The 144179-nt window shown below is 33.9% G+C and overlaps 9 protein-coding genes and 1 pseudogene across 11 annotated transcripts; 4 read left to right on the top strand and 6 right to left on the bottom strand.

The window, feature by feature from the left end:
• Positions 1–42759: 42759 nt before the first annotated feature.
• On the top strand, positions 42760–47729 carry LOC132266849 (cysteine-rich receptor-like protein kinase 10). Its single transcript, XM_059767852.1, has 7 exons — positions 42760–43757; positions 44834–44968; positions 45080–45201; positions 45318–45528; positions 45857–46094; positions 46312–46462; positions 46597–47729. Exons 1-7 carry the CDS (start codon positions 42845–42847, stop codon positions 46906–46908), a joined length of 2082 nt encoding a protein of 693 aa, XP_059623835.1. The 5' UTR covers positions 42760–42844; the 3' UTR covers positions 46909–47729.
• Positions 47730–52639: 4910 nt separating this feature from the next.
• On the top strand, positions 52640–55923 carry LOC132266871 (cysteine-rich receptor-like protein kinase 44; annotated as a pseudogene).
• Positions 55924–61384: 5461 nt separating this feature from the next.
• LOC132266859 (cysteine-rich receptor-like protein kinase 10) lies at positions 61385–68088 on the top strand. 2 transcript variants are annotated; one of them, XM_059767863.1, is made up of 8 exons: positions 61385–61690; positions 63379–64209; positions 64619–64750; positions 66004–66125; positions 66228–66438; positions 66689–66926; positions 67214–67364; positions 67468–68088. In XM_059767863.1, exons 2-8 carry the CDS (start codon positions 63414–63416, stop codon positions 67786–67788), a joined length of 1971 nt encoding a protein of 656 aa, XP_059623846.1. In that variant the 5' UTR covers positions 61385–61690; positions 63379–63413; the 3' UTR covers positions 67789–68088. The 2 variants fall into 2 exon arrangements, with proteins under 2 accessions (XP_059623846.1, XP_059623855.1); XM_059767872.1 differs by lacking the exon at positions 63379–64209 and having other exon boundaries at positions 67468–68085.
• A 555-nt stretch (positions 68089–68643) lies between these two features.
• LOC132281886 (uncharacterized) lies at positions 68644–69538 on the bottom strand. Its single transcript, XM_059783548.1, has 2 exons — positions 69310–69538; positions 68644–68759 (listed from the first exon to the last, which is right to left on the bottom strand). Exons 1-2 carry the CDS (start codon positions 69536–69538, stop codon positions 68644–68646), a joined length of 345 nt encoding a protein of 114 aa, XP_059639531.1.
• Positions 69538–70029, bottom strand: LOC132281877 (cysteine-rich repeat secretory protein 38-like). Its single transcript, XM_059783541.1, has one exon. It carries the CDS (start codon positions 70027–70029, stop codon positions 69538–69540), a length of 492 nt encoding a protein of 163 aa, XP_059639524.1.
• An 892-nt stretch (positions 70030–70921) lies between these two features.
• On the bottom strand, positions 70922–72806 carry LOC132281869 (cysteine-rich repeat secretory protein 38-like). The gene is made up of 2 exons (XM_059783533.1): positions 72062–72806; positions 70922–71269 (listed from the first exon to the last, which is right to left on the bottom strand). Exons 1-2 carry the CDS (start codon positions 72804–72806, stop codon positions 71193–71195), a joined length of 822 nt encoding a protein of 273 aa, XP_059639516.1. The 3' UTR covers positions 70922–71192.
• A 1939-nt stretch (positions 72807–74745) lies between these two features.
• Positions 74746–75582, top strand: LOC132266840 (clathrin interactor EPSIN 1-like). The gene is made up of 2 exons (XM_059767840.1): positions 74746–74973; positions 75085–75582. Exons 1-2 carry the CDS (start codon positions 74942–74944, stop codon positions 75509–75511), a joined length of 459 nt encoding a protein of 152 aa, XP_059623823.1. The 5' UTR covers positions 74746–74941; the 3' UTR covers positions 75512–75582.
• A 2806-nt stretch (positions 75583–78388) lies between these two features.
• On the bottom strand, positions 78389–85781 carry LOC132266833 (kinesin-like protein KIN-14C). Its single transcript, XM_059767827.1, has 17 exons — positions 85491–85781; positions 85088–85330; positions 84596–84740; positions 84409–84518; positions 84190–84309; positions 83883–84086; positions 82983–83192; positions 82818–82892; positions 82558–82704; positions 82346–82484; positions 81976–82085; positions 81062–81223; positions 80727–80944; positions 80150–80231; positions 79889–79993; positions 79672–79776; positions 78389–78804 (listed from the first exon to the last, which is right to left on the bottom strand). The coding sequence occupies exons 1-17, from the start codon at positions 85536–85538 to the stop codon at positions 78625–78627; spliced, it is 2403 nt and encodes an 800-aa protein (XP_059623810.1). The 5' UTR covers positions 85539–85781; the 3' UTR covers positions 78389–78624.
• A 27192-nt stretch (positions 85782–112973) lies between these two features.
• LOC132266821 (uncharacterized) lies at positions 112974–124989 on the bottom strand. Of its 2 annotated transcripts, none has more exons than XM_059767814.1 (2): positions 123234–124989; positions 112974–114331 (listed from the first exon to the last, which is right to left on the bottom strand). In XM_059767814.1, exon 2 carries the CDS (start codon positions 113843–113845, stop codon positions 113225–113227), a length of 621 nt encoding a protein of 206 aa, XP_059623797.1. In that variant the 5' UTR covers positions 113846–114331; positions 123234–124989; the 3' UTR covers positions 112974–113224. The 2 variants fall into 2 exon arrangements, with proteins under 2 accessions (XP_059623797.1, XP_059623790.1); XM_059767807.1 differs by lacking the exon at positions 123234–124989 and adding an exon at positions 115532–115771.
• Positions 124990–128478: 3489 nt separating this feature from the next.
• LOC132270290 (F-box protein At2g40925-like) lies at positions 128479–132651 on the bottom strand. Its single transcript, XM_059771497.1, has 2 exons — positions 132441–132651; positions 128479–129915 (listed from the first exon to the last, which is right to left on the bottom strand). The coding sequence occupies exons 1-2, from the start codon at positions 132549–132551 to the stop codon at positions 128722–128724; spliced, it is 1305 nt and encodes a 434-aa protein (XP_059627480.1). The 5' UTR covers positions 132552–132651; the 3' UTR covers positions 128479–128721.
• Positions 132652–144179: the final 11528 nt, after the last annotated feature.

The raw sequence follows: 144179 nt of genomic DNA, 5'->3' as shown, positions 1-144179 counted from the left end.
GGATTTTTTAAGAAGACGACGTTGAAACTTTGAACAAAAGTTTCTGAGGCAAGATTCTATCCTTACTCTTTCCCTTAGGCTTCATACTCTTTGCACTCTTAAATGATTCCAGGATTAATGAAGATTAAACCAAACTAAAATGATATCTGTTTTGCTATGAAACTGGTAGTTACAGTAGTGTTGTATGCTTGTTCAACCTAGACTAAGCATGTTTGTGGATGCATTGTGGTTTTGTGGTTCACGTTTTTCCTTACCACTGCTAGTATAAATTATTGGAAGGATGGGTCTAGATGATAGTTATCTTAACTTCTATAATAGCAACTGTTGGAACTTAAATACTAGGAAGATTTGAGTTTAACACTAGATCGGTTTTGTGGAACACTATAATTTGAGCATGTCTACATACATACTGTGAATATTGTTTTGATGCTTACATTATCACAGTTAGTATCAACTGTGGAGGTTAGGATTTTGTGATACATACCCTACATATCTGTATGTCATTTGTAAGGTGTTAAATGGAAGTTTTAATTAATTCTGTCTTTATATCAGACTAAAGGGAATAACTTAAATTGGCATGTATATGTTGTTGTTGTGACCCTGTTTATCAATACTTATTTTATCACTGCTAACATTGAATGTTGGATGTTGGAATTTAGTTGATATGTACTTGATTTATTGGTATTATTGACTACTGGAGGATTAGAAAGTAGGCACCGGTATGGGACGGTGGCATACTAAGGATGGGTTTGGTTTTTAAAACAATACCATTACCTACCTACTTGGAATAAGGATGGGATTAACTAAAAGTTAAGTCCCGTGAATTTGTATTGTCATGGCAACTACTTGTTGAGCGGCAATACCAGGGATTTTGGATGGAATTTATATATGTACTGTTATGGTGCCTCGGTATGAGCTTGAGCCTCAGGACCGATGGCTAGGGAGCGTATATGCATCGGGATGTGTAGCTGGCTACGATGGTTGGAGGTGTACCCTATTTAGGTATAGGTACATATACCCACTTCGTGTGCGTTTTAGCATGTTACCTCTATTCAGGTTGAGACCGGCCTGTAGTCCAGTGAGAGTCCTTTAGTGTGACTATATATATATATATTTACGGACTATTAGCTATTGTTGAATTGTTTAGGATGTACATGCGTATCGGGCCTCTGTTTGGATTGTAGTAGTATAGAACTTGCGCGTGGGCCTGACCCACTTCTATTTTTCAGGTACACGACAGTTCCAGGCTTAGACGTGTTCGTGCTGAGTAGAGGTCTCTATTCACTCTTCCGACGATGTAGGGCTCTCTCTATAGTTTTATTTCTGGACGTTTATTACATTTGTTCTATCTTCCGTTTGGATGTTTAATAGGGGTCCACTAGAGATGGATTCCCAAGTTGTAAACTGATGGAGTTTTGGAGGTTGGGTTTGATGGATTTTAATAATTATAATATTTTGCGGATTCTATTTTTAGTTCCTTCCAGCTTTAATTTCATTTCTTAATTTATTTTGTATTCCGTGTTCATTATAAAATATTAATTGTTTGATATTCCCTCGGGTTTGGGCATAGGCCTGATCAACCCGTGTCTCGGATCCGAGGGGTATCGCAGCATTCCATTGTCTATTATATCGGATAGGGATTCAAGCTTTGTGTCAGGATTTTGGAAGAGTTTCCAGCAGGCTTTGGGTATAGAGTTGCATCTTAACACTACTTATCATCTTCAGGCTGATGGACAGACTGAGAGTTAATCAGATCATAGAGGATATGCTTCAGTCGTGTGTTCTTGATTTCAAGGGCCACTGGGAGGATTATTTGCCACTGGTGGAGTTTGTATATAATAATAGTTTCCAGAAGACTATTAGTATGGCACCATTTGAGGCTTTATATGGTCGACCATGTCGATCACCTGTTTGTTGAATGGAGGTGGGCGAGAGCAGATTCTTGGGTCCTAAGTTTATTAAGGATACTTTTGAGAAAATCGCTCTTATTAGGGATCGTATGCGTACTGCTTAGAGTAGGCAGAAGAGTTATGCCGATCATCGCACTCGTGCTTTGGAGTTTCAGGTTGGGGATCAGGTTCTACTCAAAGTATCTCCTATAAAAGGAGTAATGCGCTTTGGAAAGAAAGGGAAGTTGTCTCCGCTATTTGTCGGTTCATTCATGATTACGGATTGAGTTAGAGCTGTAGCTTATCGTTTAGCACTTCCAGATCATTTAGATCGTGTGCACAATGTGTTTCATATTTACATGTTGGGAAAATTTCTACAAAATGAGGATTGGTATCAGCATATCGATGTTGGGGAGATTAAGTTGCAACCGAATGCAACTTATTTGGAGCCACCGTGTCGTATTGTCGATCATTGGGATCAAATCCTTCTTAATAAGGTTATTCCTTTGGTGCGTGTTTAGTGGAGTCATCACAAATGAGGCTGAGTCTACTTAAGAATGAGAGGATGTCATTCGCTCACAGTTTCCTGGAATATTGGAAGAAGGTAAGAGCAAATTCCGAGGACAGAATTCCTTTTGTTAGGGGGGGAAGAATGTAATACCCCTAATTTCAAAAGGATAGTCCTGGTATTTAATTTATTGTTTAAATTGCATTTTAAATTGTTTAATTGTTTATTGGCGTGTTTATTTGCATTAATTGACAACTTGTTTTATTTAAGTGAATTGTTTTATTTAAGGGTGTTTATGTGAATTAATTAATTGTTAAATTGTATTTTATTTTTCTGCAATTACGTTAATTGGATTATTGGTATTTTCTTTCATTGGCGTAATTGTGTGAGTAAGTTAAATGCATTAATTGAAATTTAAGGTTTTGTTTTTTTTTTCTTCATGTTGTAGCCAACTTAGTTCTCCGTCTCATATTAAACTTAGGCTTAGGTTTAAGGGGTGGCCTATAAATATATGAATTAAGTTCTGCCTAGGGTTTTAGAACCCTATTCACGACAGTGGAGGCAGAGAGAGAACAGATGAAGGTCTACAATAGTCGGAGTTCGCTAGAGAATTTAGGAAGACGACGGTGCAAGGTTTCAGATTGAGACCTAAAGGCAAGTTCTAATCCTAACTCTCTCCCTTTGGCTCGTGTTCTTTACACGACTAATATAACTCTAGGAATAAATAAAGATTAAAATTAAACTGGATTGCATGTCTGAGATGCTTAAAACTGGACCTTTTTACAAGTTGTTCATTGTTTGTTTTAAGTTCTTTCTTGCGTAACTTCTGTTTTAATTCATGTAAATTGATGTATAAAGAGTTTAATTAGTCTGTAAACATTGGGGAAAACTAAAATTAATCTATTTGCATGGTTGAGTTGCTTTAAACAGTAGGTGATCATGAATGGTAAACTGCTCGGTTTAAATTCTTTGTGCACAATGTATGTTTAAAGTTGATGTCGATAATTGTATAAAGAATTTAATTGCCTCTTGAACATATTGGAACCTAGTTCAGACACCTAGGAACCCTAGGAATGGAGGACAGACGTCTGGGAAGTCGCCGGACTTAAAGACGAAGAGGGAACAGGAGGAGAGCCGGCTTCCATTGGAAGGGAGCAGGCTCCCCTAAACAAAGAGCAGGCTCCCTCAAGGAGGGAGCCGGCTCTAGGGACTTTGGAGAAAGCTCGCCGGCTCCATACACTAGGGAGGTGGCTCCCTCTTTGAGGAAGCAGGCTCCCTCGAATTCTTTTTATTTTTCAATTTTTCGGCGACTATTTTGGTTACGGTGCTTGGATTTTGGGGTTTTCAGATTCTGGTAGAAGCTATATTGGAGTGTTTAGAGATGTTCTAAGGCTTATTAAAACTTCAGAGAGCAGGCTAATGCAAAATAAACCAACTGAGTTTTATACTTGAATAGTAAGTAATCTTTAAATAAATTACTTTACGGTTTTCAGATGTAAAGGGTTTTAAATTGCTAAATCTTGGGATAACAATTCTCAATGATGTGAATATAGTTATCATGTTTTAGTAATCTCATATAAGCCTGCGAATTTACAGATCTCTAGTTTGCTGGTTGTGGATAAGTTGATAGTTACATATACTAGATGTACTGTCAATTGTTGGAGTCTGGTGGAGTAGGTTTAAATCTGCATGTTAATATATATATAAATATCTATTCTCTATCATGCCTAGTATGGATTAAATGATGTTTACATGTATGATATGAATCATTAATTATTGGACCTGGGGAAGTAGTATCAATAAGCCTGTTAGTTTATAAAACTTTATCATGCTTAGTATGGAACAATTGATGTCTATATTTAATATTTCTATTATCAATTGTGGGATTTATGGATTAGTTGATATTTACACTTATTATCTGTATTATCAACCGCTAGATGTTTGGATTGTATGCACCGGTATGGGACGGTAGCATACTAGGGATGGATTAGCTCAAATTGCTAAGTCCTACCTAGTTTGAAATAAGGGTACGGATTATAAAAATAGAATCCTCCTTATATGCTAGTCTGTGCGGCTGAATAAGCTGAATGACTAACCGGATTTCTTATGGATGGATAGGATAGGATTTTAAATATATTTTTATGGTACTGCAATATGAGCTTGAGCCTTAGAGTTGACGATTAGGGAGCGTATATGCAGTAGGATGCGTAGCTGGCTATGTTGGTTGAGGTATACCCTGTTAGGCTTAGGTAGTTATGCCCACTCAGGTGTGTTTTGCATGTTACCTTCTACTCAGATTGAGACCCTCATCATAGTCTAGTGAGAGTCCCATGGTGTGGATATATATATATGTACGGACTACATAGCTATTGTTGAGTTGGTTAGGATGTACATGCGTATCAAGTCTCTGTTGGATTGTAGTAGGATGGAACTTATTCGTGGGCCTGACCCACTTCTATTTTTCAAGTATTCGCCAGTTCCTGACTTAGACCTGATCGTGCTAAGCAGAGACTACCACTCACTCTTCCGACAACGTATGACTTCTCTCCGTGGTTTAATTTTAGATGTTCTTTTAGTTATTTACATTTCGGTTTGAATTTTCATATTAGGGGTCCAATGAATGGATTCCCGAGTTGTTATTATAATAGAGGTTTTGGATTATTGGATTTTAAGTATTTAATTTTTGAGTATTATAATTTCCGAGGGGTATCACAAAATTGATGAGGATGTTTCCTACGAGGAGGGACCGGTTCAGATCCTTTTCACACAGCAGAAGGTGTTGAGAAAAAAGACGATACCGTTGGTAAAGGTTCTTTGGAGGCATCACGGAGTTGAGGAGGCTACTTGGGAGCTCGAACTGGAGGTTCGCTCCAAGTATCTAGAGTTATTTTCTCCCTCAGGTATGGCTTGATTTCTTGGACGAAATCTTTTAAAGTTGGGAAAAATGTAATGTTATGCTTTATACATACATACATATATATATATATATATATATATATATATATATATATATATATTTATGTTATTAAAAATAATTATAAAAGAAAAAGAAACAAAGTGGTGGGACCTACATGTATTTTAACATAGGTAATGGCTAAAGCCATTACCATTCGGCAGAAGGCAGACCAAACTCTCTCTCGTTGGAACAAAAGAATTTTGTTTTCTTTTTCATCTTCTATCTTTTATTACTTCCTCATTTCTTGGAGTTTTTGGGAGCCGTTTGTGGCAAAACGGAGAGCACGGCGAGATCTTCAAGTGAGTGTAAACAATTTCAGTTTTGGTGCACTCTAGGGAGTTCAAAATTCTAGGGTTGGGCTCAAATTGGGGGTTTTCATCAAATTTGAGGTAGGGGTGCTCTAATCCACTATTTCTTAGATTTCTTGTGAATTTTCACCTTTAATTTGACTTGAAGCATGCTTAATTTTAATTTTTGTGATTATGTTTGTTAGGGTTATTTATATTTATGGTGATAAATGTGTATTATGTGTTAATTGGGCTTATTAGTATGATGATTTTCAATTTATAAAGAAACATGCTTAGTGTTGGTTTATTTCATGATATCAATTGCTATGAAAATTTATGTTATAATTAGGGAAATAAATTTGTGAATTGCATATTTAAATTGCTAGCAAAAATGTGGAATAAGAATATGAGTTGTGTATTTTTGGTAATTTATTAATTTACTTGAAAAAGTATATTGGAACTTTATGGTTGAATTGATGAAATGAAGCATGAAGTATTCATGCATCCATTGGGAAAGAAAAATGGGGAAAAATGTTTTAAAATAAATGAATTTGTTCTTAGGAAAAATAAAAATAAAAAATTTCAAAAGAATGTGCGAAAACCGGACGCCTAGGAGGTGCCTAGCGGTCCGTGTTGTTAGTGTAGTCTAGAAGAGAGTATGGTTGAGCTAACTAGGCTGGATGCGACGCCTTGGAAGTGCCTTGTAGTCATTGATAGTTAGTCAACCCTCCATTCGTGACGCCTTGGAGGTGCCTTGAGTCGAATTACACTAACGGTTTAGAAGTTGAAACGGAAATGTTTCAAAAAATGGGGAGTGACATTTGCATAACATTGCACTTCATGACATTGTGGTAAACTTATGATTAGTTGATATTTGTTACACACTTGTTATTGTGTTGAGAATGTGCGTTTCCCTATGGCACGATCCCGTTCACTTTTATCTATTCATTGTATGGATTCACGGGGATATAAGAAGAGTGTCTTAGATACTTCCTACTGAGCTTATGCTCACCTCATTATTTATAACATTTTTCAGGACACAAAAAAGGTGGCGAACAACGATCCACCATAATTTTAGAACAACATAAAGACCTATTTTATTTGTTATCTTTTATATTAGAACTCTAATATTTTGTAAATGTAATCTTAACTATTTTGAGAAACTTTAGTTTAATTGGTACAATTTTGTAAACGATGGAATTTTAAATTCTAGCTACGTTTTACGGACATTTTACGGACTGTAACTTGATGTAACTTAAGTGTGTTCCTTGTTTGGATGAGATGGAAGAATGGGAATTTTTTGTATGTATGTAGTCATTTTAGAAATGTGATATAATATATGTATTGTGTGTTGGGACAAGATATGTTATTTTTAAGACCCAGTGAGGCCATTGCATTTTTTTTTTCGTATTCCAACAGGTTGTAGAAGGACTTTTCCTGCGGAGGTCATGCCGAAATTTTATATTTTTATTATTATTATTTTAGTATCTTTTGGGTCGTTACATGGCTGGTAACATTTCCTTTTTATGGGTAAGATATATATAATCCTATCTCAAAGCTGGAAGAGTCATTACTATAGCATATTAACATGAGTAATGGTTTTCTATATATCTTCCTCTTAGGTCCATCAATCTCACCACTAATTTCGACCTATCATAGTGTTTTAATGTTCTTTATATTTCTAATAAAGTTGATCAATTCTGAATATCTCAGTTTGATCCATTGGTTTATTACACTTGCCGAAAATTGACTTACTCCATTGACTTAATTACAACATTTTGTTTAATGATATTATAAGATAATTTATTAATTGTGTGGCCCACATGATTTGGACATGTGATATATTTCATTAATTAGTGGTTAAATAAATAGATATCGGATTAAAATTATATTATTTGGTCAACTTATAAATTACTTTTATGATAATTAATTATTGGATAAGTGTTTTCCTATTTATTCCTTACTTTCATGGAAAGTGGAATTAAGGTTACTAAAAAGAAAGCTGGTCATCTATCTACCTTTATAAAAGTGCATATATCTCATCAATTATATACGCTAATAAAATAACACCTATAACGTTTATGCGTGCAAAAAGGTCAAGAGAGAAAAATCAATTTCCACGCTTTGTCTATTGTGCAGGGTTGCATCTTAATTCGTTGGTAAAGGATTTCAACATTGGGTTTGATCTCAACAAAGTTTGCTATCATGGATCGAGGTATTTATATCTAACAATATTTATTTATGCATTATAGATATGTGAAAACAATGAAGTTCTAAAATCTTATGATTCATGTTTATTTGTGATTATTGCTTGACACGAATTATTAGAATTTAAATGTGGTATCAGAGCTTATGGTTTAGGAACTCATTGTTTTCCTTTAATGTTGCATAATTAATACGTGTAAATAAAATTAAATAATTGTATGCTTTAATTTTATAGAATCGGTGCACGTATATATATATATCTCTCTGTTTATATATTATATGAAAAATTTTAGTACTCCTAATATTTTGGATCAGTGTGTTATTTGGGTTTGGAAACCTTGATTTTCGAACATAATTGAATTGCTTAAAAGTTAATTAATGACACATGTATGCATATGTATAATGAGACAAATATATCATATTTATGTTTGCCTTTTGATTCTGTGCATGACTAGATAAATTGAAAAAATTAGTTCTGCTTTTGCGCAAATCGAGGATATCAATTTCAATACTAAATGTTAATTTTTGTATGACTTATATATAAAATTATATCATACATATATATAGTTAATTACATATATGATAAATTAATGGAGAATGATTATATAAATTAAGTTTGTAATTTGCATGATTAAATAGTTTTATAGATTGATTTCTTTAATTAGGAATCTGAATTTCTAGAATAATTTATGCGTTTATATTTGATTTTATTAGACACATAAAGAAATTTTTATTTTGTATCCATATATACATACATATTGGAGAATCAATTTTAGATTGATTCAATTATGATCTTTAAATTTAGAAATAAAAAATAATAATGTTTTATTATGTATATAAAATAAAATGATATTTTTATTGAATTTTCAGACTATTAAGTTTCTGGGATCGAACTTACCTAAACTTGGATAGACCAATATGAGTAGGGGTAGGCAAAAAATTCGCGAATCCGTGGATCCGATCCGATTGATAGAGCCACGGATCGGTGGCGGATTCAAAAAAATTGAATCCATAGTTCACGGATCGGATCACGGATTAGACAGTTAAAAATCCGATTCGATCCGTGAATCCGATCCGTGGCCAATCCGTTGCATATAATATATATATATATATATATTATATAATACAATTATACCATATTCAATTATACAATCCTATATATATAATATTACTATATTAGTGTTGGGACCACCTCACCTTGAAATTTACGTGACTTTGAAAAGGCAGTGGACTTTTTGCATCCCCAACAAAATGGAATCTTTTGGCTTCCTAACCAGGTTTGGCCAGATCTTATGTCAAAACAGCTTCCTCCTTCGAGTAACTTTACTCTTTCTTCCATTTTCATTGAATCAATCCTTCTGATCTACTCTACCTGAGAACTCAAGGAAGACCAAAGAGAAAAGCGGCCCTCACCAAATCGAAATCTAGCCATCAATCGATGAAAAAAACCCGTCTCACCTCTCTTCTTCTAATCTTCTCTCCCATCTCCTTCTTCTTCTGTCGAGCTTTTCTTCATTTGTGTCTCAATAGGCACATCACAAATCTCGCCAATCCCTAGTATCTTTCTTCAATGGCTCAACCTCTTTTGAAAAAGGACGACGATCTCGATGACGAAGGTATGTGATAATTCGATGTTTTTTTACTGATAATAGTTTCCTTTGAATATTTTAATTCTGTTGTTGTAACGATTTATTTGATTTATGCATTCGGTTCAATTTAGCTTTTAATTTTTGATTATTCATATCAAAGATTCAGATTTTCTTTACCGTTTGCCTCACTGTGTTATGGTTTTCTGATTTAAAGTTCATTGTTAATTTAATCAAATTTTTATACTCTTCTTGCAGATGTTGAGGGGATTCATAGAGATTGTTATGGCATATTCAGTCCACGGATTGGATCCGATCCAATCCGCCTTTTCACGGATCGAATCCGATCCGATCCGTTGACTAACGGATTGGTGGCGGATTTAGAATCTCCCAATCCGTTGTGAGCGGATTGGATTAGAATTGATGCCTAATCCGATCCGATCAGATTCGTGGTCACCCCTAAATATAAGTATATGCGTATAATATTAAATGAGTAAATTAATGATTAATTAGTTACTAGCTAATTTAATATTCATATTATGTAAGGATTAGTAGCTACCAAAGTAGTCTAACCATAATGATTGATGAATATTAATTTTAATAGTAAATATAATTAATGATGAATTAGTCACTATCTAATTTAATATTCATATTTTGTAAAGGTTGGTAGCTACCAAAGTGGCTAACCATAAAAATTGATGAATATTAATTTTAGTAGTACAAATAATTGCAATATTTCATGAACTACGATGCTTATAATTTTTGTGATATTCATGAATATCGAGTTTATTTAATTATTAGAAATAATTTCCCAAAAATAATTGATTTTCAAGTGATTAAATAAAAATTAAGAGGTTGTATGTATTTTTAATTAGGTAGATATATGATATCCAAAGCTAACTTATCTATTTAATTAAATAATATATCACCAATAAACGTTTACATATAAATACATGTAAGCATTATTATTAGTATTTTATAGTTGCCACCCAAAGGAGTATTATAGTTATACATTGTATTTATATTTTAAGTTATATATACGTGTTGTTAACTCAAAGCGTTATTGTTGTAAGCATTTTATCTTATTATGTTTGTTTTTTTATATCCCTTAATTCGCATGTTATATCTGTTCTGATTCTCAATAGGACTAACTTTTTAAAATGGATTGAGTAAGTTAAGTTCAAAATTTAGATGTGTTAAATCTTAATTTAACATTTTAAATTGAGAAACCTACTGTTATTACTGATAAAGATAGTGAAAAAGAAAAGATTCTCTATAAAGTTTAGGAGAGATCGAACAGATTAAGTATTATGATTATGCGAATAATTGTTTCCCATAGTGATAGTGCTAAGTAATATTTAACTAGAAAAATGTTTTCATATTATACATAAATATCTAAAACGAAAATTATTGATTGATATCACTACTATGCAATTTTTTTGTTAGTACTCGTACCATATATGAACATATTTTTTAGATGACTAATTTTGTTGCAAAATTGAGAACCTTATGGATGATTGTGGATGGAAATTTTCTTATTCAATTTATTCTCAATTTCTTGTATACTCAGTATGTGTCATTTCAAATTAACACTATTAAAACAAGTGTAAAGTGAATTAATTGATCATTATGTTAATTTAGTAAGAGACAAGGCTTAAGTAGTAAGGAAATCATTATGTTTATCTGATGACTCAAGAAGCTAGAAAGAAATTTGGGAATAAGCCTGAAAAGGCATTAAGTAAGCAACACCCAAAATTAAAAGATTTAGGTCAATCTACTAAAAGAAATGAATATAATAATGCAAAAAGTGTCACTTATGTATTAAACAATTTTAGAAAAATTACATGAAACATAAAAAATGATTCGAAAAAGAACGGCAAGTCTTTTGACTTTTGTATATTCCGAATTACTTATTGATATTCCTTCTAATATATGATAAGTTGACTTAAGTACTAATGTTTATATTTCTAATATGTAAGGATTTTTTATGACATAAACTACAAATTCAAATGAGAATTTCTTATTTATGAGAATTGGGAAAAAGTTTTGTTGAAACTATTGAGACATTTTGTTTAGTATTAGACAATAGATTTTATTTAAATTGTTTTATATTCTTTATATTTCTTTAATTTCCCATAATTTGATTTTATTTCAAAAACTTTATGTTAATGGTTTTTCTTTTAAATTTGATAATGATATTTATTCAATAAATTCTAATTTTTGAGTTATGGTATTCTTTTAATAATTTTTTAAAATTCAAACTTGATAGTTTATTTATTAAAACCCTTTTGACCTTGCATCATAATGTTAGAATTAAGCGTAACCCAATTAATGAAAATTCATTTATCTTGTGGCATAAAAGACTGAACAATTTTCAGTAAAGAGTAGAAAAATTAGTAAATGATGTGATTCTTCTGAATCTAGACTACTGATTTTATTGTGTGTGTATTGTATTAAGGATAAACAAACCAAACACATAAAGAAATACGCCACAAGAAGTACAGAGCTTCTTGAAATTATTTACACAGATATTTATGAATCTTCTGATGTTCTATCTTTTGGTGAAGAAATGTATTTTATCGCCTTTATAGTTAATTTTTCACGTCATGGATATATCTATTTGTTACATGAAAAATCTCAAGCAGTGGGTACTCTTGAAGTATACATAAATGAGGTTGAAAAAAAACTAGATAAAAAAGTAAAAATCATAAGGTCATATAGAGGTGATGAATATTATGGAAAGTATGATGAAACTGGTTAAAACTCTAACCATTTGCTAAACTCATTATGTATGGCATTTGTGCTCAATACATTTTGCTATACATGCCACAACAGAAGCGTGTAGCTGAAAGGCGTAATCGTACTCTTATATATAGATATGGTTATGAGTATGTTAAGTAATTTCTTTTTACCTATAATCTAAATGGTACAAGTTTTACTATCCTAAATATAGTACGAGAATTGTTGAAATCGAAAATATTAGATTCATTAAGAATGGTGAAGTCAGCGGGAGTGATAAAAATAAGAATATGATCAATCAAGATGTTAGAGTATAAATTTCTTTACCAATAACTTCTAAGGAAATAATTGTTCATTTAGTTGTTGAACCATATAACAACAAAGAACAATTAGATTATTAACAACTCTATAATGAGATTGCCACCAATGAATAGATTGTAGAAGAATTATAAGGAATAACATTAAGACGATCTCAAAGAGAAAGGAGATCTAATAATTCCGAATGACTATGTGATATATCTGAAAGAATGTGATTTTGATATATAATAAGATATATACGGATCCGATTACATATTCACAAGCTATTAATAGTAATGATTTTACTAAATGGATCAATGCCATAAAATGAAGAGATTATAAAGAAACATTCTCTCCAATATCTAAGAAAGAATCTTTTAAAATATCATGGCATTAATAACTTATTAAGATTTAGAGTGACATTAAATGGATGTGAATACAACTTTTATGAATGGAAATTTATAAAAGGAAGTCTACATGGAACAACCTGAAGGCTTCACATTAGAGGGCAAAGAATTCATGATCTGTAAACTTAAGATGTTAATATATGAATTTAAACAAACTTCCTAACAATGGTATATTAAATTTAATGATGCCATTATTTCTTTTTATTTTGAGGAAAACACTGTTGATCAGTGTATATACTAGAAAGTTAGTGGGAGTAAGTTTATATTTCTAATTCTATATATTGATGATATTTTATTTGTTAGTAGTGATCTTAGTTTATTATATGAAACTAAAAGTTATCTATAAAAACTTTGAAATGAAATATATGGATGAGTTATCCTACGTGATAGTAATATAAATATTTCATGATAGATCACGTGGATTTTTAGGATTGTCTCAGAAAACATATATTAAAAGAGTTCTAGAAAGATTTGGTATAGAATATTGTTCAACCAGTATTGCTCCATACATAAAAAGTGATAAATTTAGTCTAATGCAATACCAAATAATGAGTTAGTTATAAGGTAAAGAAACGAAAAATATTCCTTATACATATATTGTGGAGTTTGATGTGTATACAAGTTGGTAAGGGTTAAAAAATTATATGTTCATACTTAGAAAGATATTTTTTTATGAATATGTGAATAATAATTAATTTATAATTAATTATTTGTTCATTTTGACTGGAGAAACAATATTACGAAAAAATATAAAATAATTTATTATTACTTTGTCTATTATGAATTTTTAAGTTGTAGCATACTTTGAGGCTACAATTTATAGTTGCAGAATTTATTTCAGGATATGAAGTCACGGGTACCATTTTCAGATTGCAGAAAATTTATGCTGCAATTGTTAATCTTCTTGTATGAAAAATGATAGGTATTCTAAAGTTGAAATACTTTATCATTAAAGAAGATGTTTATAAATAATGAATGTCTATTGAAAATATAAGCACACAACTTATGATTGCAGTCCATTAACGAATGGATTACCACCCAAGACATTTATAGAACATGTTGAAAAAATTGGTCTTGAATGTAGTCAATGATTATTATTTTTTAATTGTGAATTGTTTAACAGTGCTTATATATATTGGACATTTTACGTTTATTAAATGTGTTTCTCATATTTCCTATTAATTAATGTACATGTATGTATTGTTTTAATAAATGGTAATAGGAATAGTCTTGGAAAAGATATTATTGTTAGATCATTATTGATACTTCTCATGTATAGACTATGTTGAATAGGCTACTAGTGTTGTAGTACATGGAAGGGACTGTGTCATTTAGTGGTATACAACCGCCATGACTCGCATTGGTAATTTATTTACCATAGTATTTATAATGACCAACTTAAGGACTCAATCTAATTTATGGTGCACATTAATGGCAATTTTACTAAACAACTATGGAAGTTATCATATGAGCCAAGTTGGAGAATGTAATATTATTTATTAATTGTGTGACCAACGTGATTTGGACATGTGATATATTTCATTAATTAGTGGTTAAATAAATAGATATCGGATTAAAATTATATTATTTGGTCAACTTATAAATTACATTTATGGTAATTAATTATTGGAGAAGTATTTTCCTATTCATTCCTTACTTTGATGGAAAGTGAAATTAAGGTTACTAAAAGGAAAACTGGTCCTCTCTCTACCTTTATAAAAGTGCATATATCCCATCAATTATGTACGCTAACAAAATAACACGTATAATGTTTATGTGTACAAAAAGGCTAAGAGAGATAGATCAGTTTCCACACTTTGTCTATTGTGCAGAGTTGCGTCTTAATTCGTTGATAAATGATGTCGATATTGGACTTGATCTCAACAAGGTTTACTATCATGAATCGAGATATTTATAGCTAACTATATTTATTTATGCATTATAAATATATATGTGAAAACAATGAAGTTCTAAGGTCTTATAATTCATGTTTATTTGTGATTATTGCTTGACACGAATTACTAAAGTTTACAAATACAGGTTGATTTATGAAAGTACACTTTTCAACATCACCATTTCATGTAATTTGATCATGAATCAACCACAAATTTCTATTCATAACTCATTAATCCTTCACTTTTCAGCAGACCATTTTTGTTATTTAATACCTGTATCACATTCACATGTACCTTACAAATTAGACAGAATGAGACACAATGTTAATACCTTCTTGGCAGCATTTTTTGCTCATCCTATAAAAAAAGAGCTGACATGGCAATTGAGGATTGGTGGTCCCACAAATGATGTGGTGTTCCCGATCTACTTAATAATTTCCTCCTTAACACCTTAAGATAAAATTAATATTTTCTTATTTATTTTATATTTTATACTATTTTTTATCTCCATTTTCAGCACAAATATAAGATATTAAAGGACTTAAAGCCTAATTCTGTCTCAGGTGAGTCCAAAATTAGTAAAGTAAGTGAGGAGAATTGGATCTTTCAACATAATAGTAAAAGGGCAGTCTTGGTATTTCAAGAATTCACGTATTGAAACCCATATGAGATACAGAAGAACTGAAATTTGATAAATTTAACTTCAGTTGACTGTAAATTATGCGCACTAAATTTATATATCTATAATTTACCCTTATAGAGGTGGTCCCAACTCGCTATCATGTTTTTTTTTTTTTTTTTGACTATCCCAAAATATTTATCTATTTTTTTTTAAAGCAATATATTTTACATATTTCTATATATATTTTGGAGTTTAAAATTTAAATTTTGAATATTTAAAATTTTAAAAAGATAAGTTAGTAAATTTTTAAAGAGACAATGCATGTTCTATATATCACTTTAAAATTTTTTACTCTGCAAAAGTGATACTCTTTTAAAAATAGAGATAATACTCAATAGTATTGTAAATTCTCTAACTAGCAGGCGAGACTAAGCCAACTCTTCATTCCAATCTCTGTTAGGTAATCAATGTCATGTCATCAGTGGTAAGGGCCTTGGTCCACTTGCAATGTGCTAGTTTTTGATTCCCCTCTAAGTTAAACATTTTTTCGGAAAGTCTCTGAGTTAAACTTGCTAACCCTCAAATCATTGCCAGGACAATAATAAAAAAAAAAAAAAAAAAAAAAAAAAAAAAAAAAAGAAGAAGAAAACCCCAAGTCATCACAATTAGATACCACCTACCTATGAGGATTAAGTTGGCACTCATGGAAGACGTTGCTAGTCAAAAACTTAGACACTTGTTCATAAGTTAAATATAAAAGTCAAAGATGAATTATACTCATTTTCTTATAGGGTTACCCTGTAACCCATCTGACAAATCATCTCTCTCTCTCTCTCTCCTCTTGCCACCCCTCCCCATTTTTTTTTTAAGTAAGATAAATTTGATTAAGTAATGACTGCTTACAAGTGTCAAGTGTGCAAAGGCCGACTTAGAAAAGAAGCAAGTCCACGAAACATGGACAGACCCAATCACAAAACAACAAAAAGAACAACAGGGCAAAACCCAACAACTTAAACAAAGACAATACGACTAGAAAACCTTAGACTAGAGCCGTTTGGTATAGATAGGAGGAAAAAAAAAAATATTTAATGTATTAGATAGTTGAAAAAAAAAAAAAAAAAAAAAGAAAAAAAAAAAAAAAGAAAAGGAAGATAATTTTTTTGCACTTAACTCTATAAAATATTAAAAAATTATGAGTAAAATTGTCTTTTCATATGTTTTTAATGGTATTAATAACGAAAAAGTAAATTAAACTTAAATAATAATAATTTTAAAAATGTGTTTTAATGTAATATTTGATCAAGGACTTAAAAAAGGACAAAACAATAGGTCCAAGTTTTGGTTTGCATTATAAAGGCCAACGATCTCACATTCTTGTCATTTTTCAAACACGGTCTCTTCATCTCGTTAGCATTCACTCACCAAGTCACACACATAGACCAGGGTTTTTCGATCAAACAAGAAGGTCTCTCCTGTCATTCTCACTCACCATAGTGAGTGCTTAAGGTATCTCGAAGAAGATGTATGGTAATTTGGTTGGGAGAGTGAAGTTATTGGGCCCTAAGTTTGAGGAATTGAAGAAGGACGGCTACGATGAGGTTCGAGGACTAGAGTCATTGAGGGTTGCTTTGAATTCGGCTAAAGAGCTTCTCCGGTCGTTTATTAATGAAGGCAGTAAGCTGTATCAGGTATATACAGGGGCGGAGCTAAGAATTTATTTCAGGGGGGGCGCCCTTATTAAAGATGATAAATTATATTTTTTTTCAAGCAAATAGTGATGTAAGACAATAAGTCAAAAAATAGAACTATAATAATGGTGGAATAATAACATTTAATAATTTGAAAAATAATTATTAAAAAAAATAAAAACATAAAATACACCTTAAGAGTCCAGTTAGCAACAAATTTAATTACTAAACTTTGAAGAGAAAAAAAAATAGTTTGAATAAAGGAATGCAACTTTTTTTTTTTTTTTTAGAGAAGAAGAAGAAGAAGAGGAGGAGGAGTAAGAATGAAAAGAAAGGAAAAATTAAAGATATTTTAAAAAAAATAATTATTTTAGTGTGCATTTTTGAAAAATTATATAACTTATAGGCCTATTTGCAATAAAAATTAATTGGCCTAAGGGTAAATAATTATTTCAGTAGGGCATTTTTCACTTTTTTATAAAATATTAGCCTATGTGTAATACAAATTAATGGCCATTTTTTAGAAAAAAAATTATTTCAGGGGGGGCATTTTGAAAACTTTTATAAATTATAGACTATTTTGTAATTAAAACTAATGGGCCAGCATGGGCCCCCAGGCCTATGCTGGCTCCGCCCTTATTTATATATATATATATATATATATATATGTTGGTTAGATTGCGTTTTCTTTTTTTCTTTTTTTAATTTTTTATTTTGTATATGGGGTTTTATGGGCTGGGTCTGATTGTGATTTGTGTTGGAAAACAAACTGTTCGGTTTCTGAGAAGTGGAGGAGAAAGAGAAGAAAGAAAATTGAATAACGATGCATTATGTTATTTTGGCTCATGAAAAAGTAAAATTTATAGTATAACCTTGATTAATGGTATGGATTAAGCAAGATGAGTCTTTTTCTTTGCCAACAGAAAGTGGGTGAGTTCTAATTTGAAATCATTTCTTTTCCACTTATTTCTAGTTACCAAATAGAGCCCATTAGCTTTTTGTTTCTAATTCAAATTCCAAACTTTATCAAAACTCACGAAAAGATTAGCTTGAGGAATTGGATTTTTTTGTTTTTTATTTTTTGCTTGAATTTTTAAAAACTTTCATTTTCTAATTTATGCATTAGAGGCATGGATCTCTTATTTTAAGCAAGTGTTCTTTGCAATTTAATGTAGATTGCAGAGAGAGAAAGAGAGATACTTATTATGGTTGAGAGGGAGGGAGGGAGGGAGAGAGAGAGAGAGAGAGAGAGAGCATGTAGGAGGTAATATATGTTTCCTGTGCCAAAATAAGTGTGCTTTTTTTAAAATCCAATTTTTTAAGTGAAGTTTTTATTATTTTTTATTGTATTAGTAACGAATAAATCATCAAATTTATTCCAAATGGGTACACAATGACGTGGAATACAATAATAAATTGATAACTTTTGAAATGTAAATTTTTTCTGGGAAGGATAAAAAATGACGGAGTTAGTATTTTTTTTCGGAACACGAGAAGGGTGTTTTGACACTGATGATGGAATCTATGTCACGTGACTGGCACATGTGCCTTTTAATGGCTATTTTGTTACAACTTACAAAAGGTACGGAAAGGGTGCAATGTAAACATCTTTTGCAAGTTAAAGTTTATATCGACAAAAAAACCGACATTCACGTGGCACTAATCTATTAGTTTTCTTTAATCTTAATTTTTCTGGCAACGTGCCAATAGCTCTATCTGTGACTCCTCTCTTCCTACATCCTCAAATTTTTAATTTTTTCAAACTTTCTAATATGTGCTTGTTCACTCTCTCACATTCTTGTGAATCATAGACGAAGTGTCCCAGGTCGCGTGCCAATTTGGCCGAAAAACCTGCTGGCAGACCTGTTGACTTCAACTTTTTTTTTTTTTTTTTTTTTTTTTTTTCTCTTAACTTCACCATATGCCTCGCATCTCTCCATCCCCAATTCCTCTTCTTTCCCTCAACCCAACCTTCCATCTACAAAGCCTCTTCCAGTTGTTGCTGGGAATGAAATAAAAGAAAGAGAAGAAAATCTCAGTTTTGTTCGACACATTCATGGTGGGTTAAAAAAATTCTTCCACTTCCAACTTTGCCAATTGGGTGATCTGTATACTACCATTTTCCTTCACAAACACCACCACACTTGTGGCTCTCTCTCTTTCTCTATATAACACACACACACATTGTGAGAAAGATGAGAGAAAAAAATTAACAGAAATCCCACAAACCCAGATCTTTAAAGTTTCAATTTCATCGTTATTTGAACAAATTCTGCAAATTGGGCCATCAAATTGGTGCTTGATCATCTGATACCCCTCGATTCTAAAGTCACGGGTGATCAAGTCCGAGCACATAACCGAAGGATATCAAAAATAATTTGGTAATTTAACAAGCATAGAATACAAAGTGGATTAAGAATAAATAAATAAACTAAACGAAACTAAATAATAAAATCCTCCATTAATAAATCCAATAAAATAATTCTCCAAACATATCAAAATCCTCTGATACTAATAACCTTATAGATTACAACTCGAGAATCCATCATGTGGATCCCTTATCTAAACCCAACTGAAACCGAAATAAAACAGAATCCAAATACTAAAACATAAAGAAGAAATCCTACATAGAGTAGGAAGAGTGAATAGACTGTCTCTACTCAGCACAAACAATGTCTAAGTCTGGAACTGACGAACACCTATAAAATAATGGTGGGTCAGTCCCACAAATAAATTCTAATCTACTACATCCCAAATAGAGACCCAATACATGTGTACATCCTCGTTAACTCAATAATAACTAATATAGTCCATATATATATACACACACACTAAGGAACCTCACTAGACTATAGGGTTGCCTCAACCTGAATAATAGGTGATGAGCGCTGAAAAGTGCACATTTAAACCCGTTAAGCTTAGGTATTCTAGGACATTTATCTATCTTATTTTTTCGCTTTAGATTGATTTCATGTTATTTCCGTTTTCAGACACTTATCTTTAAAATAAGCTAATTCAGCCAAATAAGAGCATAATTGAAGCAATCTTGAGATAAATGAAAGAAATGAGCAAAGTATAAGCAAAATGAAGCAAGTGGTGGAAGTTTAGCAAAGTTCGATCGATCACAGAATTTCTTCGATTGATCTGACATAGATCGATCTTTGCACTCCAAGATGGATTTAAGCTCTTTTGTCCTTATCCAAAAATCCCAGAATGTTCGATCGATCTAACATTTATCAGATCGATCGAAAGATTCCATCTTATCCTATTGTATCACCCTACCTACCACTTTTGTCTCTTTCCCAAAATATCTCAAAAATATCTCAGATTTGTCTTTATCCAAATAGGCGCCGCCATGGGAGGATCGATTCAGCCAAAGTTTGATAGATTGCGGCCAAGTTCGATCTATCTCAGCATAGGTTCGATCGATCGAACCCTCTCAAGTGCGAATTAAATCAATTTCCAGCTCATTAAAAGTTGTCTCATGGTGCAATCATTGGAGGAACCCTTGTGTACGAGCCTAGACCATTGGGTGTGACATTTGAGCTACCTATATAAGGATTATGAGCCACTTTTACATATATGTTTTTATGTTTTTAGATACAACATTTGATATAATTCTTAGAGAAGAAGAAAAGAAAAGAGGAGGCTAGAGACACATTTTTAGAAAGTCTTCCATCTATCTCAAGAAGAAGAGCATTTCTACCTTGGAGATAGCCCTTGAGGGTTGGAGGACATCATCCATGGGTGGCTAGACATCCTCTTGGGTTAGAGTTAGCCCTAAGCATGCCTTCTTTACCTTGATTTATGTATTTTTGAGGGAATTTGTGTTGTAATACATGCTTTAACATTTTTATATACATAGATCTTATTTATTCAATGATTTATGTAGTTTAATTCTTCCAATTGATCATTTCATTCTATCCATATGTCTATGTATGCTAGAATAGATGTTCATATGTTTATCTCTAACTCTTGTGTTGTTGATACATGTCTATGTGTGTTGATGCTATAGATTTAGAGGTTGTCAAGACATAGTGTTTAATAGAATGCTCTTGTGGTTTATTTGATGATTCATACTCATTTCTTGATGGATTGTGCCTCTCCCTTAGTTTAATTAGTTTAATTTTCATGTCATTAGCTTAGATGTAGTGTAGTTACCTTAGTTGTTAAATGGGAGGACAATCCATGCTTGTTATTTGATGTTCCATACTTATGAATGCAAGTGGTATATTTCTCTAATCATGTGATGTGTTTAGATTGTGAGCTTAAATGAAGGATTAATAGCTTAGTTTGATATATTGTGCTATTCATTGTGTTGTTTAGACAATATATACTTAATTGGTCATCCATACTTGTTGAAACAACCACACACACTCACTATTATTGCAACATATGTTTCCCCCCTCATTAATTATGAATTGAGTGTATAGAAAGGTGATGCTTAGTGGTAACCTCTAAGTCCCAAGACATCTCTCTCTTGTTTTCTCTATCCTCTAATTACTTGTTTTGTATTGAGTTTATTTAGTCTTAATTGTAGTTTAATCAATCAAACCAACCACATTTTGATCACTCGACTTACTAACCTTAATCTTGTTTCCATAGTAGCACGACCCACCAATCCCTTGGGACAATCCCTACTCACCCTAACTATATTTTTAGTTAGAGCTAGTAGTGCCTTTTATAAATTTAAAACTTGGCCACATTGCACACTCACACTCTTAGTTCATCTCTTTACAAACTTTTTCCAACTCACCAGTAGGCAACATGCAAAATGCACATATAGTGAACATGAGTACCTAGACCTACCAGGGCACACAATTATCCACTATATCTAGTTACACATTCCTGGCAATATATGCATCATAACCACTGATCCTAAAGCTCAAGCTATATCATGGCTTATAATTATATATATATATATATATATATATATATATATATAATCCGTTCTATCTAACCATAAAAGTAAACTATTCGTCCATATATTTCAATGGTGTGTCAATTAACTGTTCCATTGACCTGACACGAATAAGTAGGACTTAACCCTAGGGTTAATCCGTTCCCTTACAAGTATAAATAGGTAGGACTTAATTATTCCATTAATCCATCCCTTTTATGCCCTCATCCCTTAAGATGATGCATTAATCCATAAAATAACCAAATAAAGGTTTCCAATCCAATAATGATGCAAATAATAGTTACATCTAATAATCCAAAATAAATATGATATAAATCATATATACATCATTTGCATTTAATTGAACAAAAATAACAATTCTAAGTAGCATGCATTTAATTTATATCATAAGAAATTAACATGCATCTCAATTAAATTGTACACATTAATCCTTTATTTTTCAGTAGACCATTTTTGTTATTTAATGACTGTATCACATTCATATATATAATAACTCTTTCCAAGATCTTATAAATTAGACAGAAAGAGACACAATGTTAATACCTTCTTGGCAGCATTTTTTTACTCATTCAATAAAAAGAATAGTGGCCTTAAGGCCACTTTGGGCTGATTTTCATTTCTCTCTTCACTCTCTCACGTTAAGCTCTCTCTCTCTCACTGGTTCTCTTTTTTTCTTTTTCTTTTCCACATCGAATTAAGCTTGATCTCTCTTCCACTTTGGGAATTTGATTTGCCACTTGAGGCAAATTTGATAAGCTAGTTGAGGCCTTCATTTAGATTGGAGCTGATTTCAATTTGGAGTATCCTTGGATTTCGAAATTTATGACACAAAATTGGGTAGTTTTGCATCTAAGTGAGGTAGGGGTTTCTAATTTACATTTTCTTCACCTTTTGTGAACTATTCTTCTTAAGTAGTGAATTAACATGCTTGATTTGTAGAAATTTCATACTTTATTATATATATATATATATATATATATATATATATATATATATATTGTGTCAACGTTGTGACTATGTGTTGCTTGATATATATGAGATGAAGCATGTAAATTGTTGATTAATTCAAGCTCTTTGTGCCTTTAGTGCTAGTTTGGTGATTAGAAAGCATGAAATATAATTTTAGAAAATTTTATGTTGTAAAGCATGTCTAAGTATTAAATTTCTATGCCTATTATGATTAATTTGCTAGAATTTGCAATATGGAAGTGTGTTGATTTGTGAAAAATGAAAATCTTATGTTGATTTGTGAATTGTTAAAAAAAAAAATAAAAAATCATTTATTTGACATGGCATTGGAAAGTATGAGACATATATTCATGCATATCATTGGGCATGGAATGGGAAAAAATCATTTATTTGACATGGCATTGGAAATTAGTAAATGATGTGATTCTTCTGAATCTAGACTACTGATTTTATTGTGTGTGTATTGTATTAAGGGTAAACAAACCAAACACATAAAGAAATACGCCACAAGAAGTACAGAGCTTCTTGAAATTATTTACACAGACATTTATGAATCTTCTGATGTTCTATCTTTTGGTGAAGAAATGTATTTTATCGCCTTTATAGTTAATTTTTCACGTCATGGATATATCTATTTGTTACATGAAAAATCTCAAGCAGTGGGTACTCTTGAAGTATACATAAATGAGGTTGAAAAAAAACTAGATAAAAAAGTAAAAATCATAAGGTCATATAGAGGTGATGAATATTATGGAAAGTATGATGAAACTGGTTAAAACTCTAACCATTTGCTAAACTCATTATGTATGGCATTTGTGCTCAATACATTTTGCTATACATGCCACAACAGAAGCGTGTAGCTGAAAGGCGTAATCGTACTCTTATATATAGATATGGTTATGAGTATGTTAAGTAATTTCTTTTTACCTATAATCTAAATGGTACAAGTTTTACTATCCTAAATATAGTACGAGAATTGTTGAAATCGAAAATATTAGATTCATTAAGAATGGTGAAGTCAGCGGGAGTGATAAAAATAAGAATATGATCAATCAAGATGTTAGAGTATAAATTTCTTTACCAATAACTTCTAAGGAAATAATTGTTCATTTAGTTGTTGAACCATATAACAACAAAGAACAATTAGATTATTAACAACTCTATAATGAGATTGCCACCAATGAATAGATTGTAGAAGAATTATAAGGAATAACATTAAGACGATCTCAAAGAGAAAGGAGATCTAATAATTCCGAATGACTATGTGATATATCTGAAAGAATGTGATTTTGATATATAATAAGATATATACGGATCCGATTACATATTCACAAGCTATTAATAGTAATGATTTTACTAAATGGATCAATGCCATAAAATGAAGAGATTATAAAGAAACATTCTCTCCAATATCTAAGAAAGAATCTTTTAAAATATCATGGCATTAATAACTTATTAAGATTTAGAGTGACATTAAATGGATGTGAATACAACTTTTATGAATGGAAATTTATAAAAGGAAGTCTACATGGAACAACCTGAAGGCTTCACATTAGAGGGCAAAGAATTCATGATCTGTAAACTTAAGATGTTAATATATGAATTTAAACAAACTTCCTAACAATGGTATATTAAATTTAATGATGCCATTATTTCTTTTTATTTTGAGGAAAACACTGTTGATCAGTGTATATACTAGAAAGTTAGTGGGAGTAAGTTTATATTTCTAATTCTATATATTGATGATATTTTATTTGTTAGTAGTGATCTTAGTTTATTATATGAAACTAAAAGTTATCTATAAAAACTTTGAAATGAAATATATGGATGAGTTATCCTACGTGATAGTAATATAAATATTTCATGATAGATCACGTGGATTTTTAGGATTGTCTCAGAAAACATATATTAAAAGAGTTCTAGAAAGATTTGGTATAGAATATTGTTCAACCAGTATTGCTCCATACATAAAAAGTGATAAATTTAGTCTAATGCAATACCAAATAATGAGTTAGTTATAAGGTAAAGAAACGAAAAATATTCCTTATACATATATTGTGGAGTTTGATGTGTATACAAGTTGGTAAGGGTTAAAAAATTATATGTTCATACTTAGAAAGATATTTTTTTATGAATATGTGAATAATAATTAATTTATAATTAATTATTTGTTCATTTTGACTGGAGAAACAATATTACGAAAAAATATAAAATAATTTATTATTACTTTGTCTATTATGAATTTTTAAGTTGTAGCATACTTTGAGGCTACAATTTATAGTTGCAGAATTTATTTCAGGATATGAAGTCACGGGTACCATTTTCAGATTGCAGAAAATTTATGCTGCAATTGTTAATCTTCTTGTATGAAAAATGATAGGTATTCTAAAGTTGAAATACTTTATCATTAAAGAAGATGTTTATAAATAATGAATGTCTATTGAAAATATAAGCACACAACTTATGATTGCAGTCCATTAACGAATGGATTACCACCCAAGACATTTATAGAACATGTTGAAAAAATTGGTCTTGAATGTAGTCAATGATTATTATTTTTTAATTGTGAATTGTTTAACAGTGCTTATATATATTGGACATTTTACGTTTATTAAATGTGTTTCTCATATTTCCTATTAATTAATGTACATGTATGTATTGTTTTAATAAATGGTAATAGGAATAGTCTTGGAAAAGATATTATTGTTAGATCATTATTGATACTTCTCATGTATAGACTATGTTGAATAGGCTACTAGTGTTGTAGTACATGGAAGGGACTGTGTCATTTAGTGGTATACAACCGCCATGACTCGCATTGGTAATTTATTTACCATAGTATTTATAATGACCAACTTAAGGACTCAATCTAATTTATGGTGCACATTAATGGCAATTTTACTAAACAACTATGGAAGTTATCATATGAGCCAAGTTGGAGAATGTAATATTATTTATTAATTGTGTGACCAACGTGATTTGGACATGTGATATATTTCATTAATTAGTGGTTAAATAAATAGATATCGGATTAAAATTATATTATTTGGTCAACTTATAAATTACATTTATGGTAATTAATTATTGGAGAAGTATTTTCCTATTCATTCCTTACTTTGATGGAAAGTGAAATTAAGGTTACTAAAAGGAAAACTGGTCCTCTCTCTACCTTTATAAAAGTGCATATATCCCATCAATTATGTACGCTAACAAAATAACACGTATAATGTTTATGTGTACAAAAAGGCTAAGAGAGATAGATCAGTTTCCACACTTTGTCTATTGTGCAGAGTTGCGTCTTAATTCGTTGATAAATGATGTCGATATTGGACTTGATCTCAACAAGGTTTACTATCATGAATCGAGATATTTATATCTAACTATATTTATTTATGCATTATAAATATATATGTGATAACAATGAAGTTCTAAGGTCTTATAATTCATGTTTATTTGTGATTATTGCTTGACACGAATTACTAAAGTTTACAAATACAGGTTGATTTGTGAAAGTACACTTTTCAACATCACCACTTCATGTAATTCGATCATGAATCAACCACAAATTTCTATTCATAACTCATTAATCCTTCACTTTTCAGCAGACCATTTTTGTTATTTAATACCTGTATCACATTCACATGTACCTTACAAATTAGACAGAATGAGACACAATGTTAATACCTTCTTGGCAGCATTTTTTGCTCATCCTATAAAAAAAGAGCTGACATGGCAATTGAGGATTGGTGGTCCCACAAATGATGTGGTGTTCCCGATCTACTTAATAATTTCCTCCTTAACACCTTAAGATAAAATTAATATTTTCTTATTTATTTTATATTTTATACTATTTTTTATCTCCATTTTCAGCACAAATATAAGATATTAAAGGACTTAAAGCCTAATTCTGTCTCAGGTGAGTCCAAAATTAGTAAAGTAAGTGAGGAGAATTGGATCTTTCAACATAATAGTAAAAGGGCAGTCTTGGTATTTCAAGAATTCACGTATTGAAACCCATATGAGATACAGAAGAACTGAAGTTTGATAAATTTAACTTCAGTTGACTGTAAATTATGCGCACTAAATTTATATATCTATAATTTACCCTTATAGAGGTGGTCCCAACTCGCTATCATGTTTTTTTTTTTTTTTTTGACTATCCCAAAATATTTATCTATTTTTTTTTAAAGCAATATATTTTACATATTTCTATATATATTTTGGAGTTTAAAATTTAAATTTTGAATATTTAAAATTTTAAAAAGATAAGTTAGTAAATTTTTAAAGAGACAATGCATGTTCTATATATCACTTTAAAATTTTTTACTCTGCAAAAGTGATACTCTTTTTAAAAATAGAGATAATACTCAATAGTATTGTAAATTCTCTAACTAGCAGGCGAGACTAAGCCAACTCTTCATTCCAATCTCTGTTAGGTAATCAATGTCATGTCATCAGTGGTAAGGGCCTTGGTCCACTTGCAATGTGCTAGTTTTTGATTCCCCTCTAAGTTAAACATTTTTTCGGAAAGTCTCTGAGTTAAACTTGCTAACCCTCAAATCATTGCCAGGACAATAATAATAATAATAATAATTAAAAACAAAAAAAAAAAAAAAAAAAAAAAAACCCCAAGTCATCACAATTAGATACCACCTACCTATGAGGATTAAGTTGGTGCTCATGGAAGACGTTGCTAGTCAAAAACTTAGACACTTGTTCATAAGTTAAATATAAAAGTCAAAGATGAATTATACTCATTTTCTTATAGGGTTACCCTGTAACCCATCTGACAAATCATCTCTCTCTCTCTCCTCTTGCCACCCCTCCCCATTTTTTTTTTAAGTAAGATAAATTTGATTAAGTAATGACTACTTACAAGTGTCAAGTGTGCAAAGGCCGACTTAAAAAAGAAGCAAGTCCACGAAACATGGACAGACCCAATCACAAAACAACAAAAAGAACAACAGGGCAAAACCCAACAACTTAAACAAAGACAATACGTCTAGAAAACCTTAGACTAGAGCCGTTTGGTATAGATAGGAGGAAAAAAAAAAATAATTAATGTATTAGATAGTTGAAAAAAAAAAAAAAAAAAAAAAGAAAAGGAAGATAATTTTTTTGCACTTAACTCTATAAAATATTAAAAAATTATGAGTAAAATTGTCTTTTCATATGTTTTTAATGGTATTAATAACGAAAAAGTAAATTAAACTTAAATAATAATAATTTTAAAAATGTGTTTTAATGTAATATTTGATCAAGGACTTAAAAAAGGACAAAACAATACGTCCAAGTTTTGGTTTGCATTATAAAGGCCAACGATCTCACATTCTTGTCATTTTTCAAACACGGTCTCTTCATCTCGTTAGCATTCACTCACCAAGTCACACACATAGACCAGGGTTTTTCGATCAAACAAGAAGGTCTCTCCTGTCATTCTCACTCACCATAGTGAGTGCTTAAGGTATCTCAAAGAAGATGTATGGTAATTTGGTTGGGAGAGTGAAGTTATTGGGCCCTAAGTTTGAGGAATTGAAGAAGGACGGCTACGATGAGGTTCGAGGACTAGAGTCATTGAGGGTTGCTTTGAATTCGGCTAAAGAGCTTCTCCGGTCGTTTATTAATGAAGGCAGTAAGCTGTATCAGGTATATACAGGGGCGGAGCTAAGAATTTGTTTCAGGGGGGGCGCCCTTATTAAAGATGATAAATTATATTTTTTTTCAAGCAAATAGTGATGTAAGACAATAAGTCAAAAAATAGAACTATAATAATGGTGGAATAATAACATTTAATAATCTGAAAAATAATTATTAAAAAAAATAAAAACATAAAATACACCTTAAGAGTCCAGTTAGCAACAAATTTAATTACTAAACTTTGAAGAGAAAAAAAAAAAATAGTTTGAATAAAGGAATGCAACTTTTTTTTTTTTTTTAGAGAAGAAGAAGAAGAAGAAGAGGAGGAGGAGTAAGAATGAAAAGAAAGGAAAAATTAAAGATATTTTAAAAAAAATAATTATTTTAGTGGGCATTTTTGAAAAATTATATAACTTATAGGCCTATTTGCAATAAAAATTAATTGGCCCAAGGGTAAATAATTATTTCAGTAGGGCATTTTTCACTTTTTTATAAATTATTAGCCTATGTGTAATAAAAATTAATGGCCATTTTTTAGAAAAAAAATTATTTCAGGGGGGCATTTTGAAAACTTTTATAAATTATAGACTATTTTGTAATTAAAACTAATGGGCCAGCATGGGCCCCCAGGCCTATGCTGGCTCCGCCCTTATTTATATATATATATATATATATATATGTTGGTTAGATTGCGTTTTCTTTTTTTCTTTTTTTAATTTTTTATTTTGTATATGGGGTTTTATGGGCTGGGTCTGATTGTGATTTGTGTTGGAAAACAAACTGTTCGGTTTCTGAGAAGTGGAGGAGAAAGAGAAGAAAGAAAATTGAATAACGATGCATTATGTTATTTTGGCTCATGAAAAAGTAAAATTTATAGTATAACCTTGATTAATGGCATGGATTAAGCAAGATGAGTCTTTTTCTTTGCCAACAGAAAGTGGGTGAGTTCTAATTTGAAATCATTTCTTTTCCACTTATTTCTAGTTACCAAATAGAGCCCATTAGCTTTTTGTTTCTAATTCAAATTCCAAACTTTATCAAAACTCATGAAAAGATTAGCTTGAGGAATTGGATTTTTTTGTTTTTTATTTTTTGCTTGAATTTTTAAAAACTTTCATTTTCTAATTTATGCATTAGAGGCATGGATCTCTTATTTTAAGCAAGTGTTCTTTGCAATTTAATGTAGATTGCAGAGAGAGAAAGAGAGATACTTATTATGGTTGAGAGGGAGGGAGGGAGAGAGAGAGAGAGAGAGAGAGAGAGAGAGCATGTAGGAGGTAATATATGTTTCCTGTGCCAAAATAAGTGTGCTTTTTTTAAAATCCAATTTTTTAAGTGAAGTTTTTATTATTTTTTATTGTATTAGTAACGAATAAATCATCAAATTTATTCCAAATGGATACACAATGACGTGGAATACAATAATAAATTGATAACTTTTGAAATGTAAATTTTTTCTGGGAAGGATAAAAAATGACGGAGTTAGTATTTTTTTTGGGAACACGAGAAGGGTGTTTTGACACTGATGATGGAATCTATGTCACGTGACTGGCACATGTGCCTTTTAATGGCTATTTTGTTACAACTTACCAAAGGTACGGAAAGGGTGCAATGTAAACATCTTTTGCAAGTTAAAGTTTATATCGACAAAAAAACCGACATCCACGCGGCACTAATCTATTAGTTTTTTTTAATCTTAATTTTTCTGGCAACGTGCCAATAGCTCTATCTGTGACTCCTCTCTTCCTACATCCTCAAATTTTTAATTTTTTCAAACTTTCTAATATGTGCTTGTTTACTCTCTCACATTCTTGTGAATCATAGACGAAGTGTCCCAGGTCGCGTGCCAATTTGGCCGAAAAACCTGCTGGCAGACCTGTTGACTTCAACTCTTTTTTTTTTTTTTTTTTCTCTTAACTTCACCGTATGCCTCGCATCTCTCCATCCCCAATTCCTCTTCTTTCCCTCAACCCAACCTTCCATCTACAAAGCCTCTTCCAGTTGTTGCTGGGAATGAAATAAAAGAAAGAGAAGAAAATCTCAGTTTTGTTCGACACATTCATGGTGGGTTAAAAAAATTCTTCCACTTCCAACTTTGCCAATTGGGTGATCTGTATACTACCATTTTCCTTCACAAACACCACCACACTTGTGGCTCTCTCTCTTTCTCTATATAACACACACACACATTGTGAGAAAGATGAGAGAAAAAAATTAACAGAAATCCCACAAACCCAGATCTTTAAAGTTTCAATTTCATCGTTATTTGAACAAATTCTGCAAATTGGGCCATCAAATTGGTGCTTGATCATCTGATACCCCTCGATTCTAAAGCCACGGGTGATCAAGTCCGAGCACATAACCGAAGGATATCAAAAATAATTTGGTAATTTAACAAGCATAGAATACAAAGTGGATTAAGAATAAATAAATAAACTAAACGAAACTAAATAATAAAATCCTCCATTAATAAATCCAATAAAATAATTCTCCAAACATATCAAAATCCTCTGATACTAATAACCTTATAGATTACAACTCGAGAATCCATCATGTGGATCCCTTATCTAAACCCAACTGAAACCGAAATAAAACAGAATCCAAATACTAAAACATAAAGAAGAAATCCTACGTAGAGTAGGAAGAGTAAATAGACTGTCTCTACTCAGCACAAACAATGTCTAAGTCTGGAACTGACGAACACCTATAAAATAATGGTGGGTCAGTCCCACAAATAAATTCTAATCTACTACATCCCAAATAGAGACCCAATACATGTGTACATCCTCGTTAACTCAATAATAACTAATATAGTCCATATATATATACACACACACTAAGGAACCTCACTAGACTATAGGGTTGCCTCAACCTGAATAATAGGTGATGAGCGCTGAAAAGTGCACATTTAAACCCGTTAAGCTTAGGTATTCTAGGACATTTATCTATCTTATTTTTTCGCTTTAGATTGATTTCATGTTATTTTCGTTTTCAGACACTTATCTTTAAAATAAGCTAATTCAGCCAAATAAGAGCATAATTGAAGCAATCTTGAGATAAATGAAAGAAATGAGCAAAGTAGAAGCAAAATGAAGCAAGTGGTGGAAGTTTAGCAAAGTTCGATCGATCACAGAATTTCTTCGATTGATCTGACATAGATCGATCTTTGCACTCCAAGATGGATTCAAGCTCTTTTATCCTTATCCAAAAATCCTAGAATGTTCGATCGATCTAACATTTATCAGATCGATCGAAAGATTCCATCTTATCCTATTGTATCACCCTACCTACCACTTTTGTCTCTTTCCCAAAATATCTCAAAAATATCTCAGATTTGTCTTTATCCAAATAGGCGCCGCCATGGGAGGATCGATTCAGCCAAAGTTTGATAGATTGCGGCCAAGTTCGATCTATCTCAGCATAGGTTCGATCGATCGAACCCTCTCAAGTGCGAATTAAATCAATTTCCAGCTCATTAAAAGTTGTCTCATGGTGCAATCATTGGAGGAACCCTTGTGTACGAGCCTAGACCATTGGGTGTGACATTTGAGCTACCTATATAAGGATTATGAGCCACTTTTACATATATGTTTTTATGTTTTTAGATACAACATTTGATATAATTCTTAGAGAGGAAGAAAAGAAAAGAGGAGGCTAGAGACACATTTTTGGAAAGTCTTCCATCTATCTCAAGAAGAAGAGCATTTCTACCTTGGAGATAGCCCTTGAGGGTTGGAGGACATCATCCATGGGTGGCTAGACATCCTCTTGGGTTAGAGTTAGCCCTAAGCATGCCTTCTTTACCTTGATTTATGTTTTTTTGAGGGAATTTGTGTTGTAATACATGCTTTAACATTTTTATATACATAGATCTTATTTATTCAATGATTTATGTAGTTTAATTCTTCCAATTGATCATTTCATTCTATCCATATGTCTATGTATGCTAGAATAGATGTTCATATGCTTATCTCTAACTCTTGTGTTGTTGATACATGTCTATGTGTGTTGATGCTATAGATTTAGAGGTTGTCAAGACATAGTGTTTAATAGAATGCTCTTGTGGTTTATTTGATGATTCATACTCATTTCTTGATGGATTGTGCCTCTCCCTTAGTTTAATTAGTTTAATTTTCATGTCATTAGCTTAGATGTAGTGTAGTTACCTTAGTTGTTAAATGGGAGGACAATCCATGCTTGTTATTTGATGTTCCATACTTATGAATGCAAGTGGTATATTTCTCTAATCATGTGATGTGTTTGGATTGTGAGCTTAAATGAAGGATTAATAGCTTAGTTTGATATATTGTGCTATTCATTGTGTTGTTTAGACAATATATACTTAATTGGTCATCCATACTTGTTGAAACAACCACACACACTCACTATTATTGCAACATATGTTTCCCCCCTCATTAATTATGAATTGAGTGTATAGAAAGGTGATGCTTAGTGGTAACCTCTAAGTCCCAAGACATCTCTCTCTTGTTTTCTCTAACCTCTAATTACTTGTTTTGTATTGAGCTTGTTTAGTCTTAATTGTAGTTTAATCAATCAAACCAACCACATTTTGATCACTCGACTTACTAACCTTAATCTTGTTTCCATAGTAGCACGACCCACCAATCCCTTGGGACAATCCCTACTCACCCTAACTATATTTTTAGTTAGAGCTAGTAGTGCCTTTTATAAATTTAAAACTTGGCCACATTGCACACTCACACTCTTAGTTCATCTCTTTACAAACTTTTTCCAACTCACCAGTAGGCAATATGCAAAACGCACATATAGTGAACATGAGTACCTAGACCTACCAGGGCACACAATTATCCACTATATCTAGTTACACATTTCTGGCAATATATGCATCATAACCACTGATCCTAAGGCTCAAGCTATATCATGGCTTATAATTATATATATATATATATATATATATATATATATATATATATATAATCCATTCTATCTAACCATAAAAGTAAACTATTCGTCCATATATTTCAATGGTGTGTCAATTAACTGTTCCATTGACCTGACACGAATAAGTAGGACTTAACCCTAGGGTTAATCCGTTCCCTTACAAGTATAAATAGGTAGGACTTAATTATTCCATTAATCCATCCCTTTTATGCCCTCATCCCTTAAGATGATGCATTAATCCATAAAATAACCAAATAAAGGTTTCCAATCCAATAATGATGCAAATAATAGTTACATCTAATAATCCAAAATAAATATGATATAAATCATATATACATCATTTGCATTTAATTGAACAAAAATAACAATTCTAAGTAGCATGCATTTAATTTATATCATAAGAAATTAACATGCATCTCAATTAAATTGTACACATCCATACTCTGATGAAATTCATTTAAATCTAAACAAAATAATTTAATCAAACCATATTCAACCATTAATTTAATCTTTTAAATTAATTAAACTCCATACCTAGCATATAAAATTTAAATCATGCATTTAAATCCTCCATGAATCTAATTAAACAATTTAAAACATGTAATAACAGATCAAAGCTTCAATTTAACATCCCAGAATGTCCAACGACATTACAGTATATATATAGATGATAATGGGTCTTCCTCCAATCAAGCAAAAATCATTCCAGCACATTCCTTATTTCCTCCATGATCTTAGGGTCACGTGAAACATTTGTATAGAATTGATTAAGCCTTTTATCACTCCTATAATTTAGCATATTTTTCAAATTCAAATTTATTGTTAACTTTCTATAGATAGTCTCATTGTAACTCTGTATATATTCACAAAGCAGTGATAATACAAGCGTACTTTTTACCCTCTCAATACAGCTTTATTCTCTTTATGGTATCATAGCAAAAAAAAAAAAAATGCTCAAACGAGCAAGAAACCGAAGTCTGTTCCATGACTGAAGAAGCTTCTTAAAATACCCCTACCCCTCTTGTTATTTCTTCCTCTAATCCATTTGGTATAAACAGCACCCTAGTCTCAATCAATGCCGCTGCCCAACTCCCTCTCAAACTTACACCTTCGAACTATACCTCATGGCATGCCCAATTTCACTCCTTACTTCTTAGGTATGGTTTGATGAGCTATATTGATGGCACACAATCATGTCCACCAAAAACCCTTGTGAAGGATGGAAAATCCTCACAAAACCCAGATTATATCCATTAGAATCGATAAGATAAGCTGTTGTTACATGCTATCATCGCCTTAATGTCCGAAACTGTCATGTCATTTATTGCATCCTCAAAGACCTCTCATGAAGCTTGGGAAAAACTTACCAAGCTCTATGCCAACAGGTCACGATCAAGGGTGATGCACCTTAAGAAATGACTCACCCTTACTCTTCGAGGCTCTAGGCTAGTGGCTGAGTATCTACAGATCATCAGAGGGATATCTGATGAGCTAGCTCTCATTGATGCTCCCTTAGCTGAATATGATATCATTATTCATTTTCTCAATGGCCTTGGACTTGAGTTCAAGGAAATTGCAGCAGCTGTACGAGCACGTGAAAATCCTATCACGTTTGAGGAGCTCCATGATAAACTGGTGGAATATGAGGATTTTCTCAAAAGAAAAGAAACTCATAGAGATCCGTCTCCCATAACGGCGAATTACACTCACCATTCTAGTAGCAATAACTCTCATTCAAAGAATGGAAACACCTACAACAGAAATGGCAAAAATTCTGGCCACCAATTTTGAGGTCACTTTAATTAAGGGCCTAACTTCAATCAACGACCAAACTCCAACCCACATCGTCGGCAAAATGGAAAGCAAAACCAAGGCAGCCAAGGTTCTAAAGTTGTTTGTTAATTGTGTGACCAACATGGTCATGTAGCCAAACAGTGTCGTCGTGCACAATCCACTCATTTTCAAGAACCCATTGCGAATTGCGTCTCAGCCTCACAACCAATCAATCAAAATTGGCTTCTTAACTTTGGTGCCTCACACCATGTGACCACTGATTTACGTAACCTCTCCCTCCACTCTGAGTATGAACATAACTCATGCCGGTTCAACTTAACTTTCTTCTCCACCTATGCCCTTCTATTTATCTAATGTTCTTTGTGTTCCTTCTATGAAAAAAAAAAAATTAATTTCAGTCTCCAAATTTTGTAAAACTAACCAAACTTCCATTGAATTTTTTCCATCTAATTTTCTTGTGAAGGATCTGCGCACTAGGGCGACACTCATTCGAGGCGTGAATAAGGATGATGTGCATGAGTGGTTGGAGTCTATGCAAGCTTCTACAACAAAACCGATAGCCATGGTTGGTGTAAAGGCTCCTATGTTTTACTGGCACAAACGTCTTGGTTACCCCTCCTCTCGAATTCTTCAACATATTGTCAAGTCTCATTCATTACCACTGTTTTTTTCATTTCATGCTTCCTCAGTTTGTAATTCTTGTCAATGTAATAAGAGCCATAAGCTCCCATTTGGTATGGCCTCCCTCCATAGTCGCGGTCCTCTTGATCTAATTTACACTGATGTTTGGGACCTTACTCCAGTAACTTCAATGGAAGGATTAAGATTTTATATCATTTTTGTGGATCATTTTACAAAGTATGTATGGTTTTATCCTCTTCATCACAAGTTTGATGTTTTCAATGTATTTTCCAAGTTCAAAGCGGTTGTTGAAATTTTTTTTCACACTTCCATTGTCTCTATCTATTCTGATGACGGGGGTGAGTACCAAAAATTAAAACCATTTTTTGCCTCACATGACATTACTCATTTAACCACACTACCCCATACACCTCAACATAATGGTTCGGTTGAACGTCGACACAAATATATTGTTGAACTGGCTTAACTCTACTACACCAAGCTTCCTTACCCCTCTCTTTTTGGTCCCATGCTTTCCAAGCCGCCACTTACCTCATCAATCGTCTTCCCATTCCACTTCTTCACCTCAAATTACCATTTGAAGCATTATTTGGTGACTCACCTAATTATCACAAATTACGCATTTTTGGGTGTCTATGTTATCCTTGGTTGGGACCGTACACTAAACACAAACTTGAACCACGCTCTCGACCTTGCATCTTCCTAGGTTACTTACTGTCTCAAAGTGCTTATAAATGTTATGATATTTTTACTCATCGTGTTTTTATTTCACGTCATGTTTCATTTGATGAAACAACCTTTCCTTTTGCCTCCCGTGACCACTCCCTTCCCCGTATCACTTCTTCCACTATCTCTATGTGGTCTCCTAGTTCTATTTCTCTTGCACCCAACAGTCCCACACTTTTTCCAGTGCCAGTCTCTCATAGCTCCTCACACAATGATTCACCTGGGTTGTCTTCTCCCAGGAATCCTACTATGGAACTTGCATCTCCGCCACCCATACCTTATAATGATGTACCTTACGCTTCTTCCCCAAGCTCATATCCCTCCTCATCATCCTCCCCCTTGTCTAGTTCACCTCCCACATATCAAGAAACATCCCTTCATCCTTCTTCCCCTAAACCACAACTGACCCGTACTCACCAAATGGTCACCCGTTCCCAAAGTCAGATTTTTAAACTGAAGCAAATTCATGCCACTTCCAAACACCATCTTCCGGAACCACTTGAACCCACTTATGTCTCTCAAGCATTACTTGATCCAAAATGGCATTTTGCCATGTCTGATGAGTTTAATGCATTGGTTCAAAATGGAACCTGGAACCTTGTTCCTCCTCACCCAAATCAGAATGTTGTTAGGTGCAAATGGGTCTTTCATATTAAGAGACATTCCGATGGTAGCATTGATTGCTACAAAGTCCGTCTAGTTGCCAAAGGTTTTCATCAACGCCCTGATATTGATTATAAGGAGACGTTTAGTCCAGTTGTTAAACCTACTACTATCAGAATTGTTCTTCGCCTTGCTCTTGCTCGTGGTTGGCCTATTTAACAACTTGATGTCAATAATGTCAATAATGCCTTCCTCCATGGTACTTTTTCTGAAGAGGTATACATGTTGCAACCCCCAAGTTTCCGTGATCCTACTTTCCCGTCTCATATGTGTCGACTTCGCAAGGCTCTTTATGGCCTCAAGCAAGCGCCTCGTGCATGGTACAATGAATTGAGCTCCTTTCTTCTCTCCTATGGTTTCTCTAACTCTAAATCAGGCACATCTCTTTTTGTGTATTCACACAATCATATTCTTGTTTATTTTCTAGTTATTGTAGATGATCTCATTATGACGAGCAATAATGTCTCATTTATTACTCAATTTATTCATGCTCTTTCTACCCGATTTTCTGTCAAAGATTTGGGGGCTTTACACTACTTTCTTGGGGTTGAGGTCATTCCTATTTCCACTGGTTTATTTCTCACCCAACATAAATACATTCGAGACCTCTTGGACCGCAATCACATGTTTGGTGTAAAAGAGGTCAGCACACCTTTATCTACTACGGGCTCTCTTGTACTTTAGGATGGATCTTCACCTGCTAATCTAACTGAATTTCGTAGTGTCATTGGTGCTCTATAGAATCTATCCATTACAAAACCAGACATCGCCTATGCTGTCAACAAACTTTTATAATTCATACATAAGCCCTCTCAGATACATTGCACTGCTGCTAAAAGGCTTCTTCGTTACCTCAAAGGAACTATTCATCATGGTCTTTTTCTCAAACGTCATGTTACTCCTTTTTTGCATGCTTATTCTGATGCTGACTGGGCTGGAAATCGTGATGACCGTACCTCCACAACTGCCTACATTGTTTACCTTGGTGGTAATCTAATTTCATGGAGTTCAAGGAAGCAAAGATCAGTTGCTTGATCTTCTACTGAAGCTGAATATTGGGTTGTTGCTACCACTACAGCAGAATTATATTGGGTTCAGTCTCTTCTTAGTGAGCTTGGAATCTCACTCACAAAACCTCCTGTTATCTTCTGTGATAATGTTAGTGCAACATATATTTGTGCTAATCTAGTTTTTCACTCACGCATGAAACATATTGTTGACTATCATTTTGTACGTGACAAAGTCTCAAAAGGATTGCTTTAAGTTTCTCATTTTTCCACAACTGAACAACTTGTTGATGCTCTTACAAAGCCTCTTTCAAGGCAACGATTTTCACTCTTACTATCCAAGATTGGTATTTCTAATGGAAGCACCATCTTGCGGGAGCGTATAGATGATAATGGGTCTTCCTTCAATCAAGCAAAAATCATTCCAACACATTCCTTATTTCCTCCATGATCTTAGGGTCACGTGAAACATTTGTGTAGAATTGATTAAGCCTTTTATCACTCCTATAATTTAGTATATTTTTCAAATTCAAATTTATTGTAAACTTTCTATAGATAGTCTCATTGTAACTCTGTATATATTCACAAAGCAGTGATAATACAAGCGTGTTTTTTACCCTTTCAATACAACTTTATTCTCTTTAATATAAACATGATCTCAACATTGTAGAACACAATTCATGCATCAATTCATTAAATCATGCAAAAATTACACAAACCCATTAACATATAATCATACTTTATAAATCTGATTTGTACATGTAATTATGTTTATTAATTAAATTTTAAAAACCTGGAATTAATCTAGACATGTATAGACATGAATCAAAGGAGAAGAGTTAGAAAACAACTTGCTTTAAAACCTAAGCATCATTCTTCCTTGTTTTAGTTATCTTCTTTGCCAAAACCTTCTTCCTTCTCACTCTAAAACTCAATATGTTGTACGTGAATAAAGTTTTGTATCCTTTTTACATGCTCCTAATACTTATATATATATATATATATATATATATATATATATATATATATATAGATAACTATAAAATCATATTACCATTCCAACTTATAAAATATAAAATCATATTTCCAATCCAACTTTCCTTAATTAAAATAAAGGAAAAGGAAAATAGAAAAATATAAAATCTTATTCCCAATCCAACTTTCCTTAATTAAAATAAAGGAAAAGAAAAATAGAAAATATAAATATAAATATAGCAAATCTGTTACACATATGTATATAATACATTTAATTATAATACATATAATTCTAACTTTCCACAAAAATAATAATAATAATACATATAATTCTAACTTTACATAAAAATAATAATAACAATAGTAATTATTAAAACTATCCATATATATATATATATATATATATATAAGTATATAAATACAACTATATATGGGTAAATATCCATACCCATTAAACCTCCTATTTAAGTAGTTCATGGGATCCAAATGGTTGCTCCATTACTATTATTCATATCTAACTCCTTTTAAAATAAAATACAAATAAAACAAACAATTTAAATACAAATAAACACATAGTATGTAAACAAATAAATACACATCATCACTTAACATTTAAACAAATCAATTTATACCATTAATTAATTAAAATAACATTTAAGCACATAAATTAATTTAAACAAATATTTTCATTAAAACACATAAACAAACAGCCACGTAATCAAATAAATCTTTTAATCAATTAAAAATGTAATAAAATAATAAATTAAATTCCGAGATTATCCTTTTAAAATTAGGGGTATTACAGATCACGCCGACGATAAATATTCATGATTTCTACCACGTCTCCGATGATGATTGCAGTTTCACGGCATACACAAAAGGATGGGCATTATTGCTTTATTTGGGTATAAAGAAAAAAAGAATATTTCAACTTTTGTAAACAGCTGTATTGATATATTTAGATTTTAAAATAGTCCATATAAAATAACATACACATCAAAATCATTTTTTTTTAAGTAGGGAGAACTAGCATTACTCTATTAATTATATACACATTTTGTTGTTACAGGGATTTATATGGTACATGGCTGTTTCTTTTTGGACTCTAACCTCTTTCCTCTTTCCTCTTTCCTATTGTTACAGGGATGTGTACGCACTATATAATACATGTGTGTTTTTTTAAAACTTAAACCACTTTCCTCTTTCACTAACCTTAAAAAAAAAAAAAAAAAAAAAAAAAAAAAAAAAAAAAAATCCTTATTCTGCGCTTTCAAAACTTTTTTTTTTTTAGAAATATAATATATAATGTATTAAATAGCCAACTAATACTCTAATTTTTGTAATTTTCGTTTTAGTTCAAAATTTTTGGTTATGTTATTGTTATTGTTAGTTTGCCCCCATTTTGACTCAATCAAATATCCAGAAATATATATATATAGAAGAAAGATTTGACTGGATCATAAGACGGCCAAAAAAGAGAGAATATTTTGGGATAATTTTCCACCTTTGACCTATCAACTCGCTTGATTGCCAGACCTGCAAGAAAATTCTTCAGAAATAAGACCTATTAACTTGCTTGATTGCCAGACCTGCAAGAAAATTCTTCGGAAATAAGACCTATTAACTTGCTTGATTGCCAGACCTGCAAGAAAATTCTCCAGAAATAAGACCTATTAACTTGCTTGATTGCCAGACCTGCAAGAAAATTCTCATATTCTCTCTTTTTTTTTTTTTGGCCGTCTTATGATCCAGTCAAATCTTCCTTCTCATATTAGTGATTTATAGGAAAGTCCTCTTTTGTTTCCTAGTCGGGCCATTTTGACTAGTTAATTACTTGATCCAAATGCAGTGTGAAACTCTGAATTACCGGAAAGGTAGATTCAGATGTCGAAACCGAAAGGCCAAATGATTGCTTTATGATCAACTTCTACCACTTTTAAAAGCATTGTTGTAAGGCAAACTTTTTCCACAAGTATGGCCGTATGGGTTCCGATATTTTATGATTATGAGAATATAAAATGGGAGACTATATATTCGCACTCACTATAATTTTATAACAATTTTAATTTTATCTTTACAAGTAAATAATTATTACTTTTTAAATGACACAAATGTCCTTTCATATTTTCTCTCCTTATTTCTAATCTTTAATATTTTAAGTATATTTTGACAATACAAATAAAATAAAATAAAAGTTGAATAATTATTTTTTAAGGGACTAAAAAAAAAAAATTTGTTATGTTGAATAAATTGTGACTTTTGGCAGGATAAAAAATAAAAAGTAACCATTTAAAAAATTATTCCTTTTGACATGATGAAAAAAAAACTTCAAAAAAATATATTTTATTAAATAAATTATCCCTGTTGTCAATATCCCAACAAAATAATAATAATAATAAGTATAAAAGAAAGATGATATATATATATATATGTGTGTGTGTGTGTGTGTCTCTGTTGAATAAATTATGTCTTTTGATAAGACCAAAAATAAAAATAAAAAATAAAGGTTATTTTTATAGAATAAATTTTTTCTTTTGACAGGACCCATAAAAAATTATCAAAAATTAAAATTACCAAAAAATATCTTTACTTTTTAAAGTTATTGGACAACTGTGGTTAGCCACCCTCGTATTCATAACATGCACTTACATGTGCATAACACATATTACTCAAATGAGCTGGATGCATGGTGCGTCCAAGGTACCCAATACCTATTTGATAAGTGATAGATATCCTTTACGAACGGGTCATTTTGTTACAAAGGTGTTAACCAGATGGGGAGGCGAGTGAAATTTTTCAAAATTTAAGAGAGGCTTTTGTAATTTGGCATATCTATTGGGGAGGTCAGTGTAATTATCCCTCCATTCATGTCTAATAAGGTAAAATACAGTTGATTCCCTGAAGTTTGACATTTTTGTGTGTTTTTTGTTCTACCAAGAATCACACATAAGCACCCACTTGCACATGATAACTTGAACAATGACCTTTTATTTTGGAAGGCCAGAAAATACAAATAGACTAGGCGCCATGTATGCGTGTTTTGGGGCTTCGTTTTGAATACCTAATTGGTCAAGCAAGTAAGACTTTTTCTCTATGAAAGGAACTTTCGAAGTTATCAACACCTTTTCAGTCCTGTTCCCATTAATGTTATTAGTCTTCCTTATAAAATGACTACCATGGAAATTGAGTTTTTTCGTATTGTTGCTCAAATACAGCTACTTACATTCACACAGTCGAAGACCAAGAAACTAATCAGAAAAGTATATCCTCAGCCTATATGTGGATGTCATATAAACCCCTGCATCAGTCTGGAAAAACTTTTCCGTTCAAAGAGAACAACGTAAAGAGACCGTAATATGCTTTTTTTCTCCATCTTCGACTTTTAGATTTCAACAATTACCTAATCACAGAATCCGTGGTTCTCATTCACTCATGTCCCTATCAATCTCTCTGCTTTCTCACCTGCATCTAATTTTAATAGGGCCTGTAGCTATAAAAGCACGGCAATATGGTTTCCTCTTTAATTACAACTTCATATTTCTTTTTGTCATTGTGCTTAATTATGATGTTTTCTTACACATACAGTTTCTCTCACTCCTTTGTGATTGTTTCCATTCTTTGGTTGTTTATTCCCAATAGTATTACTGAAGCTGTCCCATACTACAACGCCCATAGATGTATTAATGAAACTACATACACTCCTAATAGCACTTTTCAATCTAATCTCATTCTCCTACTCTCTTCTCTTTCTTCCAATGCTAACAGCATAACCGGATTTTATAACACAACAGCTGGTCTTGATGCCCCCGATGTGGCTTATGGCGTCTTTCTCTGTCGTGGCGATATCGCCGGTGCTAAGGGCTGTCAAGATTGTGTGGCTCATGCAGTGAAAGAAATCCAGCAATATTGCCCCAACCAGAAAAAGGCAATTATTTGGTACCATGAGTGCATGTTACGTTATGCCAACAAGTCTTTTTTCTCCACCATGGAGCAAGCGCCCGATGCGTACTTTTATACGGACTTGTGGGGGACTGTAAATAATATCACAGAACAAGATCGCTTTGATCAATTGGTGGGAGAAACTGTGGATGATTTGGCGACTCGTGCTTCAAATGACGAGTCTGGAATTGTTACGAGGTTTGCAACTCAAAAAGTTGACTTCTCAGCTTATTGGAAGATATATAGCCTAGCGCAGTGCACACCAGATATATCCGGAAGTGATTGTAATGGATGCCTTCGACATGCTATAACTTATTTTCAAAGATGTTGTGTTGGAAAGCAAGGGGGGAGGGTTTTTCTTCCCAGTTGTAATATAAGGTTCGAGGTGAAACCGTTTTACAACAGTTCCATAGCCCCCGCTCCACTGCCTACACCAATTTCTCCTCCTCCACCTGCTCCAACTCCTTTAACAAGTCCTAAAGGTAACATTTAAAATTGAACAATCTCCAATTAATTAGTGTTTGTTTGTAGACCATCTAATCGCGAGTTCATTTTGTATATTAATGTATATACAAACTAAGCTGATTTTGATAGTTTAAGCCAGTTAATTAGGATCAATTTTTTTGGACTGTAATTAACTTCTAAGGATGTAAATAAAGATGAGATTCGAACTGGTTGTTCAATCCAATTAAAACAACTGGATTTTTTTATTTTATTTTTTTAGACATGTCCAAAATCTTTTAATTCTGCGACTGTACGATTTCAGTAGAATTCAACAAACTATGCGGGAACTGGGGCGCAAATCCTCTACAGTGCACTTCCCATGCAGTTTCCTACATTGAGCAATAAGTGGCCTTGGTTTGGCCACGTTTTACTCCACTTAATGGACACTAACACTGTGTTTAGCAATTGCACCACTAATATTTCACCACCATTTATAAGTAACATCACAGAAGTCTAAAAGTAATATCACATAGTCTAAAAAAGTAACATCACCACCATTTCCTAAGTAATGTCACATACAAGCGTAACTGAATTCACCACCATTTATAAGTAACATTTCACCACCATTTATAAGTATCTTTACCATTAAATTAAGGTATGCACATAAATGGTGATGTTACTTTTAGACTCATGTGATGTTACATTTTAGATCATGTGATGTTACTTATAAATGGTGGTGAAATGTTTCACCATCATTTATAAGTATCTTCATTCTTAAATTAAGGTATGCACATAAATGATAATGTTACTTTTAAACTCATGTGATGTTACTTTTTAGATCATGTGATGTTACTTATACATGGTGGTGAAATGTTATTTATAAATGGTGGTGAAATTGCCAAACACGGTCTCAATTGTCGAATAGTGGTAAATGACGTGGCCAAACAAAAACCACATAAAAACTTATAGCAGGGGACAGCATGAAAATCTACAGCAGAGGATTTGAGCCCGCGGGGAAGTGCTCATCTGGTCACTGAATGAATTTTGGCTTGGTGTTTTGAGAAATATGTTGTTTTTCTAGTATATCGATGAGAGCATTTATTTGTTGATGCAGGGAAAGGGAAGATTTCGTCACAAACAATTATTGCCATTGTTGTGTCAGTTGTGTCAGTGGTACTTCTCTCCGTAGGCTGCTGCTTCCTAGTTAGAAGAGCAAGGAAACGGTATTATACTATAGAAGAAGAAAATGGTAAGTACCCTAACTAGTTTACTTCCTGAATCAAATAATAGTACCCTTACATTTGTGCTTCTGTTGAGATGTAATTACGAAATTCAGCACTTCCATTCTTTGGTTGTGTAGTTGGGAATGAAATTACGACAGTAAATTCCTTACAATTTGATTTGGGTACGATTGAAGCTGCAACAAACAACTTCTCCATTGATAACAAGATAGGTCAAGGCGGGTTTGGTCAGGTCTACAAGGTAAGAAGTTAGTAGAATTCATGTTTTCCAAATATGGTCAGTTTAAAGAAATCAAATATTCTTAACGTTTAAATGCTAAGGGTATCTTGAATTTTGAGTCATAAGCATATTTACAGGGTACTCTCCCTAATGGAAAAGAAGTAGCTGTGAAGAGACTATCAAAGAGCTCTGGACAAGGCGCTACAGAATTTAAGAATGAGGTCATTGTTGTAGCCAAGCTTCAGCACAGAAATCTGGCGAGACTAATGGGATTTTGCCTTGCTAGAGAGGAAAAGATACTCATCTACGAATATGTTCGCAACAAAAGCCTCGACTACTTTCTGTTTGGTTAGACCGTTTGAACATATGTTTTGAATTATGTCTTTATCTTTTGAATACAATAACAGGTGTGTGATTTCCAGGGTTGAGTGAAAAAATTTACTGACTTCACAATATTAAGTTAACTTATGGCCTCAGCATAGCACAAATCCTGTGTGTGTATTGCATAAATTCTCTAGGACACAAACCTAAAACCTTCCAAGAAGAATTGAAGATATAGGGAGTTATAGAATATTGTTCCTTTAGGAATTAACACCTCCTCCCCCTCCTTTTCTTTTAATTGAATCATTCTAAATTTGATTCTTCAAATCTAAGTTGAGTATCTATTATTATGTAGATCCTGAAAAACAAGGACAATTGGACTGGTCAAGACGCTACAATATTATAGGAGGTATAGCCAGAGGGATGCTTTATCTTCATGAAGATTCCCGGCTAAGAATAATTCATCGTGATCTCAAGGCTAGCAATATTTTGTTAGATGGCGATATGAACCCTAAAATTTCAGATTTTGGCATGGCAAAGATTTTTGGTGTGGATCAATCTAAAGGAAACACAAGTAGAATAGTTGGGACATTGTAAGTTCTTGATTACCCTATTCTTTTCTTTCTAAAAGGTGCATTACTATTTACAACTATATGTGGAGAAAGGTTCACATTCAAAATGACTGGTACTAATATAAAATAACAGGTACCAGAATCTTTAGCTCTCTGTAATTCAAGAAGTATCTTTTGTTATCTTTTAATTTGTGCTGGTTTGTTTACTCTAGAACTAAGTGACGGTGCTTGCTTGTAGTGGTTACATGTCTCCAGAATATGTAATGCATGGACAATTTTCTGTGAAGTCCGATGTATTCAGTTTTGGCGTTTTAGTTCTAGAGACTATAAGTGGCAAGAAGAACAGTGATTTCTTTCAATCAGGTCATGAGGATGGCCTCCTGAGTTATGTGAGTGCAAAAAGAGCATTGCAATTGTCTTTTTCCTTTGTCATTGCAATTGATTTCTACCATCGTGTCCATGTTGAAGAATAAAAACAATGATAGTAACGACACTGTAAACACCATTTCACATATAATTGCAGGCTTGGAAACAATGGAGGAACGGGACGCCATTGGAATTGATGGATTCAACATTGAAGAGCTCTTATTCAAGAAATGAAGTTGTCCGATGCATCCATATAGGCTTGATGTGTGTTCAAGAAGATATGGAAGTGAGGCCGTCTATGGCATCTGTAAGTCTCATGCTCAGCAGCCTTTCTGTTAGTCTACCATTGCCTCAAAAGCCTGCATTCTTTGCACACAGCAGAGCAGAGTACTTGAGCATGCAACCTACAAGCAAGTCAAGGGAGTGGTCTGTGAATGAAGCATCCATTACTGAACTTTACCCCAGATAGAGTCAGAAGTTTAAGTAATTTAAAAATGTGTGTATGCTGTGAAAGTGTGAAATGAGTGAACTTAATTTTCCAGAATATGAATGATACATTGGTCATTGTTGATAGGTTAAACTAAAAAGAGCATGCGCTCAAAAGATAATCAGCAAGTTTGCAACTAGGTTACATAAATGATCTAATACAAGCCCAAATTTGGTTTAATTTAAATGGAACATATTATCATGGTTCGTTAATCAATTCCGCGTTTGGTAATAGGTATAGCGAGTTTGAGGACTTTTTTACTACAGAACACCCTTTCCCAGTTTTTGTAACACTTTTTGCTCCAAGTGCAAGCTGGTTCATGAAAATAGTAATTGTTGAATTACCCTAGTCCATTTAGCTTATTAGATTGAACAGCCCCTTCAAAGTAAGTTTGAAATAACGGAGTATTAATTTATTTTCCAATTTTCAGCCCATATTTAATATCATCACAATATAATTTCTTTTCCTTTCATCTACTTATTATATGTTGTGCCTTGTACTTGGTAAACCTCATCAAATGACTTCAATGCACCTATAAGGCTGCCGGATTGACTTGAATGCGTCTAACCGCTTCCCATCATTCATCCAGCCTGTTAGGTTCATCAATTCATTCCATTTTTTCTTTTTATTTTTTTCATAATGCTAGAATCAAGCATTTTTTTTTTCTTTTTATTTTTTTCATAGCAAGAATGTTAGCCGTTAGTGTGGTGCAGAGGATGCGAGGCTCAAGTATGGACTAGCGAATACGCGGAGCAATCTAACTATTCGAGCACTTGCATTTCCTTCTAATTAGGTATGGCAAAATTCCCCACCCCACCCCAACCCAAATATACTATAAATTTATTAAATTACCTTTACATACTATTCTGTATGATATATGATTAAAATAGGTTAAAGTATATACGTCTTGTGAAAAAAAAAAAAACATGAGTAGTCTTGCTTGGATGTTCATAAGACCACACATGTCAGTGTGTACCTACTTCAATTGTTCTTTATGTCTATTTCATTTGGCTGATTAAAGCCCTTAGGATTATTTGTCCTTCAATACATGATTTACAAGTTTGGTTTAGTCTCCCCTGCCTCACTAGGTAATAAACCTTCTTTGACCAATCTTTAAATCTCATTTTGACTGATTATAACCCAATAATAGACACAAAAAATACAATAAGTCAGGAATAATAAATTTTTCTCTTAACATTCAATCCAAAAAATGCAACATTAGTTTTTACATCTTACAAATATTAAGAGCTTATGGTTATAGTATATTAACCATCTTCAATGCACCAGAAGCAATCACATATCTATTCAATTTTATAAAAGCAGTTTTACCAAAAGTAACAGTACAATTTTTATAAACCAAAAGTGAAACAAGAATAAGATTGCGTTTAACATTTGTGCAAAAAGATAGTTATTTAATACTAATATCCCCATACTCTCTAATTTCAGATGTAATACTCCCACTGACTTAGCTACAACCTTGGCATCAGGTCAAAAGATAAATATATGTCCATATCATCAAGACTTCTGGATTCATGAAATTCTTGCAACGAATTGCAAATATGTTTAGTGGCTTCAGAATCTATCCATCATGAATTAATAGATGCAACCACATAACATGTCTCAATGATTAAATATATATATTTTTATGCCACGTAGTTGCTTAGACAGTTCGTTCCTTAAGTGTCTAAGTTGGCAACAAAAGAAACAATTTCGTTTGCCCTCAATATACACTACCTTATTTTCTTTAATCTTTTGGATCCCCATACTTTGTGCTAGCCTAAATCTATTGTCATCCTTCTTCTTTTCCTTTACCCATCCACTTGAGCCTAGAAGAAGATGGTATAGACTAGGTTAGATTGATAGGAACGCCTATACTTTTGATTATCCCTTCAAATGTTACTAACTCTATAAGAATATTAGCGAGTGTGAACTCAAACTGGTTCCTTATTTAATTCACTCTAAAAAGTCAAACAAGTTTGGTAACAAGGCAATAATCATGTCAATTTGAAACTTACCACCTAAGTCAGCCTTATTGACCTCCAGTTAATTTTTAAATAATAAATAATCATTTTCAAAATACGATCTTTTACTAGAGTTCCTTAGGCTATCTCAATGGTATTCAAGTCTGACACAGCACTAAGGTATACACTCTATCTAATTTCACCAAAACATCTCATGGACATTTAATATGATGCTTGAAGAAAATAAAATAATGCAAATGTTAGCTTTGTAACGTATTCGAAATAAACTCTAGAATATTGGACCAAGTCATATCATTTGCCTTATTTCACTTATTAAAAGCATTAATGTCAAATTGAGTATTTAAAGTAAAAGGATTAAGTATAGGAGTAGTAAATACATTTTGTACCCTTACGTTGTAAATAAAATATCTAAATTCCTTTTTTAGTCAATAGAAATGAGGTCAAAAAATATTGAATATGTTAGCAAGCAGATTAAATGGATTAGACATAATTAATTTGAATATAAATGCATTCATGCAATAAATAAGGTGAATTATTAATACTATCATGCATATTTAAAATTAAAATGAGTTTGTTAACCACATAGTATAATAAGTCTCAATAGAGGAGTTCATTATCACTATTGGTGAACAATCATTTTTTAATTAATGCGGGTCCCTCAACTTCGTAGCATAATAAATCACACAATTAATACGTCAATAACTTATCCTAATGGAGGAGTTCATTATTACTGTTGTTGAGATCATTTATTATTAGGCGAGCATTTCCATTAAAATAATATGTGGATCCCTTGACCACTACATGAAAAATCGGATAACCAATACGCCAATAACTTATTCGGTTGGCGAAGTTCATTATTACTATTGGCGGGAAAATCCCATCATTTCCATATCTCTTAAGACAATGTCTTAGCTATATATATACGAAATGATTCCCGATTATGTTTAGCCTTTCGAAAATCACCTAGTGTAGACCACTCCGTTGGGGAACTAACAACATTGATTTTAGATTGAGTATATAACGTTATTAATGCTTCAACGAAAAATAAAACATTAAATATCTTGTCATTATAATTTGAACTCTTTAAATCATGTGTGGGGCCTTATTTTTAAAGATCTAATTGAAATGAACATTTAATATTTTTATTTTCATAAGACAACCATTATTGTAATATTAAGACTCTTCAAATCATGCGTGGGGCTTTATTTTTAAAAATCTAATTATAATGGTTATAATAACGAAGGCCATGGGTAATGTATAAAAATCCCCGCTCCCACTCAATTTTTAAGCATTCATAATTATGGTTTTTCATTCCATGATACTCCCTCCGTCCCATAAAAAGTGTCACTTTTAGGGAACCATGACTCTCGCAAATTGAACTAACACGGTTCCCGAAACATGACACTATTTTTGGGACGGAGGTAGTATAATGCATGCAAAATGCCTTGATTTTAATCCAATTAAATTTAGAAAATATTGGACTTTTAAATGATTCACTAATTATTTAATTTGAGGCACACTTTAAAAATAATTTACAAAAATAATTTTTCATTTCCCAAAAAGTGCCTTCTAATTAATTAGTAATCAAATCCAATTAATTTTCATAATTTAATTAATATAAATCAAGTCATTTAGATAAAAATCATAGGTCTAATACATGAATAATAATAATCAACAATTAATTATTCCATGCATCACATAAATAATTAAATAACAGGCAAAAGCAAATAAAATGGCAAATGCAATCAACTTTTAACATTTAAATACTATTATTGTTATACAGGCATCCACCAATGGCTTGTTAACACCTGTAGGGAGCTACTACGCGCCTGGAGAAGCAAAATAGCGCTTGGAACGCGTCCGGAGGACTCTGCACGCGGTGGCACACGCCTAGGGGGCGCTGCAGCACGTGGCACGCGCCTCCACGCACTGGCACGTGCCTGAGGGGCGCTGCAGTGCGTGGCACACGTAGGCACGCGCTTCCACGCACCTGGAAGGCAAATCAATAAAGTCCAGCGCATGTTCCCACGCCTGTCCCTTTGGTGCACCGTGTTGCGCCGCATGGGATTATTCCCTTCAGTTGAGGGCTGATCCAATGGTCCTTGATCCGAGCGCACGGTAATATAGTGTATTGCGCCGAACCGGATCTAGTAGCCTTCCTCCGGCGCTACCCTCACCGTCGGCGATACTCCGGCCACCGGAATTCTTATTTAATTCTCTTGGACCTTCTTGAAGCTTCATAGTACACATTGATGAAGATTACATGGCTTTAAAATTAATTATACATATGAAATACAATAAAAAATAATTAAATTATATCATTAAACTTTCTAATGGCAAAATCAAAGCCTTAATTATATTCATCCAAAGATAAAATTATATTAAACCTATAAGCTTCATCCATGTCCCAAAAATACATCATCATCCATTCACAATTATACATACATCATCATCATGTATCAATATATATCAACATATTAAATCATACATCAAAATATATATATATATATATATATACATATGCAAATATAATTTGGATCTATGAGTGATAATTTTCATAAAAAAACATAATCTCTAGTAAAGAATCAAATCATGCTCTGATACTACTATTGAGAAACATGCAAGTTTTAAAAACTTTTTAAGGAATTTTCATACATAGATCTTGATTCATCACATAGAGACAAGTTTGTTTGGCAATAGTTCAAAGGAGTTTTTTGCATTTTACCCTATTAATTATTTTTTGGAGAGTTATTTTTCACTTATTAAATAAGGGTAAAATATTTTTATTTTTTAGTGTTCGGCAAAGATCTAAAATGAGATTGAAGTCAAATCAATCGGGTGAAACGTGTAAAATTACTTATCTAAAATTGATAAATAAGTTATTTTTGTTTTTTTTTTTTCATAAATATATTATTTAAAAAAAAAAAATTTACATCCAAATGGATTGTTAATCAAAACTTATTTGTGTAAACCTTTGAATTAGCCAAATAGTAGATTCGTTGTCGAAAACACATAGTCAATCAAATGCTTTTACAAACACCACGTATGAGAACTTGGATAAATTAGAGAATGCAATTTTCACATTTTATAATCAACCCTTGTACGCATGACATTGGGAGTCAAAAAATTTCCACACATGGATTCAATTATTTTATGTTTATGATAATATAATATAATAAATTTAAATCATTACTATAGCATATTCATATAATTAATGACTTTTTTTTTTCCTTCTATATATCTTCCTCTTAGGTCCATAATTTCACCACTAATTTCGACCTACCATGATATTTTAATGTTCTAATGAAGTTGATCAATTCTGAATATCTCAGTTTAATATGCCGCAAATTGACCAACTCCGATCATTTAATTGCAACATTTTGTCTAAGGATTTGTGGGTGTAGACTTTTCAAGTTCATGACCTCATGTAATTTGACAAAAGAGCATGAAGTGTAATACTCCTAATTTTCGAAGGATTTAAGTATCACAAGAAGCAACCACAAATTTCTATTCAAAACCCCCATTAATCATTTTTTTTTTCAGCAGACCATTTTTGTTATTGAATACCTGTATCACATTCATATATATAATAAGTCTCACCACAAATTAGACAGAATGAGACACACAATGTTAATAATACCACCTTCTTGGAGGCAGCTTTTCTTCATTTCTCACATCCTCACAAGCCTTCTTGTTGTCATCATTTCTCAGCCGGATTTCTTAAATCAAGTATGTTCAGGCAGTGGCAACTACACCGTTCAGGCAGTGGCAACTACACCAGCAATAGCATATACAAGGCAAACCTTGACAGCCTCCTCTCCTCGCTCGCTTCCGACACCGACATCACCTATGGCTTCTACAATTCCTCCAATGGCGAAAACTCTGACAGAGTAAATGCAATTGCACTTTGTAGAGGAGATGTTGAGCACCTTATCTGTCGTAGTTGTGTCAATGATTCTACTGCTAAACTCACACAACTTTGTCCTAACCAAAAGGAGGCATTTGGATGGTATGACAATTGTATGTTGCGTTATTCCAACCGCTCTATATTCCATAACATGGAATATCTTCCTGCTTTTTCTATGTCGAACCAAAACAATGTTTCTAATGTTGATCAGTTCAATCAATCATTGAGAACCTTGTTGGACAGCCTAAAAGGCCAAGCAGCATCTGGTGGCTCTACTCGCAAGTTTGCCACCGGGAACAGGACTGCACCGGACTTCCAAACAGTATATGCGCTTGTGCAGTGCATCCCTGATTTATCTGACTTGCAATGCATCAATTGCCTAGATGAGGCTGCAGGAGACATTCCGGTATGTTGCAATGATAAAACGGGAGGGAGAGTTGTTGCAGCCAGCTAGATCGGATATTCATGGCATTAATTAGCACACAATTTGATTGTTTTTCACCTCAAAACAGAAATTATATTGTTTTTCTTGGTATTTAGTGGCTATTATTCTTTGTCTAGAAGAGTACTGCATCACTACTATTCTTTGTGATCTATCTGGTTACTTGAAATGTTTTTTTTATCCCCTCTGATTCCAACAGGTCTCCATGTCGTGTCCCACTACTTTTTCTTGGCTTTTCTTTCCTTTTCTCCATTGAAATCATTCTGAAAGTGTATGGTGGTTGTTTCATTTTGAAATTAGTAAATCTAGAAACTTTTTTGTATGATTAGATTTTTTGACCTTATAAACCATTTTGAAATTCAGCACCCAACATGATTTAATCGGAACAAATTTCTGGTATTTTTTGCAGGAAAGGACAGTAACACAGCTCGAACTGTCATCATTATCATTGTCCCAACGGTTATCATCTTTGTGCTAGTTATCATTGGCATTTGCATCTATTTGAGAAAGAGGGAGCAGAGGAAGCCAAATGAGGAAGCTGAAGGTAAATGGTTTATTCTGACTTTAATGTAGAAATTAGGATCAATTTGTTGCTGTTAAAATCATTAATTACCTCTTAGGAAAAATACTCCGTAGTATAGAAGCTTCAAGACATTAATCACACCTATATGACAAAATTTCTTTCTGAAACCAGGTAAAACTAAAAGGAAATCTAATTTAATGTGAAGAAATGACTTCAATTGAAGGGGGAAATAAATTCATTAAATGCTCTTTTTTAGCCTAATTCCATTTCTTTTATTAGCTTACATGTGAACTTTCTGTTTTTTCTGAAGATATGGATGAAATTAGAAGTGTGGAATCGTTGCAATACGACTTTGAAACTGTTAGAGTTGCAACAGATAACTTCGCTGATAGTAACAAGCTTGGACAAGGTGGATTTGGTGCTGTTTATAAGGTATGGAAAATTCATACGAATAATGTTTTACTGGTGGAGTGTTAAATAAAAAATTTACACTACTTGAAATTTTTTTTTTTTTTTTTTGGGAGGGCCAAGTGTGATTTTTCATTTTTTTAACATCTATTCTGATAAATCTTCAGGGTAGGCTTTCGAATAATGGATAAGAAATAGCTGTGAAGAGGCTGTCCAGGGATTCTGGACAAGGCGAACAAGAATTTAAGAATGAGGTGATGCTAGTGGCCAAGCTTCAACACAGGAATTTGGTTAGGCTCCTTGGTTTCTGCCTCAGTGGAACAGAAAGGCTACTTATCTATGAGTTCATGCCCAATTCAAGCCTCGATCATTTCATATTTGGTATGATTACTATGCTTCTGCTCGATAGATCATACTTCTATAAAGTTTATTTGGAAAGCAGGGAAGCAAATCTAGAAAATACACAACCTAACCTCACTGTCACTTATATACTCGGATGAACATGCAGATCCCTTAAAGCGTGCACATTTGAATTGGGATAGGCGTTACAAGATCATAGGAGGCATTTCTCGGAGACTCCTTTTTCTTCATGAAGATTCTAGGCTTCGGATTATTCATCGTGATCTCAAAACTAGCAACGTTCTGCTAGATACGGAGATGAATCCTAAAATTTCAGATTTTGGCATGGCAAGATTGTTTGCAATGGATGAAACTCAAGGCAACACAAGTAGAATTGTTGGGACCTAGTAGGTGTTATTTAACCATTTGAAATCTTATAATTGTAACTGTGAGAATCTTTTAATTCATTTTCAAGTGGATACTATGTATCATCTAAGAAACAAAAGAAAACCCTACCAAAATCTTGAAGATGCAAGAAAAGTAACTAGCTGGTTAAATGTCTAGAGACACAGGAGATATGGTTTCATGTCTTCTTGAAAGTTTGAATACTGTCTTCCAACTACTAACAACACTAACTAGCAAATAAATGTTGCAGTGGTTATATGGCTCCAAAGTATGCAATGCATGGGCATTTCTCAATCAAGTCAGATGTCTTCAGCTTTGGTGTGTTAGTTCTGGAAATCATAACTGGTCAGAGGAATAACTGTTTCCGAAATGGGGAGAATGTAGAGGACCTTCTAAGCTATGTAAGTAGAATATCCGTGGTGAATTACGAGTGCTGAATTTTTTTTTTACTAGTTACGAAAGGTCACATTTAATATCAAATTTGCACATTGTTGAACTATTGCAGGCTTGGAAAAACTGGAGGGACGGAACAGCTTCAAATCTGATAGATTCCACTTTGAGAGCTGGTTCAAGTTCAATGGGTGAAATAATGAGATGCATCCACATTGGGTTGCTGTGTGTTCAAGAAAACGAAGCCGACAGACCAACCATGGCTTCAGTTGTTCTTATGCTTAGTAGTTTCTCTCTCTCTCTCTCGGTACCTTCAGAGCCTGCATTTTTTATGCACAGTCGCGACAACCAGAAATGCCATTGCTGAGAGAATATGATTCAGGTGTGACTGATTCCAGTCAATCAAAGAGTAAATCTACCAGTCTGTCAGCTAATGATCAAGCTTCAGTTACGGATTTATATCCTCGATAGTGTTTGAGGATGATATTATTGCAAGAAGCATTTATGTTTGTGTGATTTCTTTTACACTGTTTGTTAATATTTTCTACCAAAATATATGCCATAAGCATGTTTATGAGAACTTTGCTATTCCAGTGAGGACTACCAAGATCAAATGTGATTTTAACCCTCTAATGTAATTTAAATTTTGGCTGGTGACATTTCCTTTTTATGGGTGAGAGAGAGAGAGAGAGAGATTACATAGATAACAATGAAGTACAGAAAGATAATCCTGTCTCAAAGCTGGAAGAGTCATTACTATAGCATATTCATCACATGAGTAATGGCTTTTCTATATATCTTCCTCTTAGGTCCATAAATCTCACTACTAATTTCGACCTATCGTAGTACTTTAATGTTCTTTATATTTCTAATAAAGTTGATCAATTCTGAATATCTCAGTTTGATCCGTTGGTTTATTAAACTTGCCGCAAATTGACCAACTTCATTGACTTAATTACAACATTTTGTTTAATGATATAAGTTGATTTGTGGAAGTACACTTTTCAAGATCACCACTTCATGTAATTTTATCATGAATCAACCACAAATTTCTATTCGTAACCCATTAATCCTTTATTTTTCAGTAGACCATTTTTGTTATTTAATGACTGTATCACATTCATATATATAATAACTCTTTCCAAGATCTTATAAATTAGACAGAATGAGACACAATGTTAATACCTTCTTGGCAGCATTTTTTTACTCATTCAATAAAAAGAATAGTGGCCTTAAGGCCACTTTGGGCTGATTTTCATTTCTCTCTTCACTCTCTCACGTTAAGCTCTCTCTCTCTCACTGGTTCTCTTTTTTTCTTTTTCTTTTCCACATCGAATTAAGCTTGATCTCTCTTCCACTTTGGGAATTTGATTTGCCACTTGAGGCAAATTTGATAAGCTAGTTGAGGCCTTCATTTAGATTGGAGCTGATTTCAATTTGGAGTATCCTTGGATTTCGAAATTTATGACACAAAATTGGGTGGTTTTGCATCTAAGTGAGGTAGGGGTTTCTAATTTACATTTTCTTCACCTTTTGTGAACTATTCTTCTTAAGTAGTGAATTAACATGCTTGATTTGTAGAAATTTCATACTTTATTATATATATATATATATATATATATATATATATATATATATATGTTGTGTCAACGTTGTGACTATGTGTTGCTTGATATATATGAGATGAAGCATGTAAATTGTTGATTAATTCAAGCTCTTTGTGCCTTTAGTGCTAGTTTGGTGATTAGAAAGCATGAAATATAATTTTAGAAAATTTTATGTTGTAAAGCATGTCTAAGTATTAAATTTCTATGCCTATTATGATTAATTTGCTAGAATTTGCAACATGGAAGTGTGTTGATTTGTGAAAAATGAAAATCTTATGTTGATTTGTGAATTGTTAAAAAAAAAATAAAAAATCATTTATTTGACATGGCATTGGAAAGTATGAGACATATATTCATGCATATCATTGGGCATGGAATGGGAAAAATTGATTTAAAAAAAATGAAATGGATTTTTGGAAAAAGGTTTTGAAAAGGGTTTTTTTTTTAAAACCCGGTCGCCTGGGGATTACCTAAGAGCTGTGGTGTTAGTGAGGCCTAGAGGAGACTAGAGAGATTTCCTTAGCGTGGTTGAATTACCTAGGCCCCAAATGACACTACGGGGTTACCATGAGTCAGGGACAGTTGCCAATCCTCCTCTAGTACCGCCATGGGGTCACCATGGGACGGGTTTCACTAACGGTTTGGAAATGATAGAAATTGTAATGACCCGAAAAGATACCAAAATAATAATAAAAATTTATAAAAATTTCGGCATAACCTCCGCAAAAAATGTCCCTCAACAACCTGTTGAAATACAAAAATAAATGCAATGGCCTCACTGGGCCTTAAATCTAACTTATCTTGTCCCAACGCACAATTCAGATATTATATTACATTTCCAAAATGGTTACATACATACAAAAGTCCCGTTCCTCCATCTCATCAAAACAAAGGACACATCCGTTACATTAAGTTACAGTCCATAATTGTAGCTAAAATTTTAAAGTCCATAACTTACAACATTATATCAACTAAACTAAAGTTTTACAAAATATTTAAGATTACATTTACAAAATATATATTAAAGTTCTAATACAAAAGATAGCAAAAGATAGTAAAATAAAATAGATCTCCAAGCTAGTCTAAACCAATGGTAGATCGTCGTCCGCTACCTCTTTTCCGTATCCTGAAAAATGTTAAAAAATAATGGGGTGAGCATAAGCTCAGTAAGAAGTGTCTAAGACACACTTCTTATATCCCCGTAAATCCCACACAAAGAATGGATAAAAGGGGACGGGGTCATACCATGGGAAAAACATAATCTCAATCACAACGACAAGCATAGTATAAATAACATCCAATCACAAATTTTCCACATGTACCATGAAGTGCAATGTCATGCCTATGCCACTCCCCATTTCCGAAACAATTCCGTTTCAATAACCAAACCGTTAATGTAATCCGACCCAAGGCACCTCCAAGGCGTCACGAAAGGAAGGTTGGTTAACTATCCACGACCACAAGGCACCTCCAAGGCGTCGCATCCGACCTAGTTAACTCAACTACATTCCTTTCTAGACTAAACTAACATCACGGACCACTAGGCGCCTCCTAAGCGTCCGATTTTCGCAACACTTTTAGAAAATATTTTTCCAAAAATAATTTCATTTGTTCTAAAAATATTTTTTTTCCCTTCTCTTTCCCAATGAATGCATGAATACTTGAACTTGAATTTATCAACCCAACTATATAACTTTCACACATACTATACAAGACAAATTTATAAAATACATGATGAATCTCTCATTTAATATTAACTTTGCATAACTAGCATGTAAAATATAAACTCAATTTCATACAAACATGTAAGCATGCTAAATCACCTCAAAACAATTATCAAATAGTCACATACATTCCATGCTTATTATTCTAAACAAATCTTTGCAAGAATTAGCACTAATTGAACATGTTAGGCATCACTTTAAGCTAGAAACTCACAGAAATACAATAATTCATGCATTAGAATACCCCTACCTCACTTAGATACAAAACCCCCAATTTTGAACCCAAGAACCCTAAAATTTCGAACTCCCTAGAGTGCACCAAATGATGATTGACTCCTATCAAATTGAAGGCCTCGACGAGCTCTCCGACTTTGCTTCACAAGGTTCTACCAAATTTCAATTTGGTGAGAGTGAGATCCAAGCTTGAAATTGCAAAAAGAAAAAAAAAAAATGGAGATGCCGAGACGCAGCAGAGAGAGAGAGAATAAAGAAGTCTGCGAAATGGCCTTATGGCCTATTGTTATGCTTTTAACTTATTGGTGGGGCCCACCAACTTTTGAAAAAAAAAACTTTTAACTTTAATATATATATATATATATATATAAACATTACAGAAATGGTTTTGAAAAATGGGAAGCGTCATTACATGACATTGCACCCATTGCACAGCATATCCATTCATGACTTGGTTTATAAATGTAATATTGTGGTTATTTTTCTCCCGGCATAGCATGATCCCGTTTTCTATATTTCTATTCATTGTTTGAATTCACGGGGTCACAAGAGGTGTGTCTTAGGCACCACCTACTGATCTTTATACTCACCCTATTATTTAACATTTTTCAGAATACGGAAAGAAGTGGCGGATGACGTTCCACCACAGGCTTAATTTGGATTAGAAGATTATTTTGCTATTTTTGTATTTAATTCCCATCATGTTGTTTTGTAAAACCTTAGTTTGTTCTATTCAGTATAGAGACTTATGAACTCTTATTATTGTAATTTTGCTTCATGGACTGTAAGTTGATGTAATTGGAATAAAATTCTAGTATGTGAGTATGGGACTATATATAAGACAGGTACTCCTTTGTTCTGGATGAATGGGATGATGATAATGGGTCATTTTGAGGAGGTTGTTGATGTTGTTGTTGTGGGAATGTTTTATATTATTTGCATTATGTGTTGGGACAGGTTCGATAAATTGTGAAGGTTCAAGAGACACCATTGCATTTTTATGCATTTAAGCAGGTTGTTGTAGGACTCTTTTTAGCAAAGGTCATGCCGAAATTTTTTTTATATAATTAGTGTCATTTTAGGGTCGTTACAGTAGTGGTCCCAAATTACTTAATAATTTATTCTTTAACACCTTAAGATAAAATTAATGTTTCTTATTTATTTTATATTTATACTATTTTTAATCTCCATTTTCACCACTAATATAAGATATTAAAGGACTTGAAGCCCAATTCTGGCTCATAGGTGAGTCCAAAATTAGTGAAGTAAGTGACGAGAATTGGATCATTCAACATAATAGTAAAAAGGGCAGCCTTGGTATTTCAAGAATTCACGGTATTGAAATTTGACAAATTTAACATCAGTTGACTGTAATTATGTGCACCAAGTTTATATATCTATAATTTACCCTTTATAGAGGTGGTCCCAACTCGCTATCATGCTGCTGCTTTTTTTCTTTTTTTTCTAAAAGCAATATATTTTACATACTTCTATTTATATTTTTGGAGTTTAAAATTTTAAATTTAAATATTTAAAATTAAAAAAAAAATTTAATAAATTTTTAAAAAACAATGCATATTATATATGTCACCTTAAAATTTTCTATACTCCAAAAACGTTACCATTTTTGAAATAGAAGGAGTACGTGGTAATCTTCAATGATATTAGTTTCAGTCTCTGTTAGGTAAATCACTGTCATGTCATCACAAGAGGCCTGACCCAATGGTAAGGGCCTTGGTCCACTTGCAATGTGCTAGCCCTCAAATCATTGCCAGGAGGCCCAGGACAATAAAAAAAAATTAAGTCATCACAGTTCGGTACCACCAACCAATGAGGATTAAGTTGGTGTTCATGAGAGACGTGGCTAGTCAAAAACTTAGACACTTGTTCATAAGTTAAATATAAAAGTCAAAGATGAATTATACCCATTTTCTTATAGGGTTACCCTGAAACCCATCTGACAAATCATGTTGCTCCCTCTCCTCCTGCCCCTCCCCATTTTTTTTTAATAAGGTAAATTTGATTAAGTAATGACTAGTTACAAGTGTCAAGTGTGCAAAGGTCAAGGCTTAGAAAGGAAGTAAGCCCACAAAACAGGCCCAATCACAAAAACAACATAAAAAAACAACAGGACCAAACCCAACAGCATAAACAAAGACTATATTGGTCTAGTAAACATTAGAATATTCGTGTATTGGTCTAGTAAACATTAGAATATTCGTGTATAAGAGCCCGTTTGAAATAGATTGGAGGAAAAAAAAAATTTTGATGTATTAAATAGTGAAAAAAAAAAAAGACAGAGTATTTTTTTTGCACTTAATTCTATAAAATATTAAAAATTATAGATAAAATTATTTTTTTGTACGTTTTTAATGTAAAATTAAACCTATGATACTATAATTTAATATTTAACCCAGGGGGTGTAAGTGAAATGACTTAAAAAGGACAAAACAAAAGGTCGACCTTTTGGTTTGAATTATAAAGGCCAACGATCTCACGCTCTTGTCATTTTCCAAACACGGTCTCTTCATCTCGCTTGCATTCACTCACCAAGTCACACACATAGGCTAGGGTTTTTCGATCAAACAAGAAGGTCTCTCCTGTCATTCTAGTGAGTGCTTTAGGTATCTCGAAGAAGATGTACGGTAATTTGGTTCGGAGAGTGAAGTTATTGGGCCCTATGTTTGAGGAATTGAAGGACGGCTACAATGAGGTTCGAGGACTAGAGTCATTGAGGGTTGCTTTGAATTCGGCTAAAGAGCTTCTCCGATCGTTTATTAATGAAGGCAGTAAGCTTTATCAGGTATATATTTATATATGTGTGTGTGTTGGTTAGATTGCGTTTTATTTTTTTATTTTTTATTTTGTATATGGGGTTTTATGGGTCTGAATGTGATTTGTGTTGGAAAACAAACTGTTCGGTTTCTGAGCAGTGGAGGAGAAAGAGAAGAAAGCAGTGGAGGAGGTTTATGTTATTTTGGCTCATGAAAAAGTAAAATTTATAGTATAATCCTTGATTAATTGCATGGATTAAGCAAGATGAGTCTTTTCGTTGCCAACAGAAAGTGGGTGAGTTCTAATTTGCAATCACTTCTTTTCCACTTATTTCTAGTTACCAAACAGAGCCCATTATCTTTTTGTTTCTAATTCAAATTCCAAACTTTATCAAAACTCATGAAAAAAAATCATGAAATTTAATATAGATGGCGGAGAGAGAAAGAGAGAAGAGAGCAGAAAGAGAGATACTTATTATGGTTGAGAGGGAGAAGTTGAGAGAGAGCATGTAGGAAGTAATATATATTTCCTCGGTTCCAAAATAAGCTAATTTTTTAGGTGAATTTTTTATTACTGTTTATTGTATTAATAATGCATAAATTATTAAATTTATCTCAAATAAGTACACAATGATAAATTGGTAATATTACAAAAAAAAAAAAAAAAAAAAAAAAGGGACTTTGATTTTTAACTTATTTGGGAAAGGATAAAAAATGAAGGGTGGTTTTGGCACTAATGATGGAATCTATGTCACGTGACTGACACATGTGCCTTTTAACGGCTATTTTGTTACGACGGTACGGGAAGGGTGCAATGTGTAAGTTGTAACATCTTTTCAAGTAATTAATTATATACACATTTTGTTGTTACAGGATTTACAGGGATTAAATTATCTATGGCTGTTTCTTTTTGCACTTTAACCTCTTTCCTCTTTCCTGGTTCCTATTTCCTATTGTTACAGGGATGTGTACGCACTATATCTATAATACATGTGTGTTTTTTTACACTTAAACCACTTTCCTCTTTCGCTAACCTAACAAAATTATAAAAAAAACATATTCTGCGCTTTCAAAACTTGTGTTTTTTTCTTAGAAATATAATATATAATGTATTAAATAGCCAACTAATACTCTAATTTTTGTAATTTTCAGTTTAGTCGGGTCATTTTAACTTGTTAGTTACTTGATCCAAATGCAGTGTGAAACTCTGAATTACCGGAAAGGTAGATTCAGATGTCGAAACCGAAAGGCCAAATGATTGCTTTATGATTCAACTTGTACCACTTTTAAAAAAAACTTTGTTGAAACTTGAAAGGCAATCTTTTTCCACAAGTATGGCCGTATGGGTTCCGATATTTTATGATTATGACTTTATAAAATAATAAATTAAGATCATTACTATAACACATTCATAGAGTAATGCTTTTTGAGTTTCTATCTTCCCCTCGGGTCAATCAATCTCACTACTAAATTCCACCTACCATGGTATTTTTATAATATATGTTGGATATCTTATAGTAATTAAGTTGATCAATTCTGAATATTTTATTATAATCAGCTGATTTAGTCAATCTTGCCGCTAATTGACCAGCTCCAATGACTTTTTCAATATCATGGACGTCTTGTGCAAATTTCTAATAAATTAAATCCCTAGCTTGCCGTTGAATGTCTGTATCATCCCTTTAACAGAATAATTAATACCATCACCATTTTACAGAGAAGTACCCAAAATCGAGGGCGAGTTTTGACACAATGTTAATGGCTTCTTGGAGGCAGCTTTTCATCATTTCTCACATCCTCATGGGCCTTGTTGGTCTCACCATAGCTCAGCCTGACTTCATATTTCACAGATGTTCAAATATCAGTGGCAACTACACCAATGATAGTAGGTACAAAGCAAACCTTGACAGCCTCCTCTCCTCCCTCGCTTCTGACACCAATATCAACTATGGCTTTTATAATTCCTCCTATGGCGAAAACTTAGACACCGTTAATGCAATTGCACTTTGTAGAGGAGATGTTAACCTCGATATCTGTCGTAGTTGTGTCAAAAACTCTACTACTAAACTCATACAACTTTGCCCTAACCAAAAGGAGGCATTTGGATGGTATGACTTTTGTATGTTACGTTATTCCAACCGCTCTATATTCCGTAACCTCGAAACTGCTCCTCTTGACCATCAGCCCAACCCAAATGATGTCTCCAATAATAATGGGGATCTGTTCAATGAGGCACTGAGAACCTTGTTGGACGACGTAAAAGTCAAAGCTGCATCAGCTGACTCTACTCACAAGTTTGCCACGGGGAATGCCACTGCACCGGACTTCGAAACGTTATATGCGCTTGTGCAGTGCACCCCTGATTTATCCGACTCCGAATGCATCAATTGCCTAGATGTGGCTACTCGATACATTCCAGATTGTTGCAATTTAAAGTGGGGAGCAAAAATTATTGCACCCAGCTGCGTTCTTAGATTTGAAGCCTATCCTTTCTACAATGAGACCAACATTGCGCCGCCGCCGCCACCACCACTGCCACAGCCACAGGGTACTGATCACTTCAATAATATTCATGGCGTTAAATAGCACACAACTTGATTGCTTTTTAAGTTATAAACAAACGTTATATTGCTTTTCTTGGATTTTAGAGACACTTATTCTTTATGTAGAAGAGTACGTACTACATCACTAGCTACTTCTTTATCATCTATCTGGTAACCTAATTGAAATGTTTCTTGATTCCCTCTCAGTTTCGATTGCATCGCTAGTTAGTTCTTTATCATCTATATAAAACATTATTTTATATAGTGTATAGACCATGGTGGTTGTTTCATTTTGAAATTAGAAAATCTAAAAACTTTTTTGTATGGTTTGATTTATCAACCATGCATATAAAACATTTTTAAATTCAGCACTCAACATGATTTAATCAGAGTAATTTTCTGGTATTTTTGCAGGAAAGGACAGTAATACAGCTCGAACTGTCATCATCATCGTTGTCCCATCAGTTATCTTTGTGCTAGTTATCATTGCCATTTACATCCATTTGAGAAAGAGGAAGCAGGGAAAGCCAAATGAGGAAGTTGAAGGTAAATGGTTTATCCTGACTTTTATGTAGAACTTAGGATCCATTTGTTACAGATAAAATCATGGGTAAAGTGTAAAAAATATCCTTCAACTATGTCTAAATTTGCAAATAACCTTCCTGAACTATGTTTTGTGCATAAAACTTCCTAAACTATCACATTTAGTTGCAAAATGTCCATTGTCTTACTTATTTTTCATTAAATGACCATAATACCCTTTCTTATTGAATTACACTTGATATATTTTTTTTGTTAAAATAAATTATGAAAAATACTCATACTAATTTGATGAAATATTCTCCATTAAATTTGCAAAAGTTTGTATTTAATTTTTTTAATTAATTATTTAAATAAAAATCTTAAATAGAAAATTTTGAAACAATTTAAGTAATTCTAAATTTTCATGAATATATTGCATTAAAAAGAAATATTTTTTTATACTAAATTTTTTTAAAGTGAGTATAACAAATTTGATTGTAATAAGTTAATCATTTTAGAAAATGATAGCTACAAATTTATTCATTTTTTTCCATTTTTATAATCCATTGATAGTAATTATAAAATGAAGGTAAATGGTATAATTAATATTTAAATAAGAGAAAATAAATTAAAAAACAATTTAATAGAAATGACAAATTTAATAACAAAGGGTAAAATAATCTTTTGTGATGGGTTTGTCCTTAATTACAACAAATTAGTAGTTTAGGGGGGCAATCTTCAATTTAGGGGAGTTAGTTGCAAAAAACCAATAATTCAAGGGGTTTTTTTGCACTTTACCCTAAAATCATTGACTCTTTAGAAAAATATTAAGTATAGAAGCTTCAAGACAATGATCACAGCTGTATGAACAACTGTCTTCATGATACAAAAAGGAAATCTATTTTACTGTCGAGAAATGAGTTCAATTGGAGGGGAAAAATAATATTTAGATATTAGAGCTCAAAAAACAAGAAAATTATCCAACGAGAGAGTTATCCAATCGTGGAGCCGGAGCGTGATAATACCACGGATACAATGATATGATGCCTTACCCAGTAAATTAATAAACATTAGCTTTAAACATTCATGAATACCTAGAATTGTCTGATTATGCATATATGATGCACTAACTGCATAGTGTAACCGATTAAACATTCATTAATGAAGCTCCTTTTTAGCCTAGTGTAACCGATTAAACATTCATTAATGAAGCTCCTTTTTAGCCTAATTTTATTTCTTTTATTAGCTTTCATGTGAACTTTTTGTTTTTTCTGAAGCTATGGATGAAATTAGAAGTGTGGAATCCTTGCAATATGACTTTAATACTGTAAAAGCTGCAACAAATAACTTTTCTGATACTAACAAGCTCGGACAAGGTGGATTTGGTGCTGTTTACAAGGTAATGGAACATTGTCGTATGAAAAATGTTATTAAATTAAAAAAATTTATGTTGCTTGACAGTGTTTTCATTTACTTAACATTTATACTGATTAATCTTCAGGGCAGGCTTCAGAATGGAGAAGAATTAGCTGTGAAGAGGCTATCCAGGAATTCTGGACAAGGCGAGCAAGAATTTATGAATGAGGTTCTGCTAGTGGCCAAGCTTCAACACAGGAATTTGGTTAGGCTCCTTGGTTTCTGCCTCAGTGGAACAGAAAGGCTACTTATCTATGAGTTCATGCCCAATTCAAGCCTCGATCACTTCATAGTTGGTATGATTGCTATGCTGCTGCTGGATAGATCATACTTCTATTTTATTCGGAAAGCAGGGAAGCATATCTAGAATATGCACACCTTAACCTCACTGTCACACACCGAACACAATAATCTTGTAGAGTAGAGCTCAGTCGCTATCTTGATGCACATATCATCCTTATCTGATAATCATAGAGCATAAATTGGAAATCTTTGTGGTATTATATTCGAGCTCAAAATCAATCATATGCTTGGATGAACATGCAGATCCCATCAAGCGTGCACATATGGATTGGGGTAGTCGTTTCAAGATCATAGGAGGCATTGCTCGGGGACTCCTGTATCTTCATGAAGATTCTAGGCTTCGGATTATTCATCGTGATCTCAAAACTAGCAATGTTCTACTAGATGCAGAGATGAATCCTAAAATTTCAGATTTTGGAATGGCAAGATTGTTTGTGCTGGATGAATCTCGAGGCAAAACAAGTAGAATTGTTGGGACCTAGTAAGTGTTGGAACCATTCAAAAGCTGACAATTGAAACTGTGAATCTTTTATTTAATTTTCAAGTGGAAACTATATATCATCTAGGTAACATGAACTTCTACCGAAGTTTGATCAGATATTTCTTAGGAGAAAATCAAGTACATTCAAAATCTTGAAGATGCAATATAAGTAACTTATTGGCGTAGTGACTAGAGAGATGCAGGAGAAATATGATTTCAAGTATTCTCATAATTTTGAATATTTTCTTCAATTACTGACACTAATAACTAGCAAATTAATTTTACAGTGGCTATATGGCTCCAGAGTATGCAATGCATGGCCGCTTCTCAGTCAAGTCAGATGTCTTTAGCTTCGGTGTGATAGTTCTGGAAATCATAGCTGGTCAGTTGAACAACTGTTTCCAAAATGGGAAGAATATAGAGGACCTTCTAAGCTACGTAAGTATGAACATACATGGTGAATTACTAAGTGCTGAATTTTTTTTACTAGTCACGGAAGCTTGTTTTAATATCAAAATTGCACATTGTTGAATTCTTGCAGGCTTGGAAAAACTGGAAGGAAGGAACAGCTTCAACTCTGATAGATTCTACTTTGCAAAATGGTTCAAATTCAATGAATGAAATAATGAGATGCATCCACATTGGGTTGCTATGTGTTCAAGAAAGTGTAGCTGAAAGACCAACCATGGCTTCAGTTGTTCTTATGCTTAATAGTTTCTCTCTCACTCTCACAGTACCTTCACAGCCTGCATATTTTATGCAGGGTGTCACTGATCCAGAAATGCCATTGCTAGGATCAAAGAGTAAATCTACCAGTCTGTCAGTAGATGAAGCATCAATTACGGAGTTATATCCACGATAGTGTCTCGAGAATGATATTACTGCAACAAGCATGTTTGTGTGATTCTTTTTACACTGACTGTTATTATTTTGTTGCAGAATAATATATCTTAAGAAAGTTTGTGAGAACTCTGCTATTCCTATATGTACTTGGAGTACTTAATTATAAATATAGTCATACAGAGACACATTTTGAAAATGGCAGAATCCTCTTTGTACGGCACTCAGGTTGGATATCTTTGACCAAATCCAATATATATATGCTAGTGAAACTGCCAGGATCAAATGTGCTGCTATTCTATATGTACTTGGTATTTTGTAATGTGACTTAAAATCATCCGTCTCAATATCCCCATTCCTGGCATAAATTTCCAAATAGGATCCCTGATGATACTATGAGGACATTAACAGAAACTCAGACATGGATCACTCTGTTTAGGCTACCACACTAACAAGACAAAGCCTTTGTGAAAAATAATTCTTTCATTATTTATCCAAAATAATAATAATAATTCATTCATTACAAAACAGTTCAACCAGGCCAAATTACTCACAGCCAAATTTTCAAGCTTTTGAACTATGGTATGGCATACCATGACTGTTTTGTTACATGTAAATCCAGAAGAATTTCATCCGTCAGACACAATGTTAACCAAGTTTATCATATATTCACACTTAGCAAAGATCATCTTCTGGCCTCAACAAGCTGGTGGCCAATGACTTGCATTCCTTCACAATAAAAGAAAAAAAAATTAGTAGATCAGAAATGACGTTCCATATTCTTTATTTCCATCTTCTAGGGAGATGCTTGAATAGGCAATAGAATGGATAACTTGTGGTATGATGTGACTGTGAACAGAGAGGATGATTCTAGGACTTAGTTGAATGAGTAGAGCACCACCAGATATGTGAACATCAAGAAAGCAAGTATGCCAACCACAACTCCATGCTCTGACTTTCTAGCCACAACTCCATGCTCTGACTTTCTAGCTCCTGCATTTCCATGTGAATTCAACAATTGTTAGCAGAAAAAGGTAAAGTAGAGCTCAACAATGTAACACGGCAAATTTATCTGTAATATGAGAAAGAATCAATAAAAATAGATTTGAAAATGAGGTGGGGGAAGTGCATTTCAGATGTAATTCGGTTTGCCTAATTTCTCTACGGACATGGAGCTGCAATTTCAGCCAGGCTAAGTCTAGCACAATGTGTAAAACACTGCGCAAGGTTAGCCCTCTTAGCTTGAGCCCAGTCTCACCCAAACCCTTGAGACTGAATTCAGTCAACCTAAAAATCAGGGGTTCAACTAGGGAAAATATATATATATATATATATATATATATATATATATATATTAAAAAAAAAACAGGGGTTCATGAAAGGTTTGGGCTAATCTAAAGTAAATTGCCCACTTTAACCATTACTAGAAAATCCAAATGAGGAAATTACACCTCTTTATTGTATAATTGCAGTTAAGTTCGAATAAGATGTAGCATAGAGTTCCATTCTGGAAGAAAAAGAATGCAGTTAGTCACTAACTTACCAGCACTAACAGTAGTTGAGATGTTATAGAACTGGTAATCATGATACCACATGCTACAACCCTTCTGAAAAATCTCCCACTCTCTATTGCTTTTAATGTTGTCTTCAGAATTCACCAATGAAGTATTCAAGCACTTCCCACATTCAAATATGCTCAAATCTCTAGTGCACTGAGCCATGCCATAGCTCTTCCCACTTTTTCCAACCTCTAATACCGATGTCTGAAACATCAAAGGCTGATTTGGAGTCGTAGATGCAAGTGTGCCCATGAACCATTGGTATCAAAGGTACCCAACCCATATTGCTCTGAAACTCCAAAGAACGTTTCATCTGAATAGCGCAGGAAACACCATGTGAACCAAACCACAACACTTTCGCTTTCTGGGCATCTATGCAAGGCTACCTTGATAGACTCTCCGGTGCAATTAGTGCAGTCTTGAGCAGATATGTCACCTCTACATTGTATGAGGCCATAAATCTCGTTGAAGTCTTTGCCAGCTGTGGCTTTGTAGAAACCACTGTTATGAGACACAATTGATGCAAGTGAATACAAAATATTGTTAAGTTTGGTCTGGAATGAGTTACCAACTGTGGAATTATCAGGTTCTGAACACGTCCAACCTCGCTCTACGTTTCTATCAGCATGGCAAAAGTTGTATGACAATAATAAAGTTGATACTATAAAAACAATGAAGGGTGGTTTCAAATGGAAACTCCCCATTTCTTTTGGATCTCTGGTATCTTTGATTCTATGAAGGATTAGCTTTGGAAGATGCAAAGATGGTAAACATGACCACATGTTCTAGCTTACTTAAACCCTACCCAAGGAAATTAAATTATGCTACCACATTTTTTTTGTAATTGAATGTTTCAAAGTCAACTCTTCTTGCTGCAAGTTTAAAAACCTAGCTCATACCAACAGCCTGTGGCCTAGCGATACAAGGCTCCTACTTCCCAAAGGGAGGTCAGAGGTTCGAACCTCAGTGGAGGCAGTGTGTGTGAGTCCCAACTAGGAAAAAAAAAACCTAGCTCATCCATATCCTAGAACATCTTATATTGAAGTCAAAAGGAATGATTCATAAAAGAAGAATGGGATGCCGTAGGAATCTTTCTAATTCACATACAGGAAGGAAAGCCTCAAGAAATAGAGAACCATAGAAATGGGAAGGACACATTTGGAAGATTTATGTATATATATATATATTTATGTATATGTATGCAGCAATCTTTCCCTCGGGCACATGCTGGTCAAATACACAGCAAAATAATAGCAAGGGCGATCATTATTGATGGGGATCAAGTGGAAACCGAGGACAAGCAAGCAATGGAAATAAATCGGCTCATAACTACAATTTAAGCATCTTGTGGAAATTGATTCTCTAGTTGACTGGAGGAGGGTGACAATGAAGATGAAGCAGATGTGCCTCGTCAAGGACAATCACATACTGGCCCAAGGTAAACCCTTTGTGAAAATACTACCACCACCACTCTACCAAGATAAATGCTTTGTGAAAATTAACTGTTTCCTTATGGTTTGGGACCACGACTGTTTTGTTACCACGAAACTACCTTGTATAAGATGGTTATTATGGAAGAGCTCACAACAAACTGTGTACGTGTAAATCCAGAAGAATTTCATCGTCTGGCACAATGTTAACAAGTTTATCATATATTCACAGTTAGCAAGGGTCATCTTCTGGCCACAACAAGCTGTTGGCCAATGACTTGCTTTCATTCACAATAAAAGAAGAAATTTCTAAAAAAAAAAAAAAAGTAGCAGATAAGAAATGACAAAACGTTCCAAATTCTAGGGAGATACTTGAATAGGTGAGGTGATAGAATAAATAACTAGTGCTATGATGTGACTGTGAGCAGAGCGGATGACTAGAGCACCACCAGATATGTGAACATCAGGAAAGCAGGTATGCCCACCACAACTCCATTCCCGGATTTTCTAGCTCCTGCATTTCCAAGTGAATTTAACAATTGTTAGCAGAAAAAGTTAAAGTGGAACTCAAAATTTTAATTGATAAATTTATCAGTAATATGAGAAAGAAACAATCAAATAGATTTGGGAATTTGGTGGGGGATTGTGCATTTCAGACCAAGTTAAGTTTGCTTAATATCTTTTTTTTCTTCATTGGTATAAATCCAATTATTGTATAGTTCATCAGAGGGGGGGTTTTCTATTGTGTACAAGGACATCTTTTTTTGTATCATTTCCCAAAAGGTTGACAAACTGGGTGGATACGTAAAAGATATTTTTTGTTTTCCATCACTTTGGCATGTATAAAAAAAATATTGTGACATTTCATTTCTTACAGCCTTTTCAAAGTGTTGGTTTTTTATATATCGCAATGGTCGATTCCATTGGTTATAGTCGAAAAGAAGAATCACAAGCGATTTTTCAAACCAGAAGGGGTATTTATTTTTATGCACATGGTGCTGCAATTTCAGCTAGGCTAAGTCCAGCACAAGGTGTTAAACACTGCGCATGGTTAGCATGTCTTAGCTTGAGCCCAGTCTCACCCAAACCCTTGAGATGAATTCAGTCAACCAAAAAATTAGGCATTTAGGTAAGGTTTTGGCTAATCTAAAGTAAATTGCACACTTCAGCCATTACTAGTAAATTCAAGCTGGACTCACAAGAGGAAATTACTCCCCTTTATTGTCAAATTGCAGTTAAATTCAAATAAGATATAGCATTAAGTTCCATACTGGAAGAAAAAGAATGCAGTTAGTCACTAACTTACCAGCACTAGCAGTAGTTGAGATGTTGTAATAAAACTGGTAATCATGATACCACATGCTACAACCCATCCCATAAATCTCCCATCTTCTATTGCTATTAATTATGTCTTTAAAATTCACCAACCGAGTATTCAAGCACTTCCCACATTCAGACCTGCTGAAATCTCGAGTGCACTGAGCCATGCCATATCTCGTCTCATTTTTTCCGCCCTCTTCTAATACTGATGTCTGAAACATCAGAGGCTGATTTGGAGTTGTAGATGCAAGTGCGCCCATGAAGGAAAATCCCTTTGAAACCACAGAAGGATCGTCAACATCATTGTTATCGAAGATAGTCACCCTAGTTGGCTCTGAAACTCCAAAGAATTTTTCATCTGAATAGCGCAGGAAACACCATCGGAACCAAACTGTGACTTCTTTGCTTTTTGGGCATGTATGCCCTCCGGTGCAATTAGCGCAATCTCGAGCAGATATATCACCTCTACATTGTATGAAGCCATAAATCTTGTTGGAGCCCTTGCCAGCTGTGGTTTTGTAAAAACAACTGTTAAGAGGCCCGTTTGATGCAAGTGAATGAAAAATATTGTTAAGGTTGGTCTGGAATGAGTTGCCAACTGTGGAATTATCGGCTTGCGCGCACAGTGAACCACGACTCAGGTTGCTATCAGCATGGCAAAAGCTGTATGACAATATGAAAGTTGATGCTATAAATACAACAAAGGTTGGTTTCAAATGGAAACTTGCCATATCTTTTGGATCTCTAGTATCTTTGGTGTTGTGAAGGATTAGCATTGGAAGATGCGAAGATGGTAAACATGACCACATCTTCTAGCTTCCTTAAATCCTAGTTGAAGGAATTAAATTAGGTTATCACAATTTTTTATAATTGAATGTTTTAAAGTCAACTCTTCTTGCTGTAATTTTAAAAACCTAGCTCATCCAAATCTTGGAACATCTTATATTGAAGTCAAAATGAATGATTCATAAAAGAGGCATGGGGTGCCTTGTGAATCTTTCTGACATACAGGAAGAAAATCCTCAAGAAATATAGAATCATAGAAAATGGGAAGGACACATTGGGAAGATTTATATACACACACACAGATATATATATATATATATGTATATGTAGCAATCTTTCCGCTTGGCAAATAATTGTAATGATGCTATAAGTATAGATGTATACATATCAAAGGAGTACGCCTGACGCCCCTACAAGTTTCCCACCATTTTGTAGCTTATGTGGAAGCAGAGGAATGAAGCTCTGAACAACAATTAAGTCTGAACTTTTTACATCAGAGAAAATCATTTTCTACACAACCCGAAAGAATCCTATTTGTCAAACAATGCCCACCTCTTGGGATTTTTACGAGCTTATATTGATGGGGGCACCAAGTGGAAATGCAGGACAAGCAGGCCATGTAAATATTCACTTGAGGCAGAGATGGACACTTCATTCCAAATTTGGGACCAAACATTATAATTGGTTAGATGTCTCAGCTGAAATTTGAGCTATTTGGAAAGGCATTAAATCGGCTCATTGTTACAATTTAAGCATTTTCTTTGTGGAAATTGATTCTCTAGTTGACTAGCTCTACGCATTGCAAAGGAGGAGGATGAATCAGATTTGCCTCATCAAGGACAGTCTCATACTTGCCCAAGACTTTGCAACTGCTCCAGTGGCATTCAGTTCAGCTACAGGGAATCAATTTTTGTAGCTGACACAAGCCAAATTTGCAGCATCTTCTGAGACAATTCAGTGGATTTCTTATCTTTACAAAGAAAAAAAAAATAAAAAATGGTTTATTGTTCTTCAATACAATTCCATTTGTATTAAAAAAAAAAAAAAAAAAAAAAAAGGGATAATTTCACTGACACCCCTGAAGTTTGGCCAAATATCAGTCTAAAAATCTCTCAAAAATAACTATCACTCACGTTACAAACGTTTGCTCCGTTTTTCACTCATACCACAAAAGTTAGTTGAAAGGTGTGTCAGACCACTTTTACATGTAAAAAGACATTCTTACCCTTTGACTTTGGTTTGACCCATTTAAGTATTTCTTTAATGATTGAAATGACATATTTACCCTCATTCAGATGATATATTTGCCCATTTATACCCTCACATATTATTTCAATTCACCCATGTGTCTACGTCCTATTGGTTGCTGACCATATTTTTTTTATTTCACCTTATTATTTAGGGCCAAACAGTGACACGTCACTCCCACGACGACTAGAGAGAACGACGATGATCGGCAGCCACAGTTGACGATGACAACTACGACTGATGAAGATTCCGGCAACGATGAGGCACGTGGCTCTGCCGACGAAAATCTGAGGATGGTGTGGGGCTTCCATTATCGACGACGACGACGTGGTAGCGAGAATCCGACGAGAATAACTACCAGAAAATTGCATGATGCTGGCTAGAAACTGTTCTGTTTACGACCTGTTTTCAATGTCATACAGCTCGCTAGAATGACGTGGGTCTGTTTTGTAATGCCGAAACTGTTGCTGATGTAGTTATATGTTGTTAGCCGGAAATAATGGAGGTTTCGAATGGGTTTTTGTTGGATTTGTATGATGTGTCGTTATGGTGCTCTCTAGTGTCGGTAGCCTCAGAGTCTCATCATCTTGCTCATGATTTGGATAGATGTATGGAGGGTTAATAATAGTTGTTCATTTTCTTGATGTCTGTGTTTTTTATGTGTGTTTTTTGTGTTATTGAATTTGATTTTTTGTGCAATAGATTGGGTAGGTTTAACACGAAGAATTGGAGGTTTTCATACAAGGCTCTGATTGTGCTTGAATACTTGTTGACCCATGGACCAGAGAGTGTTGCAGAGGAGTTTTAGAGTGACAAAGATGTCATCTGCGAGATGGGAAGCTTTCACTATATTGATGAGAAAGGGTCTTTTTTTCCTCATTTGGGGTTTTTTTATTTTTATTTATTTTATTTTATTTTTATTTGTTATTATAGTACTAAGATTGTTATCATGAGCTTCTAAAATTTAATTTGCAGATTCAATTGGGGACTTAATGTTAGAAAGAAATCCGAGAGAATACTGAAGCTGCTTGAAAAAGGGTCTGTTCTCAAACAAGAAAGGGATAAAGCTAGGAAGCTAAGTAGAGGGATTGAAGGGTTTGGGAGCTACTCGGAGAGGTCTTTTTCAGCACAGAGAATTCTTACAGAATCAGAGAGACTTGGATATGGAAGGTGTCATTCTGAATCTACTAGTCAAAGAACTCAGGATGATTGGTTTTCATTCTCGAAGGACGAAGGTCCATCCGAATCAGAGCATGAAATATCTCAGCAGACTCATCTGGAAAATGTGAATTTGGTGTCCATCAAGAAAATGGAGAACTCCAACTCTATGGGTAGTTTTAGTGATGATGAGGTACTTGAAAAGTTCGGTGCTAGAATAAGTTCCAACAAACCGTGGCCGTAGGAGAACACGACCCGCCGTCCCACACAGACAATCCACACACGACGTCCATGCAAACTGCCGGCGAGAAGACTGTTACCCGCCACGCACGACAGTGACCCACAGTCTGGCGATCCTCCCGTCTTCCTACCCCCAAACCACCACCGTCCGGCGACCCTCCTGCACTCTCTGGTTCGGCCATCGCTGCAGTGCCCAACCGATCTCCCTTCGCCGTCATCGTCGCAATTACACACACACACATATATATATATAGATACACGTGATTGTTATATATATATATATATATATATATATATATACATATATGGGGTATAATGGTCATTTAAGTAGCTGGTGTATTTTGTATTAAATGTGATTAAAAAATTAAAGGCAAACATGTCTTTTCATACGTTTGTAACTGAGACGGTAACGGAATAGTGAAATTGGACCAAATTGATAGTTATTTTCGAAAGATATTTTAGACTGATAATTGACTAAACTACTGGAGGTGTCAGTGAAATTATTCCAAAAAAAAACAAAAAAAAAAAGGAACCATAGAAGAAAAAAATGGATTATCATCCACCATATAGTCCTATTTAATGCATTGTGCTTAGGGTTGGGTTGTAAAAGTTTGGTTTGAAATGCATAAGGAATGGGTTATGTCTGAAAGCAGTCACTTTCAAAGGTATAGGTCTTTTTTCACATTATAACGCCTGATGAGTGATCATTAAGAAGTGAGCATGAGACACAATGAAATTTTAACATGCGACAACCAGAGATTTTGGGTGAAATGGTGCAGGAATTACCTTGTTAGAGGAAAATTCTACAATTGAAACATCCCGCTAGAGCCTTGATCAAGCATCAAGTGGGCAATCACATCTATTCAGTGATTGTGAGTTTGTTTCACCCATTTGGATTTTCTTTCAATCAAAATGTAGATTCCAAATTCAAACCCCCAATTGGATCCACCTTATTTCCTGGGCTACTCATCACTGGAAATCCAAGTCCCCGCCAACATAACCAACAAATTGGGGCTTTCTGCAACTGTCTACTACATCTGGGAAGAGAGTAATGAGAGGATCTTCACGGACAAGTCTTCCCCTCAAAGCTCAGTTCTTGCTCGAATTTCCTGGTCAATCTCAGCTTCTCTCAGTCTAGGATGCCTGAAAGATTGCTCAGCATCGAAGGGAGTCACTCCCTCTCGTCGTCGTAGTCCTCAGGACCGCCGGACTGCCCTATAATTCGAGCTTAGTGCTGTCTAAGCTGTGGAGAGACACTGCATAAGGCATATCCATTTGTAACGGTCAGCAGTATCCATTGCTAAGCCTAACACTAGCTTTTTTCAGTTGGGCTGCTGTGCTTAAAATTGTATGGTGCTCAATGCTGTGGTTCTTTGGGCCCACCCATGTACATATTTACACTTTTTTTTGGTAAATTATACTGAACTCATTTAAATCATAAATTACAGTCTATTTCTTTAACCTTTCTCAAATTTTCGCACTTTATTTCTATTAAATGTAATATAATATATTATTATAATATATAGATATTATTGACTTTTCACATTCGAAATCAATAAATTTAGGGAAGATCAAAATAATAAATATATTTGTAATTTGCCTATACTTCACTCCAAAAGTAAACAAATTTTGTTTCTAACAAAATTTATGAACTAAATGTAACTCAAATATGATTTTATTGAGTAGAAGAGTGCAAATGTAAGTGAATAAAGTCCAAAGCAGATATAATCTCCTTAAGGGAATTGTTCTGAACCATTTGATTTTACATAGGACCACTTTGGTGTATTCCTCAGTCAGTCTAATAAATTTCTCAAATTTTTCCTTACCATTAAAAATAAATAAATAAATTGCTCCCAAGTAAATTGGGGATTTATGTAATAGTTCATACAATACTCAAATAAAATCCTTAAAATTACACGGTGGTACATAGATATGATTCCTTATTAAAAATGAACAGTACTCTGTTGTGTTTTTTTTCTTTTTCTTTTTGGACACTCATATTCCATCTAGTTGGATGAGAAATAAAAAATTGCATCCAATGAACTATTTGCCTAAAACTAACAATCCTAACATGTAGCATATATCATCATCCACCTGTCTTGTCAGATTCCTGTAAATATCCCGCATTAACAATGAGAGGAGAGTATGAGATTTTTTTTTTTTTTTAAGTCTCCATCAAATGGTGTTTACTAGAGTACTATTTTCTTTAATTACAGATGAAGCCAACATCACCACTCTCAAGAGATGTACCAGACCAGCAAGAAGTACTCCTCTTATCAGATGAGGATTCACATTTTTACATGGGTAATTCTCCCCATTACCATCTTAAGAACAACTTTGAACCATTGTCATGCAAAACAAGTACTACATCCCATCACATCACAGAAGTTCTCAAAATTGATCAATTTTATAACACTAGTCATCAAGGTGGACTGAGCAGACAAAGTCACAAGAAACCCAACTGAAATCAACTGTCCCTTTTGTGTTAGCAGGAATTTGTGCTTCATAGCTGCCTCTATATCTAGTGCAGGTGGGATTGGGGATAGAGGGTTGCTCATACCCATACTAACTATCGTGGCTGGTCACAGGAGGATCAACTGCAAATGTTGTGTGCAACGAATTCATGATCACAAGCAAAATAATTGTTGGCAAGACACTCATTGATTATGATATACAGTAGCACTTTTATCCCAACCATGCATTTTACTGGGAGTGAGTATTGGTGTGATCTGCAACCTTATTTTCCCCCGGTGGCTGATCACAATACAAAATTCGCTTATAAGACCTTACAATCCTTCAATGCCGCCGATGTGGTTCAAAGTGCTATTCAGTTAAGCCAGGATGGTATTTTGGGAGGTGAGTAAAATTGGTGGATGTCATCAAAATAAGTATCAGACCGAGTCTAGGTAATATATCATTCACTGGTAAAGGTAAGAATACAAATGTTGTTACTCTGAAACTACACAACTCTATGGTCAGTTGTACAAACCAAATGCATTGATAATACAAGTAAGCATGTGAGACATCCAATTATCCCTCCATCATAAATAATGGTTACTTCCAATACAACAATTACAATTGTGACAAGACAAACAGTAGAAAATCAATTTCACTGCTTTAGCCATAACTCAGACGAGAATCTACAATTCGCGTGCTTGTTTGGCGTCGAGGAATACCAATCTCGCAAGAATTAACTCTTGCAGCAAATCGGAGCGAGCAGAGTGACTCACCAACAGAAGAAGGATCAGGAGAAAGATTGACAAACATTAACGTTTTTGAGTCTCCACCTAAGCAAGGCTGAATATACATTGAATTAGATAAAGTTCACGAATTTCCATGTACTGAAAAGAACCAGCAAAATTTACTGGGAAAGAAAAAATCTATTATGTGGCTTCCGCCCCACTCACTAGTTTATGAAAACAATTGACAACTTACATACAAGCCTAATGCAGCAACTAATGCATCAGAAAAGAGTACATGAAAAAAACAAGTTTTCATCAAGTCACCAGAAAGTAAGTGATCATTCTTTTAGAGCATGAAATGAAGAGAAAAACCATCCCAACTAAGCTACACAATTGTCAAGACGCTCATTATTATTTATGCCTGAGTCAGTTACAACACTACCTTGTGTGAGACATGCCTTTTTCACATTAAAACATACAATGGAACCCATACAAAATATGGTCAGTCCACAGTAGAACATATTATTAATAACGTATCAGCATGCCATTTTTTGTGGGGAAAAAATATATATAGAAGTGTTGGCTTCAGTTAGCTAATGATGCTACTCATTCAATAAAGCAGCACTTAAGTTTGTGGCATCATTTAAGACCAACTTGTGACCAACCCGGCAACCTAACATTTTGAAAAATATGATATGTATATAATAATATAAATATTAAAGTTATAAAAGGACGACCACACAATTGAATCAAATCAAGGTGGCCAATTACGAAAAATGGCCAACAAGTATTATTTACTCCAGCAAGTGAGCACACAAATTTTCACAGCCCCATAATCACTCTTAAACATACTTACAGGATAAGACGAAGGAAAAGTATTATTCACCGTCCAAAGTGAAGTTCAAGAGTGAATACATCAAGGTATTTTTAATTTTTCTTCAGCAAACATATTGAGAGACCTATAATCTCAAAACATATTTACCTGGAGAAGATATGTCAGCTTTGAATTCCTGAACGGAACATGGTCCTCCTTCTTTGCCAAGGCAAAAATAACATCACTCAAGCAAGATAAACTTTTATTGATTGCCTGATCATCACAGTAAATAAATCAGAATTATAATTTTTAACAATACATAATAAGATCCACAAAACTTGGGATGGGGAGGAATGAGGATGAAAATCATTTCTAAACAAGATACCTGAGTTTCTTTCAGTCGGTCCCCTGTTGCCCCACTCCTCGAGAGTCGTTCACTACCAGCAAGATCAATGAGATTTAGCACGCCCTGTACTTGTTGTTCAGTGCTCTAGCAAATCAAGAAAATTTATCAGCTGTGTCACCCTCCGTAAAAGGAAGTTGCGCCACCCAGGCGACACGCGAGCTCTGAGGAGCACTCAGCATATCGTCTGCTTGGCATGTGCAGAGTATATAGTTCTAGAGTGTCACAGGTATTGAAGGATACCTCATTTACTCCAGATATCCGAAGGGTGAAAACCAAATGACTTCTAGAGGATTGATCATTCATCTGTGTCTTGCCAACCGACCTAAAAAAACAAAATAGCAATAACTCATTTTTTAAAAACTACCCAATCAATCCTCTACACTAATCACATCCAATGAGATCTTCAACAAAACTCTATTCCAACATCCAGAAACACAAAATCAATTAAATTTTCAACAAAACTCTATTCATAACATTCAAAAAAAAACAAATTATTTGCAATATTCTCTAGGGAAAAAAAAAACATATACCATCCTTTTCCTAAAATTCATCACATATACTACACCTCCAACCTAATTTCAGTACCAATAACATTTCAGTCATAAGATCCAGAAACATGATCCATAGTATCTCATAGACATAAAAACTTGCTATCCAATTCCAATAATTCATCACATAAATAACTTGCAATTCATTTCCTATAATTCATCTCATGTGACACACTACAACATATTTTTAGCACCAATAACATTTTCTGAAAAAAAAAGGCTTTAATTTACCAAGAAATAACCAATTGATTGATATATGATATATTTACCTGCTTTGTGCAGCTTGATGTAAAAGAGAGGAAACCTCTCTTATACTGCATACATCAACAATGGTGAGATCAGATACATTTGTGTTTCCATTCGAGTCATGCTTGATGGTATACTGCTTTCCGACACCACCATTTTCTGCACGAATCATGTCTAAGCCACTTGATCGATTTACTAGTAAGTCACGTATGGCTTCATTATAAATTTCCAACATTGAAGCCTACATGTTTTGACAAAATATTAGAATACACACAATTGTAGCCAGAAATGAACTATATCATTCTAGAGAACATATAGAAATTAAGAAAGGGGCGGAAATGGAAAAGAAGTAATCTACCTGCATTTTATACTTCCAGCCTTGAGCTGAAAGAGATTGACTAGTTTGGAAAATCTGTTCTAGTGAACGAGGTATCAGCCCTTTCTGCTCAGGAGATTCTGGCGCACCCATCATTGTATAGGTTTTACCTGACCCCGTCTGACCATAAGCAAAAATACAGACCTGCCGAAAAGAGTGAAAAAGGCAAATCAAATCCAGTCCTTTTGATTTCCATTATAATTGCTCTATATGTCTTCCAAATTTTTTAAAAAAGAATCTTGTTTGGACCCAGTAAATATGCTAAAACTATCGAAATATTTTTTTTCCTAAATAAATTATCAAAATATTACATAATTCTGTTTCAATGAATCAACACAAAGGCGCAATATATCATTTGCTTTTATTTCTGTGTCAACTAAAAAAAATATTCATGATAACACAATAATTAGTAATTACATGAATTCCATCACTACAAAAGATAAATCAAAAAACCAAGTCAAAAATGCAACTTAGGCACCAACGGATCGATAGCCTAGCGGGATCAGGCCCTTACTTCCCAAAGGGAGGTCAAGGGTTCAAGCCTCAGTGGAGGCATGTGTGTGAGTACCAACTATGGGAAGAAAAAAAAAATGCAACTTAGGCTAGGCAGGACCCAAGTGGAACAAACCTTATTGGCCTTTTAAACTTTGCTTAAATTGGAAAACATCAAGTACGACTTAAGCTGACCATTACCCAAGGACAACTTACCTAATTCAAAGTTAAGGTTTAATACAAGTTTACCTTTCGAACTCCGGATTGAGCATGGAACAGGGAATCAGAATCGGTTCAAAAGAGAGTTTGCTAGATTTAAGTTCAATTGCCAATTCTATGATTTACGCTACAACACTCCTAGTTTCATTAACATGTGAAGAACAAGAGAGACAAAATAAAATCACCTTATAGCCATCAAGAGCACTCTGTACAAGCTGAGATATCTCTACGAAAACATCCTGCTGAGAGGCTTCATGGCTGAACACTTTGTCAAATGTAAAAGGATACTTTTGCCCTGCTAACACATAAAAATCGAATGAGATTTTCCTTTCAGTTTCAAATATACCATTATGATCCAAAATTAGTATATCTTGCACATGCTTTTGGCTAATGATCAAGACAAAAAAAAAAACAAACAAACAGACATAAAAAATTTATAAATAAATAAAAAATGCATAACATTGTTATGCTCTACTTCAACATGCCAGGCAAACATAGACTAACCCAGAAAACAATTGGAATGTGGCAACAATGTTAATTAGCAAAATTTCATACCAGTTTGTATCAAATCAATGCCTCGGCCAAGAGATTCTGCTGAAGTAGGATAAGAAACCACGCTTCCTTCAATTCCAACACCATCATCAGGTAACAACGGTCTCACCCTGCAGAATACACGGATGTTGCCTTTTAGTTCCTGCAACAAAATACTAGTTAGTACCATTGAATCTCGTTACGAAGTAATAGAAAGTGAGCCCACAAAAATTTACCAATATAGTGTTGTGGAGCTTTTTGCGATACTTTTCTCCGTCAAGAATTTTATGTTCTGCATCTGCAAGGCGATCCTGTAACTCAAGTATAACTCGTTTTTGCTCTTCAAATCCTACCCTTGTTTCCAGAGCCGATAAATCAGACATCTAAAAATACACATAACCATAAACAAGTCTCATGATATGACAAATGCAAAGTACAAAATACATAAAGAATGGCATCATCTACACATAAATAACACACGAATAATCCGGCAAACCTTTAACTTCTCATTTGCAGAGGTTAACTGGCTTTGCAATAGAAGTATTTGTTTTGTCTGAGATGAGCATGTCTCCTGTATAAGAGGCCAAAATACTATGAATCCCCATATTGCAAAAATTATAAGAAATGGGAGAAAAATGAAAAAATAAAAATAAAGACCAACCTCCAGGGCATTTGATTTAATGGTTAAACTATCCAATTCTGCAACTGACTTTCCCGTGCTCTCTTTGTACTTTAGTATTTCAGCACTCAAGGTCTGAACATGTGTTAATTGCCTATCACGGTCTTCTCTTACCTGTTGTAGTTCCCCTCTAAGGCATCCAACTTCTTTTACTAATGCTTCTTTCTGCTTCACAGCTTCTTCTTGAGAAGCCTGGAAAACACACCTTCCCATTTGAATATATATATGCACCTCTTCCTCTCATCATTTTCAGCACTTCAATTTGTACTTCATCAAATTTATTACGAGTAACATTACTTGGACAAAAGTGTTATTTGGCCAGAGGTCTACTTTTACTTGTAAAATAATGCATACGCTAGTGGATGATGAAATATGCACTGGGCTGCAGGCAGTTAATCAATTTTTTTTGTTTGCTCTTTTGTAGCACTATCACTTTTTTCTTTATTGATTTGATATTGCTTCAAATAGATTAGAATCATAACATTCTGAAAACGTTATATTAATGGGTTAGAACTTAGAATCCTAACCTTCTGAAAGTGTTATTTGGTTTTCTCTCACATTTAGGTAAAATAGTGGTCCAACAATGTTAGTACAGGAAATGATAGTTATACATTCTTGATGTGACTTGCACGATTCACCCAAATTCAACTAGTGTTCATAATAAGCAGCCAGCCAACCAACCTCAAATTTCAATTTTTGTCACCTCAAGAAGTCTATCATATTGTTTGACGCAACAGCAAGAAAAAGATATGGCTTGATTTTAACAGTAGAGCACACCACGAATTTTTGACTTAAGACCTCATTCACATAATAACCCGTACTTCAAAGACATGATAGGGAAAAAAGGAAAAATGAACAAATGGGGGCAAGAAAAGGACGTACTCGACAAGAAGCTAATTGCTCCTGCAATGAATTATAATGACCCCTTAAAGTGGTAAGATTCGTCAATATAGCCGTTTTCTCCGTTTCTACTCGTTTAAGTGACTCATTGGCCGATGCAACGTCCTCTTGAAGTTTGCTATTGTACTGTTGCAAGCCTATGTTGTACTCTTGTGATCGCTTGTACATGTCATCAAGTGATGTCACCTGTAGAATTCACAAAATCCGAAAGAGTACACCTATTGAATGAGCATCTGATATTGGAAAGCGGAATTTATAAGTCTCTTTTGAATTGATAATTTTACATTACCCTCTGATTAGCACTTAATTTCTCCTGCTCAGCCTTTTCAAGTTCTTCACTTAGACGACATTGCAACTTCTCAGCAGCATCTCTGGCTTCTTTTTCTCTTCTATGACACTCAATTGCATCCTACTTGTTGAATCAACAAAAATATTACATGAAGCAAAGTGAAAAAGAAAAAGAAAACACTTATTACACAGCAAGCAATGGTATGCTTCACAATCTCACCAGCTTCTCGGATTCTTGCTTTGCCAAATTCTCTTGTAAAGAGGCATTACTCATCCTCAACTCAGAAATAATTGCATTTAATTCCTCCTCCTTGTTTTTCATTGCCACCTCTTATAGAATACAGAACAAATTAAACAAGATATTGTCTTTTATTCAAAATCTAAGGAACTTAAGGTGCAAAAATTACCAGTTTCAGTGCATTTTTTCTCCAAAGATTCCAAACTATTCTTTAGCTTTTCCTGTTCCTCGATGTGGCCTTTTTCAAGTTCTTGAAACCACTTTATACAAAGCCTAAGTTTTTTAATGAGATCAGTCATTTGGTCCACTTTCCCCTATATATCCAAAATACATATTAGCCAAATAAAAAATAAACAACAAGCAGCACCAAAAAGAAAAAAAAGTAACTTACTACTCTCTTTGGTCAGTGAGAAAGTGTAAGAAACTAGAAGAAATTAGCAATCATATTCATATTTATCAAAATTAGGAATCGATGAAACAGAACCACTCCTCCAGTCCATTCCCCCATCCACAAACAATGGTTCAACAAGCCTATTATAACTTCTTAATTTAGTTAACACAAATGTTTCATTTAATTGAGAAAGTGAAGTGCTTTAAAATATCACATAAATACTGTATTATTCATGACATTTAACCAAATAACTTATGCAAACAAACGAACCTTGTGGTCGAATTTCTTCCCTTTAATCTTCTCATTTAGCAAGGCCTCAACCACCTCCTTATTAAATTCAACAGTACCACAATCAGATCCACCCAAGTCACCACCATTCGCTGTGGGATCCTGCCTATTGTTCACCGCTGCAAAGGCCTGTCGTCCCCTGCCACTACTCACTGTTCCCACCATCCTCCCCGTTCCAATCTTTCTCCTCTTGTCTAGAGGTATATCATCAACCGCATTATTTCTCTACAAATCAGAAATGGATAAATTAGTACATAAGATAAAAAATTGCTAGAAAGGCAAATATAATTACATCCGTGCGTGTGTGCGTGTATAACAAAATTAGTAACAGAAAGCCCTAGAAAACACAAACACGCCCATAGATATAGAGAGAGAAAGGGATTACATTTAAGGGGCTGCGAGGAGGGGGCTTATTTTGGTTTCTGGAGGTCATTTTTGACAAGGAGAGGAAGGAAATGAGTCAGTAGTCGGAGATGGAAAATCGTGTTGGGTTATTGAGGTGCTCTTGTGGGGCCGTGAATTGCATCTGAAGGAAACACTGCTGATTTCGATCGTTGGTGGTGATTGTTGCGAAGAAGAGAGTCTGGGCAACGAGATGTGGTGTTTGTTTCCCGAGAAAAATGTTCGGATTGGAACGCTAATCAGAAGTTAGGGTTAGAGAGAGAGAGAAGGGGAACGGGGCAGAAAGTGAAATTTGAATTCTTTTGAATTGAGATCTGGCGGTACTTGATAGGCCTTTTTTGGAAAATGGATCGGGTCGGTTTATTATATAAAGATGAAATTATATACATCATACTATACAATTACACAAAAGCTTGAGCATATACTATAAACTAAAGAGTAAATGTTTATTTTTACTAATTTTCTTTGTCAAGAGTTATACGTTTTGGCATCTTAAAAAATCAGGATAAAGCATTTATATATTATATTATGATGATTACTATTTTGTCTCTCAACATTTAACCGAATTAAAAGATTAATAACATACCATAAAAAGTTATTCGAGTAACATATTAATTTTTTAATATATCCTATTTTTTACTAACAAAAAAACCAATTTTTTTCTACATACCTCAAATATTTCTAAAAGGTTTAAGGTATAATTAATAAAATATAGAAACTTAAAGGAAAAAATCATAGGTATATACAGTGTGTTATAAATATACTAATTTTGGCTTATGAAGTATGTAGTATAAATTGTTGACTTTCCTGTTAAGTGGGATATTGAAATAGTTTGGAAAGTTATATATATATATATATATATATATATATAATATCAAATATTTTTAAGGCAAGAAACACATTCACACACTTTTTTCTCCTATAAAGACTTAAAATTTCAACCTCTTGATATGTAAGTTATTGATTACAATATACGCGATTACAGTATACTCCGTATTTCAAACATTTTAAGATTCATTATTTGTTATAACAAAATGAGTAACAGCAAGCAAAATCTTTTAAAATTGTTTATAAAAAAATAATAATAAATTTTTTTAAAAATAAGCCCTTAGTGTATATTATATTTTTTCAAATCCGAATTCACGTAAACAATATACAGAAATCCCGTAAATGTACAAACCAATCGACTTCCCAACTATTTCATCATTTACCCATTCAACACAAGAGTAACAGCATAGCCAATACAGGTTGTTCAATTTAACATCAAAATTTGCTGTCACAGGCTCATGGTTACCACACAAGGCCATACTTTACAAAATGAATACATTTACAAAAATGGTATTTTACAAAGGAACAGAATCATATACAAAAGACAACAAAAATAGATAACTGCTAATCCCTTCAAGCTTGTGGTGGATTCTCATCCGTCACTTCTTTTTCATGTCCCGAAAATGTTAAGGAAAATGGGTGAGCATAAAGCTTAATAGAAGTCGTCTAAGGCGTCAGCATTGGACTCCCTTGAGCCGCATAATACATAATGGGATACGAGATGACGGGATCAGGCATTGGGGGTCTATGTAACATTTACAATAGAGCAAGCAATAATCTCAGTCAATAACACAATTCTACAGAATGTCGTGCATGATATGAAATGTAATGCACCCCGTCCCAACTCGGTCTGTACCGACCCAATCTACAACTTTCGAAACCCACTAACTGACTTTATCGAGGCAAGATTGATAGCTATCCCCGGTTCCAAATCCGGCAACCGTTAAAGGACTTAGTATCAACTTTTTTACGCCCTATACCGGGTCGCCCTCCCTCTAAGTCAAGCTAGCCCGAACTTACGAAATCCGGTTCATTTTAAAAAAATAAAACTTTCCCCTTTTTGAAGTGAAACTTAAATCACCTTTTTAAAATAAAACCTTCCTTCCAAACCATACCTAAATCCCCATTTTATGCCATGATATGCAATGTAATGATTCTCAACCTTAAATCATAAGTTCATCGTATAATCAATTCATCTTATAAGAGTCAATTAAAACCCAAAGCATACTAAAAAGATCAGCACAATAAAGACATCATTTTTCCAACTAAGGCATGTTCAAGAATTCTCATATAACAAGATTAAACAGGCCATTAACTCAAGATTAAAACAACTCGTGATTTACACATATAGACATTCACAACTCAACAATTTTTATTTCAAATTTCATGATTCACAACATATAACAAAAGTAATAGAAATTTGCTCAATTATAAGGCAAAACTCAATGCATTAAGAAGACCCCTAACTTAATTGGAGAGCAAACACATAAGAAGTCCCAATTTTAGCCCAAGAACCCTAGAATTCGAAATCCCCAATGGTGGCAAAATTGAGCTTTGCTCCAATCAAAATATCGGCCTAGACGCGCTTATCAACTTTGCCTAAAGTGGCAAAGCCAAAATCTAAATGTATTGAGAGGGATCTAGCCTTGAAGAGCTTGATTGTAGGGAGAGAATGGTATGGTGTAATGAGAGATACAGAGGCCACAAAATGGCCTTAAGGCCATTATAATGGCTAAGGCAATATTGGCGAGTTCCATATGAATAAAATTCCACTTTTACTAATAATATATATATATATATATATATATATATATATATGTATATATACACACCCAAATTAAATCACAACCGCATATAAGCATTGTAAACAATTTCTTTATGCAAAAAAATAACAATGCATAACATGCAATGGACCCGTGACACAACTCCCATGCACAACAACTCCTGTAGCGGGTCCCACCTGCAATCCCCCGATCCAAAAAATAGAAAACTATCGAAATGACAACCAAGTACTTCCAAGAGTTCTGAACTCAATGAAATATCCCAATCAACTCTCTGACGCACCCGGCACACTCTACAGTGTCCGGCACGCGAAACGAGAAAAGACCAAAATACTCTCAAAAAATTAAAAAATTTCAGAAAATGAAAAATGACGAAAATCGAAAACATTATACTCACCTTAGTTAGTAAAATACGGTACGGAAAAAATACGGGTACGGAAACGTACGAGTATAATTCGATTTTTTTTTTAAAATACGTTTAAAAAATTCGGCAAAAAAATACGGAGACGTAAAAATACGAATACGGATACGTACGCATATAATACGTTATATACTCTAAAAATTCGGGATTAAAAATTCGGCTATACACATATTATTATTTTCTTATATATAGATATTTGTAAGGACAATAAAGAATAGGTAACAAATAATAAAATAAATATATTACAATTGACAGTATCACAATAATCATAAAAAAAAAAAATTCATAAGTATATACTGTGATATTTTACTAAAACATCTAGGGAGTGTGGTGATCTACAAACTTCTAAAATAATAATAATGATAAAGATATTAACAAAATTTAAAAGATCTCACAGCAAAATAAAAAATCTATAAATATCTACAACCATCAATAAAAACTTATGATTCTTGAAGATTATAGTATTCCACACACACACATATATATATATATATATATATATATTTCGGTTGCTTTGATTAAAGATCATAATTGGGGTGACAACAATAAGAGATTGCATAACAAATAACATTATTTTGATAGCTTGAAAGATAATGACTATACCAAGCAAAAGAGAGTAGAAAAGACAATAGTTTACACAATAAATAACATTATTTTGATGGTTTCAATAAAAATGGCTATACTAAGCAAAAGAGGGTAAAAAAAATAATAGTTTGTATTTCAGAAAAATACGCTATTAGAAACGTAAACGTGAAATTCGTAAACGAAAAATAATAATAATTAGGTTACGAATTAAATGGAGCAACCAAAACGAATAAACGCGTTAGATACGGGGTGATTTTTCCACAATTCCTACGTACGCGTTTAATTCGCGTATCATACGCAAATTAACTAACTAAGATACTCACCACTAATGTGGGCCAGTAATAAATTGACATGTGATTTTTAATTATTAAATTAAAGATGGTGGGTAAATATTTACTTACCATACTAGAGATAGTGATTTAATTACTATTTATAATTTGGTAATTAAAATTAGACGTGTTAATTTATTATTGGTCCACATCAATGGTGAGTATGTTTTTGATCCTCACCAACGAAGATCTAAGTATTATCCTTATAAATAATATATTACAAGATAATTTTGAAATGACCGTCGTTGAGCATGCACACCAAATCAAAGAAAAAGCCAAAGTAATAAACGTTGATATAATTTGTCCAAAAATTAATGTAATTTATCATAATAAAATAAATAATTTCGTCTACATGAGGTAATCATAAGAAATCGCTTTGATAGAGAGCCCTTGAAGAACACACAGCTACACCTTGTCAAAATAATTATAAATCCAATTTCAACGCATTACAAAAGCATTTGATTTGGGTGTTTGAGGCTCCATTGATTCTTTGGTAACCAAGTTATCAATAAAAATAAATAAATTTATCAACTGTTGGATTTTTTTGGAACGACCTCTCTCCATCTCTCCCTCTCTTTTTCTTTTTTGTTTTAAAAAAGTCTCCTTTTACACACCTTATTTTTGTCCTTAATGAGAGAGTTTGAAGATCCAAATTTTCACTTCCCAAACCCTTGCTGTTTCCCTCTGCTTGCCTGAAAGATTTTGGATGATCACATGAAAACCTATGCAAGATGGCTCAAGCCAAGGTTTCAATGGTTGTCTTATGCGGCTCCACCCAGGCTTTCTTTGAAGGCAGCCTCCAACTCAGTGGCTGAACCCGCTTGAGAGCAGCCACATTGCTATGCCTCGAGCAGGGTTCCACCGTTAGAGCCCAGCAGGATTCACCGAGACAAACGATTATAGGACTCAGTGGTTCAAGCATACCTATCAAGGTTGGACCACCTCCTCCCCTCCCACAGGAATATGTCTGATTTGAAAGTGTTGTTGAAGCTGAAGAAGTTTAAACAATAATAGACTAGCCGGATTCATCACTTTTAACTTAGGACTTGGTCGATGAAAATCAGCAAGTACATATTGCTTATAATTAGTATGTCACAGTGAAATGTATTACACTGACAAAATTTGGCTTTTGTTGTAGGGAGCATCTTTAAAAGAAAGAGTATGCATCTGCACCTCATTATTATTTCAGCAACAAAACATAACAACCTCGCTGACAGACCTCCCATTTCTCAGGATTTCATTTTCTGCTGGAGTAAATAGAATACCTATGCAGATAACCTTCAAAAGGAAAATAAAAAATAAGTTTTAAGAGGCTCCAAAGATATCCATCCAAGCATATATATTTAATCTGCTAATTGTCCATAAGGGAACTTCATGAAATTCACAGACCTTCCTTTGTTTGCACGTTTGACATTATGCAAGGGAGAAAGATTCAACAGAAAAGACCAATTAAAATAAACGTTGATGTTCATCCTATAGTTTAATATTCACAACCATTCCAGTATGGCGCGCACATGAAAAAATTTGTTTATATCTAGTACTAAAATAATAAGGAAATATGATATTCGTGAATCGTGAGTACTGAAACTACTGATATGTTAAAACACTAAGACCAAAAACTGTAGTATATTAACCGTAAAATTCTTCTTTAGCAAAGAAAAAGAACACAGAATGTAGCACAAATGAAGGTTCCATCAAACCTGCACCTAACTTTGCTGCTTCTTTTGTGGTGGTGCCTTTTCTGATCGCATTCCTTTCAAAGTTACCAGGCTGGGTGGACAGTGATAGTATTTCTTTGCAATTCTATGTCCTGCAGGAGCAAGTACTGTGTGGCCGATTGCCCCACTGTCAATGTTATAAGCAAAAAAAATTTTCCTCTTTCCACCTAAACCACAAATCACCATTATGAGCAAACAGAGGAACAAGATCAACCATCATTTCTTGGTTTCCTGTTAGGAATGCCAAGGAGATAATAAACTTTGCGCCCCATCTATGCCTTTTGTGATCTTCCAAGACCAAGACATGCAGAACCTCTTGCACTCTATCAACAAATGATAATTTTCCATTCCAACTTAAAGCCTGAACATTTTTCCAGTCTGGGAGCAAATCACGTGAAAAAGCAGTAACTGTAAAGCACTCGGTCTCTACATCTAGAGATACCACTTCTTGATATATATTTGATCCATCACTAGTTAACCGAATGTAGTGAACAGTGGAGCCAGCTGATAGTATTACTGAAGCTCTATCACTTTTTCTGTTAAGATCATGTAGGTTAGGGAATTTGAGGGGTCTCCAAGAGTCATCAGTTCCAACCGTAAGAACTTCGCAGCCTTCGATGCCAGTTTTTTTCCCATCAATATTATAGATAGAGACCAATTTATAATCACCAGTAGATGAAATGGAAGACAAGGAGATGTCAAAGCTACCCTTATGAGGATCAGGCAATTCAAGTATTTGGCGGGTGGTTGGATTCTTAATAAAATACTTACCAGAGGCATTATTCTTCCTGAGTAGCAAGCCATCACAACCACAGATAAATTTGAATGAACCAACGGCACATTTTTCAACTATCTCATTATATTGATTAGTAGCAACGATGACCCTGACCCTGCTCATATGCTTTTTGATGAAGTGGTGATCTTGAATTATAGCATACCATTGCTTGCACACACACTTGAGCCTTAATAGGCTTTTTACTGGCAACCAACCCAGAATCTCAATAACGATGTCAGGGGGGATGCTTGGTTGAGTAGAAGGAACAGGCTTCTTCTCTTTTATCTTGTTATTAGCAGTCTTGTGCTTCACTGGCAACCTTGGTGTGATGCTTGGTGGAGTAGAAGGAACAGTCTTCTTCTCATTTCGCTTCTTGTTATTAGTAATCTCATGCTTCACTAGTATCCTTGATGTTTCATCATACTGTACAAATTTCTCAGTTGAACAGCGGATACATTTTGAACATACATTTCCCATGGTGCTTACAACAATAGTACTCCTTGGAATCTGCCATGGAGCAAAAAAAGATTAATAAATGCACGATTAGATATATATATATATACATACTGAGCATCAAAAGGAAATGTTTTACTTTAAATTTTAAATTAAAGATTAGCTGTTGAAGTTGTATTTGAAAGCCTTTGGTGATGTAAGATTAGAGGTCTACTAATCTTCTTCTTTTTTTTTCGGAAAGTAGGTCTACTAATCTTTGCCTGCATGAAACATGGGGTTAGCCTTGGAACTCTCAGTTATAGAGGTTGAAGATTCAAAACAAGAGAAAACCCTAACGTATACTATTATTAAAAAATCCAGAAAATTTGAAACAGTAGCAGTATATAATATAGAAACTCAAATCCTGAATCCAAAAACAGGTCCTCAAGTATACACTCATCCAGATGCATAAAGCCAAAAGATGTGTTTAATAACAAGAGAAAATTTTAGTTATTGCCTGCTTAAATAATGTTTATATTTCTTGCACTAAATTTATATATTATACACTTTGACAAAAGTGGTCATTTAGCCATTACTCATTCTGTACATAGATTACCTGTATATACAACTTGTTAGCAAAAATTTGAGATCACATTGCAATCATACATAAACAGATCAACAAACACAAAGTTAATATATACTGTAATAATTTAGATAGAAGAAACCTAAAAGCAGAATATGGAGAAAAATAACAAAATCCAATAAATTAAAGTTCCTATTTTGAGGTAAAATAACTAATCTGAAGAAGAAAAAAAAAAAATCATAGACATAACTGTATTGGAAAAAAGTATTTTGTCTGTCACTCATTTATAGTGCAAAATCAGATTGGACTTTTCGGCCTTCTCTGTAAATATTTTCTTTTTTCATTCTTAATGACTTTAGAGTCTATGAATTTAGAGTCTAAAATATTCAAAGATCAAGTGTGTTTTGTTGGATTATAAAAACTTTAGCTGAGGTACCTTTTGTCAAGAATTTGAGGGCGGAATTCAATTCAGGTTAATAGTAGAGTTACAAATTAATTTCAAAGGAATGACATTATTTTGCAGACCTTTTTAAGGCAACCGATACCAATCATATTGCAAAAATTAACAGAATATTCCTAAAATCGTAAACGTGTTCCGCTTTCTGAGACCAGAGAAACAACACAAATTTAGAATCAGCCAATCCCAAGGAATTTAACCATCCAGGAACCATAGATTTGCATGTCATTACTCATAGTGTCACTTGCTTTTCATGATTGTAATTCTTATTAATTATTCTTCATTATTAAAAAAAAATTCTCTTTTAATCTCCACGAGTTTAATGATTAAAAGCATAAATGCTCCACATTCTAAAGAATAACATGCATGTATGATAGATCATTTTCAAAGCCCAGAACTAAAAAATAAAATAAAAAATTACACACATATAAGGGCATCTAGGCAACAAGCATAGGCAGTTTGAGACGCAAGAGCTATAGGTTATACACACATTTAGCATCATGTAACACGAAACAGTAGAGTGTTTTGATGTGTTTGTATCTATATATAATTATATATAACACCATCTCAACAAATTTGGGATTCCAAAATATTTAGCATAAAAGAGTTCAAATCAAAAGAGTTTTTTACGAAAATCTTAAAGCTGTGTTTGGAAGTACGAAATTGGTAATTTGAATTTAAAATTGTAGAAAATAAAGTTAAAAATTTAAATTTCCCAAATGATTGATTATGTATTCTCAAACATAACATAACTGAAATTATTTTACAAAGTATAAACTTCTACTTTTCATAATAAAAGGTACAACAAGTATCTATGATGCCGCAAGAACAAGAAGAAGAAGGACGAAGCTTACCTCTTGCGAAGATTAGAATTAACAACCACTCTCTTTCATTCTGAAAGAGTAAAACCCTAGTTGTAGAGTTCAATATGGACGAAAATTGTTGTGAAGATAGAATCCAAACAGTTTGAGACTGTGGAGGATCAATTGTTTCCATCAAGTGAGATTATCTCGTGTGTAGCAGCCAGTCATTATCTAGAGAAATTATTTCATGGTTATTGCCTATTGGTTCCCGCTAATTGTGTCAAAAAAATCAAATTTTTATTTAATTTTAAGTGAAATTATACTGACACCTCCGAGTAGGCCCGCCATTTATAATTTAGACACTTTTTAAATAAGGACAGTCTCAAATTTAATAATTTGAACAATGACACCCTAAAACTAAGCTAAAAGTATCTTATTACTCTTTCACTTAAGAATTTATCATTTTAACCTTCACAAAAGTATTTTAATGAACAAAATTAACCTCTTTCTTCTCCAAATCATAAAATCTGAAAACCCAAACCCCATTGATATAAAATTCAAAACATAACCACCATTGATGAGTCGAAGAAAATGAGTTGTGTCCAAAAATATAGATGTGAAACCCTTATTTATAAGATGTTTCTATGTTGATTAAAGTCTCCTCTTATAAATAGTCTCTCCATGAAAGTTTACTTGACTTAATTATTCCATATATTTTCAAAACTTTGCTTTATTCTTAATCAAGTTTGTAAACGTTAATTCTATTTAGGGAAATGATATTTCCTCCGACCTAATCCACCGAAACTTCCTCCGAAATAGATGTGGCATAGCCAAGTCATCTCACCAAGTAACCATGGTTTTCTCTCTCTAAAAATTTGTCTAACTTGGGAAGTCATTTCACTTTCTTCCTCTTTGTTTCTGGAATCCACGGCCATGATGTGCAGAAGGATAGCACGGGATGACGGTGATTGCGAGAGCGGACTGATTGAGAGGTGGGATCGAGCCGGAGATAGTTGAGCCGGTCCAGGAGGGTGAGCTCAGTCAAGATTGAACCTGTGAGGTGGTTGTGAGATAGATTGAGAGTGCAAAGGCAGTGGAGAGAGAGAACTGAGTGCGGGAAAGTGTCGGAGAAGGAGTTCTGGTCGAGGAAGTGGGTTTTGAGGTTGGCGAGTCCAGCGAGGTCAAAAATCGCTCCGGCAAGTGAGTTATTCTGCATATTCAAGACTCGAAACTGGTAAGACAAGTCAAGGTATTGGGTGCGACCTCTCCTAGGAGACCCAACCCAGAAACGACGAACCTCACTCGGCAGATGGTGGAAGTCCCTCGCGGGTTGACTGGTTGGTGTGGTTGTTCGGCGCATGACTGGCACACAGAGTAATCCGGTGAGGACTACAGAGAGATTGGAGGTAATTTGTTCAGTCCATTCCACTATGGTGGGTCTCGCTTACGGGTATGTGGTGGTGCAAGCTGATCGAGAGGATGACATTGAGGAAATTGGTGGCCCGAATCGGAACAGGAGGCCATGGTTGTGGAGGTAGACCTGGGCATGGAGAGTTTGGCCGGCATAATGAGTCTGTACTTGGTGAAAAGGATAAATTGGCTGTGGTGTCTTTCGACCAGGAAGGTGTTGTGTTGGTAATGTATTGATGGCGGCGATTGCGTGGCGGAGATGGTGACGGGAGAAACTTATGGGGATGACGTGGCATGCCATGTTTGATTCGGAGGATTTTTCGGTGGATTAAGTCGGAAGATGTATCACGGCTCTTCTATTTATTATAATTTCTTATCATATATGTTTGGCTCACAAAAAAGTTAAAGATTTCTGCCTCCCACTTAGGACGAAAAGGTAGTCGGGCGTGCCAGGAATTACTGTCATTTCAAAGTGGATATCCGAACAATTATCCAATAGGAGATTGTAGGGATCAGGCGATTATATGAAGGTCTGGAATGACCACTTTCGGAGGTTCTTTTTGCCTTTAAAAATGACTTCTGGACTACTCTATGGCTTCGATATTAAAAGTGCAGGACTTTAAAATAAAGTGCTAGAAAGTAGGAAAAATAAGTGCAGGACTTGAATTAAATATATTGAAAGTGCATTACATGAATGTAAAGAGACATGAAATGAAGTAATTGAAGTGCTGTTTAGTTGTGTGTGTTTAATAAGATTTGCAAACTAAGCCTAAGTGCTTTATTTATAAACTCTTTTCATGCAGTGGTTTGATATGTGGCAACCTTGGCAGCTTCCATTTGGCCAGATTTCGGACTGCTAAATGCCCCATGATCTCTTGGCAGTTGTAATCTCCTTTTTCTATCTTCTTCCTTCTATTTGTTTCTTCTAATCATATCTTCAACTATGTCCTCCACGATTTCAAGTTGTGTATACTTCTAAACTGAGTTTTCCACCTATCCTCTTTGTCACGACCCTAGACCGTAATCCAGGTTGTGAACATAAAACAGAACAAAGAAATACTCATATTCAGAAACGTCTGACCGAGCCCTGGAACACTGTCCAAAAATTTTAGATAAAACTTTAATACTCAAGGATGATAATAATAAAAAAATCACCTAGTTTCAAAAGTCATGTTAAATAAAGTACCTTATCCTAACACACACACACAAAATCCATTTCCCTGTCCACACATTATCTGAAAATATAAAAGTAGGTTTCATACGTAAAACTCCATAATCCTTTAATTACAATAATTAAACAAAATCTGTTTGGAAGAATATTTATAAATATACATGTTGGTCTCAAAATATACATTTCCTATTTATACAAAGATATATAACCAAATAAAACCCAACATCCATCCATGGCTATGGAGGAATATCCTCTACGACCTCTTGTCCATAACCTGAAAAAATGTATATATAATAGAAATGAGCAACCACCCTCATGAATAAAACAAATGACATCCAAGATAATTATTTTTCAATTAAGAAAATAATTCAAAATCCAAAAATTCCGGCGTGGGACCCACACGAGTCAGTCGGCCCGAAAATTCGTAAAGTGTCCAAACGGTTCAACTAGCATATCCATGCTTCCCAAACTCCATGAAACACTCCAAATCACTATAAAACCTTCGTGACGTGCAATCCCAAACATGGCACGCAACCCGAGGTAATGAAATAATCACTTATGCCAAAACAAGAAATGCCCGGGAAAAAATTGAAAAAGTGATGGACATTACAGTCTACCCTCCTTAAAAAGATTTCGTTTTCGAAATCTACCCTTCTTAAAAAGAAAAGATGATGTGCCTATCACACTCACAGAACTCACCAAGAACTCTAACCAGCATCACCACACAATCTGCAAAGCCTATGGATTCACATCATACAATAGACACAACAGTCTATAAAATCCCCTCCAATTCTCCAAATACTAATGAGGAAAAGTGGACACAAAATCTCGTGAAAAAATGCATTTACTATCAACTGACTCTAATCTGCGAATCCAAAGCCTGACAAGTCTGTGCCCTCAAGCAATAATGGATTCGAATCCCACAAAACCGAGCTAACACAAATCATAACTGTCAAGATACTCATAACATCAATCAATCTTTATTAACAACCGGTATTCAATCGAAATGCAAGTCAATTAAATGATAACCCAAAACATCACCATATTACTCTACTATCATCACCATCCTTATCCATATTCCAACTCAGGAATTCATAATCATGACATTCTACAGAATTGAGAAATCTATAACACAATCCATGTCACGAATACCAATGTGGCAATCCACCAATCCAGCATAACACCAATGAAAAACAGTCAATCCTCAACCATCATAATCATTAAAGAATACACCTTACCATGATCTGTTAGTCTAACTAGCGACTAGTGTCTGTCAACATATACTCATAAGAACGGTAGCCTCATCGGCGTCTAGAGCCCGCCCACACATACTCGTCAGCATGGTAGCATAGTCGACAACTAGCGCCCACCCACAACGTCCTTATATGTAATGTGACATCACCAGTGCCTAATACAATCCCATAACATACCATTTTCCTGAGACAACTATGACGTCTCCTGAAACCGTAAGTGTCTTCTATGACACACCAATCGTCATCCTTGTCAGTGTCTTGTGTAATACCTCGATATTTTAAAATGATTTAGTAATTAAAATTTGTATTATATTATTATTATTATTAATTTTTTTAAAAATGATTTGTTTTATTTAATTAAGTGCGTTGATAGTTGGGATTTGTTTTATTTAATTAAATGCATAGATAAATTGTATTGTTTTAATTAAATTTTATGTTGTAATTTTATTTGTTAAATTTATATGGTGTTGGATTTGTGGAATGCTAGTTAGTGAATTGTTTATTTGATTTGTGATTAATTAAATTTGTATGAATTATTTGTATTTAACAGGTTTAAATTTAGTTATTTTATTTATTTAAGTTAATTGGTTTGGACTTAAAAGGAATGGGACCAATGGATGGGGTCTTAGGCATGAATAAAGCCTTGTTGAGTTAATTAATAAAGGCTCATGATTATAAAGGTATTTAAAGGATTTATCTTTCTATAATTATATATATATAATTATATGTGGATAAATATAATTAATCAATGATTATTATGGTAGGATATATATATATATATATATATATATATATATATATAGGTATAGATGATTATTTAACTAATGATTTATGGAAGGAATGTATATATACTTTATTATATATATGTGTGTGTATATATTTAATATTTAAAATTATTATTATTATTATTTTTGGTAAGTTACAATTGGAAAGGGAAATGAATTTTTAATGTGCATAAATATACGTATAAGACTTTAGGGTTATGAGTTTTTCTACGTTAGAAAAATAAGAGAGTTAGAGAGGGAAGAAGAAGGGCTAACGAAGAGGAGGCCGGATCAAAGACGTAACAGGGGACCGGATTTGGAAAAGATAAGGCAAGTTCTTCTCTATTTCTCCTCTTGAAATTCATAAACCTATCACCTTGAATATGAATTATATTTTTTATTTGGTTGATTAAAAACAAGCTATTAATCGGATTTAATGAACATGTTTTCTTTGCAAAGCGATAGATTTAAACATGAGAATAACTATATGAATTATAAAAAAATAAGTTAGTTCAATATATAAGAGGTTATATTAATTAGGTTTTTTTTTTTTTTATTTTCTGTAATTATTAGGGTTTGTTTTTAGTTGGTTGAGCATGATTAATTAAATTTAATGAATTTTAATTTAATTATATTTGTTCATTTATGCCTAAAATAATAAATAAAGCTTTTGGAATTTTCTAAGATTTTCTGAAAATTTTCTGGAATTAATTTATATTTTTAATGTTATTTTAGAAATTATTTATATATACTGTTATATATAAAAATATGTTAAATTGTTTAACATATTACACACTGGAGACGGTAGTTGGTTGGGTGTCAATAGGATTTTGATCCAGTGTGGTCGCGTGCGTAGGAAAAGGGTGCACTCGTTGATTTAATCCAAATTAGTTGGATTGATCTGGTGTGTTGTGACATATCATAAGTTGTTACACATGCGGCATCTAATGGTTAGATTTAATTGAGAGAGGAGAGATGATTCAGTGCATCACGGTTCATGGGATTAAGATACGCATGCACATCAGGTCTGTTGACTTGGTCTGGTCAACAGAATAGCGATCCTATGCATCGCAGCACACAAGAACAGGTGGGGCAGCCAATCAGAAGCAGCCACACACGCGCCGAGAGTGTAGCAGGCGCGTGGCAGCGCGTGGACGCACCTGCCAGTGAATGATGGCGCGTGGAAGCGCGTGAAATGAGTCTGGGGGCGTGGGGCGGCGCGTGGGAGCGCGTGCGTAGGTGTTTGAGGACTAGGAAATCTTCTGTGGGGTCCAGTACTTTAACGGAATTAGTTTTTAAGTTGTTAGGGTTGAAAGCAACTGTTAAAGGAGGAGTTCGTGGTATTATGAGAGTCATAGAGTGTCACAATGGTATTTAATTTGTGTGCATCTACTTAATTTACAGTTGGGGGTAGAAGGAATTGTATATATATATTTGTTATATATGTATGTAATGTATGATTTAATTAATACATAATTATTATTGAAGGAGGTATATATATATATATATATATATTACTTGCGAGTATCTGGATTTACCAATTATTAAATTAATGTTATGCGTGTAATATGCATAAGATGTTTACGTAGGGATTAATGGATAGTTACATTTAAAGATAGTACATGATTGAATTGTAGGCATGGATGAGTTGCCAAATGTTTAAATATACTGCCTCATTAGATATGAATAAATTTCATATATGGAAAGCATGGTTGAGTTGCTAGTTAACTGTATAAGTAAACATACTTAAGGAAGCATGGTTGAATTGCTAATATATAAATAATGATATTTATAGATGGCATGGTTGATTTGCCAGTGCATAATTAAATTGCTGTGTGTTTAGATGATTAAAATTTCACCTAAGGTCACTGTATGTATAGGTTGGATTATAATTAGCATAATCTAGTACGTACAAGTTAGTGCATTATTTTATATTAATATTGGCAAAGAGATGGATGATTTGTCAAAGCTTAAATTTTGGATGTAGTTTAAACAATCAACAGTGTTATTGGGTTTTGGATTTATTGGATTGTTCTTTAATTGGTAATTTGTTACTTTCATGATTAAACTACTGTTTAGGATAGAATTAAGGTGAGTGGTGTTTATTTTGTTTTTATAAACATTATAGATGGGGAATTGTTCTAGATATGATTAATAATTAATTATTGATGAATGGTTTTGATAATTCAATGAACTTATTAACATATAGGTTTATTATACTATATATATAAGTGGTTATATTTATTTGTAGCATCGTCTATTAAAGTTAAAAGCTCAGAATGCTTTTAGTAGAGATGATCTGTTTATTAGTTTTCAGAAGCTTGATAGAGAAAGCTTGCTCGTAGGGTTTAACCCGCGATTTATTTTTCAGATTATTAGAAGTTCAAGTCTAAAGGTTGAGGATCCGCAGCTAAAGGACTTATCCACTCTCTCGATTTATTTACAAGTAGGATATTATTAGTATTTCATTGGAGATTAGTACTTAATAATGAACTTCTGGATAATGGATTATATTTAAGGGGTCCTTGAGTTACAGGATTCCTAAGTTGTAACCATTTGAGAGTTACTAATGAATTTACTATTAACTAGTTTTCTTCAGCGTTTTATTTTATTCTTTATTCCATTTTGTAATCCGTGCTTGTTTAAATACTTAAATTGTTTTGATATCCTCTGATTTTGTACGCAGACTTGATCAACCCGTGTTCCGAAATTAGGGGGTATCACATCTTGATATTGCGTTTAGAGCCGGGTATGGTCCACAATGTCCGGCCGATCCATTTGGCAATCCCATGCCCAAACAACAATTACATTATCACTGACCCACTTTTAATAAAATCCCAAGTCAGTAAGAGTCAATTACCATCAACTACTATAAAAACTTTTCTAACATCAGGATCCAACTCTGGACTCCTTACCACTAATCACACCTGAACGTTCCGCTGTTACCTGCATGAAACACCCACATATGCTAAACACTAATCAGTGCACATCAAAACTATATCTTCATTGGTATAACCTCACAATACCAGCTAAGTCGTGTCTAATGAGGACATCAGACAACGATGCAAAATGCAATGATACCCACACATGCTTATGCTGATAAGCCATCCACAAATGACAACGCTACTAGCGTCAATACTACTACTCATTTCCCAGACCTCTAAGTGTCTGACCTTTCTTACGAGGTGACATACTATAGCGGAATACAAGTCAATAACAATGACATTATCCACAGTCCTAAACTGACTCACATAGATACAAGCCTTTAAACACATAGCATGCTTCATCTTTAAACAATTAAACAATTATCACGTAAGCACATAAGCATGCTTGCAAAGCCTAAACCAAATAAACACATAGCCACGTAAGCAAGTAGACATGCTTGCAAAACAAAAAAAAACACATAAGCACGTAAGCGTGTGAGACAACACAAACCAGAAAACCCTTAATCGTAGACAGACCACTACCCGTCGTCCTTAGGTTACACGAACCATGCTCTGATACCACTCTTGTCACGACCTTATACCGTAATTCAGGTTGTGAACATAAAACAGAACAAAGAAATACTCATATGCAGAAACGTCTGATCGAGCCCTGGAACACTGTCCACAAATTTTAGATAAAACTTTAATACTCAAGGCTGATAATAAAAAAAAAATCCCCTGGTTTCAAAAGTCATGTTAAATAAAGTACCCTGTCCTAACACACATACACAAAATCCATTTCCCTGTCCACACATTATTTGAAAATATAAAAGTAGGTTTCATTCGTAAAACCCCATAATCCTTTAATTACAATAAATAAACAAAATCTGTTTGGAAGAATATTTATAAATATACATGTTGGTCTCAAAATATACATTTCCCATTTATACAAAGATATATAACCAAATAGAACCCAACATCCATCCATGGCTATGGAGGAATGCCCTCTACGACCTCTTTTCCATAACCTGAAAAAATGTATATATAATAGAAATGAGCAACCACCCTCATGAATAAAACAAATGACATCCAAGATAATTATTTTTCAATTAAGAAAATAATTCAAAATTCAAAAATTCCGGTGTGGGAGCCACACGAGTCGCTCGATCCGAAAATTCATAAACTGTCCAAACGGTTCAACTAGCATATCCATGCTTCCCAAACTCTATGAAACACTCCAAATCACTATAAAACCTTCGTGACGTGCAATCCTGTGATACCCCCGGATTTCTGAATGCGGGTTGGCCAGGCCCACGCCCGATTACCCGAGGATATCAAATCAATTAGCAATAATCGAACACGGAATATAATTAAGATAAACATAAGTAAATAAAATTCACTGGAAAGAAACTAAATGAAAATCCTTTATTGAAAACTTCAGAATAAATTTTATAAATAAGAACTAGTCTGATACATCTAACTTTTCCAATTCTAATATAACTCGGGAATCCATCTGGTGGACCCCTAATCAAAACTAATACTGGAAAGCGAACAACTAAAAAGAAGTCCACTGCTAAACCATGAAGAACCCCCTACATCGTCGGTAGAATGAGTAGTCGTCTCTGCTCAGCACGAACAAGCTTTAAGACCTGGAACTGTCCGTTACCTGAAAAATAATAGTGGGTCAGGCTCACGAACAAGTTCTATCATAACTATAATCCAAACAGAGACCCGATACGCAGATACATCCTAGACGTCTCAAACATATCTATATAGTCCGTAATAGATAAATATATATCCACACTACAGGACTCTCACTAACTATGCTGAGGGTCTTAACCTGAATAGAAGGTAACATGCAATACGCACCTGAGTGGGCATGACTACCTAAGCCTAACAGGGTATACCTCAACCAACATAGCTAGCTATGCATCCTACTGCATATACATACCCTAACCGTCGACTATGAGACTCAAGCTCAAATCGCGGTACTATAATTTATATATATAAATTCCCATCCAAACCAATGTAGTGTCGCTCAACTGATTCATTGCCATGACACGACATAAAATTAGGATTTAAATGTTTTAGTTAAAACCCTATTCATCCTAATGCAGAAATATAAACAACCATCCAGTATGTCGTTCAACTATTTTAGTTGACAGGACATGAAACCATGTAGGATTTAACTGTTTTTAGTTAATCCATTCCGTATGTATGAATGGGTAGGAATTAGCATTGTGACCTAATCCATCCCTCCGTATGCCACCGTCCCATACCGGTGCATATATGCAAATGATCCGTAAATGATGCAACATTATAAGCAGTACATCAAATAAAGTCCACATTATCCATATAGTTGACAAACACAGAATTTAAACAAGTCATCAACTAAATATCCAGAATCCATCCATGTAATTAAACGAAACAAAGTTTACAAATTCGTCAAGTTTAATTCCAGCATCCATCCAGGTAATTGACAAAAAAATATACATTTATTTCTTCAATTAATTCCAGGCCAACGTCTAATTAGATTGGCAGAGCCTAAGTACAAGTCCAAATAATTGCAGTGTAATGCTTAATATTACAGCAATTTAAAATTCCAAGCTTAAATTCATGCATTGTATAAAAGTATTTAGTATTTCAACAATTAACATCCAGGATATGCATAGACCAAACTTGTTAATTGAGTGATCCTAGCATACAACCACAACAAGAGTTACAAATATATACATACTCCGTTAAATTGCTAAACTAAAAAACAAACAATTAAACTTCCTTCATCCGTTAACAACCTGCACTGCTGTATACCTTCCCACGATTAAACCCCTGAGTATAAAGACCTTAATTTATTAAAAATGGCTCTAGTATAGCATAATATAATGCTTGGAATCCATGTTCCAACTTTTTTTTTAATTTTTAGACGTAGTTTGCACAATTAAGTCCTTTCGGTCTGCTAAGTCCGTAAACTGTCTGCGTCTTGCCTTAGATTTTCCTACGGTTTAAAACCTTAGCATATAAATAAATTAATGCATCCTAGGGCTTTAATATTTCTTGAATTAATATATAAATCCATCTCCCTAACCCAAACACAGCTTAGAAAAACCACCATCGAACCAAACAACACACAAATAGCCCCAGAACACAAATATGATTACAGAGCCTTCTCCAAATAAGTGGAGCAGGCTCTAACCTGCCTAGAGCCGCCTCTTTTAGAGGTAGAGCCTGCTCTACTTCCTCTAGAGCAGGCTCTACTCATGGGGGAGCCGTCTCCTCCCTCCGTGGAGCTGTCTCTTTCCCCTTCTGCGAGCTTCAGTCCGTTCCTGCTTTATTTCAGTCCGTCCTCTTCACCTCTGGTCTATTCCTAACACTCTGTTGGTCTTTAAAACTGATCTTAGGAGTTTAATTAGCACCCAGTAGCATCCCTCAGTTTGTTATAACAGTAGGAATTAAAACAATAACAAAAATAACAATCGTCTTAACACGCTTTTACGAACAAACACTGAATACAATCTTGCAACTACAGTTCCATTCCAACCCCTCTGCTCCTCTTCAAAATTGAACCTAAGGTCTTATAACATCCCATTAACATCCCCATGACTTGTTCATAAAAGTTTAATTCAATTACAGTGTTTGAAACCTTAACCGATTAAACATGCTTCCACTCCAAACTGCAAACCAGAGGTACAAGAACTTTAACAGAATAATTCCACACATATAGACGTCTGATTTAGCATATAACAAACATGTATAATTTAATTATTGATCAATTAAAACCCTAGAGACAGTCTAAGGATGCACAGAACACAAGTAACGGGAGAGAGAAAGGAAAGAACTTGCCTGTGATTTCAGTTATGAAATTCCGGCATCGTGTCCACTGTTCCGGCAATACTGAGTTACTGTCTAGCCTCCCCTTACTTCTGCTCTTCCCTTCTCCTAGGTCGGGCCTTGAAGCCCCAGCCGGAAAACCTCACAACTTGTTCTGTTTCTCTCAAAAACCTCTCTCTGTTTCCTCCTAATATCCCAGAACGTGAATAGGGTCTGTGTTTTGTTTTTCAACCCTAACCAGCCGTAACACAATATATTTATAGGTGTATTGGAAAACCTAATTTTAATTCTAGGAGGAAACTAAAAACAAAAGAAAATAAAACAAAATATAAAATAAATAATATATAAGTCGGCTACAGATTTCATGGTTATATACAACCCTAAAATCCTATTAATTTGATTTACCCTATATACACATATACCAAAAAATATATATGTATAATCATCCATGGATATTAATAGTACCCGTTACTCTCCTATTCGAGTAGTCTATGAGACCCAACCGGTTGGTACATCGCTACTGTTCAAGTCCATCATTTTAAACCAGAAATAAAATACACATTTAATCTAATAAAAAATACCAAATAAAAAAAATTAAATAAAAATTAAGCATATAATTAAATTAAATTCACAAATCAATTCAAACAACACGTCATTCAAATTCCACACATAGCCACATAAGCACTTAAAAATAATAAAATAAATACTGAAAACAATAAAATAAATAATAAAATTCCGATTATATCCCTTTCAAAACTAGGGGTATTACAAATCCCAAACATGGCACGCAACCCAAGGTAATGAAATAATCACTTATGCCAAAACGAGAAATGCCTGGGAAAAAATTGAAAAAGTGATGGACATCACACTCTTTATAAACTTACACATGTCCCATGTTCTTCTTGTTCCTCTTCCCTTACCGTAGAATTCTTCTTTATTTCAGACACGATTTAATTAGCCCTGTTATCCATAATCTCTGACAACTTACTTCAGTTAGTGGCAGTTACCTTCTGAAGCACCACCACTTTCAACTAAAGTGTTTCGTTTAGCCAAGTATCCCACAATTTCTAGTAATTTCTTACTTCTGCAGAATCCTTTTTTCCTATAATTTCATATATACATGCATATATGTCTATGCAGACCCACGTCTCCTTGATCTCAGGTAACCTTCTTTGGCTGAACTTTCCTGTTTGAACTTTCCTTCCATGGCGTCGTGGCCCTTGTATTTCAGCGACTTCTCATCATGAGCTATATCTGATATAAATATATATATGCATAAATATATATATTCATGGATACAAATCATCCCACATCCTTTTCGCTTGCATACGACGTCCCCTTGATTTTAGTAACTTCCCTCAACTAAACTTTCCTTTCTGGTCTTGGAATTCATGACCCCATGGACTCCTCCATTTCAGCGGTTTTCCATCGTGGGTTTAATCTGACATATAAATATGTATGTATATTTAGAAAAAATAAATAAAACACCCCCACGTCTTGCTAAACTTTAGCACAGAAGTTGACTTAGCTTAGACAATTTGCCGAAGTTCCCTAAAAAAAAGGAGAGAATTCAGCTCCCACATCTTGTTCAGTCAACTTGTCAAAATAGAAAGTATCCATTTACTTAGGATTCTTTGACAACACGATTTTGATCCAACTATAATTCCCTAAAGAATTAATATAAGGATAATGCTTCAGTCCTGCCCCATCAAGACATATTGTATCATGCACACTAACGTGTCCCAATAAGATGTTGACACATTTTTTAAATTTAAAAAAATACAAAATATGAGTTATACCCATTTTTTATAATTAAACCCGACAGATCTATTTTTTTTTCTTACTCAAATTTGAATGTTATTTTTAATTAACTTATGAAAAATTGTATTTCCTACATTTTTATGTTATTTTTAATTTTCTTAAAATAGAAAACTATCTTTAAAAAAGTTGAACTAATAATTTCTATTTCTTCCTTTTTTTAAATCTACCTCAACTGTTTTTGAAAGAAACCATTGTCCTTGTTTTTTAAAGCGAAAAAAACTCAAAATTTGAACAAAATCTCTTACTCAATTTAAGCTATTTGAAAGAGAGAAAAATTACCCGGCCAAACAAATATAATGTTTAAACATACCTGTTTTAAGAAAATGAAACAATCCTTACTAAGACCAAATCAAAATCGAAATCCAATCTGAAGTGGAGTGGTGGAGGTCCTGGTAGGGAATATTAGGTTTAGAATGATTGACGACTAAAGAAAAAGAAAGATGCAGATGAAGATACACAGATGGGAGCAAATAGAGGAAAAAAAATAGATTTGTTGGGTTTAACCCAAAAAAATGGATATAACCCATGTTTTGTATTTTTTTTTAAGTTTAAAAGAGATGTCAACCTCTTATTAGTACACGTTAGTGTGCAGGATACAATCTATCTTGATGGGTCAGGACTGAAGTATTTTCCTTAAAAGAGATGTCAACTTCTTTATTGGTAGATTGTGTCCAATCTATCTTCAACAATTCCATATTACATGTTCCTCTTTTGGACATGTAAAGTACCAATCCTGGTAAATTCATTGAAACTCGTTACATGTCGCCTTTTCATTGGGCCAAAAATAATAGAGTAAACAAAGTTTTGAAAATATATGGAGATAGGCATAGAAATGAAGCATGATAATCATTGGTAAGAATTGCTCTGCTCTTAATCAGGTGTGTAAACGTTAATTGTATTTACTATATATATATTTTAGTAACAATTATTTACTTTCAAATTCTTACCAATGATTATCATGCTTCATTTCTATGCCTATCTTCATATATTTTCAAAACTTTGCTTTACTCTTAATCAGGTGTGTAAACGTTAATTGTATTTACTATACTTTCTTATCATATATATATATATATATATATATATATATATATATATTTAATAACAATCATTTACTTTTAAATTTTTACCAAATGATTATCAGGCTCCATTTCTATGCCTATCTTTTTCCTGCATAATAGAGTCAAAGACCTATTGCTAACATTTTCTCTAACCTACTTGGTTCCTTTTAGGCCATCTGCACTAGCCTCTCCGGATTTTGGCTCTCTAAAAACGCCACCTCAGCTTTTCCAAGAGCCACATCAGCAATTCCAAGAGCCACGTCAGCAGTTTTCGCTCTCCAGAAATATGCACTCCATCAGGCTCTCCGAATTTTCGCTCTCCAAAAAAAATAATAATAATAAATTAATATTAAATTTTTTTTTTTTAAAGCTTTTCCTAAACGATTATATTTGCAACAGCTATATTTGCTCAACAGTAATATTTTTCAATCGAACAATATTTTTGTAAATTATTAAAAAAACTACAATTGATATTAGAACTTGAAATAGTACATTATCCATTATGGATTTAAAAAAAAAAAAAAAACAAATTAAACAAAACAATTAAAAATAAGTTAAACAATACAATATCCTAAATTGGAATAAGAAAATAAATAGACCAAGGATTATAAAATCCTATGGGAACTTTGGGGCGGACCGTGAATTCAAAGATGCCAATATCTTATTTTGTCGTGCAATAATCCAAGCTTTCCCCGCTTCTGTTGGTGCCGAATTTGGATCTGTTAACATAAGCTCCTTCTTTTCAAGTCTCTGTTTCTCTTTGATCTCTAGCTGCCTTGTCTTCTCTTTCTCCATTTTTCTTACCTCTCGTGCCACTTGGGCATCCTGCATTTTCTCCTGACGACTCTCAAAACGGATGGTGATATTATTAAATTTCGAAACGAATGAAGTTTGCAATTCATTCGCTGAATTAATTTTTGTTCGACGCTGCTTCGCCGCTTTACTTCCTGCTGGTCTTTGTAGTTGATATTCTTTCACACCGGGTGAATTATTTTCCCCTATGTGTGGTGATTCTTCAGTTGAAGCTCCATCTGTCGTGGCTACATGACTTGACGGAGTAGATGGTAATGACTGCCCAATAGACTCATTAATGTCAAAGTCAAATCCACTTCTCTTCTTCGGCTCTTTTTTCTTTTTTCCTTTTCCTACTTGTTCGGCACAATGTGAATTTCATTTATTGTTATGCTTCAAGATCTCCTAACAACTTTCTAACTTAAATTGACCACCCGTTTGGCTACGAAACAGGTCTTTAGCTGCTATCATCTACACAAAAAAATAACAAAAAATTAAAAGCCGACTATTTAAAATATTTACGAGTTATATTTAAACAATAAATAACTCACCATATCATCACTGTTAAAGCCGCTGGGACGATTCATTTCTATGGTAGTCATGCAGCCGGAAAATTTGCTGATTTTTTGTTGGATCACCGACCAACGATTCATCAAAGCTATATCATTTCGCTCAGTTGGAGGAACATCAATATGTTGTATATATTGTTCCAGAATTCGCTCCTATAACTTCTTCTTACTTTGGTCTGCCCCCGTAATCGCATCAGAGGTAATGGACAACCATGCCCAACATAAAGCTTCATCTTCAGCCTTGGTCCAATTATTAGGTCTGGTAGACGGTTGTTTTGACGGGGGTTTTGAGTTACTTGATTGTGGAACACTAGTACCACAATATTGATGAGAAGGTTGGGATGGTTGATAACAAGGTTGGGATGGTTGATGAGAAGGAAATTGAGAATCTTCTTCATGAAAATTGATATTCTCTTCGGGAAATGGCAAAAACTCATCATTTGATGGGTTGAATTGGGTGCTGTAATAATATGGATGTCAAGGATCCATGGAATCGAAATGACTTTGAAAATAATATCTAAGATTGAGAAAATAGAAGAAGAAATAAGTTGAATGGTAGATAATAGAGATGTGATGAGTGATGGTAGGAGTTGGGGTATTTATAGAGATTTTAAAAATTTTTATTTAATTTTTTCTTTTTGAATAAGTTATAAAATTTGAATTTTTAAACTTTTTTTTAAAATTATAGCCGTTAAGGCACTGTTTGGTACTGTAGAAACAGTACCTTAATGGCCAAATACACTATTTGGCCTACTTATTTAAAATTTAAAGCAAAAAAAATTTAAAAAAAACCAAATTTTAAGGGAAAAAAGGTAAAATTTGAATTTTTAAATTTTTTTTTAAAATTATAGCCGTTAAGGCACTGTTTGGTACTGTAGAAATAGTGTCTTAATGGCCAAATACACTATTTGGCCTACAAATTTAAAATTTAAAGCAAAAATTTTTTTAAAAAAACAAATTTTAAGGGAAAAAACAAAAAAAAAAAAAGTTTTTTAATATATTTTTGGCCCATTTTTTTTTTTTTTTTAACAAACAATGCCTAAACAATATATTTTTTATTTAATGAATTTAATTTTATTTTTTTCCCAAAAAAAATAACTCTAAATAACCTATTTTAAGGTTTTTTCAAAAAAAAAAAAATTGCCAAAGGCACTGTTTGGAAACTGCCATGCATTTGGACCAAAAAAAGGCAACCCAAACGGCTCCGTTTCAAACTACAATAAATAAATAAAAAATTATCACGATTGCAGGCCGGCTCGCGGAATATCGCGAGCTTAATCTAGATCCTACCATTTTCACGAGCCCGTTGGAGGAGAGAAAATTGGTTTGGCTCGCGGAAAGGGCCTTCCGCGAGCCCACTGCGGATGGCCATAAGGACGCTATATTAATTCTTCTCCTAATCACATGGTCTGTCTATTCGCCTTTTGCCTATTAATATTCTTATATTCCAAGTCCCCAAGAGATACACAGGTTTTGTCCACATTCTACCAGGAAGATTTGATGGCCCCTGGGCCCCTTGCTCAAATTTCAAAGCATCAAAAAATAGTTGCAATAAGTTGGTTAAGGTGAATGTCCTAGTATTTAATAATAAAATATTCTTAGGACTCGCATCCAAATATTCTTGACAAAGTGTTCACAAAGAGCAGTTCTTTCAAAGATTTGCTCCACGATCACTGCGACTCTCAAACTTGGGGAATTACACGGAAAATTCTAGCCGAGTGGAATCTCTCCCGTCTTGTTGTCGTCCTCCCCCTAGTCCACCGGATTGATCTTGCTGATTGGTTTGAGCTACAACACTTTCCCTACCAATTAGGGATTGACCACCGGATTATTCTGGCCGTTAATTTTAGATATCTGCTCTGTTCTTGGTCCAGGCTAGTTCCATGTTTGGGCTTTGTCCCATTTGGTTATGTTTGGGCTTTGTCCCCTGTTGTTCCAATTTGGTTTCTTGGCCTAAGGCCCAGTACATGTAATTATCCTTTTTCTTCATATTTCGAAAAAAAAAAATAGTCTTAACAAAATTTTATCTTCATTTTGATTAGACAGAAATTAACATGAGTGAATAAAGGATCTAATTAATTTGCAGGAGGAAGACGGAGTTAACAAAATTTTATCTTCATTTTGATTAGAGAGAAATTAACATGAGTGAATAAAGGATCTAATTAATTTGCAGGAGGAAGACGGAGTTATAAATAAGATGGCATATTGGAAAATTAGAACACTAGCAGAAAAATGAAAAAAATAAAATAAAATAAAATAACATAAAAAATAGAGATGGTATGTCCTACCATCCAATACGAGTAGAGTAATTCATTACTGTATTAGAAGAGTGGGATGGGGGGAAATAATAATAAAAAAGAAAATAAAAGAGTAGACACACCTTATAAATAAGGGTCTCACATCTACATTTTTGGCCACAACTCATCATAGTGTGTGGCCGATTGTCCCAGAGTCGATGTTATAAGCAAAAATTATATCCCCTTTCCACATAAACCACAAATCACCATTTTGAGCAAACAGGAACAAGATCAACCATCATATCTTGATTTTCCTTTAGCAATGCCAAGGAGATAACAGGGTTTGAACCCTATTTTTTCATATTGTGATCTCCCAAGACCAAGACATGCAGAACCTGTTCCACTCTACTAACAAACAAATTGGGAACAATTCTTGTGACAAATCAGTGATAGTAAAGCACCCAGTCTCTACATATAGAGATAACACTGATGGCATACCTATCAAGGTTCGACCACCTCCCCCTTCCCTCCTGTGGATATTTCTCATCTGAAAGTTTTATTGAAGCCAAAGGAGTTTGAACAAAAATAGACTAGCAACTTGTGAATTGGACAATAAAATCAGTAAAGCTATAGTTGGTACAAACTATTATTTCTCCACCACTACCATGCAACTGAACATTGCATAAGTGCATAGTGCTTGTAATTGAAATGTATTGCCAAAAATTGCCTTTTTATTTCACCAACAAAGCAAAACAACCTCACTCCCATTTCTCAGAAATTCATTTTCTGTTGGAGTAAAAACGAATACCTAAATAAATCTTAAAATGTTTTAAAAGGCCCCATAGACATCCATCCAAACATATATAATCGGCTAATTCCATAACAGAACTTCATGAAATTAGCGGACAAAATGGATTAACATTATCTACTAGAGAAAGATTCAACATAAAACACCAATTAAAACCACCATGAGATTCTCATGAAAACTTTGTTTTCTTCTTATACTAGAATAATAAAGAAATTTGATATTCGTCAGAAGTATTGATATGCTAAACACACTGAACAAAAGCTGTAGTATATTACTACCCCTAAAATTATTCTTTAGCAAAGAAAAAGAAAAGTATCCATCAAACCTGCTACTAACTAGCTTGGTTCATTTGTGGTTGTGCATTTTCTGATCACATTCCTTTCAAAGTTACCACGCTGGGTGGGCAGCGATATAATTTTTTTGCAACTCTACGTCCTCTAAAAGCAACTACTGTGTGGCGGATTGTCCCACTGTCCATGTTATAAGCAAAGTATTTCTCCTCTCTCCACATGAACCACAAATCACCATTCTGAGCAAACAGAGGAACAAGATCAACCATCATATATTGTTTTTTCTTTAGGAATGCCAAAAAGATAACACACTTTGCACCCCATTTTTGCCTTTTGTGATCTTCCAAGACCAACACATGCAGACCCTCTTCCACCCTATCAACAAATGATAGTTTTCCATTCCAACTTAAAGCCTCGACCTTTTCCCAATTTGGGAGCAAATCTTGTGACAGAGCAGTAACCGTAAAGCACTCGGTCTCTACATCTAGAGATACCACGTCGTCATATATATTTGATTCAGCATTAAATAACCGAATGCAGTGAACAGTGGAGCCAGCTGATACAATTACTGAAGCTCTATCTCTGTTTTTGTTAATATCATCATGTAGGTTAGGGACTTTTGAGGGGTCTCCAAGAATCATCAGTTCCAACCGTAAGAACTTCACAACCTTCATTGCCAGAATTTTCCCCATCAATGTCATAGATAGAGACCAATTTATAATCACCAGTAGATGGAATGAAAGAGAAGGAGATGTCAATGCTACCCATATGTGGATCAGGCAAGTCGAAGTATTTGGCGGGTGGTTGGATTCTGAATATGATACTTATCAGTGGCGTTGCTCATCCTGAGTAGCAAGCCATCACAACCACAGATCAATTGGAATGAGTCAGTGGGAGCTGCGGGAGGGCTTTGAACTATATTATTAAAATAATTATTACTAACGACGGCCCTCCTTCAATGCTTTTCAATGAAGTGGTGATCTTGAATTGTGGCATACAATTGCTTGCACACACACTTGAGCCTCAATAGGATTTTTACTGGCAACCAACTCAGAATCTCAATAATGATTTCAGGGGGGATGCTTGGTTCAGTAGAAGGAACAGTCTTCTGATGCTTCTCTGGTAAACTTGATGCATTTCAAACCTACATTTCTCATAGTGCTCTCAACAACAGAACTCCCTAGAATCTGCCATGGAGCAAAAATAAAAATAAAAATAAAAATAAGGACTAGATACATAATGAGCATCTAAAGGGAATCTTTTACTTCAGATTAAAGATTAGCTATTAAGGTTGGATTGGAAAGCCTAAGGTGATTTAAGATTAGAACTCTCTGTTATAGAGGTTGAGGGTTCAAAACAAGAGAAAACCCTCACATTTTTTATATTAAAAGTAGCAGTATATAATATAGAAATACAAATCCTGCATCCAAATACAGGTCCTCACTCATCTAGTTTATAAGCATACATCAACTGACCAGAGGTATGTGCATAAAAACAAAAGATGAGTTTAATAACAAAAGAGAAACCTAAAGATCATTGGGGAGCTATAAGAAGAGAAACTTCTTCTAGGGCCCGTTTGGTAACGGTTTTTGTTTCTTGTTTTTCATTTAAGCTAAACATAAGTGACGTTTTGATTATGTTGTTGTTTATCAATAACAAGAAACATTGTTTGATAATGCAAAGAACAAAGAGCATTGTTTGTTAACCTTAAATTGTTAAAAAATAAAAAAATAAATAATGTTGAACTTGTAAACTTACTATACATTCCAGATCACATCCATGTGAAATGGGTAAAAGATTCCTACTAATGATGCTAATCCAAGTTTCTATCTAACCTTTCAAAAAAGAAAAAAAGAATGCATGCCAACATTGTCAATTATTTTTGTACCGCGGACCCAATATGACCAGACTACCAGTACAATCAGTCCATTTCCATGCCTTATTTAAACAATATGTTTAATTATCCATCTAGGGCAAATTATATGTTCAACAAAAAGGGAAAGAAATGACAACAATCAAGCCAATCAAATCTAACAGCAAAAGGAATGATCAAATCGCAGCTTGACAGTATTAACCCATCAAAGCAGAATATGAAGACACATTGCAAGCAATAAGTACACATAAACTAATCAACAAACACGAAGTTAATATATAACAATTTAGATAGAAGAAACCCTAAAAAACCATAATATCTAGAAAAATAACAAAAATCCAATAAATCAAAGTTCCTATTTTGATGTATGAATAAATAAATCTGGGATACAAATATATATATATGTAAATCATAGGCAAAACCGTATTGAATATATATATATATATATATATAATGTTCATCACGAAGACTGAGATTTGGCATAAAAGACTCAAAGAGCTGATCGAGTTAATACCTAGTTGTTGGCAGAGGGGAGAGAGAGAGAGAGCGCGAGACTTTGGAACATTAATTAAAAATCCCACATTTGAAGAGGCTTTGGTGCTACTATAAATCGTATTAGATTCAAACTTCCAAAAATATGGGAAAAAAATCGTACTTTAGATTCATGCTTAGTGGTGAAATACTCTTCCATCTTTCCATGGGCAGATTGTCACTCAATTATCGCTTGAAATGTGGCAAAAATCAGACTGGACTCTTTCACTTCTTTCTCAATAATATATATATGTTTTTTTTTTCATTCAACGCTTAGCGACCGTTCAATATAAAAACGTAATTACCAAAAATAATAATAATAATAATAATAATAATCACATGATGTGAAGAATTGTCTAATGTTTTGTCTATGGTGTTTTAGTTTTTGTGGAATCCTATAGCATACAACAGTGAAAAAATATGCTTTTGATAAAAATTATTTTGCTGTGCTACAAGTCTACAACAGCGAAAAAATATGTATTTTTATATGTTTCCACACTATAACTTTGGTACCCTAGTCATAAAAAAAAATAAATAAAAAAAACTCTTAAATGATATTTGAAAACTAATCATTATATTTTTTTTAACTTGCAATACTTTTCTATCCAACATATTTTTTTGTTACTATTTTCAAAAATCTTACCAAATAAATATTACTAAATATACTTATAATTATTATTCAAAACACTTTACAACAAAACACTTATTTTGTTTCAAGTTAAAACAAAATAGGTTACGAAAATTTTTGTTTGTTATTGGATTATAAAACTTTTAGCTCAAGTACAAAGTAATCAAGATTATTTTATTATTATTTTTTATCATTGGTAAACATAAGCCGAACTGCACTTACAAACCAACAACCCAAAACAGACCAAGCATAACTACCCCACAAAACAACAAACCAACAAAACCCAACTCAAAAATAGCTCAACAAAAGATCAGTTGGCAACAGAACAAGGAGGCGTCGCAATGCCATCCAAAATCACCAACTGTGTCCCAAACGAAGCTGAATGAGCATACATGGAAAGGTCAGCATTCCCACCGGCGCCACAGTCGAGTGCAATACCGGTGGTGAGAAACGAATCAGGACACAGACTTGTCGGAACATGCCCCACCGAAATTCTGGCCTTCTTACCCACCACCTTAGCAGACCCAGAAAAAGAACTAACCAACGATGGACGTCGCTTATGAGTAGACCGTACCAAAGAAGAACCCTGTTCATTATTCGACGACACATGGCCAGTATGTGAAGCAACTCCATGTGAACCTTTTCTACCACGCCTTTTAAGCGGCAAGACATTACCTTGATCCTGGGAGATAGAGGGCACACACTCGACAGGCTCGTCCACATGCACCAAAGCAACAAAACTTTGCGTAGGAGACTCTGGCACATCCTGAATACCCTGACTAGGCTCAACAACGTCTAGGACAACACCAGCACGAGAGCCCCCAACCGGAGCAAAAAAACAGTCCTCAGTCCGAGCACCATCCGGCACGCGAGAGATTTCAGCAATATTAGAAATCACTCCCGCCACACCATGAAATGTAGCCACAGGATCCGAAACAGACAAAATACTAGGAGCAGTACCTCCGTCGCCTTGGCCATCATCTCGACCAGCATCATCGCCCTCCACATACATCCAACGTCATCCTACCCCATCTTTTAAGGAACCACCCCGAACCCCATCCAAATTCCAGAGATCCTTTCCCTGATACCCATCCACCCCCAGCCACGGCCCATATTCCAACTTCCTTGGCAGAGTTGAAGAGTTGCCAAGAGAACAAGACTTCCAATTGTGGCCAATGACCCCACAAGCGAAACAGAAAGACGGGAGTTTTTCATAACGAACTTTAACCCATAAATCCGTATCAAACGGTCCCTGTAACCGCACATGCCTACGAAACAATTTAGTGATATACAAGACCACCTTAAGACGAAGAACCCTACTATCCTTTAACAAAGTTTATGTAGTTTCTAGCATACCTTTATCCCGAAGCTCAACTGTCAAACACCCACCGAGAGAATTCCCAACCCGCCTCCCAACATTTGCCGACAGGTAAGGGACAGGAACATCTATCAGATGAATCCAAAAAGGGGAGAAATTAAAGGACACCGCAGAAGATAGTAAACCTTCCTCCCACTCCTTCAAAACTAGTAAATGCTCATTAAACAACCACGGACTACCCTGAAGAATTCGATGGCGGCTCTACCGATCCGGAATAAAAAGCTGAAACAGATTTCACGTCACCTTATAAACAGGCAGACGGGCACAAGAAGACTCAACGGAAATCGCCTTGGCCCACAACTTGTGAAACAAACGGCCAAAAGTATACTTTGTCCCGGCCAAAGTATACTTTGTCCCGGCCAAAGTAATAGTTTTGGAAGTCCAAACTTTACCAAACAGACTATCTCGGCAAACAAACACTCCCTGGGTAGTGTCATCAGGCAAGATAAGCACGGGCTCCGTCTCTTCCCGCGTAAGTGTAAGCCCACGCATTTGCTCGACCAAAGGGACCTCCATAGCCCCAAAGAAAGCAACAAAAAAAATCAAACCCACGAAGCCACTCACTATAAGCGTACGAGAGAATACAGAACCCCAAAGACGATGTAAGAAGCAACTGAGCAAAACATATTTATAAAACCCAAAAAAAGAACAACCGGGCCACGTATAACAGATTAGAACCTGAGATAACAAAGACCGTAGTAGACCACATGTCAACCAGCTCCAAACCCAAAGCGGTACCGCGAGGCCTTTAGAGAAAACGTCGAAAGAAAGCATAGTAAGCCACACCACAAATTGGACACAAAGTACAAAGATACCCATGTGTATCCGCAGAGTCACGAAGAACAGATGAGGTAGAGGAAAATGGGAAATCAGCAACCATAAAACAAAGAGACCCAAAAGGGTCCACCACTCTCTCACCAGCCACCTGAATCAAAGAGCTAGCAGTCTTCAAGACACACCCATCAGCCATCGAAAAACCACCCAAGACCACCACCACCTAATTGGAAACCACCGAGGCCAACCCAGAACCAAAGACGAGAAAAACCGCCAGCAATGGAACTAGACAACCCGCCGACGGGAAAAAACATAACTCAACGGATCAGAGAAGCAAATCGGAAAAACCGGAAATACACGCCCCCACCCCAAAAAGAGAACACCATAACACAAACGAAGACGGAACCAGGAAAAACCCGCGACAAAATACATATGACACCCACCAGCACGGAAGAAAGCATAGACAGAAACAGGATACCGAAGCGAAAGACAATCCAAGGAAAAACCCAGAAAAAGGAAGAAAACCCACCAAGATTTGAACACCAAACCCACACTCACCGCTTAAAACGAACAAAAGAAATCAAACTAACAAAAGAAAGCAAAACGCAACCACTCTCACGGACGGAGAGACAACGGAAGTTACTAGTCTATACGTGAACTTGAGGTTGCTTATATCAGGTTCATCTCTTTGACTATGTTATTATTTTTAACACCGGTGGAATTGAATGTAACAGTAGAGTTTAAAATTAATTTCAAATGAATGACATTATTTTGTGACAATACTTGCATACTGGTTTGCGAGTAAAAAGTTTCTACGTATGGTGAAGAAAAAGAAGGGGGAAAAAAAAAAAATACAACTTTCAATTTAAAAAATAAGATATATAAAAGAATATTCGGAATATATCAAATAACAATCCGGATCCAAATTAATCCCTAATTCTCTTCCTCCACTTAGGGATGGCAATTTCCTCCAACCCGTTGGGTTTCCGCCCCACTCCGCTCCAAATGGGGTGAATTTGGTAGCTCCATAAATGGGTTTGGGGTGGATATGGTAAAAGAATTGAAAACCCGAAGCGGGTTTGGGGTGGGGGCGGATTTAGTGATGCCCCCACCCTACCCCCGCCCCGACCCGACACCCGATTATATATATATATATATTAGTTAAGTGTGCATTAATATATTTTGATTAAATATTCGCTAGAATCACTACTTACTAAAATTTTACAATTGTGCACGTGATTTAATCTTCAAGAATCAATTAAGGATTCAAGACCTTAGTATTCTATCGCAAGTCCAAGAATTAATTCAACAGTTTCAACTTTATCGCAATTAAACGGAATACGCGAGGCGGAGTTGGTACTTTGTCTACCGGAGTAGGGGCGGGGATGGTATACCAATTATAAACCCGTCCTGGAGTTGAAGCGGAGTTGGTATGACGGATTTTTTAACAGGGCGGAGTAGGGTTTAGCCAACTCCACCCCAACTCCGATCCGTTGTCATCCCTACCTCCATTCTCTCTCAAGCTACACGACTCGGAGGAGACCAACCTGCAAAAACCCAACCTTCATTATTTCTGTTCACCTCCACTTTCCTGACAATTTTGATAGAGAGAGAAATTCAGTATTATCAATCACAAAAAATAAAATTCCTAATCACACAAAATCCTTCTCAAAGTTAGCTCTTCAACAAGCAATTAATTCTTGATGTTAATCTTGGTAATCACTGGTGATTAGTCTTGAAATAAGTTTACTTGATTTTAGAGACAGAAAGTGAGATAAAAAAGAAGATATAAATTAAGAAGAATTGGGTCAGGCTAATTACAAGATAAATGAGAAAAAGACTGAAATCATTATTGAGATTATGTGATTTTACCTCAAAAGGACTTTTGTTTTTGTGATTTTACCATGTATGATACTTGAAACATTTGATACATATATATTATACAATTCAATTAAAGAATATTTGTTGGTTTAAAATGTGTAAAACAAATGGGAGTAGTTTTATTCATTTATGCATACTGATATGGATATAATATGCATATATTATATATATGATACACATTTTTAAGAACTTAATTGGCAACCTTCATTTCCAGCTTTTTTGTCTATCATAGAAGGAGATCATGAATTTATAATCACCAGTAATCTCATGCTTCTTCACTGGTATAATTGATGTTTTCTCAGTTGAACAGCGGATACATTTTAAAACTACATTTCCCATACTACTCCTTAGAATCTGCCATGGTGCAAAAAAATTAAATTAAATGCAGGATTAGATATATATACATAATGAATTTAGCATCAAAAGGAAATATTTTACTTTAAATTAAAGATTAGCTATTGAAGTTGGATTTGAAAGCCTTAGATGATGTAAGATTAGAGGTCTACTAATCTTTGCCTGCATCAAACATGGGGTTAGCCTTGGAACACTGTCATTTATAGAGGTTGAGGATTCCAAACAAGAGAAAACCCTCACATACAAAAATTTGCTACTAATCCAGATTATAAGCATACCATCAGAAATAAGGAAAGAAATGGGTCTTGCCTGATCTAGGTTTCAATAAATGGATTTTGTGGTTGTAGACAGTACTGTATTGTTGTTGAGGGGCAGAGAAAACAGACAAAGGTGGGGGAGAGATGAGAGATGAGAGATGAGATATATATAATACGGAGTATTGGTAATGGATTAATGTGAAAGTTAAGTATAATAGCAGCGTGTGAGATATAATTTGGATCTTGTTTATTATTTGGTATTAATTCGGATATCCTCCTTTTATGCATTTATTTATTTATTTTTAAATAATATACTCACATACTTCACACTCTAAGTCAGGTAAAGTAGGAGCGAAAGTAAGAGTGAGAGCGACGCAATTAAGTTATTTGAGTCCGAAAGCGTTCAGAACGTGGGAGCGAATATTCTTTCAATTTTTTTTTTTAGTTAAGGGTTAGTTTGGTTAGCGCCAACGAGGGAAAAGAAACGATTTTTTTAAAAATTATTTGGTAGTTTGGTTAGCGTGAAAGATAAAATTTTCAGAAAAGATTTTTTTATAAATTATTTGGTAGTTTGGTTAGCGTGAAAGATAAAATTTTCAGAAAAGATTTTTTTATAAATTATTTGGTAGTTTGGTTAGCGTGAAAGAAAAATTTTTCAGAAAAATAATATTCCCGCAACCGATTGATTTTTCTTAAAATGTTTCCTCTATAAAATACGCAAAAATTTCACTTTCGCGTGAAAGTTGTATCATGTGTCGTTTTTTAGACTCACAAAAAGAGTGATTTTTTTTTTTTTTTTATAAATTAGGATTTTTATTTATATTACAACTTTCTAACTTTTTAAATTACAACTCCTAATTAAGTTACAATTTTTGACTTTTTAAATTAGGACTATATTTATATATTATATATATATATATATATATACACACGTACATATATTTTTATTTATAAAATAATTATTTATATTTTTTATTATCCTTGTTATATAATATATTTTATTTAGTATTAAATTCATGAGAATAATTTAGTATATAAATTATTTTCTTTTCACGTTTTTGCAAACCAAATAATGAAACATCATTTTCTACTCTAAGGCTATGTTTGGTAGGATGGGTTTAAAAGGGGAGGATAACATTAGTTATAAGGGAAAGGGAAGGAAAGGAAAGGGAAGGATAAGTTTAATCCTCAATCGTGTTTGGTTGATTAATGAAGGAAAAGAAAGGAAAGGATAACAATCATGTTTGGGAAAAGAAAGAAAAGGGAAGGATAATAAAAAATTTACTATTATGCCCTTTATATATTTTAAAAGATAAATTTTTATATTTAAATATGCAACAATATTTTTGCCCCAAGATTCAGTTCTAAGGCTCAGTTTGGTAGCAAATGCCACATTCATGTTCTCTTTCCAAATCAATATTTCAAAACTCAACAACACTTAACTAATTTATGCAGTGGTATTGAGGCTAAGCAGCCCAACTCTGCCATGAGAAAATCTGCTCGTGTGCAGCTGATTAAGAATGGGAAGAAGATCGCTGCATTTGTACCCAATGATGGTTGCTTAAACTATAGTCTCCTCAATATAGTTTAGTGTAGATCTTCTTTAATGTATCAAATCTTATAAAAGGAGCCGGCTCAAGTAAAAGTGGAGGAGGCTCCAATATGAATGGAGCAGGCTCTACTTTAAGTAGAGGAGGCTCCAATATGAGTAGAGCAGGCTCCCAAAATGGGAGGCGGCTCCTTTGAAGAAAAATTGTTCTGGGAACCAATTTTATGTCATGTTAGGTGGCAGAAGTAAAACAAAGAAAAAGAAATGCAATTTACCCAAAAATAAAAAATAAATAAATAAAATGTAACTCACTTTTATTCCTAAAATGAAGTTGAAATAACATTCATACTCAAGAGCACAAATGAATTTTCGCTTAAAAGTTTGATTTCCTTCAACAAAAAAGATGATAAAATCAACAAAACAATAATAAAGTCAATGAAATAATCATATTGGTAAGTACTGAAACAATCAACAGATCGCATAGAAAACCCAATTACTAGATCTTCCTTCAAGCAAGTAACAACAGAGAAAAGTAAAAAAATGATCATTAATTTAATATTTAAATTTGGCTTCTTACTTTTTTGGGTGAGAGGGGTTTGATCACAAATGTAATCAATGATGATCAACAACATAAAACAGTAAGTTAGGTTCTTTCTGACTTCATTTAAAAAAAAAAAACTTAACAACCCAAGGCATGAAGTGGATCGAACATACAGATCCACCAATTTCTTGCAAATATTCAACTGAAAAGAATCAAAGACACCAAAAGATTCTATAGTGAATTATGTTTGTGCTAATTTCGACTAAAAATTAAGAGCAGGAATATATATAAATTGAAGAGGGAATTTCATGGATTTAACATACCAGTGAAGGAACCCATCATATGGAAGAATTCGCCCAAAGCAAGATGAAGTCTCCTAAGTCAGTTTGCTCTCTGGAATGTTTCAATAATGACCCCAAATTAGGAAGTGCCGAGATATAATGGGAATAGGACACTTGAAGGGAGCCGGCTCAACCATGATCATGGAGCCGGCTCTTATGGGTTTTTGAGAGGTGCCGAGTGAAATAGGAAGGATGTAGATGAGTGGAGCCGGCTCTTCCTTTTTGTGGAGCCGGCTCCACATTTTTTTTGGAGCCGCCTCAATTAGTTGCTGGAGCCGGCTCTCTTGGGCATTTGAGAAATCCCGAAAGAGTTGGTGTATGCAGGCCAATAAAGGAGCCGGCTCAACCTATTTCTAGAGGCGGCTCTTCTTGGAGATGCCGTTACAAACCTTTCCCTTCTATCTCTATCATCAACTTCCTCCTCCGGCACAGAGACCATGCAGTGAACCCATTTCCCCCTTTTCTCTCTCCTATTTCTTCTTATACCAGTGAATTTTGGCCCCTTTGTTCCCGCGCTGAATATACGCCTTCCTTTGTTCCCGCGCTGAATACAGGCCCTAATATAAAGAGCAAATTTGAGGGTAAAATTGGCCTAACAAATATTTTGTATGCCATCGCCTGCCATTGCCTTCCCTTTCCTTTCTTATCCTCCCAATTTTGGAAGGTTAAAAAATTACTGTAAGTTGCTTATAAATAACCCTCCAAACCCCTCTCTCTTCTTCCCTTTCCCTCCACTAACTTTACCCAAACACAATTTTTTTATTACCCTCCGTCCCCTTCCCTACCCTAAAGAGAAAACGATATTTACGCTGATTCGTTTGACCGATTTCCTAGGCAGAATCTTAGTGGCGTCTAGCTGGCAAAAAGAGTGCGCATGTAGCCAAACACCCTTCATCTTCTTCACAATTTCAGTCACCAAACTGCGGCTCACCTACGACAAGGACACGGTAGCGCTGCAAAACTCTCTCGGTAATAGAGAAGAACCAGTCGATGGCAAAGGACCAAGCAATCAGCCCCAAACGAAGACACAGATCACAAAACAGTTACAAACGGCAAGTACACAACCGAAGACAACTGGCGACAGCAGCAGAGGGGTCGTCGATGGGATAAACAGCACTATTAGTCTCTGTAGACTTCTCGGCGACCGGAAATTGAAGGTCGTCGGTGAAAAAAAACTGGCAATCGACTCTGTTCCTCTCGGCGCAAACAACTTTGTTCCGAGAGAGAGATTGTTGAGGCGATCCGAATGACAACAAAGATGAGAACAATGGAGAACCGAGGCCACTAAACAGCGAAGCCCCAAACAAAAAACAATCAAACAAACAAGTGATGACTCCGTCGGCGGCAAACAGCGATAGCGCGATCTGTGCAATTTTTTTTTTGAACCGCAACCCAAGCTCGCCGACACACGGCGACTGAAATATCAAGATCAGAGAAGAAAAAAAATCTGATGGCAGTTTCACACAACAAAATCTCTGCACCTCCTCTTTAAGCAAATCAAGTCCACAAGTTAGTCCAGCAAAATCCCTTTTCTTTTCCTTTTTAGTTGTTTGGCAACCTTACCCGCGGAAACTATCGGCCTATCTATCCCGACCCTTGGTTAAATTGTTAGAACACGTCACTTCATTTTTATGTCACACTAGTAATAAGTGGGAACATCCATCCTGTTTTTGGTAAATTATCCCCACAATTATTTGTTATATTTCATAAATTATTAAGTGTTACTTAATAACTCAATTTAACGTTTCATTCTGAACATATTAAACATTTATTCAACGAAGTATATTTGATAATATATTTTAAATATCACTAAATATCATTTAAAAAAGATAAAATTTTAATTAATAAAATCATCACTTATTACTAAAAGTTAAAAATTTTAAAAGTATATATAAAAAAAAATTTAATTATCACTTATAGCCGAGCGCTGAAAGTTGAAAATTTTAAAAATATAAAAATATTTATTTTTTAATTATCTTTATATTGTTCCATTCCAGCACAGGAAGGGAGGCTGACTCGCAGAAGATAGAATTTGTTTATAGGATTAATTATAACGACGTCCCTTGAGTATCACCGCCGCCGCCACCAGAGCATCTGAAGATAATCTTCAGATGAAGAAAACATTGCAATCAATCCGCTTCATTCGTACTAGAACTCAGAGCATCTAAACCCAGATTAACTCAAAAAGCTTATAAATGTGATCACTATCAAAAAATTGAACAGAAAAAAAGCTCTGAAATTATTGAGAAGTGAATCGTCAATTGCGAATTAAGCTTGGAATAAAATATAAAAAACCAGTTTGAAAGGATCCATCCAATTTACCATAGTTCGAAAGAATCAAGTTCACAAGAAATCTGGCAGGGAAGTGCATATGTTGGAAACCTATAAACCCTTGAATTAGAGAGATTTGATTTAACGAATTAGAATGAAAGGAAAAGGAAATAAATTTGAACGATTTGGAAGGAAAAAATTAAAAAAGGAAAAGAGAAAGGGGAAGAGTTCACTGAGATATGCATCTGCACATTTGACACAGCTATACACAGTTGCTTAAAACTTAAAAAAAAAAGAAAAGAAAGATCAACTCCTAATCTCTCTGTGTAATATACAAACATATATGTGTATTTATAACCCGTAATCCATCTTCTTTCCCAAATCCACTTCCCCCAAATTTTCTGTAATCTATCTTCTTCCTACATATATACATACATACATACATACATACATACATACATATATATATATATATATAGATTGTGATTAATCGAACCACCACCGCCATCATCGTTCTTCTCGCCGGAGCAGTGGAGCCTCGGCATCGGGTCGTCGTCGGGAATTTCTCTAGCCGTTAACGTTGTTTGGTATGATGGTCGCCTTCGTCGAAGCTTCCACTGGTCGTCGCCGTCGTCGAGAATCACAGTTGGATCACAAGCTTTTGTTTGGTGGTGGGTTAGCGTCGGTGCGATGGCAGCGGCTGTGGTTGTTGGGGAGAGGCGGCGGCTGCTGTTGTTGACGTCGGTGCGATGGTGGTGGCTGTAGATGAGAAGTGGTGGCGGCGGCTGTTATTGGCGTCGGAGAGACGGCTGTGGTTAAGAAGGGCGGCGACGGCTGTTGTTGATCATGAAGCGGCGATGGTGGTGGATCAAGATGCAGAGGCGACGACGACAGCGGGTCAAGATGGCGGCGGATCAAGAGGCAGCGGCGACGACGGTGGATCAAGACGCAGAGGAGACAACGGATCAAGATAGTGACGGTGGCGGATCTAGATGGGCGATGGCGGATCTGGATTAAGGAGGCTTTGAGATTGGATATATGTATATATATATTTATATATGAGATGTATATATATTTATATATATATATAATGGTACTGATGTAATAATGAATATATATAAGGGTAAATTTGACTTTTCATGAGTTATGATATTTTAAATAATTAAACATTGAAGGGCAATTTTGTCTTTTCAAATGTTTTAAGGGCTTGTTTAAATCAGAAAGGAAAGGTGTCTTTGTTTAAAAAAGGACTAAGTTGTATATGGCTTTATTTAAAAAAGGACTAAGTTGTATATGACTGTAAATATAACAAATCTCGGGAGGTGTCGTTATAATTATATCTAACACGAAAATAAAAAGGAAGCTTGATATTGGCAGGTGCTGTAGTACATTCCCCAAAAATAATTCTATAGCAAAGCAAAAGGAAAGAGAATGTAGCACAAATGAAGTCTCCATCAAACCTCCTCCTGCTGCTTCTTTTTTGTGGTGGTGCTTTTATGCGCTAAACCACAAATCACCGCAAACAGAGGAACAAGATCATCCATCATATATTGATTTTCCTTTATCAATGCCAAGGAGATATTAACAAACTTTGCACCCCATTTTTGGGTTTTGTGATCTTCACATGCACACCCTCTTCCATTCTAGTAACAAATGATAATTTTCCATACAATTAGTGAGGATATATTCAGCATCCTCTGTAATTTCAAACCTAATTTCAACAAATTAATTCTTAAAAATAGAGGGAAAATTGGATAGAAAATCAAATCACAGAAATCAAGATGAAGTAAGATGGAGACTGAAGCGGAACAACAAATGTATCTTTTGAACCTCATCAAGCACTCCATTAAGTTCGCCTGAATTCCTTCCCCGCTGGCTATTGTGTCGTCAATACTTTTAACTTTTCTAAAAACAGAATAATCTCAAACTGCACCCTCTGATCCAAACACTAAACCAATAAACAATCCCACTTTCAACATAATCAGATCATCCAACACACGAGGTCCACAAATTTTCTAGAATCTAAGAGCGAGAGATGTGATGATGTTGGTGATTTGATAAGCTTGAAGTCTTGAAGTGAAAAGTTAAAATAAGAAATCTTCGGAGAGAAGCTTTGAATCACCTTTGATGATGTGAAGATGCCAAAGAGTGTTGATGAGAGGTATGCATATTGTTTGGTCAAAGAGAGGGAGAGAGAGCGTAGTAGACAGAGAGAATGAAAGATGAAGGAAGTTTAAGTTAACAGAGAGGGGCAAACATGACATTAGAAATGTTTTGCGAGCTGGAGCTTTTCTGTACAGAATTAAAACTTTTCTGTAAAAGTAAATAAAATTATCTACTGTTGGTGTTTTTGCATGCATTAGTTTTTGTGCTTGACGAGAGTTTGAACATTCAAATTTTCACTTCCTAAGCCTTGTTGTTTCCCTCTACTTGCCTGAGAGCTTTTGGATGATCACGGGAAAAACTAAGCAAGTCAGCTCAACCCACGGCTTCAATGGCTGTCTTATGCCGCGCCACTCAGGCTATATATCTTCGAAGGCAGCATCCAACAAAGTGGTTCAACCCGCTTGAGACCAGCCACATTGCTAGGCCTCCTCGAGCAGGTTGCACTGTTAGAGCCCAGCAAGAGAGAGTACCAATTCTAGGACTCAGTTATTATAATGGCTTCCTTGTAGGGAGGGAGGCTTCTTTAAAGCAAAGAGAGTGTGCATCTGCAATGACTGCACGAGTCTCGTATAATACTACAATATTTCAGTAACAAAGCATAACAACCTCACTGACAGACCTCCCATTTCTCAAGATTTCATTTTCTGTCCGAGCAAAATGAATACCTATGCAGAAAACATACAAAAGAAAATTCTTAAAAAGTTTTAAGAGGCAACATAGACATCATCCAAGCATATATGATCGATAATTGTCCCCTTGCTTAAAAAAAACAAGGAAAGGTCTGCGAATTTCATGAAGTTCAAGCACCAATAAAAATAAAAGGCTGATATTCATAAACGTACGTTCCACTATGGCACTATCATGGAAACGTTGTTTATTATATATAATACTAAAATAAAAGGAAGTTTAATATTGGTAAGAAGTACTGATATGCTAAAACACAATGACCAAAAGCTTATATTACCCCTAAAATTCTTCTTTAGCAAAGAAAAAGAACAGAGAATGTAGCACAAATGAAGTATCAAACCTGCTCCTAACTTGGCTGGTTCATTTGGGTTTGTGCTTTTTGTCGCATTCCTTTCAAAGTTACCAGGCTGGGTGGGGAGCGATACAATTTTTTTGTAATTTTATGTCCTTGAGCAGCAACTATTGTGTGGTTGATTGTCCCACTCTCCATGTTATAAGCAAAATATTTTTCCTCTTTCCACCTAAACCACAAATCACCATTCTTAGCAAACAGAGGAACAAGATCAACCATCATATCTTGATTTTCCTTTAGGAATACCAGGGAGATGACAAACTCTTCACCCCATTTCCACCTTTTGTGATCTTCCAAGACCAAGACATGCAGAACCTCCTGCACTCTATTAACAAATGATAGTTTTCCATTCCAGCTTAAAGCCTCAACCTTTTTCTGATCAGGGACCAAATCTTGTGACAAAGCAGTAACTGTGAAGCACTCGGTCTCTACATCTAGAGATACCACATCTTGATATATATTTGATCCAACATTAAATAACCGAAAGCAGTGAACAGTAGAACCAATTGATACAATTACTGAAGCTCTATCTCTGTTTTTGTTAATATCATCTAGGTTAGGGAGTTTGAGGGGTCTCCAAGAATCATCAGTTCCAACCGTAAGAACTTCACAACCTTCATTGCCAGCTTTTTTCCCATCAATATCATAGATAGAGACCAATTTATAATCACCCGTAGATGGAATGAAAGACAAGGAGATGTCAATGCTACCCTGATGTGGATCAGGCAATTCAAGTATTTGGCGGGTGGTTGGATTCTCAATAAAATATTTAAGAGAGCCATTGTTCATCTTGAGTAGCAAGCCATCACAACCACACATAAATTGGAATGAGTAAGCGGGAGCTGGAGTTTTAGCTATCGTATTATATTGATCAGTAGCAATGATGGTCCTGCTAATATGCTTTTCAATGAAGTGGCGACCTTCAATTATAGCATACCATTGCTTGCACACACACTTGAGCCTCAATAGGACTTTTACCTGCAACCAACTCAGAATCTCAATAATGATTTCAGTGGGGATGCTTGGTTCAGTAGAAGAAACAGTCATCTTCTCATTTTTCTTGTTAATAGCAGTCTTGTGCTTCTCTGCAGGTATCCTTGATGTTTCAGCTGATTTCTCAGTTGAACAGCCCATACGTGTAGAACCTGTATTTCCCACACTGCTCTTCACCATACTACCACCACGAATCTGCATGCCATGGAGCAAAAAAAAAAAAAAAACACAAAAAAAAAATTTAACAAATGCAGGATTAGATACATAATGGGCATCTAAAGGGAATATTTTAGTACGTTAAATTAAAGATTAGCTATTGAAGTTGGATTTGAAAGCCTAAGGTGATGTAAGATTAGAGTTCTATGAGACATATTCTATTGTCAACCTTGTACAACCAATCTGCCTGCATGAATTTCAAAAAACTTCTTGCACCTTCAGACCATCTCATTTGAAATCCACACATATAAGCCTCTCAAATCAAACTACACATATTGTTAAAACTTGGGTATAAATTAAACTTCTTGAATAATTAAACTTTAAATCCAGGCAATCCGATGGGAACCTTAAAGTTTATCCGCTTGATAACCGCAAATTATATATTGTCAACTTTTGACATTGTATTTGTAGAAAAAAAAATTTGCCCCTCATTTTTTGAGGCTTGCAAATGGCAAAGAGGAAGTGTGCACATGCTTGTTTCATATATTCATGCATGTCCTCATTTTTCTAATCTTTAACTAAACATTTTTTTTTTTTACATACAAAAAATTAACATGTTTATGAAAATATTGGGCTTATGAAAATAATTTTAAAATAATAGAGCATCATGAGTCTGACACTAGCTCAAATGCTTGCAAAGAGCAAATTAAATAAGGCTTCACATTGTCTCTCTTGTTACTTCACATTAAGGCAGTGGAAAACTAAAAATAACAAAGAAAAATTGAAGGCACACAACAAAAGCTAGAAAATAAAAACAGAACCAAATAAACAAAAAATTTAAATTATGTAAAATTTGTATTACATAGACCAGAATCATTATCATAATCTACTTTCACTAGTTGATGTTACTACATGACAGAAATAACTGAGAGTTTTAACAACCAAAGTAAGATGATGCAATAAAAACCTCAAGTTTTAATTTAAAAAAAGAAAAAGAAAAAGAAAGCGGACACATATATACCAATGAGTCAATGACCATGCACCATAAAGCAGAGTAAACAAAATAAGGAATGCATTTGTCCTAAAGCATCATTTTGGAATTACGGTACCAATGATTTGTTGAGGATTCATATCAAGAAAAATCCTCAAATGTATTATTAAAATCCAGAAAATTTGGAATAACAGTTGTAGTATAAAATATAGAAAATCAAATCCTGAATCGAAATACAGGTCCGCAAGTGTACTCATCCAAATTATAAGTATACATCAGAACTGAAATCTTAGTTACATACAAAAGGTATGTGCATGAATCTAAATGATGCCATACAAAAGGTATGGGCATGAATCTAAATGATGCGTTTAATAACAAAATAGAAAGCCAAAGATCATTTATGAGCTATAAGAAGAGAAACTTTTAGTTATATATATATATTATAGACTAAAGTAGTGATTTAGCAAAAAATTTAGAGAGCATAAATAGACAGATCAACAAACACAAAGTTAATACATAATAATTTAGAGAGAAGAAACGGTAAAAGCAGAATATGGAGAAAAATAACAAAAAGGCAACAAAATTAAAGTTCAAATTTTGAGGTATGAATAATAAATCTGGAAAAAAAAAATTAGAAAAATCATAGACATGTAACAGTATTGGAAAAGTAGTAGTTTGTCCATCAGGAAGACTGAGATTTGGCATTAACCAGACTCAAATAGGTGATTTAGTGAATACCTAGTTGTTGGCAGAAGAGAGAGAGAGTCTGAGAGACTTTGGAACATTAAGAAGTTGACATTTTTAAGAAGCTTTGTGGTACTAATGGTGGTATTGGATTCCTGCTTGGCAGTGAAATTGGGATGGACTCTTCCATCTTTCCATGGAAAATTGTCACTCACTTATTGCTTGACATGTGGCAAAACCTGATTGGTCTCCTCCATCTCCTCTTTGTCAATATTTACCATATATTTTTCATTTTTATTTGAATTCAGATTCTATACTGTTCAATTAAATTGTGGAAACTCGTGTGGGGTGTTACTGGATTATAAAACCTTTAGCTTAGTTACCTTCGGTCAAGAATTTGGGGGTGGCATTCAGGTTATAAATAATAGGGTTACAAATTTCAAAGGAGTATTGAGATTTCATTTTGCATACCTATTTAACACAACGGTGAATGTCATTGGTGTGTGTGTACACACATATATATATATATAAACAAATTTGGGTTACAAAATATTTTATATGAAGTATATTTTCGACATTTCATATAACAAAAGAATTTATGATGCGGAGTAAAAAACTTACCTCATACCTCTAGTTCCAGAGTTTAATATGGAACAAGATTATTATGAATATTATGAAGAAGAGACCCTACTGTGGCAGTATCGGGAAAATATTGGGTCGGATTGGTACCGGCAAATCCGATACATGAGGAGCGCAACAGAATCGGCCGATACTTGGGCCACCGGTATCTGAACCGGCAACAGGCGTTGGTTTGTGGATCAAAAGAGAGAAAAAAAAAATAAAAGAATGAAATCTGGATTTGATCACGTCGGTAAATATGTTTGATTACCTTCTTCCCCGGCAGCACAAAGGTAGAGGGAGGCTGTTGGAGCAATCGTTTGCTTCTTCGCGGCAACTTCTCGGATTGTTCGATCAATCGCTTGCTTCTTCGCGGCAACATATTGGTTGATAGAAAGAGAAACACCAGTGTCTTCAATGGGATTTCTAAGAGACCTTTTGAATCCAAACACAGACGCCACAGACTTCTTGGCCAACTAAATTTACTGCTTAGCACCGGATCTTTTTCTCTTTCCTTTTAAATATACGTACTGCTGCCCTTAGTTATAAAGTACAGTCTCTAATTTTATTTAATTTTTTTAAAATCACGGGGTACAGTTGTGTTTGTCATTATCACTCTTTTTCTTTTCCCGGAGTAATATAGTACGTCATAAATTTTTTCTCTAATTTTGATAATAATATTATGATTGTTAATAAAATAAATTAAGCTTTATAACTCTTTAGCAGTTAACTAATTGTGTTAAATGAATTTCAAATTTTTAATAAAATTCACTAATTTGAGTTTACTTATTCATTAACTTTGTAAAAATATAATTAAAAGACAATTGATCTAAAATTTATAAATAAATTATTACTTTTATTAGATAATATTAAAAAAATCAATAAAAAACACTAAAAATTCATTTATGTCAAATTATGTCGTAGAAAGTAGTGTATATATTGGTGCATTTTGGTGTGTAAGTTTTAAAAAAAAAAATATGACCGCAATTTCTGTCCATTACATTGCGTTTCCCACAGATACTGCAGCTGCAAACCTTGATTTATGTGTAATTGCTTTTAAAATTAATTAAATAAATAAATAATAAAAATTACTCATTTTCCTTAATAATAAAGAAAACAACAAATACTCCCTCGTTATGAGTCTTGGAACCCAAACAGATAGACTAACTTGCAAGGTGAGGCGGACGCACCATGGTCTCAGTTTGTGCACTCACTCACTTGCCTTCTAATAAAGAAGAAGAGGAGGGATCATCGAAGAAACAGAGGGCAAGTCTGAAAAATAATTAATCCTACAAAGAGCAATTATGTAATAAGTAGAGCAATTATATAATAAGTTCATAAAAGATTATTATCTGATTATAAATTGAAAAAAAGCAAAGCAAAACATGTGATAACTCTGTCCATTAAAGGGTCGGTCACTGAGTCTCTCCTTTTATAAAAAAATAAAAAGTTTTCAAGAAAAATAAATAGCGTCTGTCGGTCAGCCACATCACATGGTAAATATTTTTGGATATGTATTCCTTCTACTCCTTAATTAGATTACATGAACTCATTAAAGTGACTTTGGTTCTTTAAATTTCTTATTCAAAGGATTCATAACAATTGGTTTTGCTCACTGCCTATTCATTTGTTGACAATCCACTGCACAAAGGTTATACCATCATTTAGTATGAAAAAATTTGATGCACAAAACATTACTCTTTTGGTCGCCAATTAAATGTTTTATTTTTTATTTTTTATTGTCTCATAATAAATAAACATCCCATTTGAAAAGATTTAACCTTCTTACCAAACTATTACATCACGTGGACCTACTATGATACTATGAACATATTTAATAATTCATTCACTATTACTATAATAAAAAATTATTAAAACTCATCTTCTTATAAAATTTGATTTTTGAAAAAATATATATATATTTAATTTGAAATGAAAAGAGTATATACAATCAATCACATATATGTCACAAAATGTGAATCATTAATGAAGCATAAATGATGTCATAATGGCAATTACTCTCTCACAAAGGTATACTTGTCACTTTCAAGCATGATCCAAAATTCTAAAACTAATGGGAATGAAATAAATTTTCACGCATTAAGGCAGCATTTTAGTCATGAAAAGGAATTTCTTGTACTTATTTGTAAAATGGGAAATAAATGCAAAATAAATGTAATAATGTCTATTAAATTATGTTTATAATGCAATTTAAACAATTATTAAGTTTTGCCCTCGGATATTAGTGATAATGTCTATTAAATTATGTTAATAATGTAATTTAGCTTTATTTAATACCAACCAATAATGTTGCCCTTGACATTAGTGAGGGCAAGTCCATAGTGTGTTTTTTTTTTTTGTGTGTGTTTATTGGACTTGGATCTTCTAAGTTTAATCTTCTCTAAGTTATTCTAAGTTGAATTTTCTGCATATTGACAAGTTAAATTCTTTTAAATCCATCTGCTTGTATTAAACCACGTTAACTATCGGACTTAGATCATCTAAGTTAAATCTCCTTTAAGTTATCCTAAGTTGAATATTCTAACACGTGATGACGTTAAATAATTTAAAGAAAGTTTGAAAACTGCACCATTTTGAGATAAGAAAAGTTTGAAATAAGAAAAATTCACCATACCCTTTTTTTTTTTTTTTTTTTTTTGAAATCTAAATTACAAAATTCCTCTCCTTTTTAAAATTTAAACTGCAACATCGCTCTGGTTCACCCTATTTTTTTTTTTTTTTTCGAAATCTAAATTGTAAAATTTCTCTATTTTTAAAAATTTAAACTACAAAATCCATCACAGAGGCTAAAATATTCCCCAATGGCAATAATAAGCAATCTTTTTAGGAAAAGACTAGGAAAGAGACGTCGCTAAAGTATGTTGAATTTTTCTTTTCCTTATTTCAGTGCAATTTGTAAACTGTGGTAAATTGATATGGTTTAACACAAGTCGTAAATAGATTTGAAATGTCATGTGCCAATCTGCAGAGAATTCAATTTAAGCTAACTTAGAGGAGATTTAACTTAGAGGATCCAAGTCCATGTCTATACAAGTAAAACCATTATAACAAATTTGGAAATCCAAAATATTTGGCGTAAAAATAGTTCAAATCAGAGGAGTTATTTAAAAAAATCTTAACTGAAATATTAAGCATTACCCATAAAATTATTCTTTAGCAAAAAACAGAAAAAGAAAAGAGGAGAAGGTAACACAGATGAAGTATCCATGAAACCTGGTCCTAATTACTCGTACTTGGTTGTGCTTTTTGCTGCGGTCGCATTCCTTTCAAAGTTACCAAGCTGGGTGGGAGGCAATAGAATTTATTTCCCATTCTACGTCCTTCAGGAGCAACCACTGTGTGTCTGATGGTCCCACGCTCCAAATTATAAGCGAAGTATTTTTCCTCTTTCCACCTAAACCACAAATCACCATTCTGAGCAAACAGAGGAACAAGATCAACCATCATATCTTGATTTTCCTTTATGAATGCCAAGGCGATAACAACCTTTTCACCCCATTTTTGCCTTTTCTCATCTTCCAACACCAATACATGCAGAGCCTCTTCCACTCTATTAACAAATGACAGTCTTCCATTCCAACTTAAAGCATGAGACTTTTTCCAATCCGGGACCAAGTCTTGTGACAAAGCAGTAGCCGTAAAGCACTCGTTCTCCACATCTAGAGATACCAAATCTTGATATATATTTGATCCAATTATATAACCGAAAGCAGTGAACGGTAGAGCCAGCTGATACAATTACTGAATTAGCTCTGTTTTTGTTAACATCATCATCATGGAGTAGTGGTAGGTTAGTGAGTTTGAGGGGTCTCCAAGAATCATCATCAGTACTTCCAACCGTAAGAACTTCACAACCTTCATTGCCAGCTTTTTTCCCATCAATATCATAGATAGACACCAATTTATAATCACCCGTAGATGGAATGAAAGACAAGGAGATGTCAATGCTACCCTTATGTGGATCAGGCAATTCAAGTATTTGGCGGGTGGTTGGATTCTCAATAAAATATTTACCAGAGGCATTGTTCATCTTGAGTAGCAAGCCATCACAACCACACATAAATTGGAGTGTGACAGAGGGAGGTGAGTTGGCGGGAGGTGGAGTTTTAGCTATGGTATTATATTGATATCTACCAACAATGGCCCTGCTTACATGCTTTTTGATGAAGTGGTGATGTTGAATTGTAGCATACCATTGCTTGCACACACACTTGAGCCTCAATAGGTTTTTTACTGGCAACCAACTCAGAATCTCAATAATGATGTCAGTGGGGATCCTTGCTGATGTTTCAATATACTGGAGTACTGATTTCTCAGCTGAACAATTAAAACCCATATTTTCTTCCATACGTACTACTGCATGCTCTTAACAATAGAATCTGCCATGGAACAAATATATATATATATATATATATATATAACAAATGTTGCAGGATTAGATACATAATAAGGGAAAATTTTACTTTAAATATCTATAGATTAGCTATTGATGAGAGTCATACATATTCTATTGGAATATTCCCTTGTACAAAATTAATATTTGCCTGCATGAATTCAAACTATTCTTTCCATATATGCATATATGCACCTTCTTATTTGAAATCCACACATAAAAGCCTCTCAAATCAAACTACACATATTGTACGTATAAATTAAACTTGATGAATGATTAAATTTAAATCCATACATTTTAAATCAAACAGCTTATTTGGATAATTTTTTGATATTTGTAAAAAAAAATTAATTAATTAATTATAGAATAGTTAAAATTGAAAATTCATGGTGAGATAGAAATCGTATATAATTATAACATAGTAGTTATTAATCTTTGAGGAAGTTTAAGAGGTGAAGAAATTCAAAATGATAAAATGGGAATTTAAATTTTGATTTTTATTGCATTTTTATTTATTTATGTGACTTATGTGTTTTTCTTAATTGATTAATTGGGTTTAATGAAATTTATTGTTAAATTGTATTTGTGTAATTGTTTAATTTAAAGTAAATTACGATTAACAAAGTGCTCAATACAATATTTTTTCCATGGCCACAATTGTCTGATACATATGTAGGATACAACAGTAAGTTATGCAATTGAATATTTGGCGAAAAAGTTTTATAAATTTTTGTGTAAGGGCTATGACTTGCCCGAGATGATCTTCCGAGCAGACACAATCTTATTTTGCTCCATCCCATAAAGTGCATAAAAATATGCAATGCCATATTTATTTACAGGTTTACAGCTTGCACTTTACAGGATGGTGTGAAATAAGATTGCGTCTACTCTGAAATTTCAAAATAGATTAAATCATCACAAATATCCAAATTCCAAAATTCAGAATTATAGAATCCAAGCCACATCCACTTTACAGGATGGTGTGAAATAAGATTGCGTCTACTCTGAAATTTCAAAACAGATTAAATCAACACAAATATCCAAATTCCAAAATTCAGAATTATAGAATCCAAGCCACATCCACAGTTTATTTGTTTTCCCCCAAATTTCAAGTCACATGCATATATATATCAAACTCCCAAATGGCACAGCCCTCAATCTAAGTTTTCATCGCCGGTGTTGCAACAGTATTTGGATTTTTTTCCATCATTTATATTTCCCAAAGAACTTGCTCCCGCTCAATGTCCCTTCTTAGCTTCTTTTTGCGCCTCAAGCTCTAGACGGGAGGTATGTCTTTCATCCGTGAGAGTATGAAGTCTTTCACTGTTTTTTAATTTAAACATCTAACATGCTATATTTTTAAAATTTTTTTTTTTTTGAAGGAACCAGTGAAAGGGTGAAGGGTGAGGGTGTTAAGTGATGATGGGAACTTTTTATTTATTTATTTGAAATCTAAATTGTAACCCTAGTTGTTGGAAGGTGTATCCTTATCCTTGCTGAATGCTGCTTGGAGTTCCAACACTACTTTATTAGCTTGTTGTGATGTTTTTTTCACAGGACACTATCTCTGGCTGGAGGCATCATGAGTTTCTTCTATAAAATCTAATGCTATATCATTGTGTAATTCATACTTGAGATTAAATGATGAAGATGAATCGGAGTTTACGAATAACTGTACAAATGGTTCAATAGGATTGAAGTGGCTTAAGGAAAAATACTTGCCGGTGTTGCAACAGTATTTGGATTTTTTTCCATCATTTATATTTCCCAAAGAACTTGCTCCCGCTCAATCTCCCTTCTTAGCTTCTTTTTGCGCCTCAAGCTCCTTTAATTTTATTTTTTTAAAAATAAATAATTAAATTCTTATGCAAATAAAATGACTCTTTTTATTTATTTAAAAGTGAGATGAGAGACTCAAATCTCAAGGAGGCCACATCCTACGGCTAAAAAAGGGGTGCACGCGAGTGCGGTTGCAAGCGCGCGCTCGCAATAGCACTACTCTTGATAAAATTTGTATGAATCAAGAATTTGGCCAGCGGCTGAAGCTTGTGAACGGCGAATCCAATCTAAAACAACGGGCGATGGAAATTGAGAAGAGGGGAGGCGGACATTTTTTTTTTGGGGAAAGTTGGGGGAGGCGACTTTGAGAATGGGAGTAAATAAGTAAGGAACCGTGAGGATTGGATTAAGCTAAACTGAACCGATTCGATCCATGATCAGCCCTAGTGTCTAAGGGTAATTTTGTTTGAAAATGTTCTTCACACAATCACTCTAACTGAGGTGACTTAAAATAATACTTCATAATAGTTGAGGGGGTTAACTGCTAGTTTATCCATTTGATCGATAACTGCAAATTATAATATAATATTGCCTACTTTTGACATTGTATATGTAAACAGATTTTTTGACCCTCCTGTTTTGAGGCTTGCAATTGGCAAACACGAAGTGTAGTGCTCATACTTCTTTCACATATTCATGTATATTCTCATTTTTCTAATTTTTATAAAAAATAAAAATGTTTATTAAATGTTGGGCTTAAAAAATAAATTTAAAATTAATAGAGCATCCTGAGTCCCCGACAATAAGCTTTAAATAAGGCTTCACATGGTCTCTCATTACCGAATAATACATAAAAGGCAGTGAAATCAAAAGGAGACAAATTAAAGCACTTCAACATATGAACCCCAGTGAACTATGAAAAAAAAAACATATGAACCCACCCCAGTGCTAAGAATACATAAAGATGAATTTGAATAAAAGTAAAAATAACATAGAAAAAAATGTAGGGTAGACAACTAAAATAAGAAAATAAAAACAGAATATAAATAAATGAAAAATAAAAAAACAATGATTTAAAATTTGCATTACATATACCAGAATCATTATCATAATCTACTTTCATAACAAAGGACAAGTAGAACAACTATCAATGATGCAGCAACAAGAAGAAGAAGAAGGACGAAGCTTACCTCTTGTGAAGATTAGAATTGGCAATCACACCCTTTGATTTTGAATAAGTAAAACCCTAATTCTAGTTCTAGAGTTTAATACGGACGAAGATTGTTGTGAACACAGAATCCGAACAGTCTCAGACCCTATGCATTGGAGATAGAGGTTGACTGTGCAATCAATTGTTTTCACCAACTACGATTCTCTCATGCGTCGGACATCAACCATGCGGCACTCCTAATCCAACTAGACATTGGTTATGTTACGAGTCCTCGTGTGTATATATATATATATATATATATATTTAATACTCCGGGTATCTAATAGTATGAATTAATGTACCCGTAGTTTGATAAAATTCCCTTAAGAAAGTGGATTTCTACTGGACTCGCTTGAAACATCTGATAGTAATTAGGTCAAACTATTCAATTTGAAAAATGACAATGCTTCAGTCAAGTCTCATCAACATAGATTGTATCATGTACACTAACATATCCTAATAAGAAATTGATATATTTTTTAAATTTTAAAAAATACAAAACTTAGGTTATACCCATATTTTATGGTTAAACGACAAATCTAATTTTTTTTCTTACTCAATTTTGAACATTATTTTTAATTAACTCATGAAAAATTATTTTTTTTTTACCTTTTTCTGTTATTTTTAATTTTCCTAAGATTAAAAATTATAAGAATTAAACTAACTATTTCTATTTCTTCATTTTTAAAATCTACCTTAACTATTTTTTATGCATGCTATATATGAAAGTTAATTTTTTTTTTTTTTTTTTTACTCAATTATACAATTTCTACCTTATTTGTACAATGTATATACTCAAATTAATACAACAACAGGTAATAAAACTCAAACCATCACACTGGTTATGGTATAAACACAAGATGTCCAGGTGAATGGCAGATTCTATTTATTAATTTATTTGCCACATCAGCAATCTCTATTGACTGATCAACCATCAACAAATTTTGACATTTTTCCTTTTTATGGAAATTGAACCTAAATAAGAATGAGAGCAAAAAAAAACAGAAAAGAAAGTTTGAAAACCAAAAAAACTCAAAATTCTAACATAATTAAGCTCGATTTCGGCAAAGTTTGAACAAAATCTCTCACTTGATTTAAGCTATTTGAAAGATAAAAAAATTTCTACAAATTAACAAATATAATGTTTTAACATACTTGTTTCAAGAAAATGAATCAATCCTTACTGAGGCTAAATCGAAATCGAAATCGAAATCCAATCTGAAGAGCAGTGGTGGAAGTCCTAGTAGGAAAGATTAGGTTTGGAATGATTGGCGGCTAAGGAAAAAGAAAGATGTAGATGAAGATAAAAAAAATAAATCTATCGGGTTTAACCCACAAAAATGGGTATAACCTATGTTTTATATTTTTTTAAGTTTAAAAGAGGTGTCAACCTCTTATTGAGATAATTAGTGTGCATGACACAATCTATCTTGATAAAGCAGGACTAAAGTCTTATCCTTTGAAATGAAAAATGGGTATCATTACTTTTTTTTTTTTTTTTTAAATGTTGTCACGAGGGACCTCTCATGACAAGAGGCATAAACTCTCTTTATTCAACCACTGAATTAATATATTATTTTGAAATTTCGAAAAGTCAAATAACTCATTTAACAAATCTTTCAATTCTTTGGTTAAAAAAGAAAAGCTCATCATGAGAGCTCTCATGATAACATTACTCTTTTATTATTATTGTTATTATTATTATTATTTTTTAAATAATCATTCTAAACTAATGTCTAAGTAGTCTAAAAGTTTGGGAGACTACTTTTATACAATTTCACTATAATTTTAGATGAAATGACACATCTAACTCTAACTTTAAAAATTAATAATCATATTTCTCAAATATCACAACTATCATTTTCGGTTATGATAAGATCTTTTTGTTTCTCTCTTTTCCAATTAACGCTTTTGATATTCGTGTTTTTTTACTAACCTTTATTTTTCGCTCGCTTCCTACCTTTCTAAACTCTTTCTCAATTTTGTTAGTACCTTTTTATTCTTTCTCACTAGGGTTTGATATTGATCTCTATAAGTAATAGTAAAAAATTTTACAAATCACAAATGAATAACAGAGTTGAACTAGTATATAATTGATCTTATTAGCATTAAAAAAAAAAAAAAACATTAAATAACTATTAAAACTTTATAAACCATTAAACTCCCTTAATACTAACAATGATGGAAATAGTAATTTGTTTATTTTATTTTATTTTATTTTATTTTCTATTTTAGTCTTTGAGTTTACATTTGGATTTTTTTTTTTTTTTGATGATTTTTAAGAATTAATCTAGATGGTAATCCGAATGGAATTTTTTTAAAGGGTTAATTATAACGACACCTCCTGAGGTTTGCCATATTGATAGTCATATACAATTTAGCCGTTTTTTGAACAAAGACACCCCCCAAATTTGCAAACTTGAACAATGACACCCCAAACATGATGGAAGTACATGTTTACCCTTTGACCACGTAAAATGACCAAATTACCCTCATCTAAAAAAATTTGGTTTTTGCGGTGCCCATCTGAATTATTTTATTCCAGTGATGTATCAAAAGTCTATTATTGTACAATGCTATTGGAAGTGAAAATCTGCTCGCTTTCATGATTTCATCCATTGCTTTTGATTATATCATTATAGTATGTTATTATGATAAAGCTTCTTTGATATGCAGAGAAGTTTGTAAATTAACCCATAAGCAAATGTTTTATACAAAATAGTAAGGTTTTGAAACGGGGTAAGTGCAAAAAACACCTCTCTAGTTTGAAAAAGTTACAAATAACATCCCTACCGTTCAAAATTGACCCCTCGAATTTCAAAAAGTTGCAAATAAGGGCTTTTTGTCAGAGGGGTGGGTAAAAATACGAAAATACCCCCCAATAATCTTTATTCAATAATAATAAAAAAATTGAAAAAGATGAAATGACTAAATAGACATTGAACAAAACGACGTCGTTTTGGGTAATGAAACATAACATACTCAAAACTACGTCGTTTGGGCTAAATACACTAAATTAAGGTTATTCAACCCAAGCCACACCATCAGTCATCTCTATTGTCGATCATACATACACAGCCCCTCACAAACATAGACACCAAAGACGAAGCAAACACAATCATTTTCGTGGCTTGATTGTGGACGATCTATAATTTCTGGCTATTAGGGTTTGAGATCAAATACGAAGTGCTGCTATTGAAAGGAAAAAATGCGTTTATGAGGTTAAGGTTTTTATGTTTTCACGTTTCTGATTTCTTTAATGATGATAAAAGTTAGGGTATTTATGTTATAGTGTTTGTATTTGTGTGATTCAATAGTTTTTGTGATGTTATTGTTATTTTTCTGTTCGATAAAGGGTTTTATTCGAATCTGTGTGGTCCCCTTTAGTGTTTTGTGTCGATTGTCAACGAATTTGGGTTCCACATGTCTCTATTTGCTTCGATTATAGTTAAATAACTTCCACTTTGTCTTCTTCATGTTTATTGCAGTGTATTGTATAGTTGTTTTATAAAAATAGGGTTACGGTTTGAGATAAAAATGAGGGTCTTTTGCCTTTTTTTTCTTGTTTTGGGCTCCACATGTCTAACAAAGTGTTAAACTGCCTTGAACTTGTGTAATTTTTTATTTTTTATATTTTTTTTTGGCATTTGAGGTTGGTTTTGTTAATGTTTTTACAGTGATATTAGTCTGCACATGCATGTAATATATTGGGTATCTTCTTGTCCTTACAGTGCATGTAAATAATTTATCTGTACATGCATGTAAATAATTTGTCTGCATATGCATGTAATTTGATGTTAGTCTGCACATGCATGTAATTTGATGTTAATTAGTATTGTTTGCTTAAATTTTTGTAAGTGCTGTTCATAATGTCTAAAAAGTATACAATTGAGATACATTATGATGAAAAATTTAATAAGGACCACTATTACTATATTGGGGGGAAAGTTGATGAATTTGATAATTGTGATCCTAATCGCATGTCATATTTTGAAATTGAAGATGTGTTGACACTACTGAACTTAGATTCCTAAAGTGAAGTCTATTATAGAGACCTTAGTAATGGAAATCCTGTGCTAATAGTCTCTGATAATGGTCTATTGAATATGTTTGCAATGTATAAGAATTTTTCATTGGTGAAGGTACTAGTAGTTTCACCTACACCTGCACCTGCACATGAAACTACAGCTGCACCTCATTCTCCTTCCCACTCATCTTCCCATGCCTCTTCCCAATCCTTTTCCCATTCAGAAGACTTAGATGGTCATATTGAAGCTTTATGGGGTCAAGTAGAAGACTTAGATGGAGATTCTGTATATGCACCAAGTAATAAGTTGTGGAGTGTTCATAGCTCATCAGATGAGGAAGTTGATAGTAACATTAGGGCTACTGAATATGTTGTTGAGAGGGATTTGGGCATTAAACCCTTAGAAAGTGGGATGAAGTTTGCATGTGCAGATGATTTTAAGGTAGCATTGAGGGACCATGTTATAAAACACAAGTATGATTTCAGGCTTAAGAAAAATGAGAAAAATAGGATTGCTACTGTGTGCATTAGTAAATGTGGTTGGAGGATTCATGCTTCAAAGAATAGTAGTGATAATAGC

This window comes from Cornus florida, unplaced genomic scaffold (assembly GCF_030987335.1).
Source record: "Cornus florida cultivar Cherokee Brave unplaced genomic scaffold, ASM3098733v1 CherokeeBrave_3.0.0_Hap2_Chr01, whole genome shotgun sequence".
Lineage (NCBI taxonomy): Eukaryota > Viridiplantae > Streptophyta > Magnoliopsida > Cornales > Cornaceae > Cornus > Cornus florida.
The sequence above is the reverse complement of the archived record's forward strand: the minus strand, read 5'-3'. Positions and strand labels throughout refer to the sequence as shown.

Bases quoted from the DNA above. Each gene is read 5' to 3' on its own strand.
- LOC132266849 (XM_059767852.1), top strand. From the start codon at position 42,845: ATGGTTTCCTCTTTAATTACAACTTCATATTTCTTTTTGTCATTGTGC. The intron at 44,969-45,079 runs GTAAGTACCCTA...TTGGTTGTGTAG, and splicing joins TACTATAGAAGAAGAAAATG to TTGGGAATGAAATTACGACA. The intron at 46,463-46,596 runs GTGAGTGCAAAA...ATATAATTGCAG, and splicing joins AGGATGGCCTCCTGAGTTAT to GCTTGGAAACAATGGAGGAA.
- LOC132266859 (XM_059767863.1), top strand. From the start codon at position 63,414: ATGTTAATGGCTTCTTGGAGGCAGCTTTTCATCATTTCTCACATCCTC. The intron at 64,210-64,618 runs GTACTGATCACT...GTATTTTTGCAG, and splicing joins ACCACTGCCACAGCCACAGG to GAAAGGACAGTAATACAGCT. The intron at 67,365-67,467 runs GTAAGTATGAAC...GAATTCTTGCAG, and splicing joins TAGAGGACCTTCTAAGCTAC to GCTTGGAAAAACTGGAAGGA.
- LOC132281886 (XM_059783548.1), bottom strand. From the start codon at position 69,538: ATGTTTCAGACATCGGTATTAGAGGTTGGAAAAAGTGGGAAGAGCTAT. The intron at 68,760-69,309 runs GTAAGTTAGTGA...ATGGAAATGCAG, and splicing joins CTCAACTACTGTTAGTGCTG to GAGCTAGAAAGTCAGAGCAT.
- LOC132281877 (XM_059783541.1), bottom strand. From the start codon at position 70,029: ATGGGGAGTTTCCATTTGAAACCACCCTTCATTGTTTTTATAGTATCA.
- LOC132281869 (XM_059783533.1), bottom strand. From the start codon at position 72,806: ATGGCAAGTTTCCATTTGAAACCAACCTTTGTTGTATTTATAGCATCA. The intron at 71,270-72,061 runs GTAAGTTAGTGA...TTGGAAATGCAG, and splicing joins CTCAACTACTGCTAGTGCTG to GAGCTAGAAAATCCGGGAAT.
- LOC132266840 (XM_059767840.1), top strand. From the start codon at position 74,942: ATGGGAAGCTTTCACTATATTGATGAGAAAGG. The intron at 74,974-75,084 runs GTCTTTTTTTCC...TTTAATTTGCAG, and splicing joins CACTATATTGATGAGAAAGG to ATTCAATTGGGGACTTAATG.
- LOC132266833 (XM_059767827.1), bottom strand. From the start codon at position 85,538: ATGACCTCCAGAAACCAAAATAAGCCCCCTCCTCGCAGCCCCTTAAAT. The intron at 84,087-84,189 runs GTAATGTAAAAT...TGAATTCTACAG, and splicing joins AATTAAGTGCTAATCAGAGG to GTGACATCACTTGATGACAT. The intron at 82,893-82,982 runs GTTGGTCTTTAT...CCTCTTATACAG, and splicing joins TTAAATCAAATGCCCTGGAG to GAGACATGCTCATCTCAGAC.
- LOC132266821 (XM_059767814.1), bottom strand. From the start codon at position 113,845: ATGACATTGATGGGGAAAATTCTGGCAATGAAGGTTGTGAAGTTCTTA.
- LOC132270290 (XM_059771497.1), bottom strand. From the start codon at position 132,551: ATGTTGCCGCGAAGAAGCAAGCGATTGATCGAACAATCCGAGAAGTTG. The intron at 129,916-132,440 runs GTAATCAAACAT...CATGGCATGCAG, and splicing joins TTGTGCTGCCGGGGAAGAAG to ATTCGTGGTGGTAGTATGGT.